The following is a 144179-nucleotide window of genomic DNA, read 5'->3' on the forward strand; positions in this document are numbered from 1 at the left end:
TAACTTGAGGGGAAAGTGTAAACATTGAAGGTTAATGAGTGAAAACTATCTGGGGAAATGGGGGAGAAACACGTGGTCGAAGAACGAACGAACGAATAAGAATGAATAAACGAATGAGAACAGAGAAGGAAATATTTTTTTATTTTTTTTATTTTTATTTTTTTGAGTTGAGATTTACACAAGGAAGTAGGCTATGGGTGAAAAGACTGGGACTACAGAGAACGAAAGTTATTGGATCACAAACGACGGACCACTGAGAGAAAAACAAAGCCTCAAGGTTGTACAGTGCACACTGTACAAGGCCTTGCTCGCGACACGGCAAACAGACGATCAATTTATGAAAGATAAACACCGAGAAACAACCAAAGTTGCACACAATAACTTCACACACCGAAAGATAAATACAGTTTCGACAAAATACAATTGTGAACAGACTTAACTTCGAAAAACGTGGAGACCGTGTGGAGCTTCGAAAATCCCTGCCGCCGTCTCCAAGATCTCGCGAGATCTCAATGTTTGAGATCTGTCTCGCGAGATCTGAGAATGTCTCGCGAGATCTCAAAGATCTCAATCTCATGTTTGAGGGGTTTCTTGCATGCACAGCTCGTTTCAAATCCCCCCACAACATTTCAATGAGATTTAGATCCGGGCTTTGACTTGGCCATTCCAGAACCCTCCATTTCTTTCTTTTCAGCCATTCCTTGGTGGATTTACTGGTATGTTTAGGGTCATTGTCATGTTGCAAGATCCACCTTCCGTTTTGCTTCAACTTTCCGACAGATGGCCTCACATTATCCTCAAGCACCCTCTGGTACAAAATAGAATTCATAGTGGATTCTATGATGGAGAGCTGCCCAGGCCCTGATGCAGCAAAGCTGCCCCAAACCATCATATTTCCACCACCATGCTTTACAGTTGGTATCAGGTTCTTCTGGTCAAATGCTGTCTTTGGTTTTCGTCAAAACATGTTTTCTGGTACTGTGACCAAATAGCTCTACCTTTGACTCATCTGTCCAGAGCACATTGTTCCAGGAGTGCTGGTCTTTGCCTAGGTGTTCATTGGCAAACTTTAGTCTTGCCCTGATGTTCTTTCTGGACAGCAAAGGTTTCCTCCTGGCACACCTCCCATGGAGATCAAGTTTGTGCAGCCTCTTTCTAATGGTAGACTCGTGCACTTTGACATCAACTGTGGCAAGAACTACCTGTAGGTCCCGTGATGACATTCTGGGGTTCATAGGGACTTTTCAGCATCTTGTGGTCTGCTCTCGGGCTGAACTTGCTGGGGCGGCCTGGCCTGAACAAGTTGGCAGTTGTTTGGAATCTTCTCCACTTGAAGATTATCTTCCAGACAGTCGAATGATTGATTTCAAATTGTTTGGAGATCTTTTTAAATCCCTTCCCAGACTCGTAGGCATCTATAACCTTCTTTATGAAGGCCTCAGAGAGCTCTTTTGATCTAGGCATGGTGACGCCGCACACTTCAACAACAAAGAGCAAACCAAACTAAATGTCTGAGGTTTAAATAAGACAGGTCCCTCCAAGATCCTCTCTAACGATGTTCTAATCATTTGCACCTGAGCTGGTGCACCTGATTCTAATTTTAGGTATTTGAAGTAGTGATAAATGTAGGGGTGTACTTACTTTTTCCACATGCTAAATTTGCATTTATGTTTATTTAAATTATACAATGGACTACAAAATGTAAATGTTTCATGATATTTGTTATATTATATCACCTTTATCTATCAATATTGTTGAAATGAAGATCAAATAGCTGTATGTTGAAATATGTTGAAAAAGTCAAAACTTTACATGGGGTGTACTTACTTTTTCACTTGACTGTACCTGCACTACATTACATATACCTGTATATACCTGCACCAAGTTTGATTTGGATCTCTTCAGCCGTTCTTAAGTTATCACGGTAACAAATAATTGTAACTTAACATGATCTCTGATCTTTGAACCTCTTGACCCCAAAATCAAATCCGCTTATCTTTGCATCATAATATATAATAATACCAAGTTTGGTGAAAATCTCATGACTGGTTCACAAGTTAGCTCTGTAACAGAATTTTTACCTGATGGGACATCTGACATTTGACGTCTTGGCCCCAAAATCTAATCAGTTCATCATTATACATACTTGCTTGCACCGTTTGACTAAGATCCCTTCAGCCGTTCTCAAGGTATCGCAGTAACGGTCTCAAGGTATCCAATCACAGACTGAAGGATAGACAACCCCAAAATACAATGTCTCTGGTGACTTCGACGCTGGTGGCATAAAAAAAACCATGTGCATGCAAGTGGAGACAGGATGGGGCAGAGGAAGCACAATTACCTTTGAGTTGCCCATCCTGGATTTTATTTTCCACCTGACAAGGAACTCATTCGTGCTTCCAAGACATCGTTGTTTTCCCTACTAGCATTAGTTGGCATTCGCATTTCCTCATCCCTTCTTTTTCGAAATTTTTTAATTTACCATTTATCCAGCACCCTCTTCCGTACATAATGAAAATATGGTCTCTTCAAACTTGATTAAATGCTACAACAGACAAGAATATCAAGATGAGACTTCGTAACAATTCAAATGAAATATACAGCTCCTTACCTCCTCCGTTTTTGTAGCAGAGATATGGGAAGCGCCATACATTTCCAAGACCGACTAAAGTTCCAATCATAGTAAAGATAAAGTCAAGCTTGTTGCTCCATTGTTCTCCTTTCGTTTCTTCTTTCACCACCTGGACCAAGTGATTCTCATTGCTCATGTTGAGATTTTTGTTTTCAAACCTGCCTGCCTTACCTTGTTTCCTTCATAAGACACCTTTTGACCGTTTATTACTCATGTGTAACTTTTTTTTTCAAGTGGTCTGTGCTTGCACATTTCTGGATGCAATAAGAGTTAGACTTTGGCACTTGCTGTGTAAATTGGGGTTCCTCCTTTTAACGACGACATTTTGCAATCATAAGTGCAATTAGTTTATGATATTGTCACGTTCATGGCGATTAAAATCTTTTCCAGGAAACAGATTAGCTGAGCAAGCTTTAACTCCGGGCGTTCATCAAATATGGCAGAGTTCATTCACGCGGGGAGAGAGAGGGGTAAGGAGGATGAGGATGAGGATGCTGAAAATCACTTACCTCACGGATCCTGCTGGCAGTCTTCAACCTGCAAAAATTAACTCAAACAGAGGCGGATTTAAAATGTACAAAAATAAACAGGTTTATTAAACGGAACCCGGGAACAAGGAAAACGTGACGATGTAACTAAAACCTAAATGGAGCGCTCCCGCACCAGACGTAAAACACACACGAGAGTAGTGTATATATGTTGCTTGTGGGACACTCTCATTTTCCCATTGACTTACATGTTAATTTTCCTCTTAACCTCATTGCCCATTAACACCTCTATTTCTCCCACCCTCATCTTTATGAACCTTTTGTCTATAGTACCTATCCTTAATGTTGTTTATTAGACCACTCAAACACTACAAATATTTGTTTTCTCTTATAGACCTATAATCCTTCTTCTACATATCATCTGGCAGATTATCTTTGACCCACTCAAACATTGACCCATTCACTTACATGTTAATTTTCTTCTCACCTCTTTACGAACCTTTTAGCCTTTTTGACACCTATCCTTAATGTTGTTCATTAGACCACTCAAACAATTATTCCCCCTTGGTCTTATGGTACTCTTACTATCAATGATCCCGAGTAGACCACTCAAACATCGATCCTACAAATATTTGTTTATGCGTAGGAAATAATTTAATTCTCCTACAACTCTCTTCACCATCTAATATATTAACAAAGTATATGTTTGAGTTTGGTTCTTTGTCAAGATATTTTAACTGAGCTAAAATAAAATGATAAACCTCCCTCAATGTTCTTGTTTGAGCGCCTCCAGTGCCACATACCATTTTAAAATTAAAGTATATATTTTCCTGACAACCATCAAAGTTTTCCGTCCACTCAAAAATATTTCCATCTTTTTTACCCAATTCACCGGTATTTAAATTAATTCTCTTATTTGTTTTGTACATTTTTTTACCAGTTGTCTTCTCAATTATACCTATTTGATATTTTTCACATTCGTTATGTTTACCATTTATATACCAAGGTTGATTACACCTCCACTCTTTAGTCTGGTTGGTACTTGGTTCTATCATTTATATAATAGTAAAAAGGCGGCGGTAGCCCGTTAAAATCCCTAACCCCCCTTTTTAACTTATCACTTATATATACTTATATAACCATAAGGGAGACTATCAATTCCATTTTCTAAAATAAACTTCATCATCAAAAGCCCCCAATGCTTTCTTATTCACCTCTTCTGAATATAATTTATGTTTATAACTTCTTATTCAATTAATCTTTCTAAACTCTTCTTTCTTTGTTGTTAAACAGTTATAATAATCCTTAAAGTTTATTGTTTCTTTTATAACATTTTTCTTTACACCTTTTAACTTCTTATCAGTCTTTTCAACATTATTCACAATGTATTTATAAGCATAAGCCTTAGACCTCAATCCCACAAATTCACTCATGACATTTCCTCCTAATTCATCCGTAAACTTTCCAATCACCTTTTTATTTTTAGAAGAGAACAACTCACTCTCTGCACTGTAATTACTAGTGTCATAGATATTAATGTCCTTTTTCATGTCTGAATAAACATCATCAGCATTAATTTGCAAAATAAAACTATGTATCCATATAAAGTAGATTAACATCATTTTGATATTTCTTCCTCAAGTTATTATAAAAGTAATCATACATTAATGACTTTGATAAATCAAGAATTGATGTTCCAATATAAATAGGTTTGTCCATTCCAATACTCTCTTTAATCAAATGGATCGCACAAAAGTTCTCAGTAAAGACCTCAGCTCTAGTAAAACTCGGTCTATTAATTAATTTTGATGCTCGTTTCCAAGATGTTGATAGTCTGATATTTTGTCTTTTCCTCACATTTTCCATGGTCTTACCAAAGACCGCATTATTCATCAATTTATAAAAGTCTTTCTCAAAATCTGTTTTTGACTCTGTTCTTCATTGTGTATTAAAATCAATGTACCCCTTTAACCAATGACTTTGATTGAACTTTAGAACCCTATGGATCTTCTCTACTCTTAGACCTTTTGATAAATATTGTCGCAAATTTCTTTGGTGTAGAACATAATTTTTCTTGTTATATAATGTAGTAAGTAATTTTTCTGTTGATTCACCTACATTAAATGATTGTTGATAATCACTTAACCACTCATTCTTTGGACTTTCCTTTTCACAAGCAAATGGGAGATCTTTGTGTAGGTTATGAAGTTCCTCTGGATATTTCAAATCGACCTCAAAATAATAACCAACCTTTGAATCATCCAATTCTTTTTGTGTAGAGATACATACATCTTGTAAAACCTTTTTGTAATCTTTTTCCTTTACCCATCTAAGTTTTCCATAAGGAAGAGCCTGAGACATTGCCCAGCCATACAGGTTGTTCGCATCATAATACATCAAGTAATACAATATCAATTGTATTATACATCATAATACATAATACAATCATAATACATCATCATAATACATCAAGCTCTCTACTGATGGATCATAATTTGGAATGTACTTGTTATTTGCTTTAGCATATCTCTTTGAACAGACTTGTGAAATTCCTCCTCTCTTTGCCTTTTCAATCATCAAAAGCATATCAACATCGGTTATCAAATCCAAACTTGTTTTGTCATTTTCAACATCGCACACCAAGCCAATCCAGGAGCAGTGTAGTAGTGAGCAGGATCCAATCCATATCCAGTGCGACAACCAGATCTAAAGGCTTCAAATACATCGGCCAATAAAAGCACATCAGTTTTGAGATACAAATCGTGATACTCGCCAAGATTCTTGATGTTATATTTTTCCCAAACATTTGGTGCGTGTACATAATCTTTATCAGATATATGACTGTTGTTTAATTTGTTATAGAAATTTTCTTTTGAAGGAAGTTGTGTTTCATTGAATCTCTCAAATGAGTCCATATAGTCATAGGGCTAAATTCCCTTTTGTGTTAGAAAATCTTATCTAAAAGATACTCTGAAAGACATGGAAACTCTTTTAGATTTTGAACCAAGTTAGCCAATGGACTTGCCATGAATTTAAATGTATCAAGAAATCTGATATGAGTAATAGGAGATGTGTGAATTGTTTTTGTGAATGAAATGTATTTCTGATCCGTGTTTGGAATTGCTGAGATACTTCCAGAAGTCTTTGAGAGTTCCTTGATAAATAGATGTGTATCATAATGAGCGTTGTTATGAAGAAAAACAGGAATGAAAGAGGGGAGTTGATAATTAATATTACAACTTTGATGAGCCGGATCTCTATATTTACCAGTGAGATGACAATGGTCTCTAACCTTTAGACCTTTACCAATTTTCTTCTCACAAATATGACAGGCAACCTTTGGCTGTCTAAATTTTCTTTTTTTCTTTACTTGTTAAGGACATTGGTTTATTGGTTTCTCTCATTATCTTGGTTAATCGGACACAGTCTTTTTCTAGTCGTTTCACAAACTCCTCTGGGGTATTTGAGCCTCTATACACCTCTAACTTGTTATATTCATCACAAACGGATGATTTGATATAATAACAAAAACCACAAGGAGTATGTTTTTGATATTTATTTGTGTATGATTCTTTTGGATCTGGAGAAGCAGTATCAATTTTTTCTAAAATACTTTCAAAATCAGCATATATAACAAATGGATGTTTTATTGTTTTCTTTTCATCTTTGAATGTGATATTTGAGCCTTTTTTAGGCATGTTGATTACCGTTGATTTATGTTCACCACAATAATTTGAATGTTAATCTAATCTTTCTTGTGTATGGAAGAAGTTAAGACAACGCATACAAATATATATTTTATTTTTCTTTTACATACTTGTGGTTTTATTAATTTTGTAATATCTTTGATGTATGTATAATGTGAATTTTTGTCTGAATTAAAATATAGAAGATTAATATGAGTTTGTTTACAATTGTCAGAAAGCTTTAAAACCTGAATGTTGTTTGTTAGTAAGGTCGATATATGGAAAATACCCCATCAACCCCCAAAAAATTGCTACAAAAGGTTTCTCAACTGATTCTGGTAGGGTTTAGTGTACTTTATAACATACTAAAAGTTTACCAAAGGAGGACCCCCGGAAAAGTGTTTTTTTCAAGATGGCGTCCAAGATGGCCGCCAAAACCTCTTAATGATCATAACTATGTAACTATCAACTCAAATTTGATGATCTTGGTGTCTATCCCTAGGTTTTTGGGGGCAAGGAACACATTAAGACCATTAAAAATGAAAGTGGGCCATTATCTAACAGGTTGAGGGGGCATTTTCCATATATTGACCTGAAGAATGTGTCAAATTGGATCTAACTGAATAACTACTTCTCATCTTTCTCTTTTTCAGACATGATTCAACAATGAGTGCAAGCACAGCCAGTCAAGCTTTTTGTCCAATCTGCAAGGAGGGGATCGAGGATTCCAGTGATAACTGGGTTGCAATTCAGTGGAAGGGGGCGAAGGGAATAAATGAAGCCGGTGTAAAGCGGAAGGACGATCTTGTAGTTGAAGCCAGTACTAAAGTGCATAAAAGCTGTCGTCAACAGTACATAAATGATAAAAACATTAAAAGCCATGTTGCAAAGAAAAGTAGTGGTTCTGTGCCACCAAAGAGAACCACAAGACAATCAAGTGGAGGTTTTGACAGTGAAAAGGATTGCGTATTCTGTGGATGTACAATTGATTTGGACAAGGGACACTTTAGCTGGGTACGGACTGACAAATTTGTGGAGACAATTGTGGAGGTCTGTGAATCCCGTTCAGATGATTGGGGACATACTGTAAAGGGTCGGATTGAATACTATTTACGAGATTTACATGCAGCAGACGGACTTTATCATCATTCGTGTAGTGGAAATTTCCGGTCCTTCAAGTCTGTGCCTTTAGAGTTCCAGAAAGCCCCCGAAGCCAAGCGCAGAAAGTGTGGTCGTCCTAAAGATGAAGATAAGTATGAAGCATTTGAGAAAATGTGTGCTTACCTAGAACTGAACAGTGAGGAACAACTAACTGTTACATCTTTGAGCCTCATAATGAAAGGGTATCTTTGTAATCCTGATTCGGAACCGTATGACAATTACAGTTTGAAAAAGCGTCTTAAAGAACGCTTTAAGGACTCAATTTTTTTTGGTGAAAGAGAAGGCTTGGACGATATTGTTACGATGAGAGAACAAACGTCGCAGATTCTGAGATCATACTACAAGCAAATGTGTCAGGAAGGCGATGAAGAGTCCCAAAAACGCGCTATTATTGAAACTGCTGCTAGGTTAATCAGAAGTGATATAAAATCTCAGGTTTCTACCGTGACGAATCAGTATCCAAGTAGTGATGATTTAAAACTTGATTCAGCCCTATCGTTCATTCCAACTAGTCTGCGGACAGCACTGGAAACATTGTTCGTTGGGAAAGACACAAGACGCAAGGTTGCGGCAGTTGGTCATGCCATAATTCAGGCAGTTCGCCCACGAGCTGTCATTGCCCACGAGCTGTCATAGTAGTGATCTTGTCATCGAACAAACGTTGATGAGGTCTCTGAAGAGCACTGGTGGTCTAACTCGCGGCAGTGGGATGACCGAGGACATGCGAAACCTTTGGACCTTATCTGCACCTGTAACATCCGAGTACAACATTGCGATGCAGGATTTCACAAACCTAACCTATACTACAAGTCCGCAACACAAAGACTCAACTGAGGCGCGCATCAAAAGAGATGCATCTGATCTCGAGAAAATTCGGATAAAGCTTGCAGCCTGCTCACCCTTCACATCTGATCCTACTCTGAGAAACATTGTCAACGGGATAGTGGCTGGGCCAGATGTGAATGTACATGACTTTGAATCGGTTGGAAACAAGATCATTGAAGATATAATCGGAAAGTCGGCATTTACTTACAAATTCAAGCGGAAAGACAGAGCCAAAACCCTTGGGAATATCTCTGCTGTGAAGATTGCTCCTGATCGTACCATTGATCCTGCCCTTCTGTTCCAGCGTTTCCTTCTGGTGTCAAGGTCAGGAGATCTTTCCCTTGAAGAGGTTTTGACGTATGAACTAAGCCCCTACCCTCCAGCCCTCTTTGAGACCAGGAACATTCTTCGAAAAGCAGACAAACCTCAGCTTGCTCAGGCAATTCGAGACCATGCTGCGGACTTATCAAGTGAGGCTGTGATGAACTCTATTCCCAAAACAGATTGTTACGTGCTTGATGGTGGCTCTTTGCTCCATCGTTTACCGTGGAACAAAGGCGACTCATATAATGCAATAGCTGAGTCTTATGCAGGCTTCACTGTGAGACATTACGGACAAGCGACAGTGGTGTTCGATGGCTATGGTGAAGGTCCCTCCATAAAAGACAACACACATCAGAGACGAGGAAAAAACCTGCACCCTATTGTTAGTTTCACTGCAGAAACAGAGTTTGCAGGCAAAAAGGACGACTTTTTGTCTCGTGACAAAAACAAGGCAGACATGATTGCTCTCATCAGCACAGCACTAACTAAAAGGGGATGCCATGTCATTCATTCACCAGGGGATGCAGACGTTGATATCGTAAAGGCAACTGTTGAACGATCCCGTCATTGCACCACAACGTTGGTCGGTGAGGATACAGATTTGCTGATCTTGCTCCTTCATTACTCCAGAACAGACAATGAGATCATCTACTTCCGTTCTGATGCAAACAAGCAGTCAAAAGAACACAGAGTGTATAACATTAACCTGTTGAAAGAAACTTTAGGAGACGATGTGTGCAATGAGTTGCTCTTTGTACATGCCTACTCAGGATGTGATTCTACTTCAAGGATTTTCGGCATCGGAAAAAAGTCAGCCTTCCGGAAATTAGTGAAATCTGATCCTGTCATGAAGTCCTGTGCTAGTGCATTCATCCTTCAAAACAAATCTCAAGAGGACATATCAGATCTTGGCAAAGACCTGATGGTTGATCTCTTTGGTGGCAAGTCTAATGATACGCTATCATCACTGCGCCATATCATTTTCACCAAAAAAGTGGCAACTGCTCAAGCATTTGTCACTTCTGAACGGCTCCCCCCAACATCAGCTGCAACAATATTCCATAGCCAACGTGTGTACTTTCAAATTATGGTATGGATGGGGATGGCAAATGAAATGAACCCAACTGAATGGGGATGGAAACAGGAAAATGATCAGTTAATTCCAATTATGACCCAAAACAATGCTGCGCCTGACGAACTCTTGAAAATTATCCATTGCAACTGTTTGGGGGGATGCAAATCCTCTCGATGCAGCTGCAGACGCTATGGACTCCGCTGCACTGCTGCATGTGGCCCTTGCCAAACTGAAAACTGTGACAATCCAAGCAACACTCAAGAGGTCGATACTGAGGAGGAGGATGACACTCAAAACTGAACGCTCTGAAACTTATTCTATGGACAAAGGTGTTTGTGCATTAGGTGACAGCTGAAGGTCATGAGTTCAATTTCATAATGATTCAACAGCTCAGTAATATCCAAAGTTGTCTTAATGTGTTCCTTGCCCCCAAAAACCTGGGGATAGACATCAAGATCATTAAATTTGAGTCAATAGTTATGGACTTGCGGTCATTTGGAGGTGTTGGCGGCCATTATTGACGCCATATTGGATTTTTGTGTTACATATAATGGCCCACTTTCATTTTTAATGGTCTTAATGTGTTCCTTGCCCCCAGAAACCTAGGGATAGACACCAAGATCATCAAATTTGAGTTGATAGTTACATAGTTATGATCATTAAGAGGTTTCGGCGGCCATCTTGGACGCCATCTTGAAAAAAACACTTTTCCGGGGGTCCTACTTTGGTAAACTTTGAGTATGTTATAACGTATGCTAAACCCTACCAGAATCAGTTGAGAAACCTTTTGTAGCAATTTTTTGGGGGTTAAACTGTATTTTGACCTGACTATGTTTCTGTAGACCATAAACATTAAGTGATAAATTATTCAACTTTTCAAATTTAGGAATATCATGTAAAGTCATCGGAAACTTTAGATCTTTCGTATTTAATGTATTCTCATATTTTTTATAATGAGATACTCTTTCATCATGAAAATGTGGAGGATGTAAGTGTGCTAGAATAGACCAGAGAAAACATTTATTGTCTTTATTTTTGATATTGATAACTGCTTTTCTATTTTTGATAACACTGGGTAAATCAATGTAAGAAGAAGCTTTTAGAGGATCTGATTTAAGAATATGAATGTCTATGTAAATAATTTTTCCTATATTGAATCCACTTCCTACAATTGAATTATCCACATCTTGCTCTTGTTTAATAAGTTCATCATAGACTCCTGATGTTTTAAAATCATGATATGAAGATATAAAGTGTGGCTCAGTTCTCATGTATGGTGTATCTATAACTCCTTCGTCCTTTGTCATTTCAAATTTTACTCCCATATAAAATTTAAGTGGTTTCATTTCTTTTAGTGTTTTTTCAATCAACGTTTGAACAGCAGGTTTAACTATTTCTACAGCATCAACTATAAACTCTGGTTCAGGAGGTTTGAAGTTAAAGACTCTTATTTTAATATGTCCTTTGAATGCGCCATCAGAGTTTTTAGTTGTGATAAAATTTGATAAATGTTGATTTGTTCTAAGATGTATTTCGAAGCCTTTCTTGAGGATATTTTTATTACAGGCAGAACAGCGTTTTGTTTCCTTCTGAATAGGAGATAGTAGGTGAAGTAGATTAAATGTGTGTTTGTTAGTTTTAAGGTGTCTTTTGTATTGTTTATATTCTTGTTCACAAACGTCGCAATACGTTGCTTTGATCATATTTATAGAGCAAAATTATACTTAAAGTAAAACACCTTTTTAGAGGCTTTTTTAAAGATGAAACTGTGCTTAAAGTAAAGCACTTATAGAAGAAAGTGCCTTTTTACAGGCTTTTTATATATGAAACTATACTTAAACTAAAACACTTTTTCACTCAGAATCATCTGAGTCATAACTATCACATGAATACTCAGAATCATACTCAGAGTCATCAATAAAGCTACTCTCATAACTATCATTTGAGCACAAACTATTAGCATCATAACTATCATCTGAGTTCAATGAAATACTATCATCACTATCGTCCGAGTTCAATAAAATAGTAAAATCTTCACTGCTGTAATGACTCATATTTAATTAGCAGGAAAAACATTCCCATCAATATCTATATACTTTCTTTCATTAACAGATTCAATCTCTACATTTTTAATATCAAAAGTTATCTTTAAATAATCTCTAACTATCATAGAACGAAATGACATTTCACCAGAAATATTATCATTCATTTTACTTAGATCTACACCCTTTGGATTATTAAAGAAAATACAAATGTCTCCTCCAGAATTATTAATGGTCTTATCATTCATTTTCAAAGTATCGCGATCGATCACTTTTTCAAGCTTTGAATAAATTGCCAGGAGTAGAGGAGAAACTTTTGTTAGATTTACTTTAATGGATGTCTTTCCAGGTATAGTTAGAGCTCTTCCTTTAAATGAAATAGAGGGGCTCATGTTATTTTCCATAACTGGTTTTACCCAAAAATTTTCATATTTATCTTTGTTCAATTTAACATCTTTGACATATTTTTCAATATCTTTCACCGAAGTAGAGATTGATTGAAATTTGTCTTTTGTGCTTTGAAACATTGTATTTATTAACGAATAAACTTGCGTTTAGTTTAAGTAAAAATTTACCATATAAATATGATAAGTTCTGAAGGATATTTAGAATTTCCAGACTCTCCATATGATAAATTAGAGAATTGTCCGGCTTGTGATAGAATAGGGCTTAATAACGAGGGTTCATATAAACAATGTATTTTCTGTGATTTAATTTTAATTAATGATAATTAAAAAAATAAAAAAATATATAACTCTTTTAAATTAGAACCAAAAATGAATTACTTTACAAGATTAATAAGAGAGATGAATGTTAAGTATTGTGATGATAATACACCATTTCTTTCAAGGGAAGAGACTATTTGTATTGAGGAAATGTATAAGGGTTCAATGATATTTATTATTCAAAATAATTTTAATGGAAATGTTAATACAAGATACTATATAAATAAAATAATGAATTATTTTGAAATTAAACCCAAAATCAGGATAAAATATAGAGTTTCTAAAATAGCTCAAAAAAGGTTAGATGACTTGTTTTCCAAATATATAAATGAATGATTTTTTACCCGTTTGGGAAAATAAGATAAAATTTAATAACCATAAAAACATTCCAAATTCATTGAGATGTCTAATAGTTGGTTCAAGCGGATGTGGAAAAACCTGTTTGCTTTTAAAGATGCTCCTTACCCCCAACTTTTTAGATTATGATAATTTAATAATTTTTACGAAGTCAAGTTTTCAACCCGAGTATCAACTACTATCACGAGGTTTTAATGCGGGTCTTAAAAAGGAAGACATTATCGGTTTATTTAAACTTCAAAACAAACTAAATGATTACAACATTGAGGATATAATACAACTATTTTGTGATACACAGAAATCAAAATCAAAACCCATAACTTGTATTCTCAGTGATAATACGGATGATATACCTTCACCTCAAGATTTAGATAAATCAAAAAAGAACCTCGTTATCTTTGATGATTGTGTAAATGAGAGAAACCAAACAGTAATGGATAGCTACTATACAAGAGGGAGACATTCTTCTTGTAATTGTATTTATCTTAGTCAGTCATATTTTCAACTCCCTCGGCGCTCAATAAAAAACAATGCCAATACTTTTATTTTATTTAAGTTAAATTCAATAGATGTAAATAATTTTTGGAGAGATAATTGCTCTACGTTATGTAGTAAAAAAGAATTTGAAAATTATATGAAACACACAATCGGAAAATATAAATATATTGTTGTGAAACAAGATGAGATACTAACTGATGTTTTACACACATAAATGACAACTATTATTATTAATCTTGTGGGTAAATCTGCTTCAGGAAAGAACTTTCATAAATCTAAACTCTTGAACAGTAAAAATGAAAATATTGTAAGTTTTTTTTTAAAACACCCTATGATTCGTTTTGTAAGTACTACAACCAGAGCAATGCGACCAGGAGAAGTAGAAGGGAAAGATTATTACTACATTTCAATGGAGAAACATATGCGATTGAGGAACGAAGGTCAAATATTTGAGGAGGTCTCTCTTGGTTCGACAAAATATTCACATTGTAAGAATGAGTTAAATAAAGTAAAATCTAATGGTCTTGGGATTTTAGAAACTAATCCTGAAGGAATGAGACAAATTATTAAACATTTGCGTGGTGATGGAGTTAAGATTTTATCATTCGGTTTTGATATCGATGAGGAGACTCAACACAAACGTATGAAAAGCAGAGATACAAGTATTAGTGAAGAAGAAATAACAACTCGTATTAATACCAATAAAGAATTTGATAAAATATTGAAAGAAAAGGATTTATTTCAACACATTTACTATAATGATGAAGAAAAGGAAAATTTTCCCATTAACCTTTACAATTCATTAAATGATATTTTTCAATAAATAAATACAGAAAATGAATACCGAAGAAAGAGCAAGAACGTTTAAAGAACATCAAGAGTTGGTTTCAAAAGTTGTAAAGCAACAGGAAGAGATAAAGAAGAAACGAAGACAGAAACTAACTGGTGAAGAAGCCTTTGAAAGAAAACAAGAGAAATTGTTTAAACCACTTTTAAAAACTCAACAAACGATTTAACCTACAGTTCCCACGGTAGAATTTACTCCGAAAAAAACTTCAAATGCTCAAAGATTTTAGGCAAATGACAGAGCAAGAACTTGGAGAATTAGAATATGATGATGAAGGATTATTTCGCAAACTGGAGGAGGTAAATCAACCCCCTAATTATGTTGTGTAAGCTCTACAAAACAATGAATATTCAGCGGATTCAAAAACCAGAGCTGGTCTCATTCCAACAGAAGAACCAGCACAGTTCTATCTTGTGAAAGAAAAGTTATTGATATTTAATGATAAATTGGTGTTCTTAAGTTATGCTCAACCAAATTTTGAATTAACTCCAAGATTAATGTTTCTTCTTACAAACTCCGGATTCAGCGGTTCAAAATATTTTGATGAACCACTTGATATGGAAAGAGAGGAAGATAGAGAGTATATTGAGTTGCTAAATGCACTTGATTATGGAGTTTCTGTTGCCGGTAAAAGGAAGAAGAATGAGAAGGAGAAACATATTATTGATGCTTTAAGTAAGCTTGGTTCGGGTGTTAGTTTTCTTCCAAATGACCCATCACAATTAGTTAATAGGCTATTATTGTTGTTAGGTAGTACGAAGGCTGGAAACAACAATTGTTTTAATGAATCCTCAGCCATTTTAGATCAGTATTACATATCAGCCTTTATCTTGATAATATTGTTGAATGTTTTCAAAATTATGATCTGTTGTGATCAATAAAATTTCTTTCAAAGATTATGAAGTGCGTTTCCAAGATTGTGCCACAACGTATTGCCCACCAAAGGTTGGTCGTGAAGGGTACTCCACCCCTCGGACGAGAGTGCCCGCTAGTTCGCATAATGTGAGACTAAGTTGCTGCTTTTAACCCATCGGCCTGGGTTTAACTCTTCCACTCGTCCACTCCTTAACCAGGGTGTTTATGACGGATATCTTCTTGTCCTTGGTGAAGGATACTCTCTGCTGTTTGTTGATCCCTTCCCACTCCCCCCCGCCCCCTTCCCACGCACGCCTCCTGCCCCCAAGCCCTCTCCCTCCCACACTTCTCCCTGCTCTCAAATGTTGTGGTTGTGTGCTTCCCCTTCTCTCCCCATCTTGTTTTCCGCTCCCTCTTTTTGTATATTTTGTTTGTCTGGTTGATTTGTTTGTGAAATAAATGTTAGCTCTTTCACGAGCCTCGATTCAGTATACAAAAAAAAAAAAAAAAAAAAAAAAAAAAAAAAGTTGATGAATATGAAAATAATTAATAAATGTCAATACAAAGATATTTTATTAGATATTAAATAAGATGAGAAGCACAATTCTTAGTTTTAATTTCACAATGAGCGATTACACAGCTTCATTCCCTTACCCACTACAACTTGACCCCACAAAAGAATATGAGGCTTCTTTGTTGTCAATGGAGACTTACAATACCCTTTTTAATATCACAGAGAAAAACAACAAGTTTAGTTATAATCCAGAAAGTGGATATAAAACTATAACCGTTTCACCCAGAGCTGACGAGATTTCTCAAATATCTTCAAAAGTCTCTCGCCTTATGAAAGAAAAAGGTGATGAACCAAAAAATATGGTAATAGATATTCAAAAACACACTTCAAAATCAACGATTAAACTTAAAAATAATTATAAAGTTGATTTCACGATTGAAAATTCGTTCAGAGAGCTATTGGGTTTCTCTTCAAAACAGATTGAAACTAACGTGACGTCTTACAGTGATAATGTCATTCAAATATCCTCCGGTATAAATTCAGTATTAATTCATTGTGATTTGATTGATGGTGCTTATAACGATGGAATAAGAACAAATACAATATTTTCATTCAGTGCATACTCAACCCCGATTGGTTATAAATTCAATATGGAACCAAAAAACTTGTCTATTTACCTGTGCCAGGAAAAACCATATACAGAGTAAATTTTAGGATAACCGATCAAGATAATCGTATGAGCTCCTTTAATGAAGAAATTATATCCATCAGAATTCACCTTCGTGAAGTTTTTTTTGATAAATAAATAATGGTTATTGTGAGAAAACACGAGTTGGGAAAATATAAAATAATTACAGGGGATGGGATGTTCCTTTCACCATACAATAAGGGTGAAGGTATGTTTCTTGGTAGAGAATACTATAAACCAAAGAGACAACGGGGTGTGGGACATCAATTCAGAAATAAAGGAGATGGGATAATTGATACTCGAATGGGTATTGGTTCAACCATCCTTAAACATAAAGACCTAATTGGTTCAACTGCTTCTGCCGTGGGCTCAGTTGCAGGAGCTATAAAGAGTATAAAAGATGCTCAAAAGGAGTCTCATAAATTACAAGCAATCAAAGAAATAAAAAAGGTAAAACTAAACTATCTTCACAAGAACGACAAAAAATCATGAAAATACTTGGGTCATGGTTTCAACGATTTTAATGCTATATAAATACAAGTATGGAAGCGATTGATAGTATCTATGATTTGGATGATACAATTATCATTTCAAACTGATCTGATCTCTGATCATCAATTTGGTTTCAGACCAGGTCACTCTACTCTGGACATGCTGCTTCTGCTGTCTCAACAATGGATGGAGGTCCTCAATGCCAAACAGGAAATCAGAGCTGTCTCCCTTGACATATCACGTGCCTTCGATACGGTCTGGCACCCAGCTCTGCTCACCAAACTCTCCTCCTATGGTATCCATGGACATCTCCATGCATGGCTTGCAGACTTCCTCTCTGGTCGTAGTCAACGTGTGGCCCTGAATGGATTTCTCTCATCTCCCCTTCCTGTTCAGGCTGGAGTTCCAAAAGGCAGTGTGCTGGGCCCTGTGCTTTTTCTGGTCTTTATCAATGATCTCTCCGACTCTCTGGAAAATCCTCTCTATCACTTTGCTGATGACTCCACTCTCTGCCGCTCCATTCCTCTTCCCTCAGATCGGCAGTCTGCAGCCTCCTCACTCTCTGAAGACGTGGACAAAAATCACAGACTGGTCAAACAAGTGGCACATGTCTTTCAATCCTGACAAATCTCACACTCTTACTATGTCTCTCCGAAAAGATCGACTGGACAACCCTCCCATCTACTTTCTCAACAATCCTCTCCAAGAAGTTCTGTCATTCAAGCTTTTGGGTCTCACTATCTGCCATGATCTTTCTTGGGAAAACCACATTTCCAAGCTGGCCTCCAAAGCCAGTCGCCGACTGGGCATCCTCCGTCGTGCGAAGTCCTTCATTGGCACACCTGAGCTCCTCACCACATACAAGGCTTTCATCCGCAGCTCAATGGAATACTGTTCTCCCCTATGGGCTGGTGCTCCTGCCTCACACCTGGCTCGGCTTCACGGTGTTGAATCCAAAGCTTTCAGAATCATTGGAATCTCCCGCGATGAAGCTATCTCTGAGGGCCTTTCACTCACTCACGGCAGGCAGGTAGGTGGTCTTTCTGTCTTCTACCGACTCCTCTCCGGCCTTGCTCCCCCAGCTCTCTCTGTGCTCTGTCCCCCAAATATTCCTACAGGTCGCACAAGATCTGCCAGCCACCCTCTGCTGGTTAAACTGCCGAAATCTCGGCTCGCTGCTCACCTTCACTCTTTCATTCCTCTTTTCTCCTGCCTCTGGAACTAACTCCCACGCTCACTTCAATCACACTCCTCCCTCCAGGTCTTTAAAACAGCTGTTCACCACCATCTCTTATCTTCCCCCATCCAAAACCTTGATCTTTTCTACCCCCACTAATTCACCCCAGATCCACCTTGTTTGAAATTCCAACTTCTTTCCTGGAAATCCTGGCAGTGTCCATATGTTTTATACCTCTCCCACCCCCACCCTTCCCATGCCTCCCCCCCAAAGCCCTCTCCCTCCCACAGTTCTCGCGATGTCTCCATGTCTCTCGGTCCCTGCTCTCAAATGTTGTGTTTGTGTCCTTCCCCCTCTCTCCCCATCTTGTCTACCGCTCCCGATGTTATTTGTTTTATGTGTCTGTTTGTCTTTCTGTGTGATTAATGTTCGCTCTTTCACGAGCCTCGATCTTGTATACAAAAAAAAAAAAATACACAAAAAAGGAAAACTATTTTAAGGTAAATGCTATAACAGGAACAGACTGGAATTCAAATGGAACAAAAAGTTTTGAAATAAATAATCAACAAACTTACTTGAATCTCGCTGATAGTTTCTTGCAGTGTAAATTTAAATTCACTAAGGCTGCGAATAACACTAATGCTACACTCGTAAATGATTTCTTCTGGAAAATGTTTGATAGTGTTCGCCTGTATATTGGAACACAAGAGGTTGAAGCGGTTGATTATGTCTCTGCTACATCTGAAATGATGAAATTTACACTATATTCGTTTAGTGATAGAAAGGGTAAGGGAGCTGTTGAAGGTTTTATTCCTGATATGTCAACGGGAACAAATGCTGACCCTGGTTATAGTCAAAGGAAGTCAATGTATAATGATGAAACAAAAGTAGAGAATAGTTTTACCGTAGCAGTACCTCTGAAAGGTATATTTGGATTTTGCGATTATGATAAAGTTTTGTATCGTCTTAAAATTAGATTTCAACTACAAAGGAATGATAATGTAAATAGGTTGCTTTTTGGGGCTGAAAATGCTTTTGGCGACAATAATAAATTTGTTATTAATGATTTGTGTTGGTATATCAGTGAATATACTCCTAATCTTAAAACGGAAGAGATGTTAAATAAAAGACTTAACTCAAAGACCGCGCTAAATGTATCATACCTTAAAAGAAGATGTCAACACGTTAAACTGGAACACACTACCTACACTTGGAATTTAGGTGTTCTTCAAGGAAAGCCACGATACCTCTGGCTCATTTTTTAAAAACCAGATGGAGAGGACGGTACTAATAAGAATAATGCGCTGTGTGATAATGCTAAGGTGAAACAACTTCGGGTTTCTCTTGATGGAACATTTTATCCGCGAGATAGTTTGGAAATTGATTGGGAAAAAAATGATTATGCGGAAGCCTACAAGTCTTACCAAAAGGTGTGTGAAAGTAATGGTAATAATAACCCTATTTTGGATATGGTTGCGTTTCAAAAACTTTATACAATCTTCACAATTGACCTGAGTTCTCAAAAAGAAACTATAAAGTCTAATAGAGTGGACACTTCTCTATACATTGAAAGAGGGGAGAGTGAAGAGGTTAATACATATTGTTTGCTTTTGGAAGAAACAGAATTACAGATTAATACAGATAATGGTGTTATGATTAATATCACATAGGTTTTTTTCTCATAAATAAATGGTAGGGGTATATGTTAATCAAATCAATCTTAATAAATTAACATCTTGTATTCAAAATCAAAAGCCTTGTATTATTAATGTTAATACATTTCAAAGAAAAGGAGCTGTAAGAATTGATGTTTTACTCACACACACACACAAGTAAAAACACTAAATGATACTGGTTCACTTAAAATTAAAATGACAAAACCTATGTTAAAGAAATATTCAATAGACGAGTCAAGAGGAGGATTTCTCCCGTTTCTAATTCCTTTATTTGCTGGTTTAAGTGCGGCGGGAGCATTGACTGGTGGTATTTCAGCAGCGGTAAAAACTGCTAACGAAAGGAAGGCACAACTAAAAGCTCAAAAATAATTGGAAAGACATAACAAGGAGTTGGAGAAACAAATTAGTGGAAGTGGTGTAATTGTAGATTTTGCTCAAAAACTTGAAAGTCTACCTGATAAAGCTAGATTGTTGGTTGGAGATATGCTTTCCTCTATCGCTCAAGCGGGTGTTAAACTAACTAAACGGGGTAATGGATTGTATCTTTCTCATAAATAAATGGATAAATGGTTTAAACAATTTGGAAAGAATACAACGTCAAATATAGAACTAGCTGAGTATTGTAAAACACTAAAAATTGATAATGTGGTTATTTGTATGAGAGATGAATTAATACATATAAATAAGAATACAAAGAATATTATTATGAATTTACACACACAGAATGGTTCTCATTGGGTTTGTATTAATAATAGTCAGGATAAATATTATTTTGATAGTTATGGTATGCCACCACCTGTTGAAGTAATACAATTCTTACAGAATGGTGTTTATCAAACATTTCAAGTTCAAGAAATTAATTCTAAATGTTGTGGTCAATTATGTTTATATGTATTATTTCAACTCAACAATAATGAAAATTTTTATGATATCATTTTTAATCTAATATAAATGACATGTTGGAAAAGATGGCTCTATCTTTGGAGAATCCTCTCAGGATATTGATTTATCAAATTATTATACAAAGGCACAGGCTGGATGACAAAAATATAGGATAAGTAAAAATATTAATATGAAGAATACTTATAAATTAATCAATTATCGAAACCCTACAGATGCGAATGACTTAATTAGATTCAGTGATTTATCACAATATATATTTTTCAAGAAAACAGCACGTTTTGTTAAACAAGTAAAATTTACAACCACAACACCTGGTTATACTGACCATACACCTTTCCTCATTGAATTTAACTACCTGCTTACAATTGAATTTTATAAAGAAGGACATATAGTTAATATGCGAATGAATAAATGGGGGTATGATATGCCTGATTTAGGGTATAATTGGTATTTTTCAATAAACTTAGAAGACCTACATGATTTGAATCAGTCTCGTAAAGAAGAATATTATCCGCTTGGCGAGGATAAGGATTTCTGTGGAAGTACAATTAGTAAACAACAAATACATGATTTTAAGAAAAGAAAAATATATGATAGTATAGCGATGGTTAGCATGACAAAGAAGGAAGGTAATGAGATAAGGATAGAAAGCCGAGGAATACAAACCGATTTGGTAGTGGGAAGATGGGGTGGTATTACCTGTCATAATATTAATCTCACATATATTTCTGATACATAAATGGCAGGAAGAAGACTACAAGAGAATTATAATTTTTGTATTCAAGGATACCTACAAGAAAAGGGTGCTCGTTATTACATACCTTATGATTTGGAGCATATACATGGGAATTTTGTCATAAAAAAACTGGCCTTATACTGATATTGCTAAACCCACAAATAGAGACTTGTTTAAAATATTAAATAAAAATGAACTTCTCAAAGTTGTGAAATATAAATCTCTTTTAGAAATCGTCAACAAATCTTATTGGTATCCTATTATGAGAAAAATAATTATAGATACAAGAATATCTCAAAATCCAGATGAGTATATGTATAATATTCTTTGGGGCTCAAGCTCAAGGGTAGCAAGGGATGAGGAAGGAGTCGAAGAAGAGAAGGAGGAAAGAGAGAAGGAGGAGAAGGAGGAAAGGGAGAAAAAGTAGAAGGAGGAGAAGGATGAAAAGGAGAAAAAGGAGGAGGAAAGGGAGAAAAAGGAGAAGGGGGAGAGGGAGAAAAAGGAGGAGGAGAGGGAGAAAAAGGAGAAGGAGGAGAGGGAGAAAAAGGAGAAGGAGGAGAGGGAGGAGAGGGAGGAGAGGGAGCAAAGAGAGGGAGGAAAAATATAAAAAGATGAAAATCAGTGAGATTTGTAAAAGATTGAGTGTATTACAGCAAACAAGTGAATCCTCTTGGATTGCGCTGAGGTTCGGGCATGGAATTTCGAGCCTCGATCATGGTTCGAGCCTCGATCTTGTATACAAAAATAATAATAATAAGAACCTTGGGCCGAATCTCACGCTTCACCAGTGCGCGTGCGCGAATTTACGTCACGTCGGCAGCGAGAAGGGGTTCCCCAACACGAACCAATCAGGAACTGCCACGTCACACTTATATGATCTCAGAATTCCTGTGACAGGAATTCGCGTTACACTGGCTGGAAGTCATTCGCTAGAGGCACTTCCTCAGCGCTAATAAATCAATCTCAATGCACCGAAGAGGAAAATGAAGAATTAACGACTCTTACTGAGATATTGATTTCAAAAATGGTTGAGATGAGTTCAGCGAGGAGATTTACATGAAGAAGACAAAGATTATGTGGTTGATGATGCTATTGACTTTAGTTAGTTTTTATTTGTAAATAAATGGAGGAGAGAGTGAAGGCATTCCTAAGGATTCTTTATGTTTTAAAAATTAAGATAGAAATGTATATGTTGAAAACCAAAAAGGTTTTGATACTCTGTCGGAATTTTTCTGATAAATAAATATGAGTTATTGTCTCAAATGTAAAAAGAAAACCAAATTTAAAAATATCTCTTATGTTAAAGCTAAAAATAATAGAGTTTATCAAAAAGGAATATGTCAAGTGTGTGGCTCTAAAAAGTGTCAATTCATCTCTCCTAAAAGTGGAGGAGACATACAAAAGTTTCTGTCAGGAAGTAAATTTACAACAACTGGAATTCCTGGGGAACTACATCTACCTGGATATTCGTTCTGTGGTCCTGGAACAAACCTGGATAAAAGATTAGATGAGGCTCACAATCCTAAACCTTGGTCTAAGCCTATAAATAGGGTTGATGAAGTGTGTATGAAGCATGATATTGCTTATGGGAATACCACTACATTGGATGAAAAACATGAAGCAGACAGAGAAATGTTGTATAATTTGTCTTTGATACAAAATCCTACGTTGAGAGAGAAAGTTGATAGGTTTATTGTTAAAAAAAATGATAAGTGCTAAATTGAAACTTGGTCTTGGTTATTCACCCTCAAAAAACTATTAAACTCCAATGATGTCATCAAGGCTGAGGAGCTTTTGGCTAATGAATTACACAAACCTATAATCACAAAGTTTAAAAGAAGGAAGGTTTATTCCAAAGACACTGACCACATATGGTCTGCTGATTTAATCGAACTAAATAATGATAAGGGATACAGGTATGCTTTAACTGTTATTGATTTGAGGAGTAGATTTGCTTGGGTTGTTCCTTTAAAAAATAAAAAGGGTGATACTTTAATGTTGGCCTTCCAACAAATATTTAATAAAAGTCATAGAAAACCAAAGAAGTTATGGACTGATGAGGGAACAGAGTTCTATAACAAAATATTTATGAAATTTCTAAAGGGGGAGGGTATTAAATTATGCAGCACCTTTAATGAAAGAAAAGCAGTTGTTATTGAGCGTTTTAATCGTACTTTAAAAGAGAAATTATATAAAAAATTCACACAACTTGGTTCTCAACAATGGGTGTATTTAATCCAGAATATTGTTGATAATTACAATAATACAGTTCATTCATCAACAAAATCAAAACCATCAGAAACATTTACAAAATTAGAATATGAAAAGCAGATTAATTTGAGAAAGCCCAAGTTTAAAGTTGGTGATATTGTAAGAATATACAAATGGAAAAGCCATTTTGAAAAAGGTTATACAAAGAGGTGGACTAATGAATTATTTTAAATTGTTGATATAATGGATACAGTCCCTTGGACTTACAAATTATATGATATGAATGGGGAAGAAATATTAGGGGCATTTTATTCACAAGAATTACAAAAAACAAAGCTAATAATTCATTAAACAACATTTCTATTCACCCCACCCAGATTAACTAATTTAATTAGTGGTAATAAAAAAAAAATTTAAATAAATAAAAATCATAAGCCACGCCCACACAGACCACGCCCACACAGACACCACCCACACAGACCCCGCCCACACAAACCACACCCATCATCCCCCACCCTCCGTGCACCCCCACCCTTGACCCTTCACCCCCCTCATCCCACCCCCACCTTCCCCACACACACAAGGGGAGGGGAGGGGTGGGATGAGGGGGGTGAAGGGTCTTTGGCAGGGGTGCACCTCCGTTCCCACCTCCTTTATTCTCTTTTTGTAATTAATAATTAAATAATTGTAAACAAAACAAATATATATAAATAATAGTGAAAACATTAAAATCTTTATATTACTAAAACATTTTCCTTGAGGTATTATACATTCAACTTCTTCCCAGCACAAGTCATCAATTTCTTCCCAGCACAAGTCAAAGGTTGGTTCAGCAGATGTCTTCAGGTTTTGAATCTCTTTCTATTAAATACAAGAGGGGGGGGGGGGGTGAAGTCAAGGAATATATAAATGATATATGTATGTCCGAATGCCCTTTCTGACGCCAACCCTGAATTGCCTCTTACGATGTGTAGGGATACGGTGTACCACACACACACACATACACATACACATACCTCTAAAAAGTTGAGTTTGGTGTCAATGCTGTCGAGATGAAAATTTAGGGTATCACAGGTTGGTAGGAAATCAAAATAGACCCACTCATAGCCGTGGTCATCAATCTCAACAGGTGTTGTATTCTGTTTGAAAAAAAAAAAAGTATTATATTGACAATGAATAAATAAATGTCAGCTCCCGTTTATTGATGCCATTCAGAGAGATGGATAATGAATTACCAGGGTCAGACTCGGCTGGTCGTTTTGTACAGAAATTTCGTCTGTGTCTTCATTCTGAGCCCTCCATCTCAGAGGTAGGTTATTCAAACCTATATTCAGTTCGTTGTACAACTCTTGAGGGACCTCATGAAAGTCATTCACATTGCTGTAATAAAAAAATATATCATGAGTCATATAAATTTAAATTAATCACATACAAAGCTCACATCACCAGTTTAATTCTGAATGAAACTTACCAATGTCCTGGCGAGTATTCTTCATCAGAGGAAAGACTGGAATAAGACAAGTTGATGCTCATATTCTTCGGTTCGTAATGATTAAAACAGCACGGCAATACGGCTTTTTATAATGTCCAAAATGTATTTTCGGGAACAGAACTCAGCTTTAACATTTCGAGGAAACAGGAAATAAGACAATGGAATTCGTTCCTGGAATTTATCCAAGTGTCATTTCTCAAAAGTGAGGAGATTTAAAGAAAAACCAGTTTTTTTGTATGGTAATATCTTGAAAAAGAATCAAACTTAAACATTTTCTTTCTTAAAGCTAATGTTAGTGTTAAAAAAGGAAAAAAATGTTAATGAAAAAATTAAATTATTTCCCACGCAAAAACAAATATTTGTAGGATCGATGTTTGAGTGGTCTACTCAGGATCATTGATAGTAAGAGTACCATAAGACCAAGGGGGAATCATTGTTTGAGTGGTCTAATGAACAACATTAAGGATAGGTGTCAAAAGGCTAAAAGGTTCGTAAAGAGGTGAGAAGAAAATTAACATGTAAGTGAATGGGTCAATGTTTGAGTGGGTCAAAGATAATAATCTGCCAGATGATATGAAGAAGAAGGATTATAGGTCTATAAGAGAAAACAAATATTTGTAGTGTTTGAGTGGTCTAATGAACAACATGAAGGATAGGTACTATAGACAAAAGGTTCATAAAGATGAGGGTGGGAGAAATAGAGGTGTTAATGGGCAATGAGGTTAAGAGGAAAATTAACATGCAAGTCAATGGGAAAATGAGTGTCCCAGAAGCAACATATATACACTACTCACGAGGGGAGAATATAACTGAAAATAACCGTGTGTGTGTGTGTGTGTGAGCTTAGCTCAACCACTCGGGGTCTCATCAGGGTTCGTCGACTCGTCCGGTGCGTTGGCGGGAACTGCCCGTTCCCACGCTACGAGGCCTCCGTACGCCGCAGCGGGAAGCTGCACGTCCACTCGGAGAACCGCAGTTCCTGTTGCCTCTCCCGGTTTACCAGTGGCATTCTCTGCACGGTCGGTCCCAGCATGAGAGCGTGAGGGAGAAGGACAAAGGAACAAGAGAGAGGAAGGTGAAAAGCGAAAGCAAGAGATGAGGGCCAGCGAGCAAGGGCGGAGGGCAAGAAGAAGAGAGCGTAAAATGTCGGTCCATCAGCCCTTTTAACATCAGCTCGTGACATCATCTGTCTCTCCACCAATTCCCGCATACCACCCACACTCGGCCCAGTTCTCCACCAATCGCCGCCTCGCTTCTCCCTCATGCCATCGGTCGGTGGCCAATCAGTCGCTTCCTTCTCATCCTTCCTTCCACCAATCAGCGGGGTGCTTCTTGCTCCGCCCCTGGCCAATCACAAGTCCTTCCTTACTCCGTTCTTCCCATTGGTCAACTCCCGCCCAATAGCGAGTCGCTTCTTGGTCCGCCCTGGCCAATCACGAGTCTCCGGGGCGTTTTCACCTGCTGCTATACAAGTTGGTGCTGTAGCTGGCCGCGGTTCCAGCGGCAGTGCTCCGAACTGGCTTCCGGTGAGTTTTATTGTGGGGGGGATTTAATTAGTACGTGTGGTGCTAATGGGCCTGCCTAATGTCTCAGTGCAGTGCCATAAGGGCTAAAGAATAGATCACAAGGTCTCACGAACAGAGGAATTAACGTAATCCCTACTCTAGTTAACATGCCCCATTCCTCGTAATCGGGACAAATATACACTTAATCCGACATTCGGGCGAAACAGGACCCTGACTAATGTACATCGAAATGGTTCTTTCTACCCCCGATCATCAGAGCATCTACCTATGCAGATCTACCTGAATCCTTATATCACTACCCCCAAATTCATAACAATATATTCTTTTTCTTCTTCTTTCATGCATGTCCTTCGGTGTTCATCCTCCCTATAAAAACCTGGTTTATATGGAACAGAGAACCGAATTTCCTTGTGAAAGTACACCGATGCTTACTGATGTAATAGTCTTACATGTGAGAGACTGCACGGCACTGCACTAAAATCAGTTTGCCGCGGTGTTCATTTTGTAAACACATTGGTCCTCCTATTGAGGCATTAAAAGAGAGGCTGAGTCGGGTAGAGGATGATGTAGTTGAGCTTGAAAGTGGTTGGATGTCAATGAAAGCTAGTCTGTTGGGAGCCGTTGGTGAGGTATGTGGATGGACAAAAGGACCACCGAGGCACTCGGAAACATGGTGGTGGGATGATGAAGTTGGAAAGAGGATTGACGAGAAGAGGAAGAAGTTCAAGGAGTGGCAGAAGGCGAAGGGTACGGGAGCAGAAACAGCAGAGCATGAAAGTTATAAGGCAGCCAAGAAGGCTGCAAAGAAAGAGGTAGCAAAGGCGTAGGAGGCATGTAGGAAAATGTTCGGAGAACGCTTTGATTCGGAAGAGGGTCAGAGAGCAGTATTCAGGATTGCAAAGCAGATAGCGAAAGAGAGGTGTGATGTGATGGGGGTGAGTTGCTTGAAGGATGAAGTGGGACAAATCGTTGTCAACCCAGATGGAATTAAAGGAAGATGGAAAAGATATATGGAAATGCTGTTGAATACAGAGAATGAATGGGATGGCAACATAGAGAGTAACCCAGTTTTAGGACCGGCAGAGAAGACAACTGAGTAGGAAGTTGAGGAAGCGATAAAAGCAATGAAGAGTAGAAAAGCAGGAGAGACGACGGGAGTTGTGGGAGATATGTTGAAGGCAGCAGGAAGTTAGGGTGTGAAGAGAATGACAGAGATCTGTAATCTGGTGGTGAAAGAAGGCCGCATTCCAGTGGATTGGGAACCGAGTACCCTCGTCCCTCTATACAAGGGGAAAGGTGACCCTCTGGTGTGGCTCATACCGAGCAATAAAGTTATTGGAGCATGGAATGAAGGTATTGGAAAGGGTGTTGGAGAGGAGGATAAGGAAGAAAGTGAAGATCGACGAAATGCAGTTTGGATTTATGCCAGGAAGAGGAACGACAGACGCGCTTTTCATTGTGAGGCAGTTGCAGGAGAAGTACATGGAGAAGAGGAAGAAGTTGTTTCTTGGGTTTGTTGATCTGGAGAAAGCATTCGATAGGGTTCGACGCAAAGTATTGACATGGGCATTGAGGAAGTTAGGAGTGAAGGAATGGTTGATCAGAGTAGTGATTGCAATGTACAAAAGAGCGCGCACAGCTGTAAGGACGAAGGACGGGAACAGTGGTGAGTTTGAGGTGAAGGTGGGAGTGCATCAGGGGTCGGTACTAAGTCCACTACTATTTGTAGCTGTGATGGAGGTGCTGGCTCAGAACGTAAAGGAGGGTTTACCATGGGAGTTGTTGTATGCAGATGATCTGGTGTTGATTGCGGAAAGTATGGATGGACGGAAGGAAAAGATGAACAAGTGGAAGGAATGTATGGAGACAAAAGGTCTGAAGGTGAATATTGGAAAGACGAAGGTGATGGCAAGTGGTAAAGCATGTGGTGAGGTGGAAAGAACTGGGAAGTGGCCCTGTGCTGTGTGTAGGAAGGGTGTCGGAGTGAACTCCATTCAATGTACAATGTGCGCTGAGTGGGTTCATCAAAAATGTAGTGGTCTGAGAGGGTCATTAACCAGTGTGGCAGCTACATTCAAATGTAAGGTGTGCACAGAGGGAGCTGCAGATGGAGGAAATTTTGAGTTGGATCTTGGAGACGGCGTGAAGCTGGAAGGTGTGAAAACATTTTGCTACCTCGGAGACATGCTGAATGGAGAAGGTGGATCAGACTCGGCAACGGTTGCTAGAGTGAGATGTGCATGGAAGAAGTTTCGGGAACTGAGTGGCATGCTGATGAGGAGGTGAGTGTCGTTGAAGCTGAAGGGAAAGGTGTACGCTGCATGTGTGAGAAGTGTTATGATTTATGGGAGCGAGACATGGGTAATGAACGTAGAGCAGCAACGAAGGTTGGAAAGGGTGGAAATGCGAATGGTTCGATGGATGTGCGGGGTATCGTTGAGAGAGAGGAAGACAAATGATGAATTGCGAAAGATGATGGGAATAGAGCCTGTGATTGATGCTGTGAAGAGGAACAGGTTGAGATGGTTTGGTCATTTGTTGAGGAAGGATGAAAGTGACTGGTTGAGATGAGTGATGGAAATGAATGTAGAAGGAAGTAGAAGACGGGGAAGACCGAGAAAGACTTGGCTAAAGATGGTGGAAGAAGAAATGCGGGCAAGGGGGTTAACAAGGAGCGATGCAGAAAATAGGGCAAAATGGAGAAGATTGTCATGGGGACCGCAAGGCTAACCCCTGCTCTAGGAGGAAAAATGGCCTTTAAAATGCATGTTGTTGTTGTTGTTGTATTGGTCCTCCTATTGTTTTCGTAATTTAGACGTTGGCCTCCTTGGAAATGTTTGTGTGGGCCGAAGAAGCCAGCCAATCGAAAAAGTCTTCTGCACAAAACAGTAATTGAGGAAAACAGATAGATTTGCCAGATATAGAACTTGGAAATGCCCTCGACTTGGGCTCAGCCATTTACATTGATACCTAAAATACTCAGTCCAGGATATTCACTGGAGTAGCTTCGATCATGTCCAGGAAACCAGAACTATCAATCGGCAAAGCTGCACTGACAGAAGTAAGTTGGACTGGAAGTGGCACACCATGTGCCACAAGTATACATCTATCTACTGAGGTAGTGATGAATTACTCATGCCAGGGAGTAATGCATTCGATCGTGTCCGTGTGTGTGTGTGTGTGTGTGTGTGTGTGTGTGTGTGTGTGTGTGTGTGTGTGTGTGTGTTCGTGAACAAGATATCTGGAAAAGTTCTGAACGGATTTGGATGAAAGTTGGTGGGATGATTGCCCTTGGGATATTGGAAGAATTGATTAGTTTTTGTTGAAGCTCAGGATATTATTCCGGATCCAGGAATTTTTTACCATTGGAAGATCGGGCTCCAACTTGACCCACGGTGGGAGTATGCGCTCTACTGAGCGGCGTTCCAGTTACATTATGGAATCACCATGGATCAAAAATCCAAGACCGCTTTGATTTCACAGCAGACTTATATCCACTAGGTTCAGGCACAGATATTGATATATGATAGTCATTACAGAGTATGATCTAGTTATTGTTACCCAATCTGGGAATAAAGACGAATTATATATACTAGGGCATGCCCGTACTATATATAAGCTAGGACGTGCCCGTACGTGGGTGCCCGTTCCTTGCCAAAAAAAAAAAAAAAAAAAAAAAATTTGTGTAGGGGTGTGTGTGTGTAAACATCCTAGGGCGTGCCCGTACGTGGGTGCAAAAAAACATGCGTGCAAACAACAACAACAAAAAAAAACTTTGAAACCACGTGGCAGTAACGACCACAGAACCCCCCCCCCCCTCTATTTACATGAATGGTTTGGTCCATTCGCAACGACCACAGAACCCCCCCCTCTATTTACATGCAATGGTTTGGTCCAAAGCGAACGGTTTGGTCCATTCGATGTGATTCGATGATTCGATGTGAATGGTTTGGTCCATTCGCAACGACCACAGAACCCCCCCCCCCCCCCTCTATTTACATGAATGGTTTGGTCCATTCGCAAAGCCAAAGCGAACGACCACAGAACCCCCCCTCTATTTACATGAATGGTTTGGTCCATTCGCAAAGCCAAAGCGAACGACCACAGAACCCCCCCCCCCCCCCCTCTATTTACATGAATGGTTTGGTCCATTCGCAACGCCAAAGCGAACGGCGAACGGCTAAATCGCCATAGCTCGGTAAGTACTTGTCCGATTAATTTCAAACCTTGAAAAGGCACATCCTCGGGTCCCCAGCAATATACCTGGCAAGTTAAAAGTATATCGGACCCGTGGTTGTCGAGAAACAGCGGTCACAGACAAACGTACAGACGTACAGACGTACAGAGATTACTGGAATTATAGATAGATATGACACACCACTCTGTTCCGGCTGACACCGAGCAACGAGACCTCATAGTTATTCTTGGGGATTTTCAATGCTGGTGAGAACTGACGTTAATGGATGTGCAGCAATGATAGTACCATATGACAAGGATTAACTGAATGATAATGGTGAAAGACTAGTGGATTTCTGCCTCGTCTTCAGATTCAGACCTCAGAAAAAAAACTAGAAAGAGCAGTTTGCAGACCCTCGCCATGACATGTTTTAGTGCTTTTTAAGGCTTTTGTGCTAAAACAAATATGTCGGCCGAACCACGTGACTGATGGTCTTTTTTTTCTCCACCAATTTATCCCTAGATGACGCTCAAATTTCATCTTAATCGGATGAAATTTTGTACTTGTCGATTTATGACGTCAAAATTGAGGCACCTATGACATCATTATATGTTACTCCCCATGCGGAGTTCTTTACAATGAGCAAGTCTCAATTTTTTCGATGCAGCACAGGAGATACAGGTACAAAGTTTTTCGTTTTTTCCAAGATGGCGCCCATACCACGTTACCTATGACGTCATAATTATCTTCTTTTTTTTTTATTCTACAGGAGGAGGTGCACCTGTGTGAAAATTTCCTGTCAATCGGACCAACAGTTGCAGAGAAAATCATTTATTCTGTGTGGACAGAGGATCCTGGGTTCGAATCATTTATCTCCTACGGATCTGAGACTTGTACATAAACGGAGCTACAATTGATGCTCGTATCGATAGTTTTGATTGGTGCCATTTGGTAATCCTGCAAAACCCATGGCTGCATCAAATAAGAAACAACTAGAACGGGCACTCGGTAGAGCGCATACCTTCGCCGCAGCTACTGTTCTATACTTGGTAAAAATACGATTTTGACCTTTTCGTGACCTTGACCTTGACCTTTGACCCGATTGCTCCCAAAATCTAATCAAATGTGTCCCGTATAATAACCAATCATCCCACCAAATTTCATGCAATTCGGTTGAATACTTTTTGAGTTATGCGAATAACATACACACACACACACAGACATACAAATAAATACACAGCGATCAAAACATAACCTTCCGCTTTTGCGAAGGTAAAAAGAGCAATCAGATTGCAGACCCTCACCAGGACTTGTTTTATGTGGCAAATAAATATATACATTGTTTTGTATACAAAGTCGAGGCTCGTGTAAGAGCTAACACATTAAAAACAAAATTAAAAAAAAATTAAAAACCGACACATAAACCATAATAAAGGGAGCGGGAGACAAGAGTGGGAGAGAAAGGAAAGCATACAAAGCACAACAACAGCAGAGAACAGGAACGTCGGGAGATCTGTGGAAGAGAGAGGGCCGGTGGGGGAGTGGAGGGAAATGTACATGGTATAAAGCAAATGAACACTGCTAGGAATTTCAGAGAGAGTTGGAGATTGAAAGAGGTGGATTTTGGGTGTTTGACGGGGGTAGAAAAGATCAAGGTTTTGGAAAGGGGAATGATAAGAGATGGTGGTGAACAGCTGTTTTAAAGACTTGGAGGGAGGAGTGGGATTGAAGAGAGTGAGGGAGTTTGTTCCAGAGGCAGGAAAAAAAGAGGAATGAAGGAGTGAAGGTGAGCAGAGAATGCAAGGATATACTAAATTAAATGTGGTAAATTGCAAATGAAAGGTCTCAAAGGTCTAGTTGTAAATGGGTAAAGGTAAAATTGTCTGAAGGTCTAAACTCTAAAGGTTGAAAAGTGGAAAGGTCTGAAAAGGTCTAAAGGGCCAAAATGGTCTTTAAATGTCAAAGGGGTCTAAAGGGTGTAATTTAAGGTATAAAGGGTCTACAGGTCAATGGGGGACTACAGTGTATTAAATGGTCTGAAAGGTGTGAAGGACTATAGGGCAGAAAGGAGTCCAAGGGTCTTCGGGGTTCTAAAGGATCTAAAGGGTTAACGGGGTCTTTATGGTTCTAACTAAAGGGTCTGAATGATCGTTTTAAGGCCATTTTCCCCGCTGGAGCGGGGGTTAGCCTTGCGAGCCCCATGACAATCATGGTTCCCTGTTTGAGGCAATGTTTTTATGGCCGGATGCCCTTCCTGACACCAACCCTTGGTCACGCTCTTACGATGCGCAGGGATACGGTGTAGACCTATTCTAAACCGGGGTACACACCGGGATCATTCATCCCAGCAAGCTGGTACTCAATTTGCCGACCTCGGAAGGATGACAGGCTGAGTCAACCCCCTGGCGTTAATTCAGCGATCGACCGGGATTCAAACCCAGGATCCTAGGATCCCAAGCCGGCATCCTGACCGCTTAGCCAACACCAGGCATAGGTGTAAGGATGAACCTACACATAAGGGACCCTACATAGGACCTCTCAATAGAGGACCTCTCAATCGGGAGGATGAATCGGGTTAGTCCGATTAGTCCGATCGGTTAGTGAGGTTCCGACCAATTGTTACGGATCCGGGGGATGGCACTCCCGTTAGCAAGGGGGGTTTAATCCCCGTCTTGTTAAGCTGGCCGTCCGACCGGTCCTGGGGGTATGACGTCATGCCCGGTCAGCGCTGAATAGGGTAGTAGGCCGATTCGTCCTATGACCTAAGTACCAGCGCCTTCCGGTACGCAAGGAAATACTCCCGCCCGAGCCGCAGCGTAATTGATGGATTGCGCCGAGCGAAGCGAGCCGCGACGCGGGCCGTTAACAAAAGACTAAACCCGATTATAAGCGGTTCGGCTGAAATCGCGCCACAGGTACTCAATGGGTAAATCACTAAAGCGATCGGATGAGAATGAAAACCAAAGAATAAGAAGGAACAGGGATTTATTAATTACTATACAAAACGAAAGAAACCAAAGGAGAAACGAAAGCAATATACAGAAGAAGAAGAAGACAGCGCAATTCTTAAACACTCTTACTTATACCCAAACAGAACAAACTCACGTACACTAATGGGGTTTTCAGGCAGGAATGGCGGGAAGGATGAGAAGGGCAGACAGTCCACAGAACTGGTGGCAGGGAGGTCTGGGAATCGCGGCACGCCGTTGGTGGCCCACGTGCACGCCCTCGCTCCGATGCAGTGGTGAAAATCCGGTCGTCAGTGCTGGTTGGTATCGCGTCTCTCTCCAGTGCTCCTTTCTCATGGGTCTCTCCAGCTCATCTCATGCTCCCTTCTCATGCGTCTCACCGTGGCTCTTGAAAATCCTCCCGCGCCTCTCTTATTGCCTTTGTAGATGCCGCCCTCATCTGCTCCAAATCCCCCTTGTGGGTGTCCAATTTAGTTTCTAACCCGATTTTTACCTCCTCTATCTGATCCCCCATTTGTTTACTTTCCTGGGCGGATTTGCTCCCCTATTTCCCTCAATTTGCCTTCCATATGGTTTTCTAACCCCTCTAACCCATTCTTCACCCTTTCCATTTGGTTCTCCTGGGTGGCCATCCTATTTTCCAACCCTGTTAACCCATCCTTCATTTCCCCGATTTGGTTACCCACGTCCTCCAGTTGGCCCCCCAATTTACCTTCTAGCCCTTCCAACCTGTTGTCTAACCCCTTAAACTTATTGTCTAACCCCTCAAATTTGCGGTCTAATTGCTCCAATTTGCTGTCTAGCTTCCCAATTTGGTCACTGGTACCTCTTGCCTCGTCCCTCATTGCTCCAATTTGGCCTCCCAATTTCTCCCCCAGCTTATTGCTCCGAGCATCCATTTTATTTTCCATTTGCTCACCCATCTTGACCATAAGGGCCTCCTTTTGCATCATGGAGGTTCAAATCCACCGGCACTGTGGGCGCGGCTGCCGCAGCCACGTGCGAGGCGCCATTTTGTGCGCCTCTAACCTCGTGCGAGGCCGCCATCTTGTGCGCCTGAAATCCCCTCTACCGCATTCTCATTGCTCTCCTCCCCCAATTCCTCCCTGGGGTCCTGGGTTACCTCCAACTCCTCTGCTTCTACCCCCACTGGCATCCGATCACCTTGATCATCCATGGTACGACTTTAATTTGGAATATTACTAAAGTTTTCGGCCGCTCGTAATTTCGAGTGCGTTAAGCGCACTTCGGGTCAAATCCCACTCCCAGACACCAATTGTTACGGAATGCGGAGTATGGCACTCCCCTTAGCAAGGGGGGGGGGGGTTAATCCCCTTGTCTTGTTAAGCTGGCCGTCTCCGTTCCTGGACCCACCCCGCTCCTTTGTGGGATGGGATTGGCCAAGGTGATTGGTCAAGGGATTCCTAGACACCTCCGCCAATCCCTCCACAAAGCAGGTGGATGGCCCCGCTCGAATCCCGGACAAGATGGAGTTTGCTGAGCGGTTTAGCAATCCGGAATCTGAGCCGTTAACAAAGGACTAACCCGATTCATATTGAGGGGACGAACTAATCGGTTAGTCCGATTTCCGAGTCAACTATTGGAAACACAGCCTTACCTGAAACACATACTAATGACATAACTATTGAGAGGTCCTATGGTTCGCCTATGGGAGGGACCTATGTACGGTTCGACCTATGTAAGGGACCCTACACATAGACATAGATGTAAGGGTCTAAGGGATCTTAAAAGGTCTTAACCCTCCATTAGTGCAGTAGGGCTTTGGACATGGTTCGTAACATTGCCAGGGGTTTGACTAACTGACGGCAAAGGGTCTAAATGGTATTAGGGATCTAAATGGTCTTGGGGAGTCTGCTAGGCATTAGGGGGTCTATTGGGCATTAGGGGTATTCAGGGTCTTAAAGGGTGTTAGGATCTAAAGTCTTTGGGGTCCAAAGGATCTTCGGGGTATTTAATGGCCTTAGGGTTCTAAAGGGTCCATGTAATTCATACACATACTCACATTCTGTGCTGACAAACAACCAAACAGACAGACAAATTATTCCCTCTCCTCTGGCGAGGGTAACTAGAACTGCACTTGGGAGGGAGCATACCTCTGCCAAGCTGAACAGTTTACTTTTTGTATCCCACCGATAGGCTGGATCTGCATCAGGACATGAACCAAAATCAAACGATTCTGATTTCTATTGAATTTCTTTCTATTGAACTCCCCTGCCTCTTTTCTCCAAACTGGATTATTCGACATTAAATATAAACGCTTTTTCTTGGGGGGAGCTAACAATCACAAAAAAAAAAAAAAACGGACACATAAAACATAATAAAGGGAGCGGGAGACAAGATTGGGAGAGAGGGGGAAGCACAAAAGTACAACAGTAGAGAACAGGGCCAATGGGAGATCTGTGGGAGGGAGAGGGCTTGGGGGGAGGCATGGGAAGGGGGGGGGGGGGGGGAGGTGGGAGAGGTTTAAAACGCATTTACACTGTTAGGACTTCCAGGAAAGAATTCGGTATTTCAGAAAAGTGGATCTGGGGTAAATTAACAAGGGTACAAAAGATCAAGGTTTTGGATGGGGGGAAGATAAGAGATGGTGGTGAACAGCTGTTTTAAAGACATGGAGGGAGGAGTGAGATTGAAGAGAGCGAGTATACTTCTTCTCCATCATGATGTAGGTCTCTTCTTCTTCAAAGGACCATTTTTCTAAGGTCTTTGTCTGTCACGTTCACCACAAGTTTGGACAATACTTCACACCCAAGAAGAGGACCTTGACAAATTTATATCCATTTGTGGATTCTCTCTTTATATTTTAGCCAATTTTAAAAGTACGTATGTTCCTGTATGCCTGCTTTTACTTTCCGTCTGACCACCATCTCTCTCCCATGCTTGGATTATCTCATGTGACAAAATAAGATGTATTTAACAATAAATAAATAAAAACCTTTATATTGACATACTTTTAATATCACATGTTTATTGTGTGTGCGGGCCATCTAACTGTTGTCCAGCCCGGCCAGAATGAAAAAGGGTTCATGCATGCCTCAAATCTAAATTCACAACAATCCACGTCCATCCAACCTCAATCCCATGCTTGCATGACTTCACACGGGAACATGATGTATTACAAATATAATAACCTTAAATGACAAATCGTTTTTTAACCACAGCCTTCTGAGTATTTTATTTACAGTTTGTACTTTTGTGACATGTTTTGTACACTCATTTTTCCCTTTAACTTGACGTTCTTAAACGTGGATCTTTCCACACATTTCGCTAGTATATATAGATACTTGATCTTAGGGTGAATGAATTGTGGTTGTCATGGTTCGTCTGTGGTGATGAAAGTGCTAAACGGAAGGGTTTTAGACGTGCAAACAAGGAGATTTGTGATCTCTTGTTCAAATATATAAATCGATTGAAATAAATGAACGCCTCACATGAAATGAAGTGGATCGGAAATTTACCTCAGTGATGGTCTTCAACGTGTTATAATCGTTATACGTGCCTGTTGTTTGTGTCCTTTATAACGTCCCTAAAACATTATGCTTCCTGTTTGGAATGATTTTCAATTTTGTTCGACTGCCAGACTCATTCAAGCAATGCCGCACTGTGCATTTGGGACGAGATTCCGTACAATTTGCCAAATTCAGAGCCAAAATACTGAAACTGCGGGTTTGTGTTCCGATTTGTGTTACACAGTGTTAAAAATGTAAAATTCCATCGAAATAAGTAGTACCTCGATCATAGACAGACAGACAAACTGACCCAAGTGCTTAACCCCACTCTGCGCTACGTGTGTGGTGTAATAAAAGGAACCTTGAGTGATGTACGAATTTCACATTTCATAGTTTGATAACGTTTTAAAATTTGAAACTCCAAAACTTTTACATTGCCATTCTGATTAGTTGCTCACAGACAATGGCTGATCACTTCATTTCCAGCATTTTAGCTATCAACCCTTATTTTAAAAAAAAACCCAGTAAAGACAGGGAAAAGCAAGCAATAGTAAATACCAAATACACAAAAGTAAAGCAAGCTCACATAACTTGACAACTTATCTCCAACTAAAAACAAAACAAAAATTACATTTAATAGAACTACAAAGCTGAAAATTGGTACAGATGCAGAAAGATAAAAACGTTTATCAAGTGTGATTATAAAGTTGCTGTTAGCCATGCACCACAATGTGGGGATATTAAATTATTCATTACTTTTTTTTTTTTTTGTAACCCAGTCATACATTTATGATTTTATACATTTCTGCTTTGTGTTGGGGAGAGCTAGATGTTCAAATCTTGTATGCAATTCCCCTGACCACTTGTGAGCACTGGGCATGTCCCCAAATTCCTAATATCCAATCATGCAAGAAAACATCTTACAAGATCGCCGTAACTGCAGAATAAATAAATTAATAAATTAATTAATTTAAAAAGCAAGAAATGGTTGGGGTCCCCCTTGTAATAGCATTCAATCCAGAAAGGTATTATCAAATAGTTTTTCTCTCCCATGGCCAAAGGAACTTTTGGAATGTTAGGCAAGTTGGTATGGAATGGCCCAATGGTACACAAGTCTCAAACCGACATTGCACCAGTCAAATAGTGAAAGCATTATTGTGTAGTCACAAAATCAACTCGCTCATTTGAAATAAAACCAACGAGACTATTCTTACGGGTCTTGAGACTTGCCGGTTTAAAAGTTAACAGCATAATTTCTTATATGGGTACAAAATACCCAAATGTAGCAATGATCAAAAAATAAATGAACTAGAACGGCACTCGGTAGCGAGAATACCTCCGCCAGGTGAACAGTTTACGTTTTGTATCCCAGAGTAGACCAGAAAATCACAATACAGAATCACATTTAATCAAAATCATCCGTCCACAACTTTTTGAGATATCCTGCTGTATATCGTTTTGGCCCCATCTCCCAATGAAGATTCACTTTAAAAATTATACTAGCCGTATCCGGATTTTCACCAAAATTGAATATATTCTTCCTCGTCACACACACACAACTTGTCCACCAGGTTTCGTCCAACTCCGTCCATAACTTTGTGCGATATCCTGCTATATGTTGGTTTTATACCAATCACTCAAAGGTGAAGTTAAAAAATTAAATAATTCTCATATCCAAATCCATATTCAGATATTCACCAAAATCGAATCTATTATTCCTCGTCACACCCACAACCTATCCACCAAGTTTCGTCCAAGTCCGTCCACAACTTTTTGATATATCCTGCTATGTATCGTTTTTGGCCTCATCTCCCAACGGTAAAGAATCACAAAAAATATTATACAAGCCGGTTCCGAATCTGGATCTTCACCAAAATCTAATCATTTCGTCCAAATTTAGTCTGAATCCGTCCACAACTTTGATATATCTTGTTCACAAACAGACAGACAGACAGGAGTGAAAACAAAACATAAGTGAAAACATTCTTTGTTGGCAGAGGTAAAAAGCTGAAGCAAATGCAGAAACTTTGTTTGCCCAAATTGGTGTGAACATTTATTGTTTTATACCAAATTTGTTGACATTAAAAATCTCCAGCAGAAGTCGTTTTAGCAATATAATTTGAAAATGCAAAGAAATTGCAATTATGGCTATAAACGATTACGGAACAATTTTCAAATTGACGAATTTACTTGGTGTGTGGGTGGCGGTGAAGGGGTAAAAGTATGCAATTCCATAACTTCCATCACAATATCTCCCAAATCAATCAAGTAAAAAAAAAAAAAAAGCAGTCAACTGGGTCAGTGCAAAAATGTACATACCCTCTCCAAAACAACAACACTTTAATCTACCACAGGTAACACTGCAAATAGGTGAATAAACGTTAAAATTTTGCAATAACAAGGATTCAATTTTATTTCCATATAATGCATAATTTCCCAGTGCTCTACACAACTTACTGTGGATATTTAACCAGGGGTACACTTTAAAATGCTTAACTTTTCTGCAAAAAAAAAAAAATAGTGTTGGTTGCTTTGAATGGGTGGTCCGGGTAATATCACAGTGTTTACCTTGACAGACGGCCAGTCATTCACTCAAGTGATAAGCACCCACAATGAGGAAACACCTTTAAATTGAAAATGCTAATCTACAGTACAACAGGTGCTGGTATAATCCCAACTTCAGAACAATGTGGGTTCAAAACTAACTACAGAAGCATACTACAGAACATTCAGCACTGTTTAAAGCTGGTTTTCTGGGTAAGCCAGGCTGCACCTTGCTAGTTGTTGACCATTGTGGACAGAGCAGGTAACACATTTGGTGTGTGCTTCTTGTACTTGACAATGCCCCCAGTAATATCCCATCACAACCAAGCATCCACCCCCTCCTGAAAGACCTCAGCTTTTGACTCAGATCTGGGGCTTCACAATGCAGTCTGCATAATCACTTTTTCTGGCAATGTGCCTTCTTGTTCCATTGCTTTGGTGGCGAGGTATGCACCGCGCTGTGGGCTCTTGATCCTCGGCTCGAGCAGCTGTTTTAGTCGCTGGATTACAAACACAGCAGAGTGAGAGGGGTGGAAGCAATAAAGTTACTTTGGTATCTTGATTAATGAAGATGCAATGCAATTCTTTTAAGATGCAATTATTATACCAAGCAAGGCAAGTCAGCAGCAACTTAAAGGTCCACTGAAATACAGATACTCTTGGACTTCTTTAAGAAGCGATGACTTTCTTCAACATGAAATCATGATTTTTTTTTAAATGAATAAATTCACCAAAATAATTAATAATAAAAAAAATCTGCACATTTTACATGTCTTACTACCCCACTGAGCCCCATCCCCTAAAAAAAACTTCGATCTTCACGTTTGTATGGTCACTTGACGTCCGGCGTCATACCCAGAATGAAGTCCGGCCGAGTGCGAATTCTATCAGCCCGATGCTAGCTGCAGTGCGACGTTTTCACGTATATTCATATTGCGATCAAGTACCACCGCACTGGTACTCATCAACTTCCAAAGTTCATTGTTTAATAAACAGACAATGCCCACAAGGTGCATTGTTGCAGGTTGCAACAACATGACAAAAGATGGAGTGAGTCTTCATTTGTTCCCTAAAGATGGAAATCTTCACAAAATATGGACAGCGAAAGTGAAACTGACGAGAGCAAACTGCCAGGGACCGAGCGACATGAGTGTAATATGCACTGCACATTTCAGAGAGGACTATGACAGTGGTCTGCATCCTGAATTTAACATCGGGAAACAGGCGATTGAAGCCTGATGCTGTGCCAGTAATCATAGGCAGCAAAACCCAACACAGAAGAAAATGAGTGGGAGAACAGAGAGGCAGAAGAAAATGAAGGTGAGTGGGTAGTTTATTACATGTATTAATGATTAATGTATACTGATGCAAATTGATGGCCAGTAGAATCTAGTACATGTGCTTAGAATACCCTACCAGGAAGGTGTAAGAGAGACCTCTCTTACACCTCTCCCTGACCCTACTGTGCCAGTGATCCACTGCAATGTGTTAGTGTTAGACACAGTGTTGACTAAGGTCTAATAGTTAGACTTCAAGTTTGATTTTGAGTTATAGGTCTAACGTTGGGTTTATTTTGTATGTTGTCCGATAATATTCTGATGCCGTTTCGGTTGTTGGACATTTAAATTAGGCTATGTATACCTGTCACATTAACAATCAACATGACCGTAAGATAAAGACACGTCAAACTGTTTTATCCCTAATCTTAACTTTAATCCTAAACCTAAACCTAATCCGGATTATAATCCTGATCTCGGCCACCGAGCGCGAGTATAAATTTTATAACAAAGTGCATAGCTGTAGCATCCAGCATACAGGGTGCGTGTTTCTATCAAGTCCAAAATGTAGCGTTTACGTCATGTAGCAGGCTATAAGCGTTTTACGTATACAAAGCCAGGGCGATCCGATACGAGTTCTGGATAGGACGTCATATGGATGGCGCATTTGGCTGGAGGTATCGGGCATAATTTTTAGGTGCATCCAACAGTTGGTTTTATCAAGTTTGTGTTAGAAAATGATCATCACGAAAAAAACATTGCCAGATCTGGATTCACGGTGAAAAAAAAACAAAAAAAACTATCAGGTGATACCTAGAACAATTTTCTGTGGCAGTGGACCTTTAAGAATAAGCATTCTGGGTATTGCTCTGCAATACCTGTCCCCTACCGGCAGTCTGTCATCCAGAAAACTGTTGGGGAAATTACCAAGAGTTATTTACCCACAGGTTCTGAATCGTTCCCAATTGCTAATTACCTCAGGACAGGCTCACCTGTGATTCGCACTCGGGACTTCGATTTATACACCTTGCAGACAGGTCAGCAGAAGCACGAGAAAATAAGTTGTTGATAAAGAACTTTTAAGTCGCTAAATATCAGTAATTTATTATATTTTCCGGTTCACGATCAATGATCGATGTGTATATATATATATATATATGTTGTTCGGCTTGGCTCCACCACTCCCGAAAGCGCACGCTGTGTCGCGCTTTTGACGTTCGCAGACGAGGCTGAGGGCGCGCGGTACGGCTTGAGGAGAACTCTAGAATAAACAAGAGATATCCATTTTAAAAAAATATTTTCGTATAATTAACGATATCTGCCAAACCACGTGCCCTATCGCATATTCCAAAAGGACATTTTAGTAGACCGACATGTTGAACAGAGCTGTGAAGTTTCCCCTTGATTGGATCAAAAATGAGGGAGGGGTTCAGTTTCAAAGGTTCATGCTTAAAATCGTCAACTCTGAAACCATGTGATGCATGACGTCATGCTCGCTGACTTTTTTGTTCGTCATGGGTATGCGATTTTGCCTGCAAAGTTTGGCCTCAATCTGTTCAGCCGTTGCAGAGAAAAAGGGGTTTTTGTGTTTTCACGAAAAACAATATGGCGGCCGAACCACGTGACCTGTGACGTCATAATTCCCGTTAAAATATTATACAGACCGAGTCCCTCCTATGGTGACAATTTGATCTCAATCGGTCCTATTATTACAGAGAAATTGGTTTTTAAAGGAAATTTAAACTTAAAATGGCACCGAGTTAAGGATCATCAGAATTACCAAAGTTCAAAGTGCCATAACTTTGTCAAAAATGATCGAAACGTCATGAAGTTCGAACTCGATCTGTATCTTATGAGGAAACCATGTGCCAAGTTTTAAATCATTAGCATTAAGAAAAAAATGTCCGGAAAACTGTTCTTTGCGTGATGGACTGACGGACTGACAGACGGAGGGACGGCGTGCAAACCTATAGTCCCCTCCGGTGTACACCGGTAGGGGACTAACAAGCAACACCCTTCAGGCCATGACAAGCAATCTCTTCTGTTATTGGTGCAATCTCTTCTGTTATTGGTGAGTACTGTACTGTACCCATTTATATTTCTTCTATTTTGATGTATTTATGGTGGGTATTCATTTGGTTCCACATTTTGTGATGGTCTTTATTAGTCCCCCACCGGTGTACACCGGAGGGTACTATAGGTTTGCACGCCATCCCTCCATCAGTCTGTCATGCAAAGAACAGTTTTCCGGACTTTTTTTCTAAACTCTTAATGCTAATAATTTCAAGCTTGGTACATGGTTTCCTCATGATAAGTTACAGATCAAGTTCGAACTTCACGACGTTTCGATCATTTTTGACAAAGTTGTGGCACTTTGTTTATTCTAGAGTTCTCCTCAAGCCGCACAGGGCGCACTCAGCCTCGTCTCGCGAACGTCAAAAGCGCGACACAGCGCGCGCTTTCGGGAGGGGCAGAGCCAAGCCGAGCAACATATATATACACCGATCATTGATCGTAAACCGGAAAATATAATAAATTACTGATATTTAGCGACTCGAAAGGTTCTTTATCAACAACTTATTTTCTCGTGCTTCTGCTGACCTGTCTGCAAGGTGTCCCGAGTGCGAATCACAGGTGAACCCGTCCTGAGGTAATTAGCGATTGGGAACGATTCAGAACCTGTGGTTAAATAACCCTTGGCCATTTCCCCAACAGTTTTCCAGACGACAGACTGCCGGTAGGGGACAGGCATTGCAGCGCAATACTCAGAATGCTTGTTGATTTAGAGTTATGGCTTTTGTATTTAGTTTGGTTCGGTTTGGTTGTGCAAAGTGTCTGAACATCGCTATCCCCCACTACCACAGAACGCATCTTCGATTTTTAACACTATGTCTATGGGAAAATATTTTTGTGATACACATTACTTTCATAAAACACATCTAGTTCGTATAGCGAAGAGTGCCAGTATAGCCATAAACTGTTAAAAAGCTCATTCTAAAAACTCATTTGTGATTCTCGAGTTACTTAGCTGCTCACAGAATGCAACCACCATCCATTTTATCAAATATAAAAAGCTCTTCACAATCTCTTCATGAAATGTATATAAAGCTTATATTTTTTATGTCTGCACATAGGATGCACCCGAGCAGTTGCTTGCAGCCTTGCAAGCATGCCCCACTGGTGTACGTACACACATCTGCTTGTTTGATCCGTATGTATTCCTAAATCGCTGGAAGGAAAGAGTTGGAAACTGGTTGTTGTAGTCAGGATGTGCACAGGAATGTTTTGAGAGGCAATACATTTTTTTCATAGCCCCTGTGGTTTGTGGCGCCAATTCTCTATGCCAATGTGTATTGTATACCACCGATCTTAGTGATGGCATCGCTCACATGGCCTAAAAACTTGCTCTTGCACATCCTCTCGATGCCCTTTTTACACTATAATTTGACCTCGGTAATAGTCCATCTGCTTGGAAATCAGCTAACATCACTGCATTACATAAAAAGGTGAAAAAACTGACCCACTTAATGACAGACGTATCAGCTTGCTTTCAATCATCAGCAACATAATATAAACAATCATCGCAGTCAATATGAAATGCTTCCTTTTATCCAACAACCTCCTCTCTGATCACCAATTTGGATTCAGAGCAGGTCACTCTACCCTGTACATGCTGCTACTACTCACACAACAATGGATGGAGGCCATCAATGTCAGACATCAGATCAGGGCCGTATCTTTGGACATATCTCGTGCTTTTTATACAGTCTGACATCCTGTCTTGCTCTCCAAACTCTCTGCCTATGGCATTCAAGGCCAACTCCACCCATGGCTGATTGACTTACCCTACCCTCATAGCCAACGTGTGGTTTCAACAGAATCCTTTCATCTCCTCTCTGTCAATGCTGAAGTGTTCCAAGGCAGTGTGCTGGGCAGTCCTATTCTGATCTTCATAAAAGATCTCTGAAAAATCCTCTATCTATTTGCTGACTACTCCACCTTGTGCCATGACATCACTCATCCTTCAAATAGGAGGCTGCAGCCTCTTCCCTCTCTTCAGACCTTGGGGGGGATGATCTTTCTTGGGCAAACAACATTTCAAAGTTGGCCTCTAAAGTCAGCCACCGACTGGCCATCCAACATGCAAAGTCCTCCTTGGCACACACAACCTGATGTAGTACTGCTCTCCCCTCTGGTCTTGCACCCTCTGCTCTTCCCATGCTCTTCCCTCCATACCTGCAGGTTTCTGCAGGGCACACGTGATCCAACATCAACCCCTTTCTAATCCTGGGTCACCACACACCTCCACTCATTTGTTCTTCTTTCCCACGTTATTTACTTCCACATCCTCTTCAATCATTCTTCTCTCCAGGTCATTCTTCCCTCGAGACCACTGTTTACCGCTATCTCAGATCATCCCCAATCCAAAACTATTATCTTTTCTACCACTGTTAACCCCAAACCCTCATTCCAAATTTCCAGGTTTTCCTCAGAGTTTATTTCTCCATGCATGCACGTTTTGCATCCTGTTTTTGTCTGTTACGACTTGACCTGTTCAGTGTGCTAGCTCTTCCACGTGCCTCAACTATGTACATAATTTTTTTTTATAATTCAAACGGGATTTGAAGGAGGTGGATTTTGGGTGGATTAACAGGGGTAGAAAAGATCAAGGTTTTGGAAGGGGAAGACAAGATGGTGGACAGCTGTTTTGAAGATCTGAAGGGAAGAGTGGGATTGAAGGGAGTGGGGGAGTTTGTTCCAGAGGCAGGGAAAAAGAGGAATGAAAGAGTGGTGAGCGGAGAGTCTTGATTCTGACAGTTTCACCAGAAGAGGGCTGCTGGCAGATCTTGAGCATCCTGCAGGAACATTTGAGGGACCGAGCACAGACAGAGCTGGAGGAGCTAGGCCTGAGAGGAGTCAGTAGAAGGCAGAAAGACCACCAACCTGCCTGCGATGAGAGCATGAAAGGCCCTCAGAATCAGCTTCATTGTGGAAGATACCAATGATTCTAAAGGCCTTGCTTTCTACAGCGTGAAGCCGAGCTTGGTGTGAGGCAGGAGCAGGTACATATGTTTAGAGCAGGAATTTTGTAACAATTCAGGTACCTGGTATAAAACCCATACGGCTATAATTTTAACATGTCTTTGTCCATGGAATACTGAAGCTATATTAGCTCATCACTGGGGGGGGGGGGAGAGGGGCGGGGGGAAACAAAAAAAACCAAAAAAAAAAAAACCAAGCAAACATTTCATAATTAAGAAGCGTGCATTATAATAATGCCCAACCGTAACGCAAAAGTTTGTTGAAGAAAGCATCATCCAAGTAACGGAATAAAATCCGAGTTCTTTACCATGTGGAAGGAACCTTCAGCCAGCAGCAGATGCAGCAAAGCATAGACGGGGACACAGAGCATGGACGACAGAGCCATGCACCATCCCAGGGTCTGCGCCCATGGTGGATATTCATACACTTTGTTGTAGACGAGAGGCTTGAACTTCACAAGCGAGTAGATGAAACAAGACTGTGGGTGAAGATTAATAATCCATACTCATGAAAGGAAAACAAAACCAGCAAAACAAAATACAGCAGACCCTTCTGAAATTCTCTGAAAGAGTATCTCATGTGGTTTAGATCTAACAAGTCGATATTTGTATAAAATTAAATGAAATTGCAAGGTGCAGCACATTCGGCAGCATCACCTTTAATGCATACACAGCATTTGTTTGACCTATAGATTAAGCGACAAAATCCTCCAACAAGCTTAATCACCAATGGAGACTAGAACAGCACTCTGTAGAGCGCTTACCTCCACCAGGCTGAACAGTTTACGTTTTGTATTCCACCGATAGGCTGGATCTGGATTTGGATCTGAACCAAAATTTAATCGGTTTGTTCTAATCACCTAACCGACTCATCAAACAAGTTTGGTCATAATCCACCCACAACTATATCGTTTTTGCCTCTACCACTCAATGGTGAAGAATCATTTAAAAGGTCTCAAATCCAGATATTCAACAAAATCAAATTCATCCATCCTTATCGAACACCCGGCCAAGTTTCATCCAAATCCGTCAATAACTTTTTGGGATATTGCAGTCACAGACAGACAAAGGTGAAAACATAAGCGCGTCCACCTTAGGTGGCTGAGGTAAAAACCGCAATGGCATAGTAGTCAAATATTTTATCATACATTCATTTCACCCAGCAATTAAAACCACAGTCAATAATTTCTGTTGAGAAAATACAATTTCAGGAAGAAGAAAGTAATGCAGAGAGTTGAGAGGGAAATCTGTTCTACAAACTGCAAACAACAGGGCGCTGCACACAAGAAGAGTTGTGGAGCATTGGGTCAAAGCCGGCCTTTGGGGAAATCTGAGCATTGTATCCAGTACAGAGGAGCTTAAATGCAGGTGCACTGTCTGCATCTGTGTGCTTAGCGGTTAGGGTGTTGGCTTGGGGTCCGAGGATCCTGATTTCGAATCCCGGTCGATCGTTCAATTAATGCCAAGGGGAGTCGACTCAGCCTGTCATCCTTCCAAGGTCGGCAAATCGAGTACCAGCTTGCTGGGATGAATGTGCCGGTGTCTGCCCCTGTTTAGAATAGGTACACCGTATCCTTGCGTGTCGTAAGAGGCGACTAAAGGGTTGGTGTCAAGAAGGGCATCCGGCCATAAAAACTGCCTCAAAAAGGGAACCATGATGATCGTCATGGGGCCTGCAAGGCTAACCCCCACTCTAGCAGGGAAAATGGCCTTAAAAAGGGATTTTATTTTGTTTATTAGTTTACATCTGTGTAAACCCTTTGTTGATGCGATTCATTCATAGACCGAAGTGCGTGCAAATCCAATTTGACAAGAAAAGCTTTTAGTTATTTTATCTCCTCGAAATTAGGATAAATTACAAATGAAACGTTGCATTATAAAATATAAAAGGTTCACGATATCGTTCCCTCTCCACCATCATGATAAACAAACTATTTAATCGATGTTATTATGGACGTTGCGTCTGTTATTGTTACAAACAAGCGAAGCTCCATTCATTTTGTCTTAACTTCCTTTGCCGATCATTTTACAAACAAATCTTCAGTGCCATTCAGCAACAAGTTTAAACTGCATAGACAAAAAAAAAACAAAAAAAACGCAGTCATTTGGAGTGCATGAAAAACACGGGAAAAAAAACAAACAAACAAAAAAAACATGCTTGCCAGCACGCGTGAAATTATTTTGAATGCACACAAAAATGTTCATATTGTTGGTCATCAACTTAGAAAAACCAATTCAACAGAAATACCAATTACCATTCAACAGAATTTCACAATGTTTTGTTTCATTGAATCGATTATTTCTTCCAGGAAATTATTTTTTCAGGAAACAAAAAAATTCCAGGAAATAAAAAATAAATTTTATTAGGGGTATTTCTTTCATTTCTTTTGCAGGCCAATATTTCTTCCACATGGGTAATTAACGTAGAGCAGCAACGAAGGTTGGAAAGGGTGGAAATGCGAATGGTTCGACGGATGTGCGGAGTATCGTTGAGAGAGAGGAAGACAAATGATGAATTGCGAAAGATGATGGGAATAGAGCCTGTGATTGATGCTGTGAAGAGGAACAGGTTGAGATGGTTTGGTCATGTGTTCAGGAAGGATGAAAGTGACTGGTTGAGAAGAGTGATGGAAATGAATGTAGAAGGAAGTAGAGGACGGGGAAGACCGAGAAAGACTTGGCTAAAGATGGTGGAAGAAGAAATGCGGGCAAGGGGGTTAACAAGGAGAGATGCAGAAAATAGGGCAAGATGGAGAAGATTGTCATAGGGACCGCAAGGCTAACCCCCGCTCTAGCAGGGAAAATGGCCTTAAAATGCATGTTGTTGTTGTTATTGAATCGATTATTTCTTCCAACGGTTGCCTGATCAATTTGCAGCCTCTATTTTTTTATTTGATCACACTTTGTAGCAATTGATTGATTACAAGTGACTTGCCTTCCACTTATCCTCTTTTCTGATAAATTTCCCATCACCTATCTGGAAAAAAGGAAACTATGAATAAAGTCCAACAATGCAAGCCCCTCTGCACCACTGTGTGCATGTATGCATGAACAGGGGGTGAAATCCAAAAAATCGTTACATATTTCATGTGCCTCCCAACGTTGACTGCATATACAAAGTTCTATTTTAAATTTTACCTTTTGACCCCGCCTCAAAAATGACTGCTCTTGCAACTTTTTGCCATGTGGTGATCGTAACTACAAGTTTGGTGCATTTCTGCACAACCATTTATGAGATGTGGTAGACAGACAGACCCAATAATATCCAATCTTTTTCCTTTTTTTTTTTCCTTTTTTTTCTTTCCAAAAAGTGTGGGAATAAAAGACGTACAAACCCAGAAAAGGGGAGGGGAGGGGAGAACCACAAACTAGCAAGATGCTTGGGTTAGGAAAGGTTAACAAAGGAACGAAATATCATGGGTCAGAATTAGGGATGACAAAAGATGGTTGCTTGAATCCCTGGAAAGAAGAGCGACACAAAACAGCCTACGTTTTGTTCCATTGACGGGAGAAGTGAGGACTAAAAGAGTTGAGGTGTGCAGACAGCCTGGATATTGAAAGCCTAAACAGGTGGTTTCTGGAGGAACACCTGCACCCTAGAGTAGATATGTTGAGTCAGAGGATTGAGAGAGCTGAAGGGAAAATATTGGAAAATAACCGGGATAAAGCAAACGTAGATCACTGAACTGACTGCGGTATGACAGTAAAACTCCTTGTGCTTCAGCTTAATCAATGGAGATTCCAATAATTTTAACCACTTTAGATTCCCCAGAATCCAAGAGGAAGAGATACGATTCAGGGGAGCGAGACCATAGCAGAAAGCAGGACTAAACTGAGCTATGGAGAAAGGTCTCAGACTCAATAGCTTTGATTTCCCAAGGAAAGACTGAGATCAGCAGAATATGCTCAGCTTGTGGCTGGTTTTGCAGGCCAAGTTTGCTGTGTAGACAGACCAGGAAAAGGTTATTACTGATGGTGAGGCCTATAATTTCAAGAGACTGAACTTCTTCCAGTGGTTGACCAAGGAGATATTTTGGAAAGTTAATTTGACAATCCTGGAGAGATATGGTGAGCCTGTCAGATTTTCCAGGATTGAATGATGTTCCCTTTATCAGACCAGTGTCTAATCATTTCCAGATGAGAAGAGAGAAGTGGATTCTGTGTACTGAGCAGAGGGATGGGGGTATTGTATGACGTTGTGAAATCTACAAAAATAAAAACGGTTTCCAGAGCATTGAAGGTCATTTATATTGACAAGGAACAAGACTCGGCCTAACACTTCCTTGGGGAAGGAATTCCAGCCTCCTTTGGGAGAGGAGAGGCTTCTGATGATGGCCACATGTCGACTGAGTGGAGGACATCAGAAATCCAGGAATGAAGGCAGCCTTCTGAGCTACAGGGAGAGAGTGTGTGGCAAGCAAAGCAGGATGCCGGACTGTGTTGAATGCCTGTGATATGTCCAGCAAGACAATCAACTCTTGTTGCTGATGAAGGGCCTATCATTGCAGAGAGAGAGAGAGCGAGAGAGCGAGAGAGCGAGAGAGAGAGAGAGAGAGAGAGAGCGAGAGAGAGAGAGAGAGAGAGAGAGAGAGAGCGAGCGAGAAGAGCAGAAGCATGTAAAGAGTTGTCTTGGAACAGAATCCAAACTGAGGCCGTTTGAAAACATGAAAACTGACATCAGAAGCATTGATGGATTGCCTGACTTTGCTTGTAATCAGAAGCAATCAAAACAGCCTATAAATTTATGGGGTCTGTTTTTGCACCCTTCTTGTGGATGGGAGTGATTTTTGCAGAGTTCCATGCAGAGGAAAGGAGGTAAAAGGAGGACAGGCTGAATAGGGCAGATAAAAAAAAAATGAGCAAAATTTGAGAACATCAGCACTGATGCCATCTGGGCTCATCACCAAAACAGGGTCGAAGCTGGATAGAACTTTCATTACTTTATCGGTTGAGAAGGACACAAAATCCAACATAGTGGTTAAGTCAGGGTAAGTTGGGGACAAAATGGGAGGTCAACTTTTTAAATTAACTCTCAAAATAGCATTTTGAAAAATTCCCCAACTGCATCCTTCCTGACATCAGTTGGTGCTATTGGACGAAAAGGGAGTGAATTCTCAAATCGGTTGGTTATCATTGAGGATGATAATGTAAAAGAGTGCCCTGTGAATGAATGAATGCAACAAGTTTTGGCAAGTTAAATCAGATGCAGCATGTTCAAGACGAGCATAGTTTGTTTTGCATTTCCAAAAGAAGATCCAGATCATACAAAAAGCAAAAGCACAGGAAAAATGGAAAGAATAAAAAGTTACCCGAGAGGCCAAAACAAAAGACAAAGTTCAATGCCCATTGTCATAAAGGATAATGGGGACAGAAATCAACCGTGTCAAGAGAATCTTAAAAAGCAGTGTTCATTGAAAAAATGATAAACGTACAAGACAGAGGGACGGAGTGATAACCATCCAGCACCACTTCATCCAAGGTCCTGGACGGAACCCCAGCATGTCCTCGAGAGCCAAATAAAATCGGTCAACTCCTGCACACACACAAACACAGCTATTAAACATGCATTGTGGAAACTGCACAGATCAAAACTGTTGGCAAAATGTATACTGCTAATCAAAAACAAGGCAAACGAGAACGGCATTTGGTAGAGTTCATACCTCCGCCGCCAGACTGAATAGTTTATGTTTTGTATCCCATTGATAGGATCTGGATTCGGAACTGAACCAAAATCGAATCGCTTGTTCTTGTCACCTAACCAACCCAAACACCTAGTTTTGTCACAAGTCGTCCACAACTTAATTTTTTTTTTTTTTTTAATCCTATACGGGGAAGAGTACCCATCTCACATGGCAGGAAAAGTTAGAAGAGGATCCCCTTTCTTTCTCTCTCTCTCTCTCTCTCTCTCTGCCAATCCCCTCTCCCTCCCCTGTTTCTCTTCCCCCTCTGCCGCACCCCACCACCACCCCCCGGTCTCCCTTCTCTTCCCCACTCATCTTCACACGCGTTCGAACGGAATACGTAACCATGCCAGTGTTTTTTTTTTTTCAACCAATTAAATCAATGATTACTTTTCCAATGGTAGATAATCAGGTGAAGGTACAGTGCAGGGGTTGGAGTTCAAAACCACAAACAGACGTTTTTTTTGGAGCGAAATACATTGCCAGTGAAAGAAGATGTCAATGTGTGGACATACGTAGAAACACTCCGCTGGGACCCCTATCAATAACAGTCGCGATCTAACACACTTATGGTGCTACTTTATTAATAAACAATTAATATTAAAGACATGCGTAATAAAGGAATACCGATTTGTCATAAAGAATCTTGAATCTTGTTTCAAGATTCTTTATGACAAATGACAAAACACAGAATCTTGTTTCTCACAGTCTGAGAGTCCTTGAGGTGCTTTTTTGCAAACTCCAAGTGGGCTTTCATGTGTCTTTCACTTAGGAGAGGCTTCCGTATGGCCACTCTGCCATAAAGCCCAGATCGGTGGAGTGTTGGTGATTGTTGTCCTTCTGGAAGTTTCTCCCATCTCCACACAGGATCTCTGGAGCTCAGCCAGTGACCATCGGGTTCTTGGTCACCTCTATTACCAAGGCCCTTCTCCCCCGATTGCTCAGTTTGGCTGGGCGGCCAGCTCTAGGAAGAGTCCTGGTTGTTCCAAACTTCTTCCATTTAAGAATTACTAGGGCATTCCCGTACTATATATATATCTAAAATTATATCCCCCCCCCCCCCTCTATTTACATGAAATGGTTTGGTCCATGAAATGTTTTGGTCCATTCGCAACGCCAAAGCGAACGGCGAACGCTTTACATGAAATGGTTTGGTCCATGAAATGTTTTGGTCCATTCGCAACGCCAAAGCGAACGGCGAACGGCTTGCGAGTACAGAACTGCTACCATCATCAAGTAGAAAGAGAAGAGAAAAAAATGAAAAGGAAAAACATTCCAAACCGCGAGGGAAAACAACACGGCACGTCGACACAACAACGTGTCCTGTGATTGGCCGTACGTGGCTGCCAGTAGCTGCCCCCCAAAAAAAGCTTTCACCGTCCGGCGACTGAATTTAAGGGGAAAAATAAAACGCTCTTCGCTTAAAACAACGCCCTTCGCTCTGACTGAATTGGGACAATGTTTTTATGTTTTTAATTGAATTACTATCCGTAATGGCGCACGCTCTCACGGGAGCTCCGGAAGGTCGTATATCGCAGTTACGATGAATCGCAAATTCGTTTTTATTCGTTTTAAAACATAGTTTAACGCCAACATAGCGCCAACATAGTTTGCAAACGTGAAATAAATGAATACGCTCTCAAATGTGCCATCCGAGGCAGAGTGTGTTCGCCACGTTCGGCACACGCGATAGCTCGCTGCTCTCTGATTGGTTGAATCGTTTTTTGGACATAGCTCGGTAAGTAATTGTCCGATTAATATGAAACCTTGAAAAGGCACATCCTCGGGTCCCCAGCAATATACCTGGCAAGTTTAAAGTATATCGGACCCGTGGTTGTCGAGAAACAGCGGTCACAGACAAACAAACAAACACACAGAGATTACTGGAATTATAGATAGATGGAGGCCACTGTGCTCTTGGGAACCTTCAATGCAGCAGAATTTTTTTGTAGGCTTCCCCAGATCTATGCCTCGACACAATCCTGTCTCTGAGCTCTGCAGGCAATTCCTTCGACCTCACGGCTTGGTTTTTGCTCTGATATGCATCGTCAGCTGTGAGACCTTATATAGACAGGTGTGTGCCTTTCCAAATCATGTCCAATCAATTGAATTTACCATAGGTTGACTCCAATCAAGGTGTAGAAACATCTCAAATATGATCAAGAGAAATGGGAGGCACCTGAGCTAAATTTAAAGTGTCATAGCAAAGGGTCTGAATACTTATGTCAATGTGATATTTCAGTTTTTTTTTAATAAACTTGCAAAACTTTCTAAAATCCTGTTTTCTCTTTGTCATTATGGGGTATTGAGTGTAGATTGATGAGGGAAAAAATGAATTTAAACGATTTCAGCATAAGGCTGCAACATAACAAAATGTGAAAAAAGTGAAGGGGTCTGAATACTTTCTGAATGCACTGTAGGTGCATTTATAATACATAGTGTTTATATAGCTTGGATTGATTCTAATTCTACTGGGTCATAAAGGAATTATCCTACAGACATACAGTCGTGGCCATTAATATTGGCACCCTTGCACTTTTTTCAAATAACTTAATTTTCTCTAAAAATAAGTTGAAATTGATGAAAGTATTATGTTTGTGGGGGTAGAAATGGAATACCTTAGTCCAGGTAGATTGTATAGGGTAGTGTGCTCCGTATGCCGTGTAGAAACCTTCCTTTAACTAAGTAGGGCCAGATGTCACAGAACTGTATATTTGCCTCCATGCGAGGGGTGGAGCTATGCTAATTAGTTAGGGTATTAAGGTAGACTCCCTGTGTGTAGTTGCCTGTGTGGTTTCCCCTTTGTTCCTCATGACATTCACAACACCAGCCATGCGATCAACGCTCAAATTAAATAAAGCGATCGCCGAACAGATCCAGACATTCTACCACCAAGACGCCACCCAGCCGAGTCATCTCAAGGGGCGTGAAGAAGGCTGAGGCCCCGCCTCGAAAGGAATGATCGATAGCCATAGACTGATGCAATGGCGCTCTGATTGGAGCGCGGGTGACGTCGGATAGAATATTCTAGCGCCAGAGACAAAAAGGACACGTCCTGCCATTTTCACTCTTGCATTGGGTTTGATTGTGGGCGGACGCACTGTTCTGTCTCTGTCTCTGTCTCTGTCTCTGTCTCTGTCTCTGTCTCTGTCTCTGTCTCTGTCTCTGTCTCTGTCTCTGTCTCGGTCGTAGGAAGACGCATTTTATTCTCTCTCCTGGTCCGGGCTTTGTCGCGAACAGACGTATTTCCCTCTGACTGTTCCTGGCTGGTGGAAGCAGACACATCCTTTCCTCTCCTTGGTGCCGGCTTTGTGACGGCTGTGCTTGGTACCGTGTGCGCCTGAAAGGAACGTCGGGGCTCAGTACAGCCGAGCTGGAAGGACAAGGGAGGAGCTCGGGCCTGTTCGCTTCGCGTCTGCGGCTGGCGTGAATGCGATTTCGCGCCAATGTGCATTTTCCCGCGCAGGGACGCGGGATCTTTGACGACCCTGGACGGTCAAGGACACCAGAGCTGAGTACCAGCTAACATTAAACACACATTATTACTTTCATTTATTTCTCCCCGTGTGTAATTGTGTCTGAATGGAGGATCCTCAATATAGGAATTTTAGTTTACTGTGCATTCATTTCTGTTATCCTGGCATTAATTTTATTGAACCATTGTTTGTTGCATTTTAATTGTTGTATAGTTTATTGTCCTGTCTTGCATGTTTAATTGTTGTGGGGATCGGATAACCCCCGTGCCTCGTCCGTCCATCCAGGTAAGCCTCGTTACCCTCCACCCCCACGCGTGTAAAAGGAACCGCCATAGTTTGGGTACGCCTCGGAGTTAAAGCTCAGTCGGCCATCCTTCACTGCAGGGGATGTCACGTGACAGTATTTTATCTCCACAATTCTTTATTTCACTGTTAATATTTCAGAACCTTTATTTTTTATTCAGAACTTAATATATCCTTATAAATCATAAAATAAAAAGAAATGGCATTGAAAAAATTATTGACACCCTAAACTTAATATTTGGTAGCACAGCCTTTGGACAAAATAACTGCAGTGAAGTGCTTCCTATACATCTCTACTGGCAGTTTGGCCCACTCTTCTTGTGCAAACTGCTCCAGTTCTCCCAGAGTTGAAGGGTGCCTTCTCCCAACTGCTGTTTTCAGATCTCCCCACAGGTGTTCAATGGGATTTAGATCTGGACACATTGCTGGCCACTGCAGAAAGCGTTTTGTCTTGAACCATAACTGGCTGCTTTCTGAAGTGTGTGTTTGGGGTCATTGTCCTGCTGCAAGTCACATGACCTTCAACTGCAAGACCCAGCTTTCTGACACTGGGTTGAACATTGCGCTCGAAAATGCCTTGGTAATCTCCTGATTTCATGCACACATTCAAGGCACCCAGTGCCAGATGCAGCACAGCAACCCCAAAACATCACTGAACCTCCATGTCTGACTGCAGGGAAGGTGTGTTCTTTTCTTTGAAGGCTTCATTTTGTTTTCTGTAAACATAGAGATGATGTGCTTTACAAAAAAAGCTGTAATTTGGTCTCACCTGTCCACAGGACATTCTCCCAGAAAGACTTTGGCTTGTTCAGGTGTGTTTTGGCAAGCTCCAGTTGGGCTTTCTTATGTCTCTCCCTCAGGAGTGTGGTCCTACCACAGAACCCCCTTTCATAGAGTTGGCGACGGATGGTGCGAATTGAAACTGTCGTACCTTGTGTCTGAAGGTCAGCTTGAATCTGTTTGGCAGTTTATTGAGGTGCTTTCTCCATCATTCGAACAATCCTTCGCTGCAATGTTTGATCAAGTTTTCTCTTGCGGCCACGTCCAGGGAGGTTGGCTACAGTGCCATTGGCCTTAAACTTCCTGATAACATTGCATACGGTGGACACAGGAACATCAAGGTCTCTGGAGATTGACTTGTAGCCTTGAGATTATCCATGCGTGGCTACAATCTTATGTCAGACCTCCTCAGACAATTCTCTGGTTTTCTCTCTTCTCCATGCGCATTGCGGTATACACAGCGATACAAAACAGCAGAATGACTGTTTCTCTATTCAAACTGGTTGAATGAGTGATTTTTATATTGCAGGCACCTGCAACTCACCACAGGTGAGTTCAATTCTAAAATAAAGGAGAATCACTTGTTTGGAACCTAATTATTTGACAACTTCTAAAAGGTGCCAATGATATTGTCCGGGCCATTTTAGCATATATGTGTGAAAGAAGCTAAGATTTAGTAATTTTTTCAACTTTTGTTTTGTTCCACTGCAATCCAAATAAATATGTGGATACCAAAATATTTTATTAATTTCGACAATTTTCTGGAAGAAATGATGCATTATTTGAAAAAAGTGCAAGGGTGCGGATATTTTTGGCCACGACTGTATACCTTGAAGCCTGAGGGCTACACAAACTGTGTGCCTCAGAACACCTGTGACGCCAATGCGCTGCAACCTTTCAACATTTGATGCTTTTAATAGTCTCTGTGGTCTTTTTCACTGCACACTGAAGAGAAATGTTATGGACAACTCATGGCGATTGCGAATATAACACATTATGTTTGGAGCAGTTTTACCTCATGTCCTTCGGAGTGTATTATTTAATTATATATCGGATTTTTAACAAAACAAAAAAAATTCTGAATTATTTTTTCGATTTAACTCGAGATTGACAATTATTTAAGCTATGAGTTTCGATCGTAAGAATATTGAATCAGATTTTGAATATCAGCTTTTAATAAGCCCATACTATAACCTTGCCAGGAGTCAATCACAGTGCACCTAGCCTCACACAGCCAATCAGCACAACAGCGAACGGACGAAGGGCCAGCCATCCTTGTCCATACATACATACATACAGTTTGGCCCTATTACTCGGCGGTGAAGAATCACTTAAGAAATTGTCATACCCGTATCCTCGCCAAAATCGAATCAATTTGTCCTCGACTCTCGCACAACCTGTACACCAAGTTTCGTCCAAATCTGTCCATAACTTTTTGAGACGTCATGCTCACAGACAAACAGACATACAGGTGAAAACAACTTACGCCCACCTTTGATGGAGGGAATGACTGCATATTTGATGCCTAAATACTTACACCCCTCTTCCACTTATACCTCTTTAATGCCCCCTCCCCATCCACCACAAAATATTTGCTTAAAAGATGTGTAGACAAACCCAAACCGTATGTATATGCACAACATACCATAGAGCCATGCCAAGGCGACACACTCGAAGAAAGCCACCCAGAGTAGAACCACCCCACTCGTGGCATAGTAGTCAAACATTTGAAAAACATATATTCCACCCTGCAAATAAAAAAAGAAAATCACAGTCAATCATCTCTGCAGAGGAAATACAATTTTAAAACTTTTTACAAGAGTTTGAACCACAAATATAGAAGTTTTTTTTTTTTTGAACCACAAGAGTGAAGACAAATTTTGAAACATAAAAGTAGCTTGAACCACAAATTTTAGCTCGGTCAATACAAGTGGAGGCCTAATACAGACAGATCAGTGCCTCCTTAAAAAAAACAAAAAAAACAAAACATGGACCCTCCGATTTAGATTCCATAGCATTACACCCTCCATAGCCTCTCCCCTTACTCCCCCCCCCCCCCCTCCCCACCAGAATCCAGTAACCTCTTCATGGTTAAACTCCACAAATTCAGTCTCACTGCACACCGATTTTTAATCTTCTTGTCTCCCATTTGTGGAACTGTATTCGAAAGTGGTTCTATCACATTCCTTCCTCAAGGGTATCCATCTTGTGGAGCACAATCTCATGACATCCCCCATCCATACCTGCAATCTTTACCCCTATTAATCTTATCTTAACCAACTCTGCAGGTTACTAGGTTTGCTCCAGTCTTTCCTTTCCCTTTCTTCGTCATTCATTCCATTGCCTGTGTCCATAAGAGGGCACCATTACCCACTGGAGGTTCAATGGCCCTTTACCGAGTCACCTCACTTTTCTATTCAGATTCATTCTTGTGGAAAATTGATTTTCGATATACATGTACAACACATGCTGCACTTACTATGCCACCAATAACACCACATGGCATATGCTGCTGCCATGTGTCAAATGATGCAGGAAACATTCCTTTCACGTGTGCAATTATCCGTCGTTCTGTTCACCTTCACACATTTGAGAATGATAAAATGAGAAGACCTTCATATTTTACTGCACTGATACGTATTGAGCAGCTGAAATCAGGAACAAACACGTTTACTAGCATAGCAACACATCCTGTGTCGCTCTTGCTGGCAAAGACTGAACAGCTATATTCTGTTTCAGAGCTACGTCTGCAATATTATTGTGTTGCATACACCACCTCTATCTCTGCTTTGTGCCCTCACTTTACCTGAACTGGTACAATTTGTGCACAATAATGGGATCCACCAATCTCCTCTGCCTAACAAGGCTGGAGTGGCCCAAGGCAGTATTCTGAGCCCATCCTATTCCGAATCTTCATGAATGATATCTCTGACTTAGGAAAATCCTCTTTTTTTTGCTGACGACTCAACCCTCTGCCGAACATACCTCATCCTTCAGACAAGCAGGCAGCAGCTTCTTCCCTCTCTGCAGATCTTATTAGAATCAGGAGCTGGTCCTACACTTGGAATGTCTTTCATCCCTGACAAATCCCATACACTCACCCTGTCTTTCTGAAAGGAATGTCTGGCAAATCCACACCTCTACTTCCTAACAAAAAAAAAAAAAAAAAAAAAAAAAAAAAAACATTTGAGGAGGTTAAGATGTTGTGTCACTTAAACATTTGGGCCTCACCATCAACAATCATCTTTCTCAGGCCGAACACATTTTCAAGATGGACAACAAAGCCAGCTGCCAACTGAGAATCCTCCATCGTGAAAGGTTTTTTTTCCCTTGGCCAATCAACTTTTGACAACATAAAATGCCTTCATTAGCAGCTTTATGGCATACTGCTTTCACTTTTGGTCTAGCACCCCTTCCTAACACATTGACCAAATTGATGCTGTAGAAAGCAAGGTCCTCAAAATCATTGGGATCTTCCGCGACGAGGCCCGAGCCCAGGCCTGTTACTTTCACATCGCAGAGAGGATGGCCTCTGTATTCTACCACCTCCTTTTTGATCTTGCATCCTCTGCCCTCTTGGCTCGTTGCATCCCAGGTTTCTGCAGGGCACACACGGTCAGCCAGTAACCCTCTTGTTAAACTCCCAAAATCCAGGCTCACTGCTCACCTCCACCAATTTCTTCCTCTTTTCTCTCCTCTGTGGAGGCAACTTCCACAGTCCTCAGTCACATTCTTCCCTCAATAGCTTCAAGCCAACTGTCCACCACCCATCCATATTCACTCATGATCCCTTCTATGTCAAATTACCCCATTCCCAAGCACTCCCCTTTTCCAGTTTATTGCGATTTACCCCCCTCTCATTCATAATTTTTCATTTATTAAGTGTAAGTTGGTGTTTTTTCTTTTTCTGTTCTATCGCTTTCGCTTTCGCCTTCCCCTTGCTCTTTCTCATGTTTCAGCTTGTTTGCAGTTTGTTCACACCTATTCCATTCGGCTCTAGCTCTTCCACGATCTTCGACCACGTATGTATAAAAAAGGATGACGTGATTTAAAGAGGTAAGAATAAATGATCATTCGATGGAGACAGGAGTATCAGCAATGATTAAGCACGTTAAAACCCCAATTACTCTAGTAGCTCATGGTGGTTGAGTATGCACTTTATTGTACAGACCTAAACTCTTCAGGAATCCACTAATTGAAGGTCCAGGAACAATATTTGGTTGGTAACACATTTGCCACTGACGGCGAAATAGCTGAAATGGCCATACCCCTTTTTGGGCCACGCCCCCTTTGTTGCCGTGACTGTATCTACAGAACCGTTGGACCTAGGAGGTTGCCCGACCACTCAAAATTTGCGCAATGGCCACATTATGGGGGGTCAGTAATACATTTTCATATCCAAAAGTCAATGGTTTTTAAGATAATTGCCAAAAACCGATTTCAACATGTTACGAACTACAATTGTATGATACCACCAAGGCCACAACATTATATGACACTTATACCTTTTGCATCATCCTATTTTGGAATTTACTTATTTGGATTTCTACACTTTTCGCCTTTACTACAGCCACAAAACGTGACACATTTAATGTTCCTGTCTCTGCAAGTGCACGTTTTGGTACTCATACATGCTCTTGGGCATTTGCATGGAGGAGGCAGGTCATTGGGCCTGCACGATACTGGCAGTATCACTGGTGTTATGCCAACGTCCGTTGCTTCATACCCATACTGGAGTGGATCTGGTTTGGTGACGGCAGGAGTTGGGGCTTGCAACCACATCTTACACTGAAGAAATGCTCGCTTTATGTGTTCTCGTAGCGTTGATGAACAGCACACAAGCTGGTTGAAGTCCAGTTCTTTCTTGGAGTTGTGGTACTGCTCCCATCGATATTCATCGAAAGTGGAACAGTCGGTCTTCTTTAATCCAGACACAAGGAACTTTTCAGCATTGCTTGTTATCTGTGGTGACAGTTCTTCTACACCAAACTCTTCCAGTAGGGAGAGATCGATGGATGCTTTCAGGCCAGACAGCTTTGGACCCACCTTGCTGGTACTGTCGCAACCGCTGAGAGCATGAATGGCTGGGAGACACGACACCAAACCGTTGTCCAGTTGATCAACCAACATATGGACTGGTACAGTTTTCTTTGTTTTCCGGTTACCAAGCTTCACGTACAGCTTTTGTAGTTGCCAGGTTGTGTTGAAGTGGAAGATGAGGTTGACAAAGACATCTGTGTCAGGCGAGTCGACCAAGACTAATTGAACCCCGTGTTTCACAACACCATCATTAATATGAAACATGATTCTGTCGTCGGCTTCTTCTTGGTTGCTTGAGAGCTCTGCGATCTGTGTTTCAGTGCCAGCTAACAGTTTCCTGCATTCACCCCCATATACTCCTCCAAAGAATATTTCCTTGTCCGACTCGACATTCTGCAGCATCCACTTGAAGACATACTCCTGCAACCGAACTTTGTTCAACATTGAGCTCCAGAACATATCAAGATCGACAGGGAGTTTCTGATTGTCAGACCCAATGGTGATTGTGATTTGTTCTGAGGAACTTCGCTGTGCCCGTTCCATTTGCTTGATTGATGATTTTTGATAAACATCAAAAATAATGTCTATTCTTGTGGACACGGAGCCTGTAGCAAGAATCCTGTTGGAAAGACTCTCAGCCAATTCCCCGAATGTGTGAAGGCCCATCTTTTTCATCGGTAGTTTACGCACAAGTGCCATGAAGTCCACTATTGTCATCTGAGCGTCACTCTTTACATTCCTCGTCTCCTGTGGAAGGCGACTGACAAGTTCCCTGGCTAAGGAGGCTTTATCGGGCTTCTTCAATTTGATGCCATCTTTACATTCAGTGGTGAGGAACTGGGATGTGCTGGTCAATTCATACTTCAGGAGTTCTAGCATGCTGTACCCTCTTTCTCTAGCATAGTCAATGTACCTAACCGTTTCCGCTGCATCCTTTTTCGCCATCGATTTCTTCGCTGTGAACGGAGTAGAAGTACGTTTCACGAAAACAGTCTTGCGGTTGGTAGGGATTGTATCATGTAGGTGCTTCTCCTTATCCTGAAATCTGGTCTCAACAAACTCTTCATAACTCTTCTCACCAATTTCCAGGCATTCAAGTAATCCGTCGACAACCTCCTGGGGAATGTCAGCTCCAGTAGAGATGTTCTGAAGTCTGATTCCAGCGTCGAACGGATTGTTGATGGATTTTATGTAATCCAGAAGGGCCTTTGCACGAACATGGCCAATCTTCGTAGAACTTGGATTGAACTCATGGTGTAGGCTCAGCTCACTGTCATCTTTGTTTGTTAACGTTTTCCTGTTACCTGTTAACGTTTTCCCTGATGCAGTGTTGCATATAACGCATACAGTCCCATCGTAAACTGCTTCGTCTGCTGGGCTTGATAACACTGAAGTTTCCTGTACAAAATATTTTTGATTAATTAATGATATGGAACAAATATTGTTTCAGATTGATTTAATGTGCATATAATAAATGCAACTATTATTTAAAAACTTACCATGTTTTAGTCACAGCAAGCAGGGATCGAAAGTAGAATTACTTGCCATCAGAGAACACTTTAACACTTCACCTAAACACCTTCACCTAAGAACAGAGGAGAAAGAGTTAAATTGCCTGTAATCTAGGCCTCTTCGGCCTCTACTTGCTTCTCGGTGCGACGCCATGTTGTTTTATGGGATACCGCTGCCTGCATGCAGGCTCAACGACAAAACACCCATGACCGGAATTTCTAGCCATGTCTAGACTCTAGTCTAGACTCTAGACTAAATTCTAGTCTAGACTCTAGTCTAGACTCTAGTCTTGACTCTAGTCTAGACTCTTCAGGAATCAAGTAATTTAACAATAGGAACAGGAACAGGAACAATTACGAATAATATTGTAGTTCGTAACATGTTGAAATCGGTTTTTGGCAATTATCTTAAAAACCATTGACTTTTGGATATGAAAATGTATTACTGACCCCCCATAATGTGGCCATTGCGCAAATTTTGAGTGGTCGGGCAACCTCCTAGGTCCAACGGTTCTGTAGATACAGTCACGGCAAAAAAGGGGGCGTGGCCCAAAAAGGGGTGTGGCCATTTCAGCTATTTCGCCGTCAGTGGCAAATGTGTTACCAACCAAATATTGTTCCTGGACCTTCAATTAGTGGATTCCTGAAGAGTTTAGGTCTGTACAATAAAGTGCATACTCAACCACCATGAGCTACTCTAGTAAATAGAATACAGGCCTGGAGGACCGACAGACATCTCTATATGAGTCTTCCTTTGAATGTTCCATCTTGCAGCCCATGAAAGCTACACCTCCAATAATCCAAGATTGTCTTTAACAGGTCCTTATGATACCAGAAACGTGATGACAATAATGACTCGTTTATTTGAGCTCTGCATTCAATATATTTTGGGTTAAATGGCTTGGTGATCATGAAGGCTAGTGTGGTTCAGTGTTAGCAGACAAGCAGAACAATGAATGAAATCAAGAGACGGTTAATCTGAGTGTGTTGGCTACCGTAGGAGACAGCTAGAAGCTGATGTTTCAAGCAAAAACCCTTCATCGGAACAAAAGAGTTGATGGCTGAGGAGCCAGCTTCTCCATGCTTCCACCAACGTTATGTTGATTTCATCCATCGTGTTATATGGAGTAGCTGACAATCCTCTCATTCTGCATTTTCACAACTATGGGCCTTGATGGGATTTATACCTGCTTACCAACCAGAACTGATTATGATGGAAACCTGAACATTTTTCCCCTTTTTTTGAATACATAGTCGAAGCTCATGGAAGAGCTAGTACACTGAACGGCACAGGACGCACGAAGAACAGTAGAGACGCACACAAAATGAACAGTAGAGAGAAGGTAGTAGGTTGTAGACAGCAACCACCCAGGGTAGTACTACCGTCCTGACTTAGGAGCATTAAAGTGGTGCCCGGGACCATCTTACACACTCTGTGGTCAGGATTGCTGGTCTTACTTTCTGTCTCGCTCAAACTAGAGGCTACCGGACTAGTTTCAACCTCCCTTTCTCACAAAAAAACATCATACACTTATCACGCACTTTTCTTCTCTTTTATTTAAGGCCTGGACATCATGAAGGCTATATAGTCTGTGCCTGGATCCTTCAACATAAAAAAGAAGGGGGAAAACACAAACAGCAGAGTAGAAGACCAAGATAGAGGGAGACTTGGACAAGTTCCTTCTTGGACAACACAGTTCCTTCTTGATATCAACGTTCGCCAGAAACTTCTGCCAATTTCCTGGGATTTTGGCAGTTCCAGATACACGTTGTCGGGTGCCTGTTCCTCGTTTTTCCCTTGTGCCTCCTTTGATTGTCAGTGCACGATACTGGTCCCAGACAATGTCTACTCTTGTCGATCTTTTCAAGTTGTGGCGAACTCTTGGGCAGAATACCTTGTCGAAATATGAATCAAAGGTGTTTCCTTGGACAGTTGTACCAGGAAGTGAGTGTATCAGTACTCCACCGTCAATAACAATGAAGTCGTAAACATCTGGTGCAACTAGCTCCTCGTCAACAGAAATTGCGCTACTCGTACTGGCTTCCACAATGTATACCAACAAATCTGACTTCGTACAAGAGTTGAGGGACCCTTCGGATGACAACGCAGGTGGGTATGGGGAAGATTCGTGACGAAACAAAATGAGTTTATACGAGTATATAAACTTGAAAAAATGTTTTGTGTCCGAACATATACGAGTAAAAAAACAACAAAAAAAACCACGAACGTTTTTTTTATTTTTTAATACGAGTGCTTGACACTCAAACCAAAATTGTTCTATAGGCCTGTACCTTCAAATTGGTACTGAAAACGAAACTTTTGCATCAATTTGAAATGACTGAGTGTCCGGGCACCCCACTACCATGCGATATATCGTTTTTGGCCCCATCTCTGCATGGTGAAGAATCACTTAAAAATTCTCGTACCGGATCCAGATTCTGATCTTCACCAAAATCTAAAGTATATCCTTGTGTCCTCTTCACACACCCAACCTGTCCACCATGTTTCATCTTAATCTGTCCATAACCGTTTGATATATCATGCTATATAATTGGTTTTAGGCCTATTACTCAATGCTGAAGAATCACTAAAATTTTTGATCCAGGTTCAAATCCTCACCAAAATGGATTCAATTCTTCCTGGTCAGACCTAACCTGTCCAACAAGTTTCGCTCAAATCCATCCACAAGTTTGAGATATCGTGATATTCATCGGTTTTCCCCAATCTCTCAATGGTGAAGAAACATAAAAAACAATTCCAGTATCCAGATCTTCACCAAAATCTAATCATTCTGTCCTTGTCACATACCCAACCTCTCCACCAAATTTCCTCCAAACCCATCGACAACTTGAGATATCCTGTTCACAGACAGGAGTGAACAAATAACCTCCATCCACCTTTGGTGGCAGAGGTAATAAAGCTGCATTGGACACCAAGTACTGACACTTAGTTGAATGCTTAAAGGACAGGGCCCTGTTTCAATTTTGTAAGGCGATTTTAAAATGCACCTAACCTCTTAAATGTGTCTGCTTTGTAGGTATGGATTATTATTCATAACACTCGTCAGAAATTATGTTCTGGGCTGGCTACAAGAAAAGCATTTTGATTTGTTACCATGTCTAATATGCACCCGAACTTCTTGATAAATTTTTCGTGAAAAAAAAGTGTATTACATTGGGAAACTTGCAGTAGGTACTCTGTCTATCCGGCCATTGTCCATATATCAGTCAATGGAGTATTGCTCTCTCCTATGGGCTGAGGCCCAAGAATCACACATGTCTCTCCTGTATTCTGTGAAATCCCAACTTCCTACTTTATTGCTATGTCTCACAATGAGACGGAAGCACAAGGTCCGCTGCTGTCAATCACACACAAGTCAGTGGCCTTCTCCACCCAACACCCTCTCTGGTTTAGCTCTCAGCTGTCCAATCCCCAACTCCAGAATGCATATATTCTTCCAGTAGTAACCTCCTGCTGGTGAAACTTCAAAAATCCAGGATGACTGCACACTTCACCTCTTTTGTTCCTCGCTTCTCCTGCATGTGGAACTGCCGTTTCGAGGCTGTGCCATCTCCAAACTTCCCTCTATGATTTTAGGTAGTGTACCACCACTATCTCTGACCATAAGTTGTATGCAACCCCCATCCTCACGATAATCTTTTTTTTAAACCACTATTAGTAATCATTTCTCACTGAAGCACTTTACTTGCAGGTTGCTGTGTTTCCTTCTCACCTCATCTTTTTTTGTTCGTTTATTCCCGTGCTTGCTGTGTCTTGCCCTATTGCCAAGTCAGAGATACCCGATGCCATATTGCTCTTCCATAAGCCTCGATATTGTAGAAAGAACTAGAACGACTGACATCACGACATCGACCGATATGCCTCCGCCCACATTACACTACACATAAATGTTGCAAAACATTTTACCCCCTCATATGTGGCGACTTCAACTGTCATCATGCCAGCTGGCTGGGTGTGGGTGGGTTCCTCTCTCACCAGCCATGGCACCTCAGCAAAGGACTTCTGTGACTCATTGGGACTGACACAATCTGTCAATTTCCCGACCCGGATCTCAGTCAATGGAGTATCTTCTCTTCTAGACTTGGTTATGACAAACTTCCCTGCAAATGGCTGCTGCTCTTCTTCTGCTCCAATCGGTTCTTCTGATCATGTGCTTGTCAAAGTGGACATCTCTCTGGCCATTATCAGAGAGCCTCCTCAGCGTCGACGAGTCTGGCATTTCACTCAGGCTGACTGGCACGGTCTTCAAGCAGCCATCAATCATCTGGACTCGTCTCCCATCTCTACTGCCTGCGACATACTGTAAATCCTTCCTGGGAATTCTTCCAAAGCAAACTGCTCTCTCATGCACATATTTATCCCATCTCGTCTTCAGTTGTCTTACCCTCCCTCCCGTCCATGGTACACTGAATCTTGTGGTAAGGCAGTTGCCCTGAAACAACTTGCGTTTGCATCTTGGAAGGCTAATCCAACTGAAGGCAATCTCAGTTCCTTCCACCAAACTCGGAACAAGTGTGTGTATACACCCTCAGGAGTGCCAGGAAGCACGATCTCTCCACACTCAAAAATGAACTCTCAAACCTGTCTCCTTCCTCTAAATCCTGGTGGCATCTGGTCAAATCCGTTTCTGGTGTTTGTTCCCCCTCCATCCCCACCCTTACCTCAAATGGCAGGCTCAATTGGCAAACACCCTTACCTCAAATAACTTACCTTACCTTACCTCAAAACACAGTTGACACTGCACGTGACAAAGCCGAATGCCTCAACTCTGTGTTTGCCTCAAAATCTTGTGTCCCAAACCCATCTCTCTCTGTTCCCACCTTACCCAGTCAAACCCAACTGCTTCTGGACTCTGTGTCCTTCTCTCCTGACAAGGTGGAGGAGTTTTTGTCAAACCTCAACTCTGATTCTGCAACTGGAATCAACTGGAATGACGGCATCAGCCCTCTGGTCCTAAAATCCTGCTCTGCCGCTCCATCTCACCCTCTCTCTGTTCTTTTCACCCTCTCTTTTGCTCAAGGTCATCTGCCAGCATCTTGGAAATCAGCAAACATTACCGCTTTACAGAAAAAAAAAGTGCAAAAACAGATCCTTGCAACTACAGACCAATCAGCCTGTTCCCAATTATCAGCGAAGTCATGGAATCCATCATTGCTTCGGATATCAAATCCTTCCTCTTCTCCAATGGCTTGATCTCCGATCATCAATTTAGATTCAGACCAGGTCATTCTACTCTGGACATGCTACTTCGGCTGTCTCAACAATGGATGGAGGTCCTTAATGCCAAACAGGAAATCAGAGCCGTCTCCCTTGACATATTACGTGCCTTCAATACGGTCTGGCACCCAGCTCTGCTCACCAAACTCTCCTCCTATGGTATCCATGGAAATCGCCACGCATGGCTTGCGGAATTCCTCTCTGGTCATAGTCAACGTGTGGCCCTGAATGGATTTCTCTCATCTCCCCTTCCTGTTCAGGCTGGAGTTCCCCAAGCCAGTGTTCTGGGCCCTGTGCTTTTTCTGGTCTTCATCAATGATCTCTAAGACTCTCTGGAAAATCATCTCTATCTCTTTGCTGATGACTCCACTCTCTGCCGCTCCATTCCTCATCCCTCAGATTGGCAGTCTGCAGCCTCCTCACTCTCTGAAGACCTGGACAAAATCAGACTGGTCAAACAAGTGGAACATGTCTTTCAATCCTGATAAATCTCACACTCTTACTATGTCTCTCCGAAAAATCCGACTGGACAACCCTCCCATCTACTTTCTCAACAATCCTCTCCAAGAAGTTCGGTCGCTCAAGTTTTTGGGTCTCACAATCTACCATGATATTTCCTGGGAAAACCACATTTCCAAGCTGGACTCCAAAGCCAGTCGCCGACTGGGCATCCTCCGTCGTGCGAGGTCCTTCCTTGGCACACCTGAGCTCCTCACTACAAACAAGGCTTTCATCCACAGCTCAATGGGATACTGTTCTCCCCTCTGGGCCGGTGCTCCTGCCTCACACCTCGCTCGGCTTCACGCTGTTGAAACCAAAGCTTTCAGAATCATTGGAATCTCCTGCGATGAAGCCAACGCCGAGGGCTTTTCACTCACTCACCGCAGGCAGGTTGGTGGTCTGTCTTCTTCCGACTCCTCTCCGGCCTTGCTCCCCCAGCTCTCTGTGCTCTGTCCCCCAAATATTCCTACAGGTCGCATAAGATCTGCCAGCAACCCTCTTATGGTTAAACTGCCAAAATCTAAGCTCTCTGCTCACCTTCACTCTTTCATTCCTCTTTTCTCCCGCCTCTGGAACAAACTCCCCCACTCCCTTCAATTCCACTCCTCCCTCCAGGTCTTTAAAACAGCTGTTCAACACCATCTCTTATCTTCCCCCATCCAAAACCTTGATCTTTTCTACCCCCGTTAAATCACCCCAGATCCACTTTTTTGAAATACTGACTTCTTTCCTGGAAGTCCTTGCAGTGTCCATATGTTTTATACCTCTCCCACCCCCGCCCCCTCCCATGCCATGCCATGCCTCCTCCGCCCAAGCCCTCTCCCTCCCACAGATCTCTTGATGTCCCTGCTCTCAAATGTTGTGTTTGTGTCCTTCCCCCTCTCTCCCCATCGTCTGCCGCTGAGTTTTTGTGCGATTAATGTTGGCTCTTTCACGAGCCTCGATCTTGTATACAAAAAAAAAGACAAAAAAGAAAAGTTTGATTTAAATCCATTCAGCTGTTCTCAAGTATCACATTTTTACTTTTACCTTACATGACCTCTGACCTCGCCAAAATCACAAAATCACCCCACTCACCTTTGATGAATGAAAACGAACGAATGGTCGTTTTGAGGTCATTTTTCCCCACTAAAGTGGGGGTTAGCCTTGCGGGCCCCATGACCTCATGGTTCCTTTTGAGGCAGTTTTTATGGCCGGATGGCCTTCCTGACGCCAACCCTTCGTCACCTCTTATGATGAGCAGGGATACGGTGTACCTATTCTAAACCAGAGTACACACCGGGATCATTCATCCCAGCAAGCTGGTACTCAATTTGCCGACCTCGGAAGGATGACAGGCTGAGTCAACTGGTGTTAATGACCTGGATGCACTGCAGTGCCTCCACCAGGATGACCTGGTGTGTTAATTCAGCGATCGACCGGGATTCAAACTCAGGATCCGAGGACCCCAAGCCGGCACCCTAACCGCTAAGCCAACACCAGGCTTACTCCTCACCTTTGATGCCAAAATATATTCCAAAACCACAGTTAAATTTAATTTACATTCAATTTAATTTAACCACATTTTCATTTATAATATATCACGGAAACCCCCCCCCAAAAGACCAAATGTAAAATGTTCAGAAAATATTCCGATTGAATTCGAGTGATCCATAAATTGGCAGCAAGTGGGGATTTAAGATATAATTTTTTACGTCTTCATAAAAAGTTATTTTTAAAAGTTTTTATTTTTAAAAGAAAGATATTTTAAAAAGTCAATTTGATGGCAAATGTGGTTATGAAAGGATGAACATAGAGGTATTTTTTGTGGTGCTTAAAATGTGTGGCTCATTGTGGGCATTGCATTAACCTGTGTGACCATGGTCAGGCCCAAGCAAAAGTTGATGCAGCAGACCAATGCGAGGAACAGTTGCCGTCTGTACCCCTTTCTCATTAGCTCCGGGTGGAGATCAATCCATGAAGTCACCTGACCTTCCACATGCATGAACTGTGAAAACACAGAATCATGACTGTGAATTTAATAGTGGATATTTATCAACCAACAACAGAAAAACAGTAATGGCTTTTGATAAGAAGCAAGATATGAAATTGCTTGGTGCATCTCCAGATAATCTAAATGCAGGTTGTACAAGAGATAACCATACAAAGGTACATCTATTCTCTTGGAACTTTGAAGAACTTTGATCAAACGCATTACATTCCATTCCCCATCACAACTTAATACTAATATACAAATGGAGGCCATCTCTTTATGTATGCACGGAGGATTGGTGAGTGCGGGCGGAATCTGGAACAGTGAGGGAGGGGTTGGGGATTTCAACTTGTGTGAAATAAATACCTGATTCGTGCTATAATTGTTGGTTCCAGTATTTACAATGGAGGCTTTATAACACACTTTTGCTGCAAATTTCGCCAATCAAGTGCTAGTCCCATTCAAGTTCATGTTTCGGTAAGAACTCAAACTATTTATTGCAACAGTAGCACCTCTGGAATGAATACAAATTGCATCTTGTATATTTAAAAGATACTGAAGCTGCCTGTGTGACCGAAGCCTTTCGGTCAGAACCCATTGGCTGGACAGCTGGCATGACTCCACCCACAATTGTAACCAGGACAAATCACGTATTCACCATTTTGGTTCTGTAGGCCACAGTACGTATGGGCCACAGACCTCTGGTGTCAGCTTATAAATAAGTGCAACTGGAATATACCCCAGCTATAACAACCACACTGAATGATATTTGCACATTATGTACACAACCCCAGTTTATTTTATTTTTTGGGAGCGGTCTGTAGTCTATACACCACCCAAAGAAAGGGACAGCTGGTCGACTATAGTATTTTTGTAGTTGCATGTTCATTATATAATTAGCTATCAGTTTGCCATGTTGGTGAACAGGTACCCCTCAATTTATAGACAGCTAGCAAATGTCACTCAAATTTGCAGGCTGACTGGTTGTCATTGACATTTAAAATGGGGATGATCTGGTAGTGTGGTATTAAAATCAGGGTTTTTTGGGTATTTCAAAACCCATCTTACTTGCATGCATAATAAATAGATGACCTGAGACAAAACAGGCTTTTCTGATCCTAACTCTAGCTCTCAAACAAAGAAGACATCATGCGGAGCACGATACTTGCAAAATCCACCCCCCCCCTCCCCGCCCCCAAAGTTTTCCATTGATACAGCAAATTGTCCATTTCATGAAGATTAAAATTTGCGATATTGATCAAAGTTCAGGGCAACGGGATGAAAAGTGACGATTTTTCAGATGAAAAATGATGATTTTAGAAGTTTGAACTTGAGTTGACCTTTTGACCTCAAAATAGTTGGTTTCCCAATTCAGTGAGGTAACACACAAATGCTGTTCTATTTTCAAATCAATCGGATGAAAATTGATGATTTTGGAAGTTTGACCTAGAGTTGACCTTTGACCTTAAAAAGCTGGTTTTCCTATTTTGTGACAATGTGCAAATGCTGTTCAATTTCCAAGTCAATGAGATGAAAATTGGTTTTTCAAATGAAAATTGATTTTGGAAGTTTGACCTTCAGTTGACCTTTGACGTTTTGACCTCAAACATAGTTGGTTTCCTAATTGAGTTAGGCAATATACAAATGCTATTCAATTTTCAAGTCAATCGAATGAAAATTGATGGTTTTTCAGAAGAAAAGTGATTTTGGAAGTTTGATCTTGAGTTGACCTTTGACCTTTTGACCTCAAAAATAGTTCATTTCCCAATTTAGTGACAATATTATTATTTAGTGACAATTTAGATAACAATATTTAGTGATAACCTCAAAGCGCTATACAAAATAAATGAATTATTATTATTAATATACAAATGCTATTCAATCGGCTTTAAAATGGCGATTTTAGAAATTTGTCCTCCAGATGACCTTTGACCTCAAAATCAATAGGCTTCTCAATTGGGACGACCTATACAACTTGGTGAAGTTTCGTGACGATCGGTTTAGAATTGTGACCTGTAGGCCGGTGACAAACAGACAGGCAGAACCACAAATGTAACCGACCAATATACTTGAAAAATCTTTGATTTTGCAAGTAACAAACGGGGGTGGGGAGGGGGGGGGGGGGAATGTACTTACCTGCTGTATCCAAAGCAGACATTGTATATTAATTAATAGGCTCTAAACATGAAGTAACGAAGGAAAGAGGAAGAACATATGTGGTTTGGGTGGATATGGTTTGGATAAGGTGAATAATCTGGAGAAAGCAAATTCTCAAATCTGTTTTAATCTTTAGTACCATGTAATGATGGCAAAGTGTGAGAGTTTATGAGAAACAGGTGGGTGAGGTAAATCAGAGCCTTAGCACAGGAAAAAGACAACAAGGGTAAGAATGCAAATTCAAGTTGAATATTTGCCTCCTTTGAAAACAACAGTTGTGTAAAATCACAGCAAAGAAAAGAAGGGAGTGCGAGTAACTGCAGATAGTACCAAACAAATTCATCACGACCGAATTCAGGATGTAAAAATTGTCGGTTTAAAACCAATTTAAAACTCGAGTGCATACCCCTGCCACAGTGAATAGTTTGTTTTGTATCCCACTGATTGGCCGGATCTGGATTCGGACCTGAACCAAAATCTAATCTGCTTGTTGTCACGTAACCAACTCGTCCACCAAGTTTAGTCATAACTCGTCCATAACTTTTTTAATTATGTTATATATATATATATATATATATATATACATATCACTTTTCACCAAATCTCTCTATGGTAATGAATCACACAAAAAATTAAATATTGGTTGGATCCGAATCCAGATTTAGATCTTCACCAAAATCGAATCGATTCGGTCTTGTCACACACCCAACCTGTCCACCAAGTTTCATCTAAATCAGTCCACAACTTTTTGAGCTATAGTGCTTTGTATCAGTTTTAGCCCCATCACACGATGGTGAAGAATCACTTAAAAATTCTCTGATCCGGGTCCGGATTCGAATCAATTCTTCCTTAACACACATGCAAACTCTCCACGAAGTTTCGTCCGATTCCGTACATAACTTTTTGAGATATCCTGCTATATGTCGTTTTTGGCCCTATCACCCAATGGTGAAGAATGGTTTGAATAATTCTACTTGCCGGATCAGGATCTGGATCTTCACCAAAATCGAATCGATTCGGTCTCGTCACACACCCAACCTGTCCACCAAGTTTCATCTAAATCAGTCCACAACTTTTTGAGCTATAGTGCTTTGTATCAGTTTTAGCCCCATCACACGATGGTGAAGAATCACTTAAAAATTCTCTGATCCGGGTCCGGATTCGAATCAATTCTTCCTTAACACACATGCAAAGTCTCCACCAAGTTTCGTCCGATTCTGTCCATAACTTTTTGAGATATCATGCTGTATGTCGTTTTTGGCCCTATCACCCAATGGTGAAGAATGGTTTGAATAATTCTACTTGCCGGATCAGGATCTTCACCAAAATCGAATCATTTTGTCCTCGTCACATACCCTCTCCCCCAAATTTCGTCCGAATCCGTCCACAACTCTATTGAGATAGCTTGTTCACAAACAGACAGACAGGGGTGAAAACATAACCTCCATCCACCTTCCGTGGCGGACATAAAAAGGACAAATTCTGGGTTTTAAAACTCAACTGCTTTATACAACCAGAAGGTAAATGGAGCTGAAGCTATTATGCTCATTGTGTGCCATGATCTAACTAATTGTAACATAATGGCAACATTTGAGGTCTTGGCCACCAATTTGCAAACCTGAGCATAAAATAATGCTATCTGAAAATTAAATGTCAGTCAAAACGACACATGATGAAATGCTTTTTTCAGTTTTGAGTTCCATATCAATACGTAAACATGCCGAACAAATATTGTTTTACCATGCAGTTAAAGCAACGTTGGCTCGTGGCAAGCCCTACTGGAATCTGGGCACATCATATATGATGTAAAAAAAAAAAAAAATCTTTGGTAAATTCAAATTACTTGGGCCAGCCAGCACATCTACATTGTTTAATCCCAAATATAAAACATCTCAACTCAACGACCCATCATAATCCCTTAAATTATTCCCCAGTTAATCTCGACCCTTACCCAAAAACCAAACCTCTCCTTCCCCTATTCTCTCAGCCTGCGGTCAAACCACAAGTGGCGCCATGAATCATTACCCCGGTGATAAAAATTACTCGAAATTGATCAATGAGAAATTACAACTAATGACAATACACAGTCGACTCTAAGATCCAAATCAATACATTCTTGAGACTATTAGAATTGACAATAAATTCATATTCCTTTTTTAAAATATGTCTATCACTTTTATGGTATAGGACATGCCAATTAAAACCATTATGGAGGTACAACTACCCAGTACATTCAAATTGGCTAGAGTAGACGCAGCTTCCAAAAACACACGATGACTATCGACATACGAACATGAAGTCAAACAAACTGTTTTCATTTCATTCTGTTAAATTTCGTGTTCATAAACGTATTGTCATCTGGAGTGATTCAAGGCATCGAGTCTTCAAGCCAATTCAAATGTACAGTCGAGCAGCACTTCAATACGCAGAAAACTGATGGCTCAAACTCAAAAATAAACATGGGCTTACAAATGGATGGTACGGTATTAAAATTGGTTTGTGGTCTACGTCACCCCCAATGAATAGTTGTCAAATTTGAATTGGCATGCTGGGCTGTACTTCAAAATAAACAAAATATGCACCGATTTAAGACCCACAAGATTCAGTTAGGAATGCGCATTTGGCCCAAAAGGAAAACGATTCACCAATATACGCAAATCCAAAAACATTCATCATCTTGCGATATAATTGATATTCAATGCATCAATTTTTACAACCATCAATGAGATCTCGACTGTGCTCCCGACCTACCCAAAACTCAAGTGATGGCACAAACAGTGGGCATGCTTACCTTGTGGCCAAAGGGTTATTCTGAAAGAACCCCTGCCTCCCTTGGCCGTTGTTAAAGGTGATACACCTTCAACACCATCAGGTGCACGTTGAAATGCATTACTTTTGTGACCTCTCCCTCCCCTCTATTAACTACTCAATTTGTGCTGGAAATTATTTAAATAACTTGTTTAACTCGTCAATCACCAAAACTGCACATTTATTGTATTTTTAAAACTACCAAGGGAAATGAGATTTACCTCTTTGCACTTTGTCCAATAACTGCACATTTCGCATGCACCAACAAGATGCGTCGTAACCCTTGGCCAATCAGATGCTTTATATAATACATGCATAATACATAAACATGTACTGGTGATCATGAGAGTGTACACATCTTCTGACACCAGCCTTTGTACTGACGATTCAGAAGGAAATTCTTCAGGTTTTTGCTGTAAACATATTGTTACCACCTGCAGTAAAGACTCCTTTCGGTGAGAAAAGTTAGGAAATTTAGAGTGTGCCGACCTCTGGAAAGACATAAGGATATAGGTGCTGAAATTGAAAGCAAGATCGCTGTCAATGCAGTCAACTTCATGTTCGACAAAGAGAAGAATGCAGTTAGTCAGCTGGGTGAACATACATCTGCTGACGGACTTGGAAGGTAAATCAGTTTTAGGTAAACCAATCAGGTAAACTTCTAGGTAGATTGACGAAACTGGGACTGTGTACTATAGTCGATAATGTACATAACTTTATCGACATATTTGGTGTTCAATTCATGGATTTTGGGGGAAATGGTTTGTCATGTTTAAATTTGTAAGCATGATACGATAAGTGGTGGAATCGGTTGAATTTCTATAGATTCACAGCCACACTGGCACTGTTTTTTGTGGATGGTACAAAGACAAATTTGAATCAAGATGTGACTGTTGGTAACTTTACGTCATGCAAAGCACGACGGTTTATCAGGACAAGTACCCCTGCCATGCCTGTTGAAGATTTATATCAAATTTACTCTGCCCCGTTTTATTCCTGCTTTCCTTTATCGTGTTGATAGTGATCGCACGCAAGCTCCACATATTTTAGGCCCATGATACCAAGGTAAACAACCTAACATAGGCATATTCATGGATGTTGGAATGCATAGGTCATATTACTGTCAGTACTTGGCCACCTCCAGAACTTGATCATTTGACGCCAATGTAACAATGTTAAAATCTGTTACAGCAGGAATACATCAGGGTCATTTTCAATGAGAACTCGAGCAGGCAAATTGACAATGGACAAGTTATGTTGTTGTACCAAAATCAACCAGTGAGTGAGTATATGTTGTGATGTTAGCAACAGAGCCAAACTATATTTTATGAGTGAATACTGACACTGGATAAGCTACTAGGACTTGCATGTACAGACCATCATGCTTTTAATGTACATGAGGTTGCTTGGATCTGTTTAATCATACTAGGTTGTTTACCCTTAATCAGAACAAGTGAATTTAGCCATATTTACCCTGCGCTCGCAAAGCAAAAAGCAGGGTTAAACGATCAGTTGTGCGAGTATGTGCGCGTCTTTTTAAAATTCATTTTCTCGACAACTGTTGAAATTTTGTGTTGACAATTTGTTGAAAATCATCTGATTGACATGAAATTTTCACCATAGGATCATCTGTCTGTAGAATTTTTTTTTATAATTATGACATCATAGGTCACTTGATACGGACGCCATCTTGGAAAAACGTTGCACCTCTAAATCTCCAAAACTCCAAAACTGCTCAATGGAAAAAATTTAAACATAGCTCATTGTTAAGTAGACCCCATGGAGAATAAGATACGTTAATGACGTCATCAGTGCCTTCATTATGACATCATAATTTGACAAGTACAATGCTTGATCCGATCAGTATGAAAAAAAAAACAATTCTCTGCAACCGTTAGTCTGATGGACACGAAATTGTCCCAAGAGGAGCGCCTCCTCCTGGAGAATTATTAAGTTTAATTATGATGTCATAGGCCACGTGGAACAGGTGCCATCTTGGAAAAACCGAAAAACATTGCACTTCTATATCTCCGAAACCACTCCATGCAGAAAAATTGAAATGTAGCTCATTGTAAAGAACTCCACATGCGGAATAAGTGTTGCTAACGATGACGTCATTGATGCCTTAATTATGACATAATTCCACAAGTACAACGCTTAGTCCAATCAGTTTGAAATTTAGTGTGATTTACGCAACAATTATATTGGAGAATGTAAATTTCTGATGTCATCTGTCACGTGGTCTGGTAGCCATATTGGATCAAAGAAAAAAAACAAAAACCTTAAAAACAGAAGTTGGCTCGCACCAAGTTGATTGCACAGGGTAAGTATCCCATGAATACCATCTAGTTTGTATCTGTTTTCAGTTAAAACTAGCGTTACGCCTAGGTCCCCCGTCGGTGAAGTGATGCAAGTTGACAAAGTGGAAGATGCAAGGTGGCCATCTTGGATTTTGACATGGCGACCCAATTTTCAATAGCGTTCTTCCTTATGCGTAGATACACCCACACACCAGATCAGACGTTAGTAGTTCGTTTATTTTTCAAGATATTTTGCTCACAAGGTGCAGACATATATATATATATATGGTGGCGGCAATCTTGGATTTTAACGTGGCGACCCAATTTTCAATAGCGTTCGTCCTTAGAGCCGGCGTTGTGAATGAACGCGTACGTATTATGTTGAAAAGCCAGATTTTGCTGGATCCCTTGAGAATTTCTAAGCTTTGACACACCAAATCGCTCAATGGAGGCCACCATCTTGCAGATGCGGATGTATGCATAAAAAAAATGAGTAAAAGTTCAATATGAGTTTGTTTCACACGTATTTTTTTGATTCACAATCTTATGCACCTCTAATTTGTAATTAAAATACTTTAAGACCAACCTCGGCCCGCACGGCCTGGTTATCTTCAACGAAAATCGTCACCAAACACTGGAACCAATGAGATTCGAGCATTTGGAAAAACTATTTCAAAAAAGCTTCTTACCGCGTTTCGGAGGCTGAAAACGGCGTCAAATATTCTAAAATTGACGAAGAATTATTTTTTAGAAATCTCGCGGCCGTAGGGGATAGTTTTTCACGGCCGGAAATATCCGAAGTTGAGACGGAATTCACCTAATTAATCAAGAAGGAAATTTTATAAATTTTAATCTCATCCAGAATGCAAATGGTGTCATTTTGAACTAGGTACGGTACCTACTACAACTACCTAACCTACTGATGCCATAGTGATGGGTAAAATAGTGGCAAGAGGCTTTGGCGGCTCATTACAGCTTTGCAGTAGGGTACTAGTACCTAGATACACCCACACACCAGATTAGAAGTTAGTACTTCGCTTATTTTTCAAGATATTCAGCTCACAAGGTTCAGACATACATGGCGGCGGCCATCTTGGATTTTGACGTGGCGACCCAATTTTCAATAGGGTTCTTCCTTATGCCTAGATACACCCACACACCAGATTAGAAGTTGGTACTTCGCTTATTTTTCAAGATATTCCACTCAAGGTTCAGACATACAGGGCATCAGACATACATGGCGGTGGCCATCTTGGATTTTGACGGGGTTGCACCCACACACCAAATTTGAATGCGGTCCTTCGCTTACGCACGCACGTACGTACGCACGTACGTACGCCCGCACGGACGGACGGGAAAACCATAGTCCCCCTTTCGCTCCGCGGTGCGACGGGGGACAATTAAATGTATAATATGCTGTTAGAGGTCTCAGTGTCATGTGTGTTTGCAGTGATCAATGAGGACAAGAACAAATGCTTATTTTCATGACTGGAACATTGGTTCTTCTTTTTTTTCTTCTTTTTTTCCTTTACCTTTTTTTTTTGTATTCTGAAGTTTTATCTTTAATCTTTTGAGAGGGGGAAATTACCCTTTCTCCATTGTCCCCAGTCAAACATGAACGGTAGTTCCAATAATACCTAACATAACCACCAAGAGCCACTTCTCCATCGCATAACACACAGATGCCTTAAATAGGGTGAGGGCATCCTGTATAATAATTAATTATTCCTTATTAAAAATAAAATAAAAAAGACTCAATGTGCAACTTTCACCACTGACGAGTTACGTAATGTTCAGCATATTTTTCTCTCCCGATAAATAGAATTTCAGGTAGTTACTGGAGGGGGGTCACAAAACGTTAAAACTAGAGCCATTTAACTGCTCGCCCCATGGCCTACCCCAACCCCTTTCACCCCACGCCATTTCACTCCCATCACCCCATCCCCAATTTGAGGAGCAATTTTTTTAAGTTTCCTTTGAGACTATGGTCTGCAGAACATATACAAGCCACAAGCACCATGAAATTCACCCTTACACATGTGTAACTCTGGTACTATGCAATCATAATCCCCGATTAGTCAACAGAAGGCCAACCCTCTGCAGTAGCTATCTGTCGGTTAAAGTTTAATCTTGGCCTTAAAATGCCTCTCCAACCCAAGGGCAATAAAACAGCAATTGAAGATCACGTGTACACAAAGCCTTCACAAGGGACAAGAGTACTATTCCATCCAGGTTCATGTACTTCAAGACCATAGATCAAGCCCAAAATTCTGGATAGTTTTCACCTTAAAAAAATAATAAAAAAAGAACTCAATTGCCAGCACCCCCTAACCAGTCCAGTCACAGCAAGATTATGCTACAAGTATCCAGAACACCCACCTAAAAATGTACTCTTATGACAGAAGCTGCTGCTACAACCTTTCCACGACACCGACTTTAATCATAGAAAGGCAACCAAAGGAAATAACCAATCACATCCCAATCCCCAACACCCACTCCCAACCCCCAGCTCACTCTAACCTGACTATCCAGCCCCAGTAGCAGCAGCATGATGAAGAAGAGCACGGCCCAGAGGGAGGGTAGCGGCATCATGGTGACCGCCTTGGGGTAAACGATGAAGGCCAGACCGGGGCCTGCAATGCACATCGCAGACACATGCCCATGCAGCTGCCCTTGATCCCTTCACACAACTGGACCCTCGTACAGCCACGACGTCACAAAGTGACGATCAGACACCTCAAAAAGGCCCAGCACCAAGGGTTTGTACTGATAACCCTCCGGGCACAAAACTCACTGTCCTTGTAGTTGAAGCCGGTTGGGTTGTGGCACTCTGCAGTCGTCTCCATCACCATTTCACCTACCTGCTTTGCTCTCTCTCTCACACACACACACACACACAAACACACACCACACACACACCTTCTCATACTCCATCACCTGTTCATTTGCCTCCTTCCATCTGCAGCCACCGGAGTTCCAGGTCTTGCCTATGCTGCAGAGTAGTGGTGAACCAGCCGGCCACAAACCAAACATAATGGTCCCAAAGAAATCCATTCACACCCCCTTTCTCCAGAATAAAATCATAAATAACAATAATAACTTTAGCCGCAACCAACATCCACCCTCCATTGCCTCACTACCTTGCACATGCCTCCCGCATACACTTACACCTCTGCGCAAACAAACATCAGCCATTCTAATTGTCCATTAACCATAGTGTAAAAAAAGGAATGGGAATGAGGCTATTGTTAACCAAAGGATGTTGAAGATAACTTCACAAAAGCTTCCTGGACGTGGGTTGGAATCGAAGCCCGAACTAACCACTGCCCTGATAGTACACGGCTAAACCATCCCAAGCTTGTATCTAAACAATCCCAAACAGTTTTGTCTTGCCAATGTGGTGAAAGAATTCTGCCAGTTCAATAAATGTACAGCTTAACTCGAGGAACCAAGTTTCGAAGCAAATGCATGGAATGCAGCCCCTCATGAAAAGCAGTCAGATAAGGATAATGATCTTAAAATTCCAGTCAACTTCCGCACCAAGGGAAAGCAATAGTGTTCTAGTACACCATGGCAAGTTACCCCCAACAGGGTGCATCCTTGCACAGCAAAGACAAAAAGGTTCACCAACAGCTCCAATGCAATGCTTCACTTCATGCAGCAATTTTCATGTCCAAGACTTACGATACAGAAATAACTTTCAGATGTCTATGATTGCAGTGTGTAAGCATCTGTTTCCAGCCAACTTATCAACCAGTTTCAGGAATTCTCCTCCAGAAGAAAATGCTGGATTTGGCAAAGAATGTTCCACGGACCTCTTCCATGGTAGAATGGACTTCTTCCTCCACGGCAGAAAATATTCATAAATGCCGATGCAAGATGCTTCATACAAAATTCAGATATAGATCTGTGGTTGACACTCTTTGTACAAAGATTTTAAAATGAAGGACATTCTTCCAGCAGGTCCAGACCAGAAGTCCCTAAAAACTTTGGGACCTGAATGCATCAAGACCTTTTGTTCTGGATATTTGGAATAAACATGTCATATGCAGAGAGAAAATTGAAATGGTCTTACGATCTTTTTCAAAAATCGCTTTTTAATGGGAAGGTAAAAGACTATTTCCTTTTTCCAAGAATAAAATTCGAGTACTTAGTCTCCAAATATTTGGGTTTTAGTGGCTACCAAAAGGACCTGATTGGCAAGTGGTAATTTATATTTATAAGATGACCATTATCACATGGCAATAACAGTGAAAAAATTTACTAACCCTTTGAAAGAAAACAAAAAAACAACAACAACAATGCATGTTATAGGTTCAACCACACTCACGCTTCGACAAAGCACTAAAGGACCAACTCATTCCCATAATGAATGAGATAAGATCATCAAGTTGTTAATCAAGAATATTGACAGTCTGTACGGTTGTTACATTCTGATGTGCTCGACAACTGAGGTATTTTTCCGACATGGTTTAAAGATGACAAGCGTTTACGACTGATTATAAATGTATACGATGTCTTCTGAGATTTTGAAACTCGGTTATCAAAAACTATGCCGGCTGTATTTAATAGATTACACTGCGCCCACAAAGCGGAAAGTGGGGTTAAGCAACTGTCTCACTTCTATCTGCTTGTCTATCAGTCTACAAACATCAGTTTATGATCGACAACTTGTTTCAGTTGAATGTTTTAATTTGAACACTAATCAGAAAACGAACCTGCAGTTTAGCAGTACTTTTTCTCTGAATTTGTCCAGATCGTACATGCAGAGATTTTTTTTTTTTTTTTTTTTTTTTTTTAAACTCTGTCCGTCTGGCAGCCAAAGAATTGAAAATCATTCCAAACAGGAAACTTGATTTCTGAGGACGTCATAAAAGACAAAACAGGCACAAATAACTAATGTAATGTGTTAAATAAGGTGGTGTAAAAGACGCTGCATCAACGGTGGTAAAGTTCCAAAAAAATTTGATACGGCCTTTACAATCTATTTTATTTCAATTTAATTATATACTTTAACACTTCAGAATACAAATCGCCTATTGCCACTTTCAAAACTTATCCATTTAGCAAGGCTCAGGCATGTTAAGCAAGGTGGTGTATAAGACAATGCATCAACGGCACTAAACTTCCGGAATTTACGACTTTTGAAATCATTATTTTATTTCAATTGAATTATATACCTGAACACTACGTGGGGTAAGGTGTTCGACTAACTCTTTAGTTTCGCAATGTTACACGATTGTTAATTAGTTTGTCTATTTAGTCAGGTATCGAGGATCATGGGAAGAGCATGATAACAAGAGGCAGTGGATCAACAGACAGAATATGGCAAAAGGAAAATGATGAGACAATAACTAACAGATTCACTGCAGCACAAGGAGAGGCATTGTAGAAGTGTGGGAACAGGGTCTCAGTGGGTGCAGTAAAGCTGACTAGTGGAAATGGGGGAGACCATGAGGTGACAGAGGGCAGCAGACTTGAGATCCAGTAGGGAAGAGCTTGAGACAACTTACTCAAGAATGGAGGTGACCATCGAGTTTAGATCTGGGGAGGGTAACAAGAAGCATTTCTGGCAGAATACATGTAACCTGAAGGGACAAGGATGGAGAGGTGAGGGCAGGATGAGCAAGACTAGAATAGGGCCAGTAAAAGAAAGAGCAAGACCACCAATCTACCTATGCGAAGCAAGGAGTAGACCCAGAGACACGACTTCATGACGTAATGTTCCATTTACTTGAAGACCTGAAGATTATTGGGCATCAACTCAGCAAGACGAGGAACAGCACCAATCCATAGTTAGAGCAAATTTCCATGACACCTCTGATGTAGACTTTGTATGCCTTTATATGTTTGATGGCATTGACAAAATATGGCATTGCAGAGAATCAAGTTGGTGATCAGACTGGAGACATGATCTTTCCAGGACATGTTATAGCCAATAGTGAGACCTTGGAGCTCCAAAGATTTTACCTCTCCCAGAGGTAGACCACAGAAATAAGCTGGGGGATTAGTCTACCAGGCATTATGCACAGTGATAATATAATAACAGCTCAGTCTTTCTGCACCAAAATATGTGCCTCAGGTAGATGGCCAGTTGCTTATTTCTCCCAGCTTGGCAGAGAGGGATGCAGCCGTAGCCTGTTAGGCAGAGGGTTGTGTAACTATCCTGAATGGAGTGGTATCGTCTGTAAAGTGATAAAATGGATTTCCATTAATGAAGAGGTCATTCACATGCACCAAGAACAAGATTAGTCCCAGGGGATACAAATATGTCAAAAGGAACACAGTTTCAAATGCACAGGACACCTGATAGCCATTCTCGGAAAGGACCATGGATACTGTTAGCTAACACTTTGGAAATCAGAGCTGGGTGCCAGAAAACCAGATGTATGAGAGATGTCCAGAGGGCATCCATATAATGGCTGACATAGGAGAAGCAAAATGGCCAAAGTGGATTGACCTAAACCATAAATGGAGGCCAAACTCATGGCCAGAGATCAGGGAGTTAATAAAAAAGACAAATCTTTAAAAAAGTCTGCTGCAATTATCGTTTCCATCACTGCTTATGGTGGGCGGAAAAGCTTCACTGGCCTATAATGAAAAGGACCACTGTTGGGCGTTGGCACCTTTCTTATGATTTGGGGTAGTAATGGAAATTTTCCACAATGTCAACAGGTAGGCCCTGGAAAAAAAAAAAAAAAAGCATAGAAACGGTGTGTGTGTATTAGAGCATGAACACCGTCTGGTGGAGGAGTCAAGAGGTTGGGAAGCGTTGAATGAATCGATACAGGAAAAGAGGATTATGGAGGGTAACATGGTCCTTTGTTCCAAATCAAAGTCAGATTTAAGGCAGTCAGATTTTGTATGAGCAGGGATGGAGGGAATGGTGCACTGTATTTTACCAAACTCTCTAGGATGAATGCTATTTTATTATCTTCTAATGGTGGAAAAATAAATAGTGCAAATCATTTTAAACAAAATTTAGCCAATTTATTTCAAGTGTAAACAAAAGATGGTCACAAATCCACAACTATTCAGAAATCCGCATTTGTTTTGTGATGATCAAAGTGGCAGTGAGCACACAAAGGGAACATCCCAACTCACCTTACTTACCATGCAACCCAAAATGTAATTGTTGGACAGACCTTTTGTTGTTGTTGTATTTGTTTTAAATCAAAGAGCTTCAAACCAAATTGATGTAATGGCAAAACCACAACCTGCTTAGCAGCTCCAGTGATGCAGGTGATAACTTGCGTTTAACAAACCACCAGACTTTTCCTTATCAAAGCAGCAACAGCAGGGTTAGCTTGGGCACATCTGGTTGAGACAATCAAAATGTTTAACCAACTGTAAAACGACTATAAAATGCCCGTCAATCTATCAAGTGGCACGTATTGGTTATTTAGCGACGGATGTATCTGAACAGCAATTTTTCATGGGTGTTGGAGAAAGAACACGTGCAAACTCTCACATGCACAAACACGTGCAAACACTTACCCATCACTTTATCGCTGTTAAAGTTGAAAAAGAATCAAATCAAGGTTTTCTTAATCGTTCCAAACAGCACATGAACACCCTCAAAAGCTTTTAAGAATAAAGTGCAAGCAGAGAAAGAGAGAGAGGGAGACATTCATTTTGACAAACGCTCAAGGGATCCGAGTTCAATGGAAACTGGACCGAGTGGTATGTATGAGAAAGATTTGCACATACCGGATTCTGCGACATCAGCAATGCTCACTCCTTGCTCTTGAGCCATGAAGCCGAGGATGGCGAAAATGGCAAAACCAGCAAAAAAACTTGTCCCACTGTTCATGCACGATAGCAGCACACAGGACCTGGTTAAAAAGAAAACAGGTTGGGGAAGGGTGGAGGAGTTACTTTGACCCCCCCCCCCCCCCTCCTAGATCTTAAGCATTGGTTACCCTGCTTAAACCTTCACCGTGTCAATCAAAAAGTTAATTTTTTTTTTTTTTCATGCATTCAAATGACGAGGCCATCGGAATCGATGCTTCACGAAATGCAAGTAAAACAAAAATCGATGTCCTTTTAAACCTGTATTTGTTAAAGGTGTATTTATGAAAGTCAATACTTAAGAATAGCAGAGAGCACAATGCAAGCGATAAAAAACAAGAATGCTTCCGGTGACCATCGGCGGAGGCATTACAAAAATAATAATAATAAAAACCAGAGACCTTAAACTTGAATAATTATTGGAGCAAACATAGCAGAATTAACAGGTTAATCTTCCATTTGGACCAAAGGCTGAATAAAGTCTTCGAGATTTGGTTGCTGACGATTACAACGTCTGCAAGTGCTGATAAGATTAATAGTTCTGAAATTCATAACTCACCAGCAGCATAAAGTACAGAGGCCATATTTAGAGCATCCATGCCAAAAAAAATAACTAAACCAAATCAATATCCTTAAATCTGGCATTATCTCTTCATGACATCTTTATGAAGAGCTATTGTACTCATGTTAATGTTAAACTTGGACCTAAAACACATTCAGATGTCAAACACTGCAAAATGTTTGGCAGCCACACTGATGGTTTCCACATGTATTTATGTCCATGGGTGAGACCAGGGTGGAGACAGACCGATCCCGAGTGCGTGCCTAAGCCACCTTTGGGGAACCAAGATGCCGGCACAGCAAAAACCCTCAAAATACTAAACTTGCAACTGGAAAAGAAAGAAAATTCTTCTACAAATTTATGGTACACAATTGCAAATGAGGAAATCTCTAAGCAGGACCACATAGTCTGATCCATGCAGGAAAAAGCAACAAAACATGATCATCAAGAGCAAAATTGGCTACAAGATTGCTCAAGACGAGCAACAAAACTTTAAAACCTACTTCAGCAACATACAACTAACAGCAATTATTTGGCATATATTTTGCATCAATATTCTATTGCAGAAGGAAAAAAAAATCATGTCATCTTCGATGGTCAGTGTTGCCCCCGACATTCTCACCCACAACCCCCTTCCACACCCAACCCCTTCCCCCGACCAATCAATTGCTGCTTGTTGCTGGCGAGCCATCATTGCGAACGACCTCACACCTGTAACAGTTGTAGTCGTACTTGTTGTAGCTGCCCAACGATGTCATAACACCAATGCAAACAGTATAAGAATAGAAGATCTGTGTCCCTGCATCGATCCACACCTGGCAGCAGAAGCAAACACTAATCCCTTGCTGAAAGAAACCCATTTCCCCTGCAATTTGCAGCAGCTATCGAATAAAAGTGATGAGCGGTGCACATTAATACTTGAGGATAAGCAAGGTATTCGAGCTTCGGGTACAAGTAGTACTTGATGCCCTCAGATGCTCCAGGCAGGGTCACACCACGAATGAAGAGCACGACAAGCATAAGGAGGGGAAAGGTTGCCGTGAAGTAGACGATCTGAAAGTCAAGAAGGGGGTTTGGGTTCAAGTGAGCGCTAGGCACTTTCATTGATCAAAACAAAGTTCATAAACCGATTTTACCTTGAAATACTGTCGGACCCTGCTATTCGCGGGGAATACGTTCCTGGAAAGTGCTGCGAATTGCGAAACCGCGAACGGCAGGGCATCGTTTCAATGGAAAAAGGAGTGATCGGTTCCTGAATCACGAAAATCCGCAAATGGCAAGGCAAAATCCACGAATGTCGAGGCAAAACCCACGAATAGAGGCAAATCCCACAAATAGAGGCAAATCCCACAAATAGAGGCAAATCCCACGAATAGAGGCAAATCCCACGAATAGAGGCAAATCCCACGAATAGAGGCAAATCCCACGAATAGAGGCAAATCCCACGAATGCAAGCCATGTTTCAATAGGGAAAAGGGAGACAGCTCTGTTGGAATATCCCGCAAAGAATCCCACAAAGCAATGTTTACCGTCTGTTTGGATATCCCGCAAAGCATCCCACAAAGCAATGTTTACCATCTGTTTGGATATCCTGCAAAGCATCCCACAAACCAAAACTTTAAAACCTACTTCAGCAACATCAAGGGAAGCGAGAACGAGAACTTATCTTATCTTTGGGATATCCCACAAAGCATTCCACAAAGCAATGTTTACCATGTGAATGGTGGGATATCAAATGAAGCTATTCACAGGGTGAATGACGGTACATCATCCCTCAAAGCAGCATTTACTGTGTGAATGTAAACTCTTTGCTATCTCTTTGCTGATGACCACTCTCTGCCGCTCCATTCCTCATTCCTCAGATCGGCAGTCTGCAACCTCCTCACTCTGCAGACCTGGACAAAATCAGACTGGGCAAACAAGTGGAACACGTCTTTCAATCCTGACAAATCTCTCACTCTTACGATGTCTCTCCGAAAAGACCGACTGGACAACCCTCCCATCTACTTTCTGAATAATCCTCTCCAAGAAGTTCTGTCACTCAAGCTTTTGGGTCTCACTATCTGCCATGATCTTTCCTGGGAAAACCACATTTCCAAGCTGGCCTCCAAAGCCAGTCGCTGACTGGGCATCCTCCGTCGTGCGAAGTCCTTCCTTGGCACACCTGAGCTCCTCACCACATACAAGGCTTTCAACCGCAGCTCAATGGAATACTGCTATCCCCTCTGGGCTGGTGCTCCTGCCTCACACCTAGCTCGTCTTCACGCTGTTGAAACCAAAGCGTTCAGAATCAATGGAATCTCCCGTGATGACGCTATCTCCGAGGGCCTTTCACTTACTCACCGCAGGCAGGTTGGTGGTCTTTCCGTCTTCTACAGACTCCTATCCGGCCTTGCTCCCCCAGCTCTCTCTGGGCTCTGTCCCCTAAATATTCCTGCAGGTCGCACAAGATCTGCCTGCAACCCTCTTATGGTTAAACTGCCAAAATCAAGACTCTCTGCTCACCTTCCTCCTTCATTCCTCTTTTCTCCTGCCTCTGGAACAAACTCCCTCACTCTCTTCAATCCCACTCCTCCCTCCAGGTCTTTAAAACGGCTGTTCACCACCATCTCTTATCTTCCCCAATCCAAAACCTTGATCTTTTCTACCCCCGCTAATTTCACCCCAAATCCACTTTTTTGAGGTGACTTTTGTCTTCTTTCCAGGAAGTCCTTGGTGTCCTTGCGTTTTATACCTATCATGCCTCCCCCCAGGCCCTCTCCCTCCCACACATCTCCTGATGTTCCTGCTCTCAAATGTTGTTTGTGTGCTTCCTCCCCTTCTCTCCCCATCTTGTCGACCGCTCCCCTTTTTATATACTTTGTTTGCTTGTTTGTTTGATTTGTTTGTTTGATAAATGTTAGCTCTTTCACAAGCCTCGACTCTGTATACAAAAAAAAAAAAAAAATGGTGGGATATCCCGCGAAGCAATAGCAGGATATCACGCAAAGCAACATTCACTGTGTGAACGGTGGGATATCACGTGAAGCTATTCACAGTATGAATGACGCGATATCCCGCGAAGCTTGCTTGGCCGCCAAAGCCATGAAAATGCGAAGCACGGCATTGCAAATTAAGAAGCAGGTCATAATCTTAGATCGTAAAATATGTTGTTTTTTTGCGCATGTCCAGCTGCTTTGTGTGTGGCTGGTGAAAGATACGCGGAACCCGTGAATAGCGGGGTCCGACTGTATATAACCTTTTCAATTCATAAAAAAGTATTCAAAGCAATAAACTGGAATTAGATGATTATTACGGTATAAAATGGATTAACGAAGTAGAAAAAAAAAATTCCATCATAATAAATGTTCCAACATGTATCGAAATTGTCTAATTTTGTGAAGAAACAGTAACCATAAGAACAAAAATGTTTGTCAAGCTCAAGAACAGGCAAATGCAAAATTAGACAGTTGGGGTTATCCATATTCAAGTAATAGTCCGGCAGCTAAGCTAAATATAGCATAACAATTGTGCATTTTGTGAGGAAAGCACCAAATTTGGCACACTAGTAGACTATCATATGATGAAAAGATCTGGATATTAGGCCATCTCAGATTCAGAGATTTGATTTTTCCAAGATTTGCAGATTTTGCAGATTTGCAAGCTGAGATTGCAACGCCAGGGACGGCCGACTCCTTCCTGCGAGCTGCCCATGTCACCCGCACAGGAAGAGCTCATCAAATCACTGCAGCGGCACTGCACATCCTGCAACACCGTGCGTATGAACGCCACTGTATGACATATGCTGATGATGCAGAAGACCTGCCCGAGTTCGAAGACTGGTGTCACCAGAGAGGAGAAGACATTCCCAACTTTCAGTACTGGGCAGCTGTGCTAGAACTAGAGATGTTGGTACTGGTCTATGTGCGTTCTCTGCAGCAGGCTTCATTCACGATATACCTTGATGCCCTGACGGAACTGGTCCCATGGTTCCATGCCTTAGACCACACACACTATGCCAGGTGGTCCCTGTTCACCTGAGGGACATGGTTGCACTCCCAATGAAGCACCCAGATGTAGCCAGAGAAATCAGGGCTGGCAACCTCACTGTACAGAAGACGAAGAAGGTGTTCTCTTCGATCCCAATCGAATCGAAATCTTGTAAAAAATCAAATCTCTGAATCCGAGATGGCCCAATATCCAGATCTTTTCATAATATGATTGTCTACTAGTGTGCCAAATTTGGTGCTTTCCTCACAAAATGCACAATTGTTATGCTAAGTTGCCCCACTATAATAAAATTACAGATAACCAAAATGATTGTACCACGATTTAATAAACAGGAAAGAGGTAGTTATAGCCTCGGGTGACATTTCATGCACGCCTCGAAGACATCCGAAGGTCGATATTCCAACCCTTGGCACATTCTCTCTTACAAATAACCCCTTCACAGCTACTCCTAGATATTCTTGCCAGGAGAAAAATTAGAAGCATTAAATTTGAAAATGCCCATCATTATGGTTCCCTGTTCAATGCAGGTTTGCAAGTGCCACGATCTGGTACAATACGTTGGTACACGAGCAGTGTGGACACTTTGTCAATTGTGTGCATCTGTGTCTGGCCATGCTTCAAATCCATGATCATTGTATGGGTGAAGTGTTGGCAAATGCGAGGTACTCCCCAAGCCATTTAAAACATATCGACAAGATATGCCATCATTCCACACCAACACAGTTGATCCTTCAAAAATAGTATTCTGTTGTCATTATGCTACAATAATGTTATCCTTTTCTCCTTTTTTTTTTTTAACAGGATCTAAGGCTCATTGGGGAACTTGACACACACACACACGGGAAAGTGCCGTCAATTCCCAGGGTACTCTGGTTACCAGCAATGCCACAACAATGGCACTGCCTTTCTCACAACACTCAGAGTGGCATACCTTAAGGAGGAATCTCCTCCAACCTATGGGCCATGCTCTTATGCTTTTTTTTTTTCTTCTTTTTTTTTCAATGCTGAACGTCAAGCAAGGAGATAGCACGTACCATTAAAACAAAGTCTTTTGCAAGACTCAGCCAGTTTGATCCACCGACCTAACAGACTCAGGAGAGACGCTCAAACCATTACACCACCAATCAAGACCCTCTATTCACTTTTACTCTTTCATTCCCCTTTTCTCCCGCCGCTGGAACAAACTCCCTCACTCCCTTCAATCCCACTCATCCCTCCAGATCTTTAAAACAGGTGTTCACCACCATCTCTTATCTTCCCTCATCCAAAACCTTGATCTTTTCTACCCCCGTCAATTCACCCCAGATCGACTTTTTTGAAACACTGACTTCTTTCCTGGAAGTCCTAGCAGTGTCCATGTTTTTTTGTTTTTTTTAACCTCTCCCACCCCCACACCCCTTTCCATGCCTCCCCGCCCCCCAAAGCCCTCTCCCTCCCACAGATCTCCCGATGTCCCTGCTCTCAAATGTTGGTCCCTGTACTTTTGTTGGTCCCGATGTCCCTGAACTTGCGTTGGTCCTGATGTCCCTGTACTTGTGTGCTTCCCCCTCTCACCCCATTAGTCAGGTTCACTATGTCAATAAATTATATTTCGTTCAAAATCATGGTAGATTAGCAAACCTATACATTTTTGGAAAGGTTATAGCATAAGGAAACTAAAAATCAATGTTTACATTTGGAGAGATACCTGTATGGCGGCCATTTTGGATTTTCTAAATGGCCACTGTAAAATACATATTTTGTTATATTTCTGTCTCTAATTACCCTAAAAACTTTTAAAAATATACCAAACCTATATTTTCAGGGACAAGGAATCCAATGAAAGTATCAAATTAGTGCTATGGGGTATGGTAAGACACGAATCAAAGGTTTTGAATTGCAAAATACTGTCTTTATATTCGCGATAAGTTGCATAATCAAATACATGTTATCATTTTGTACAGGCAGTTAATAACATCAAAATGTGTCACAATAATTCATATCACCAAACATACACAGGCAGTCAGCAAAATCATACATACACATGCAGTCAGTATAACTTCACATCTACACAGGCAGTCAATGACAAACTATACACAGGCAGTCAATGGCATCAAACATACACGATTACAGAATATGCCATTTAGAGTTCGTCATCACTGTACTGTGTGTCGTATCCGACAATATAGTCCGCATCGTTTTCACAGTCCGTTCCACACAAGCAAAGGTCGGTCAAATTGATTGGCAAATCGAATTGGTCGAATGGTCGATCGAATCGAATTCGATGAATCGAATCGAATCGATCGAATTGGTCGAATGGTCGATCGAAGCGATTGGTCGAATGGAATTGGTCGATTGGTCGAATTGGTCGAATCGAATTGGTCGGAATTGGCAAATGTAAACATTGATTTTCAGATTTTCCATGTAATAACGTTTCCAAAAATGTATAGGTTTGCTAATCTACCATGATTTTGAACGAAAAAACAGTGAACCTGACGACATCTCGTCTCCCGCTCCCTTTATTATGTCTTCTGTGTACTTTTTTTTTTTTTTTGTAATTAATGTTAGCTCTTACACGAGCCTCGATCTTGTATACAAAAAAAAAAGGCTGGCTTAATTTTGGTTTGTATACAATGTTAAGGCTGGTGGAGAAGCGATAATGGATCATGACAACAGTACAAAAGGAACAATATCAAGAGATGAGAGAAAACACCCACTTAAAATATTGATATTCACCTCCTCCAAAGGTGGACAGAGGCTATGTTTTCACAACTGTGTCTAACCAGGATATATCAAAAAGTTAATGACAGATTCGGACGAAATTAGGTGGACAGGTTGGATGTGTGACAAGGCCGAATTGTTTTGGTTTTGGTGAAGATCCGGATATGAGAATTTTTTAAAATCTTCAACAGATTTTCACCATTGAGAAATGCAGCCAAAAAGGATGATGCACAACACAACATTTCAAAAAGTTGTGGACGAGTAATGACAAAACTAGGTGGACGATTTGGTTCGGTGACGAGGATAAGCCAATTATATTTTGGTTCAGGTCTGGATCCAGGGTTAGGCCTATCAGTGGGAAACAAAAACTGTTCAGCCTGGTGGAGGTATGCGCTCCACCGAGTATCGTTCCAGTTACCTCCACCACCAAAGGTGGCTGGAGGTTATGTTTTCACCCCTGTCTGTACACGTTTGTCCGTTTGTGAACAAAATATCTCAAGTTGTGGACGGATTCGGACAAAATTTGGCAGAGATGTGGCGTATGTAACAAGAACGAAATGATTAGATTTTGGTGAAGGTCCGGATTCAGATACCAGAATTTAAGTGATTCTTCACCTTTGGGAGATAGGGCGAAAAACTATACACAGCAAGACATCTCAAAAAGTTGGATGGATTTGGACGAAACTTGGTGGAACGGTTGGGTGTCTGACAAGGACGATTCGATTTTGGTGAAGATCGAATATGGATTCGGATATGAGAATTATTTAATTTTTTCAAGTGATTCTTCACCATTGGGAGATAGGGTCAAAAACGATACATAGCAGGATATCTCAAAAAGTTATGGATGGATTTGGACGAAACTTGTTGGACAGGTTGTGTGTGTGACAATGAAGAATCGATTCAATTTCGATGAAGATCCGGATCCGGATCCAGCTAGAATAATTTTTTTAAAGTGATCTTTACCATTGAGTGATATGGCCAACCAGGTGGAGGTATGCTCTCTACTGAGTGCCGTTCTAGTTTTTCTATGCATATATGCTCGACTGTGTATGTACATTGTACACGTACGCATACACAACTGATATAGGAATGAAAAAAAAAAAAAGAAGGAATCAAGGAAAGGCTCCGAAGTCCTTTTGAATAAATCAAATAGAAGACAAGGCTTGTGGAAGATTAAATACGTAATGATGCTAAGAATGGAGCACTATACCAAAGCTGGAAGTTGGCTCCACAAAAGGGGGAAAATGGGTCAAAGGATTACAACCAAACTGTCAGGCTGGATTTAGATTATCAAACAAGAGAGAAGATTAAATGATAAGCACAAGATGGAACATGTTCTCCCTTCTTAGAAGAAATGTTAATACAATATGTGCATTGGCCCTCAGAGATCACCCAATGAGCATTTCATCTAAATGTCCTGCTGGAAAGTAAACGTAGTACAGAAATATCTGCATTCACAGCAAACTTATTGACCACTGTTCTTGCCAAAATGCAAAGTTCAAGAACCACAGCGTCTGTAGCATCGTCTCACTGCTTGCCAAATTTTAGGGGATGGCACAAAGCCAGTCTCCATGCATGTCTTTACATTTGCCTGTGCAGATATCCTTGTTACCTCCACCACCAAAGGTGGATGAAGTTATGTTTTCACCCCTGTCTGTCTGTGTTTGTTACTTGCAAAATCGAAGATTTTTCAAATATATTGGTCGGTTGCGTTTGTGGTTCCGTCTGTTTGTTTGTCACCGGTCTACAGGTCACAATTCTAAACCGATCGTCACGAAACTTCACCAAGGTGTATAGATCGCCCCAATTGAGAAGCCTATTGTTTTTGGGGTCAAAAGGGCAACATAGGCCAAAGGTCACCAACTTTGCCAAATTTCTAAAATCCTCAATTTTCATCCGATTGACTTGAAATTTGAAGAGGACTTGCATATCTGGTCACTGAATTCATCCACCAAGTATTTTTGAGGTCAACATAGGCCAAATTTCTAAAATCACCAATTTTCATTTGATTGACTTGAAATTCTAAGAGGATTTACATATATGGTCACTGAATTCAACCACATTTTTGAGGTCAACATCAGCCAAGTTAACATCCTCAATTTTCATCTGATTGACTTGAAAATTGACCAGCATTTGCACATCGTCACTAAATAGGGAAACTATTTGAGGTCAAAAGGTCAACTCAAGGTCAACCTTCCAAAATCATTTTTCATCTGAAAAATCGTCACTTTTCTTCCTTTTGACCTGAGCTTTGATCAAGATTGTCAATTTTAATCTTGATGAAATGGACAATTTGCTGTATCAATGGAATTTTTTTTCTTGGGGGTGGGGGCGGATTTTGCAAGTATCATACTCCGCATGACGTCTTCTCGTTTGTTTATCTGTTTGTGAACAAAATATCTCAAAAAGTTGTGGACGGATTCGGACGAAATTTGGCAGAGATGTAGCGTATGTGACAAGGATGAAATGATTAGATTTTGTTGAAGATCTGGATCTGGCTAGTATAATTTTTTAAGGGATTCTTCACCATTGGGAGATGGGGTCAAAAACGATACATAGCAGGATATCTCAAAAAGTTGTGGATGGATTTGGACAAAACTTGGACAGGTTGCGCATGTGACAAGGAAGAATCGATTCAATTTTGGTGAAGATCAGGATCCGGATCCAGCTAGTATAATTTTTTAAGTGATTCTTCACCATCGAGTGATATGGCCAACCAGGCGATGGTATGCTCTCTACTGAGTGCCGTTGTAGTTCTTCATGTGTTGTACAAGCTCCAACCAGAGCTTTATTCATTAGGGTATGTTCTGTGCGCAGAGAACACGCTTCGCAATATTTAACCACAATGATGGTATATCCTGTTGGTTATCACGAGTACAGCCTTCATTAGAACAAGGGAACAATCATTTAAACAATTTTAGGAACGCAAACTTTGACTAGAACAGCACTTGGTTGGGCGCATAGCTTCGCCACGCTAAATTGTTTACGTTTTGTATCCCATTGATTGGCTGGATCTGGATCCAGACCCAAACCAAAACCAAAAGGCTTATTATTGCCACCTATCCAACTCATCCACTAAGTTTTGTCATAACTCATCCACAACCTTTTGAAATATGACACTATACATCGTTTTTGGCTCTATCTCTCAATGGTGAAGAATCACTTTTTAAAAAATTAAAAATTTCTCATCCATATCCGGATCTTCACCAAAATCAGGGTATATTCGTCCTTGTCACACTCCCAACCTGTCCACCAAGTTTCATCTAAATCCATCCATAACCTTTTGAAATATCGTTTTACAAGTAGATATAGCTTTTAACCCCATCACTCAATGGTGAAGAATCACTAAAGAGATATCCTGCTCACAGACAAGCAGACAGGTTGAAAACATGACCTCCACCCACCTATGGTGGCGGAGGTAATTAAACCATGCTTGCAGGGCCAATAGTCCATCTGGAATTTCTGCAGCAACTCATTAGCTACTCCAGCAAGGAAAATGCCAAGAAACACTTCAAATCAAAGACCCAACAAACATTTCAAAACATAGAAATAAGATTGCTGTCCTACTTTACTTTACCTTGCCTGTGACCTTCACTCCTCTCCAGATGGAGAAAAATACAATGACCCACATTGCAAGCATACAGAGCACAAGGTCCCACTGAAGATCTCCGACCTCCTCCATTCCTTTGCTGAGGTCCAAAACTTTCCGTCTGTCAAAGAGGTTTGTGAGACTTATACAAAACAATGGCATATACGTACACTTATACAGTTTAATAGACAAGAACAATGACAATAACTCAGTGTTTTTAGTGAAATGGATGTCTACATTTATTCGTCACACATGCACCAAATATGGCAAGGGGTGTGTCGTTTACCTTTACTTATTCACAGCCCCAACCGTACCATAACAAAATTATTAAACCACCCTCAAGCTTATCGTATTTTCAAGCTCATTCTAAATGTACATGCACAACGATGGATGAAACAGATCAGAAACGGACTATATGCATTAAAAAATGTAACATGCTTACTCCCAGAACTCAGTAACGGGCGAGACATAGTTGTCGAGCGAAGAGTTGTAGATAGCAGACATGTTGCCAGCCGTAAGGTTTCTCCTCATTGTGTCCTCCAAACAATTGGGTGTGTTCCACGTGTTGTTACAGCTAGCCCAGGGCAAGTTGCTGTTGAAGGAATGAGCCAAGTAGAACAACGTCCAAGCCAGAATGACGATGTAGTTGATACTCATCATGGATACGATGATAACAGAGCTGTACCCGATGCCTGTAGATGGAGGGATGGTCATCAACGCCACACCAGAGCCACGATGTGGCAACTGGGGCAAAGCCTGCGCTCACCTCACTTGGTAATAAGGCAAGTGCAGGATATCTTTTTTAAGAAATCACAAAACAAACAAAAACAAATAAAATTGATGGATCTCTATTTATTTACTCGATTTATTACACGAATTGCACTTATAAATAAAAACCCATTTCCTTATTACCAACGATGGATGCGTCCCTGCAGACACTGTCAAGGTCACAACAAAGCAGCACACACGTAACCTCTACCATCCAATAAACCAAGAAATTCCACTACTAATCCTCACAAATGCATTATTAAACTCGTACTTGCAACCTTCCATTCCCGATGACCTTCCCTTCTCACTTGCTCGAGTGGAATAAGTCATTTGTTCCACTGGTTATTCCGAAGGAAAATCCCAGCGAGTGACACTTCTTGACATTTTATCTTGCCAGACCAATTTTTTTATATATATATATAAAATTCCCCAAACCACAGGGATTTCTTAAAACATTTTATGCACGTTTCACATTTATGATACATCTTTTTTTTAACCTCATCACAAACTAGAGTCATTCCGTTAATATAACTCATGAATTACCTGCGAATAACCCCGGATGTGGATGCGGCGGTTAAACAAGAGCCAGATTAAAAATAAATAAATAAACCACACGCGCGGACAAACAAGGGTGACTGACCAGTAAGCAAGGGACATACAGTGCGCCAGCACGAAATGCCACCTTGCGCGGTGAATTGTCCGAGTGCCACCTCCATGAAGAAGAGTGGAATGCCACCCCCCAGCAAGAATACGCCGTACGGGATGAGAAAGGCTCCTGGACAAGACCAAGGCAAAGCAAAGCGAGTAAACATGTTACCATGGTGAATGGATAGAGACTTTGCAGGAAAGGTGACATATTTTCATTTGTCCCCTATGCACAAGGTCACAATGGAGATGGCACGGATTAAACAGCCTATGTACAGTTGTATCAATGACAACCATATCAACATTGCATTTGTGCTTGTGGGAGTGGGGGTGAGGGTGAGGGTGAGGGAAGTTTCAGTGTGGGGGAAGGCTAGGTGGGTATGTTGAGGAGTGGTATGTGGGTGTAGAGTTGGGGTAATATGTGGGTGTAGGGTTGGGGTAATATGTGGGTGTAGGGTTGGGGTAATATGTGGGTGTAGGGTTGGGGTAATATGTGGGTGTAGGGTTGGGGTAATATGTGGGTGTAGGGTTGGGGTAATATGTGGGTGTAGGGTTGGGGTAATATGTGGGTGTAGGGTTTGGGTAATATGTGGGTGTAGGGTTTGGGTAATATGTGGGTGTAGGGTTGAGGTGACAATGTGGGTTTAGAGTTGGGGTGACAATGTGGGTTTAGAGTTGGGGTGACAATGTGGGTTTAGAGTTGGGGTGACAATGTGGGTTTAGAGTTGGGGTGACAATGTGGGTTTAGAGTTGGGGTGACAATGTGGGTTTAGAGTTGGGGTGACAATGTGGGTGTAGGGTTGGGGTGACAATGTGGGTTTAGGGTTGGGGTGACAATGTGGGTGTAAGGTTGGGGTGACAATGTGGGTGTGGGGTTGGGGTGATTTGTGGGTTTAGGGTTGGGGTGACAATGTGGGTTTAGGATTGGGGTGACAATGTGGGTTTAGGGTTGGGGTGACAATGTGGGTTTAGGGTTGGGGTGACAATGTGGGTTTAGGGTTGGGGTGACAATGTGGGTTTAGGGTTGGGGTGACAATGTGGGTTTAGGGTTGGGGTGACAATGTGGGTTTAGGGTTGGGGTGACAATGTGGGTTTAGGGTTGGGGTGACAATGTGGGTTTAGGGTTGGGGTGACAATGTGGGTTTAGGGTTGGGGTGACAATGTGGGTTTAGGGTTGGGGTGACAATGTGGGTTTAGGGTTGGGGTGACAATGTGGGTTTAGGGTTGGGGTGACTGAGTTTGGGGTTGGGGTGACAATGTAGGTTCATGGTTGGGGTGACGATGTGGGTTTAGGGTTGGGGTGACAATGTGGGTTTAGGGTTGGGGTGACAATGTGGGTTTAGGGTTGGGGTGACAATGTGGGTTTAGAGTTTGGGTGACAATGTGGGTTTAGAGTTGGGGTGACAATGTGGGTTTGGAGTTGGGGTGACAATGTGGGTTTAGAGTTGGGGTGACAATGTGGGTTTAGAGTTGGGGTGACAATGTGGGTTTAGAGTTGGGGTGACAATGTGGGTTTAGAGTTGGGGTGACAATGTGGGTTTAGAGTTGGGGTGACAATGTGGGTTTAGAGTTGGGGTGACAATGTGGGTTTAGAGTTGGGGTGACAATGTGGGTTTAGAGTTGGGGTGACAATGTGGGTGTAAGGTTGGGGTGACAATGTGGGCTTAGGGTTGGGCTGACAATGTGGGTTTAGGGTCGGGGTGACTGGGTTTAGGGTCGGGGTGACAATGTGGGTTTAGGGTCGGGGTGACAATGTGGGTTTAGGGTCGGGGTGACAATGTGGGTTTAGGGTCGGGGTGACAATGTGGGTTTAGGGTCGGGGTGACAATGTGGGTTTAGGGTCGGGGTGACAATGTGGGTTTAGGGTCGGGGTGACAATGTGGGTTTAGGGTCGGGGTGACAATGTGGGTTTAGGGTCGGGGTGACAATGTGGGTTTAGGGTCGGGGTGACAATGTGGGTTTAGGGTCGGGGTGACAGTGTGGGTTTAGGGTCGGGGTGACAATGTGGGTTTAGGGTCGGGGTGACAATGTGGGTTTAGGGTCGGGGTGACAATGTGGGTTTAGGGTCGGGGTGACAATGTGGTTTTAGGGTCGGGGTGACAATGTGGGTTTAGGGTCGGGGTGACAATGTGGGTTTAGGGTCGGGGTGACAATGTGGGTTTAGGGTTGGGGTGACAATGTGGGTTTAGGGTTGGGGTGACAATGTGGGTTTAGGGTTGGGGTGACAATGTGGGTTTAGGGTTGGGGTGACAATGTGGGTTTAGGGTTGGGGTGACAATGTGGGTTTAGGGTTGGGGTGACAATGTGGGTTTAGGGTTGGGGTGACAATGTGGGTTTAGGGTTGGGGTGACAATGTGGGTTTAGGGTTGGGGTGACAATGTGGGTTTAGGGTTGGGGTGACAATGTGGGTTTAGGGTTGGGGTGACAATGTGGGTTTAGGGTTGGGGTGACAATGTGGGTTTAGGGTTGGGGTGACAATGTGGGTTTAGGGTTGGGGTGACAATGTGGGTTTAGGGTTGGGGTGACAATGTGGGTTTAGGGTTGGGGTAACAATGTGGGTTTAGGGTTGGGGTAACAATGTGGGTTTAGGGTTGGGGTGACAATGTAGGTTTAGGGTTTGGGTGACAATGTGAGTTTAGGGTTGGGGTGACAATGTGAGTTTAGGGTTGGGGTGACAATGTGGATGTAGGTTTGGGAGAAAGGGGGAGGTATGTGGGTGTAGGGTTGGGCGTTGGGTGTAGGGTAGGGTTGGGCGTGGGAGAGGGTATGTAAGTGTTCGGGTAGCAGGTGGGATAAGGTGGAAGTGCGGGATATACAAGTGTTGGGGGTGGGGGGAGGGGGGGTTTGGCTGTGCACGCTCCGCGCGAGCCCCAAACAAAGGACTCTTTTGTCTCCCACGCGGCCGGTTCGGGACCCAAAACCACGCGCTGTCACAATGAAGCGCAAATAATCTAAAACAAACAAATCAAATCACTCAATAAATAAAAATCACGAAGCAAGCATGGCTCGGGGAGTCGAACGCCCGGGTGGGGAGAAATCATGGAAGCGGACAAAGAGGAGAGCAAAGAGCGTAAAGCATTCCGTATGGCGTATACGAACCCCCGCCATGCTTGTAGCACAGGTACGGGAACCTCCAGACGTTGCCCAGTCCGATGAAGCCTCCAGCCACGGACAGGACGAAATCCAAACGACTGCTCCATTGCTCGCGTTGGGTCACCGTGCGCACCACGATCTCCCCGGGAGCTTCCACGACGGGCGGCAGAGACTCGAACTCGTAGTCGCGTCCACACGTCTCGGCGTCCTTGCGCTGCTCCTGGTCGTGTAGCTGAGCCATGATTCCGCCGTCCTGCCTTGTCAGCGACCCCAGATCTACGAGCGAAGGAACACGAGCGTCGAGCGTCGATACCCCAGAGAAAGCCCCCACCACCTGCCGCGTACACACAGCGACCCTACACCTACTCGAGATCCTCCACCCACGACGATGGTGTGCCGGGAAAAAAATTATATCGATTATATTACAACAATAAAGGAATAAAACTACATACAACGATCCGTTGATTTGACGTCGTTTTCTTTCCGAACACCGCACGAACGATTTATCAATGGACGACCGTTTCAAATAAGAGGCAAAATGGTGCCGCAGCCGTTACCTCGTGCCAGTGTGCACGTGTTAATAGATTGTGCGTGTTATCTATTAAATATATAAACATATATTTTTTTAAATATATATATATAACACACACACACGCACGCTTGTTAAATACGCCTCACACCAAACTGCCTTGGTACTGCAGGGAGACAACCGCTCAGTATTTTTCCATCCCTAACACGCGGGAACGACGACACGAATTTATAAGAACAGCCGGTAGCGCCGCCTCTCCTTTTGTCTGAAGCTCAAAGCTTCGATCCCGGCTCCCGGGCAAATAAACACGGAGCACCAGGTTCGAAGCACAGAATGTGAGAGTGTGCAGTCGTGAGTGATGAGGCTGGACGGCCTGGCGGACCTCGTGGTGCTCGGCACGCGATGGACGTCGAGGTCGCGCTCCTTCTTGGGGTAACGAGGGTGTTCGCTTTGTCAGTTTTTCCGCTCTGACGACTCAAAAAAAAAACAGCCACCAGAATTACCGTGCGGACGAGAACCTTACACCGCCTGAATGCACATACGTCATTAATCGTGATTTCAAATGAAAAAGATACACTTGAATTTGAAAACTAGCTGTGAGGACGTTACAGAGCTACCGATGATTAAATATATATGGACTGTCGGTTACATCAATCATTTCGAGCTTTGCAGTACACCGGGTCTTGTGGGAAGAATGTGTTTATAGAGCGGGAGGAAACCCACACCCACCTCCTCCCCCTGTTTCCTCTCTCTGTCCCTCACTCCTACGTCTTCCTCTACCTCCTCACCCTTCATTCTCTTCTTTCACCTCATCGCCCTTCATTCTCTTTCTCCACCTCCTCACCCTTCATTCTCTTCTTTCACCTCCTCGCCCTTCATTCTCTTTCTCCACCTCCTCACCCTTCATTCTCTTTCTCCACCTCCTCACCCTTCATTCTCTTTCTCCACCTCCTCACCCTTCATTCACTTCTTTCACCGCCTCGCCCTTCATTCTCTTCTTTCACCTCCTCGCCCTTCATTCTCTTTCTCCACCTCCTCACCCTTCATTCTCTTCTTTCACCTCCTCGCCCTTCATTCTCTTTCTCCACCTCCTCGCCCTTCATTCTCTTTCTCCACCTCCTCACCCTTCATTCTCTTTCTCCACCTCCTCACCCTTCATTCTCTTTCTCCACCTCCTCACCCTTCATTCTCTTCTTTCACCTCCTCGCCCTTCATTCTCTTTCTCCACCTCCTCATCCTTCATTCTCTTTCTCCACCTCCTCACCCTTCATTCTCTTTCTCCACCTCCTCACCCTTCATTCTCTTCTTTCACGGCCTCGCCCTTCATTCTCTTTCTCCACCTCCTCGCCCTTCATTCTCTTTCTCCACCTCCTCACCCTTCAATCTCTTCTTTCACCCCCTCGCCCTTCATTCTCTTTCTCCACCTCCTCACCCTTCATTCTCTTCTTTCACCTCCTCGCCCTTCATTCTCTTTCTCCACCTCCTCACCCTTCATTCTCTTCTTTCACCTCTTCGCCCTTCATTCTCTTTCGCCACCTCCTCGCCCTTCATTCTCTTTCTCCACCTCCTCACCCTTCATTCTCTTCTTTCACCGCCTCGCCCTTCATTCTCTTTCTCCACCTCCTTGCCCTTCATTCTCTTTCTCCACCTCCTCGCCCTTCATTCTCTTCTTTCACCTCCTCGCCCTTCATTCTTTTTCTCCACCTCCTCACCCTTCATTCTCTTCTTTCACCGCCTCGCCCTTCATTCTCTTCTTTCACCTCCTCGCCCTTCATTCTCTTTCTCCACCTCCTCACCCTTCATTCTCTTCTTTCACCTCCTCGCCCTTCATTCTCTTTCTCCACCTCCTCACCCTTCATTCTCTTTCTCCACCTCCTCACCCTTCCATCTCTTTCTCCACCTCCTCACCCTTCATTCTCTTCTTTCACCTCCTCACCCTTCATTCTCTTCTTTCACCGCCTCACCCTTCATTCTCTTTCTCCACCTCCTCACCCTTCATTCTCTTTCTCCACCTCCTCACCCTTCATTCTCTTTCTCCACCTCCTCACCCTTCATTCTCTTCTTTCACCGCCTCGCCCTTCATTCTCTTCTTTCACCTCCTCGCCCTTCATTCTCTTTCTCCACCTCCTCACCCTTCATTCTCTTCTTTCACCTCCTCGCCCTTCATTCTCTTTCTCCACCTCCTCACCCTTCATTCTCTTTCTCCACCTCCTCACCCTTCATTCTCTTTCTCCACCTCCTCACCCTTCATTCTCATTCTCCACCTCCTCACCCTTCATTCTCTTCTTTCACCGCCTCACCCTTCATTCTCTTTCTCCACCTCCTCGCCCTTCATTCTCTTTCTCCACCTCCTCACCCTTCATTCTCTTCTTTCACCGCCTCACCCTTCATTCTCTTTCTCCACCTCCTCACCCTTCATTCTCTTATTTCACCTCCTCGCCCTTCATTCTCTTTCTCCACCTCCTCACCCTTCATTCTCTTCTTTCACCTCCTCGCCCTTCATTCTCTTTCTCCACCTCCTCGCCCTTCATTCTCTTTCTCCACCTTCTCACCCTTCAATCTCTTCTTTCACCGCCTCGCCCTTCATTCTCTTTCTCCACCTCCTTGCCCTTCATTCTCTTTCTCCACCTCCTCGCCCTTCATTCTCTTCTTTCACCTCCTCGCCCTTCATTCTCTTTCTCCACCTCCTCACCATTCATTCTCTTCTTTCACCTCCTCGCCCTTCATTCTCTTTCTCCACCTCCTCGCCCTTCATTCTCTTTCTCCACCTCCTCGCCCTTCATTCTCTTTCTCCACCTCCTCGCCCTTCATTCTCTTCTTTCACCTCCTCGCCCTTCATTCTCTTTCTCCACCTCCTCACCATTCATTCTCTTCTTTCACCTCCTCGCCCTTCATTCTCTTTCTCCACCTCCTCGCCCTTCATTCTCTTTCTCCACCTCCTCGCCCTTCATTCTCTTTCTCCACCTCCTCACCCTTCATTCTCTTCTTTCACCTCCTCGCCCTTCATTCTCTTTCTCCACCTCCTCGCCCTTCATTCTCTTTCTCCACCTCCTCGCCCTTCATTCTCTTTCTCCACCGCCTCACCCTTCATTCTCTTTCTCCACCTCCTCGCCCTTCATTCTCTTTCTCCACCTCCTCGCCCTTCATTCTCTTTCTCCACCTCCTCGCCCTTCATTCTCTTTCTCCACCTCCTCGCCCTTCATTCTCTTTCTCCACCGCCTCACCCTTCATTCTCTTTCTCCACCTCCTCGCCCTTCATTCTCTTTCTCCACCTCCTCACCCTTCATTCTCTTCCTCCACTTCATCCTCTTCATTCTCTTTCTCCACCGCCTCACCCTTCATTCTCTTTCTCCACCTCCTCGCCCTTCATTCTCTTTCTCCACCTCCTCACCCTTCATTCTGTTTCTTCTCCTCCCCGTAATTCTCTTTCTCCACCTCCTCCCCTCCACCCTCCTTTCCACCTCCTCTACATCCTCTTCCTCCACCCCTTCATTCTCTTCCTCCACTTCATCCTCTTCATTCTCTTCCTTGACCTCCTCACCAATCAGCCTCTTCCTCCACCACGCCCCCCCCCCTTCATTCTCTTCCTCCTCCTCCCCCATCTTCTATCTCTTCTCCTTCATCCTCTACCTCCTCCCCTTCATTCTCTTTCTCCACCTCCTCACCCTTCATTCTCTTCCTCCACCTCCTCCCCCTTCATTCTCTTCTTTCACCTCCTCACCCTTCATTCTCTTTCTTCACCTCCTCTCTCTCTATCTCTCACCCCTCCTTCAACTCCTCCCGCCTCCCTTCATTCACTTCCTCCACCCCCTCACCCTTCAGCCTCGTCCTTCATCCTCCTCCCCTTTCATTCACTTCCTCCACCTCCTCACCCTTCAGCCTCGTCCTTCATCCTCCTCCCCTTTCATTATCTCCTTCCACCTCCTTTCCTTTACCCTATTCTTGCACCTCCTCCTCTTCCTTCACCTTCCTTCCTCCCTGTCATCAAATTCGTCTTCCACCTCCACCTCCTGCTTAACCTTTCCCTCCACTTTCACCTTCTCCTCCACCTCCTCCTCACCTTTCATTTGAAACGTCATAACTCATAACTGATGTTTAACTATAAAACAGAAATGAGACTTTGTGGTTAAACATTACTCATACAAATTGTTTTCTTGTTATATCAACCCATGTATGTTATCTGCAGAGTGAGTCATAAGTCCCAGGACATGGTTTCAGTTGCTCACAACATTTGTTTATACCATCTACCAGGGTTTATACCAATTTGTTTATACCATCTACCAGGGTTTATACCAATTTGTTTATACCATCTACCAGGGTTTATACCAATTTGTTTATACCATCTACCAGAGTTTATACCAATTTGTTTATACCATCTACCAGGGTTTATACCAATTTGTTTCTGCCATCTCCCAGGGTTTATACCAATTTGTTTCTGCCATCTACCAGGGTTTATACCAATTTGTTTCTGCCATCTACCAGAGTTTATACCAATTTGTTTATACCATCTACCAGGGTTTATACCAATTTGTTTATACCATCTACCAGAGTTTATACCAATTTGTTTATACCATCTACCAGGGTTTATACCAATTTGTTTCTGCCATCTCCCAGGGTTTATACCAATTTGTTTCTGCCATCTACCAGGGTTTATACCAATTTGTTTCTGCCATCTACCAGGGTTTATACCAATTTGTTTCTGCCAACTACCAGGGTGTATACCAATTTGTTTATACCATCTACCAGGGTTTATACCAATTTGTTTATACCATCTACCAGGGTTTATACCAATTTGTTTATACCATCTACCAGGGTTTATACCAATTTGTTTCTGCCATCTACCAGGGTTTATACCAATTTGTTTCTGCCATCTACCAGGGTTTATACCAATTTGTTTCTGCCATCTACCAGGGTTTATACCAATTTGTTTATACCATCTACCAGGGTTTATACCAATTTGTTTCTGCCATCTACCAGGGTTTATACCAATTTGTTTATACCATCTACCAGGGTTTATACCAATTTGTTTCTGCCATCTCCCAGGGTTTATACCAATTTGTTTCTGCCATCTACCAGGGTTTATACCAATTTGTTTCTGCCATCTACCAGGGTTTATACCAATTTGTTTCTGCCAACTACCAGGGTGTATACCAATTTGTTTATACCATCTACCAGGGTTTATACCAATTTGTTTATACCATCTACCAGGGTTTATACCAATTTGTTTATACCATCTACCAGGGTTTATACCAATTTGTTTATACCATCTACCAGGGTTTATACCAATTTGTTTCTGCCATCTACCAGGGTTTATACCAATTTGTTTCTGCCAACTACCAGGGTTTATACCAATTTGTTTATACCATCTACCAGGGTTTATACCAATTTGTTTCTGCCATCTACCAGGGTTTATACCAATTTGTTTCTGCCAACTACCAGGGTGTATACCAATTTGTTTCTGCCAACTACCAGGGTGTATACCAATTTGTTTATACCATCTACCAGGGTTTATACCAATTTGTTTCTGCCATCTACCAGGGTGTATACCAATTTGTTTATACCATCTACCAGGGTTTATACCAATCTGTTTCTGCCATCTACCAGGGTTTATACCAATTTGTTTATACCATCTACCAGGGTTTATACCAATTTGTTTCTGCCAACTACCAGGGTGTATACCAATTTGTTTATACCATCTACCAGGGTTTATACCAATTTGTTTATACCATCTACCAGGGTTTATACCAATTTGTTTCTGCCATCTACCAGGGTTTATACCAATTTGTTTATACCATCTACCAGGGTTTATACCAATTTGTTTCTGCCAACTACCAGGGTGTATACCAATTTGTTTATACCATCTACCAGGGTTTATACCAATTTGTTTATACCATCTACCAGGGTTTATACCAATTTGTTTATACCATCTACCAGGGTTTATACCAATTTGTTTCTGCCATCTACCAGGGTTTATACCAATTTGTTTATACCATCTACCAGGGTTTATACCAATTTGTTTCTGCCATCTACCAGGGTTTATACCAATTTGTTTATACCATCTACCAGGGTTTATACCAATTTGTTTCTGCCATCTACCAGGGTTTATACCAATTTGTTTATACCATCTACCAGGGTTTATACCAATTTGTTTATACCATCCACCAGGGTTTATACCAATTTGTTTATACCATCTACCAGGGTTTATACCTATTTGTTTATACCATCTACCAGGGTTTATACCAATTTGTTTATACCATCTACCAGGGTTTATACCTATTTGTTTATACCATCTACCAGGGTTTATACCAATTTGTTTATACCATCTACCAGGGTTTATACCAATTTGTTTCTGCCATCCAAATCCATCCACGTCTTTTTAAAATATCATTCCACATATCGTTTTTGGCCCCATCAGTCAATGGTGAACAATCATTTTAAATTTTAAAAATTCTCATATCCGGATCCGGATTCAGATCTTCACCAAAACCGAATCGATTCGTGCATGTCAGACACCAAAGCTTTCCCCAAAATTTCTTCTGAATTCGTCCACAACTTTTTGAAATATTTTCTTCATAGACAGACATTCCTCTTTGTTCATAAACAAACAAACTGGAGTGAAAACATAACCTCCATCGACCTTCGGTGGTGGAGGTAATAACGTTTAATGTATTCTTTGTATTATCTGAAATAAGAGAAAACAGTGTATGGTATAGACAAATCTTGTATAAGCAGATATAACCGTGATATAACCGTGCAGACGTATGCCTCTCCCTGTACATAGTGAATCCAATTCTCCAGGACTTGGAGTCAAGAGGCCCCTTCCAACTTGTTTTCATAAAGATAATTAAGTCGTGGTTGTTTGGGAGTTTATGAAAAACCATCGGCCTTCCACAGGGTGTTCCAAAAACATTGGGCCCCGGTAAAAGTTTAACAACCTTCACAGTTTTCATTCAATCTCTTGCATTTTCCAGGAGTTCTGAACTGAGTTAAGGGAGAGTGAATCCGCCAAGTTTCTTGAATCTGTGACATTTACTCACTATGTTGTAGACACCTGAAGTGAAGTCATCTGAACTGAGTTAAGGGAGAATCTGCCCAGTTTCCTGAATCTGTGACATTTACTCATCATGTTGTGGACACCTGAAGTGAAGTCATCTGAACTGAGTTAAGGGAGAATCTGCCAAGTTTCCTGAATCTATGACATTTACTCACCATGTCATGGACACCTGAAGTGAAGTCATCTGAACTGAGTTAAGGGAGAATCTGCCAAGTTTCCTGAATCTGTGACATTTACTCATCATGTTGTGGACACCTGAAGTGAAGTCATCTGAACTGAGTTAAGGGAGAATCTGCCCAGTTTCCTGAATCTGTGACATTTACTCATCATGTTGTCGACACCTGAAGTGAAGTCATCTGAACTGAGTTAAGGGAGAATCTGCCAAGTTTCCTGAATCTGTGACATTTACTCATCATGTTGTAGACACCTGAAGTGAAGTCATCTGAACTGAGTTAAGGGAGAATCTGCCCAGTTTCCTGAATCTGTGACATTTACTCACCATGTTGTAGACACCTGAAGTGAAGTCATCTGAACTGAGTTAAGGGAGAATCTGCCCAGTTTCTTGAATCTGTGAGATTTACTCATCATGTTGTCGACACCTGAAGTGAAGTCATCTGAACTGAGTTAAGGGAGAATCTGCCAAGTTTCTTGAATCTGTGACATTTACTCATCATGTTGTCGACACCTGAAGTGAAGTCATCTGAACTGAGTTAAGGGAGAATCTGCCAAGTTTCCTGAATCTGTGACATTTACTCATCATGTTGTGGACACCTGAAGTGAAGTCATCTGAACTGAGTTAAGGGAGAATCTGCCCAGTTTCCTGAATCTGTGACATTTACTCACCATGTTGTAGACACCTGAAGTGAAGTCATCTGAACTGAGTTAAGGGAGAATCTGCTCAGTTTCTTGAATCTGTGACATTTACTCGTCATGTTGTCGACACCTGAAGTGAAGTCATCTGAACTGAGTTAAGGGAGAATCTGCTCAGTTTCTTGAATCTGTGACATTTACTCATCATGTTGTGGACACCTGAAGTGAAGTCATCTGAACTGAGTTAAGGGAGTATCTGCCAAGTTTCCTGAATCTGTGACATTTACTCATCATGTTGTCGACACCTGAAGTGAAGTCATCTGAACTGAGTTAAGGGAGAATCTGCCAAGTTTCCTGAATCTGTGACATTTACTCATCATGTTGTGGACACCTGAAGTGAAGTCATCTGAACTGAGTTAAGGGAGAATCTGCCCAGTTTCTTGAATCTGTGACATTTACTCATCATGTTGTGGACACCTGAAGTGAAGTCATCTGAACTGAGTTAAGGGAGAATCTGCTCAGTTTCTTGAATCTGTGAGATTTACTCATCATGTTGTCGACACCTGAAGTGAAGTCATCTGAACTGAGTTAAGGGAGAATCTGCCAAGTTTCTTGAATCTGTGACATTTACTCGTCATGTTGTCGACACCTGAAGTGAAGTCATCTGAACTGAGTTAAGGGAGAATCTGCCAAGTTTCTTGAATCTGTGACATTTACTCATCATGTTGTCGACACCTGAAGTGAAGTCATCTGAACTGAGTTAAGGGAGAATCTGCTCAGTTTCTTGAATCTGTGACATTTACTCGTCATGTCATGGACACCTGAAGTGAAGTCATCTGAACTGAGTTAAGGGAGAATCTGCCAAGTTTCCTGAATCTGTGACATTTACTCACCATGTTGTGGACACCTGAAGTGAAGTCATCTGAACTGAGTTAAGGGAGAATCTGCCAAGTTTCCTGAATCTGTGACATTTACTCATCATGTTGTAGACACCTGAAGTGAAGTCATCTGAACTGAGTTAAGGGAGAATCTGCCAAGTTTCCTGAATCTGTGACATTTACTCACCATGTCATGGACACCTAAAGTGAAGTCATCTGAACTGAGTTAAGGGAGAATCTGCCAAGTTTCCTGAATCTGTGACATTTACTCACCATGTTGTGGACACCTGAAGTGAAGTCATCTGAACTGAGTTAAGGGAGAATCTGCCAAGTTTCCTGAATCTGTGACATTTACTCATCATGTTGTAGACACCTGAAGTGAAGTCATCTGAACTGAGTTAAGGGAGAATCTGCCAAGTTTCCTGAATCTGTGACATTTACTCACCATGTCATGGACACCTGAAGTGAAGTCATCTGAACTGAGTTAAGGGTGAATCTGCCAAGTTTCCTGAATCACATTTACTCACCATGTTGTAGACACCTGAAGTGAAGTCATCTGAACTGAGTTAAGGGAGAATCTGCCAAGTTTCCTGAATCTGTGACATTTACTCATCATGTTGTCGACACCTGAAGTGAAGTCATCTGAACTGAGTTAAGGGAGAATCTGCCAAGTTTCTTGAATCTGTGACATTTACTCATCATGTTGTAGACACCTGAAGTGAAGTCATCTGAACTGAGTTAAGGGAGAATCTGCCCAGTTTCTTGAATCTGTGACATTTACTCATCATGTTGTAGACACCTGAAGAGAAGTCATCTGAACTGAGTTAAGGGAGAATCTGCCCAGTTTCTTGAATCTGTGACATTTACTCACCATGTCATGGACACCTGAAGAGGTCATTTTCTGTCGAAAACTTTCTTCGGACAAATTCGTTCTTGCAGACAAGGCGCTGTTCTGCGCACATTTTGCAATAAGGAAAGCAGTCAGCAAGTCTCAAATTTGAAATTTTGTGAATAAACGTAGACAGACAGCATGGCACAATCCTGAATATGAATTCACCAAACAGAGGAGGCCACGCTGGCTGACAAATATCAGGAAGGTCACCCGAGAATATAGTTGAATCAGTCGCCCGCAGTCCCAAGAAATCTCTTCGCGCCGCTGTCAAGAACTCAACATCAGCAAAGAAAGTTTGATGGAAATTCTGATAGCAGTGCGTACAAGTGGTCAATAAGTATGGTCGATGTGTACCCCAATGCATTGAGTGAACTGGTGCCCATTTGGAACTTATCATCGAGCATCAGTAATTTCAGTAATTTCATTGTAAAACTGTCAAATTTCTTTGTAGACAACTGGAATTTTCAGTGGCATCTTCACGATGAGTTATTAATATGATCTGCAAACTTTGTTAAGTTTGATTGGATAATATTAAAAGTTGTTAAACGTATCCCGGAACCCACATTTTGGGGGTCAGCCTGTACTATATGTGGGAATACACCCTAATCTCTGACTGTGCTTGGAAGTGGAACTAATTGCAAAGCAAATTCTGTTTATGTTGGAAGTCTTAACAACCCTCTGTTGAACAACATGTCAAAAATGGAGATAAATGTATGTGATGAAATATTAGGAATTTTCATTTTCAAATTGTAGTTTTTCATATGAAGCGAATCCACTCTCCACCACAAAAAAAAAAAAACAAAAAAAAAAAACACGTGATTGTTGTTGATTCGATTTATTTGTGACATCATGGGACACAGATGAGGTGCAAACGTCTGACAGATGAATGCTGAATAATTGCACGTCCATTTAATTGTCACCGAAATCACGTAATTCTGCGTTGTGGTGAATGTGGAGATTCAGCATGGAAGTAACAATCTCAATACCGGATATGTACACCTCCAGCAGCAATCACTGCATTTCACTGTGGTCCCATTGACCATATGAGCACTCGAATCTGAGCCTGGGGAAGGTCACTCACAAATCAGCTCCTGGTTCAGCTCGTCGAGGATCTGCGCCTGGCTTAGCAAGGTTCAAGCGTGTTCAATTGGATTTAAATCTGGCAAGGTGGCAGGCCAAGTTGTCATGACATTAACATTGACAAGAACGGTCCTCGTTTGAAGGGCCCTGTGGGCAGGAGCATTGTTGTGGATAAAGGGATTCCTGGACAATGCTGTTGAAGGGTAGGCAACAAATGTTGTTGTAAGATCTCATTGACGTACCAATCTGCCACCAGGTTGCCATGGATACGGATCAAGCTGGTGTGAAAGGTTTCAGCAATACCATGCAGGTTCCCCACCCGTCCCACCCACAAACATCAGCAGCTGTTCACTAATACAGTGCCCGTGTGTGTTTCCAAGTTCAGCGGTCGATGGAAAAACTTTGTAGCTTGAAGACTGAAGATGGCTTCAAGTTCATGATTGCTTTGGATCACAACACACGGATTTTATACCCACTTAGTTGGCTCTGTACTGCAAAATAAATTTGTTTGTGATTCATGGGTTTAAATAATAACCTTGTTTGAATGGTTGAGATCATCAATTTGTAAAACACATATACCTGAAAACGACAGACACGTTGAGGTAAATTTGAACATTCTCACATGATAATAGACAAATCTTGCTAAAGCACCTTCTGTTTTTCGTATGCAGCACATGACAGCGGGTAGCATCATTGGCTCAGCTTGGGGTGGCGGTGGGAGGGCTGTGGCGTTGATACACATACAGTGACCCCTGTATAATTTGTGATTTGATCAGGGTGCAGGCAATAACTCGCCTCGCAAAGGACACTGTGGGATATTTAACCTCTATAACAACTCGGGAGTTCATAAAACACCTTCCCCTGTGCAGTCTTAAGAAAAACTGACATGGGCGGGGTCTGCGAGCAGCTGATTTGATTGGTCGAGATTATGTAAAATGTCACAATATTTTCTCCAATTACTTCTAAATAAAAGGTTTTTGAAAGTGACAAAAGGGCGATTTGTGTTCTACAGTGTTCAAGTGTATAAATCAATTGAAATAAAATAAAGATTTTAAAGATTGTAGAAAAAAAAAATTCGGAAGTTCACCGCCGTTGATGCAGCGGCTTCTGCACCACCTTATTTAACACGTTGTAGTGGCTACCGCTGGGTATACACAATCGCCTTGCACCTACCGAGGACGCGGAGCGATCACCATGCCAGGCTCGCCCAGGACGCCCGGGCACGCCCAGCCTCGCCTTTCCAGGGCTCGTCCAGGACGCCCAGGCATGCCCGCTCTCGACTTGCCAGGCCTCATCCAGGACGCCCGGGCATGTCCAGACTCGCCTTTCCAGGGTTCGCCCAGAACGCCCGGGCATGCTCAGCCTCACCTTTCCAGGGCTCGTCCAGGACGCCCGGGCATGCCCGCTCTCGACTTGCCAGGCCTCGTCCAGGACGCCCGGGCATGTCCAGACTCGCCTTTCCAGGGTTCGCCCAGGACGCCCGGGCACGCCCGGTCTCGCCTTTCCCAGGCAAACGCTCCGGGATAGCGTGTATATATATTGCTGCCCGATAAACGGGCTTTTCAGAGTACCCGAGTTGATTTGACAACAAAGAAACTCGGAAGAATTCCAGCTTTTTGTCGCGTCCATTCTTCCGATTTACGTTGGAGCACAGCTCCTACATTGGTGACCCGACATGGACACGGCAGTTGCCCTCAAACTGCCTACCTTCTGGGAGGCTCACGCGGTGGTTTGGTTCGCCCAGGCGGACTCCCTTTTCGCCCTGCGAGGCATCACAGCCGACGGCATCCGCTTCCACCATGTGGTAGCAGCACTCGGCTCGGCCACCACGGCCCGCGCCCTGAGCCTCCTCGAGAGCCCGCCAGCCGCTGACAAATACAACGCGATTAAAAAGCTCCTTCTCGACGCTTTCGCCCTTTCATCGGCGGAATGCGCACGGCGCCTGCTCGACCTGCCCGAGCTCGGCGACACACGCCCGTCCGAGCGAATGGACTACATGCTTTCACTGCTCGGCGAGCACTCTCCGGCTTTCCTGTTCCGGGAGCTTTTCCTCCGTCAGCTGCCTAGCCAGGTACGCCTCGCCCTGGCAAGCACGATGATCACGGATCCCCACGCCCTCGCCAGGGAAGCCGACAAGATCTCCGCGGCACGCCAACGCATTGGAGCAGCGACCTGGAGCCCACCGCCGTCCGAAGCAATGCCCATGGCGTCCGAGCAACCGGCACGGTCGACGACCAAACTGCCGACGCAATTGGCGGCCACTACGCCACGCCGACCACCTCCAGCACGACGACCGGGGCCTCCACCTGACGAGGCATGGTGTTATTATCATGCCAGGTTCGGACAGAAGGCCCGGACATGCCAACCCCCGTGCACCTTCGGCAAGCCGGGAAACGGCCGGGCCGGCGTTCATTACCAGCCATGAGCGCCGGCCACACGGGCAACTTACTTTTCATCAGGGACAAAGCATCCGGACGGCGCTTCCTGTGTGACACCGGCACCCAACTGAGCATCATACCCACCTCCGATCAGGACAGGCAGTCCGCGGTTTGCGGCCCCTCCTTGGTTGCGGTCAACGGATCGGCCATCCGCACCTTCGGCCCACGCAACATCACCCTCTGCTTCGGCGGCCAACGCTTTAATTGGACTTTTGTAACTGCAAGCGTGCCCATGGCTCTGCTAGGCACCGACTTCCTCTGCGCACACGGACTGCTGGTTGATGTCAAACAGCGTCGCCTCGTCAATGCTGAGACCTTCAGCTCCCTGGCATGCACATTGAGCAGCTCCGCTCCGACTGAGCTGGCATGCACCCTCCCGGCGGCGAACGAGTTTGCTCGCCTGCTCACGGAGTTCCCGGCCCTCACGCGGCCGACGTTTTCGGCCGTCGCAGTACGACATGGGATCGAGCACCACATACCAACCACGGGCCCGCCGGTCTACGCCAGAGCCCGCCGCCTCGACCCAGCCAAGCTCGCCGTGGCCAAAGCCGAGTTCGACGCTTTGGAACACCTCAGCATTGTGCGGCGCTCTGATAGCGCATGGGCTTCGCCACTACACATCGTCTCAAAACCAGGGGGCGGCTGGCGCCCATGTGGCGACTACCGCCGCCTTAACGACGCTACCACCCCCGACAGGTATCCGATTTCGCACACCCAAGACTTCTCCGCCCGTTTGGCAGGACGGGTCATTTTTTCGAAGATCGATTTAATACGGGGATACCACCAGGTACCTGTCAGGGTGGCCGACATCCCAAAAACGGCCATCATCATGCCGTTCGGCTTATTCGAATTCCTGCGAATGCCGTTTGGCCTCAAGAACGCGGCTCAGGCGTTCCAGCGCTTGATGGACGGCGTGCTGCGCGATCTGCCGTTCCTCTTCGTTTACCTGGATGACATCCTCGTCGCCAGCACGTCCCGGGCCGAGCACCTCCTCCACCTCCGAACACTGTTCGGGAGCCTCAGCGAGCACGGCCTCATCGTCAACCCGGCCAAATGCCACTTCGGCACGACGGCCATTGATTTTTCCAGCTTTTTGTCGCGTCCATTCTTCCGATTTACGTTGGAGCACAGCTCCTACAACGTCACATTAGTTATTCATGCCTGTTTGTGTCTTTTATGACGTCGCTAAAAACAGTAAGTTTCCTTTTTGGAATGATTTTCAATTTTGTTTGACTTCCAAGCAGGGGAAGACAGAGAGAGAGAAAGAGAGAGTGACAGAGAGAGACAGAGAGAGAGAGAGAGAGAGAGAGAGAGAGAGAAAGAGAGAGAAACAGAAAGGACAGAGGGAGAGATAAAGAGAAAGACAGAGAGAGAGAGAGAGACATACACATAGACAGAGAGACAGAGAGACAGAGAGACAGAGAGACAGAGAGAAAGAAAGAAAGAAACAGAGAGAAAGAAACAGAGAAACAATTACAGTGTATTAAGAAAGTATTCAGACCCCTTCACTTTTTTCACATTTTGTTATGTTGCAGCCTTATGCTGAAATCGTTTAAATTCATTTTTTCCCTCATCAATGTACACTCAATACGACATAATGACAAAGAGAAAACAGGATTTTAGAAAGTTTTGCAAATTTATTAAAAAGAAAAAACGGAAATATCACATTGACATAAGTATTCAGACCCTTTGCTATGACACTTGAAATTTAGCTCAGGTGCCTCCCATTTCTCTTGATCATCTTTGAGATGTTTCCACACCTTGATTGGAGTCCACCTGTGGTAAATTCAATTGATTGGACATGATTTGGAAAGGCACACACCTGTCTAGATAAGGTCTCACAGCTGACAATGCATATCAGAGCAAAAACCAAGCCATGAGGTCGAAGGAACTGCCTGCAGAGCTCAGAGACAGGATTGTGTCGAGACACAGATCTGGGGAAGCCTACAAAAAAATCTCTGCTGCATTGAAGGTTCCCAAGAGCACAGTGGCCTCCATAATTCTTAAATAGAAGAAGTTTGGAACAACCAGGACTCTTCCTAGAGCTGGCCGCCCAGCCAAACTGAGCAATCGGGGGAGAAGGGCCTTGGTAATAGAGGTGACCAAGAACCCGATGGTCACTCTGGCTGAGCTCCAGAGATCCTGTGTGGAGATGGGAGAAACTTCCATAAGGACAACCATCACTGCAACACCCCACTGATCTGGGCTTTATGGCAGAGTGGCCAGATGGAAGCCAAACAGTTCAATCTTGGTTTCATCAGACCACAGAATCTTGTTTCTCACAGTCTGAGAGTCCTTTAGGTGTTTTTTTGCAAACTCCAAGCGGGCTTTCATGTGTCATTCACTGAGGAGAGGCTTCCGTCTGGCCAATCTGCCATAAAGCCCAGATCAGTGGGGTGTTGCAGTGATGGTTGTCCTTATGGAAGTTTCTCCCATCTCCACACAGGATCTCTGGAGTTCAGCCAGATTGACCATCGGGTTCTTGATCACCTCTATTACCAAGGCCCTTCTCCCCCGATTGCTCAGTTTGGCCAGACGGCCAGCTCTAGGAAGAGTCCTGGTTGTTCCAAACTTCTTCCATTTAAGAATTATGGAGGCCACTGTGCTCTTGGGAAACTTCAATGCAGCAGAAATTTTTTTGTGGCCTTTCCCAGATCTGTGCCTCGACACAATCCTGTCTCTGAGCTCTGCAGGCAGTTCCTTCGACCTCATGGCTTGGTTTTTGCTCTGAAATGCATTGTCAGCTGTGACACCTTATATAGACATGTGTGTGCCTTTCCAAATCATGTCCAATCAATTGAATTTACCACAGGTGGACTCCAATCAAGGTGTAGAAACATCTCAAAGATGATCAAGAGAAATGGGAGGCACCTGAGCTAAATTTCAAGTGTCATAGCAAAGGGTATGAATACTTATGTCAATGTGATATTTCCGTTTTTTCTTTTTAATAAATTTGCAAAACTTTCTAAAATCCTGTTTTCTCTTTGTCATTATAGTAAGGGAAACATATGAAAATCTGTTAACTAAATTGTTACCATAAAATTTCTTCACCAATATGTTTGTAAAGGTGTGTAATAACATGTGTTAAAATGTTGAAGGTCAACCCGTGGGAAACCCAGAAAAAAAGCTGTTGAATTCGGGTACCGAAAAATTATTTTCGAGAATTTTTATTTTTTTAAATCGGCCCTTAAGTAACTTATGAGGGGTCAAATAAAGGTTTTTCATGATTCTGAGTTGATTGTTAACATTTATATTTCACCACAGACACTCCTTTGTGGAAAAATAATTTCTAAATATATCTCATTTTCTACTTTGCAGGACATGGAGTCTAGCAATATGGATGAAGACATTACTCCACCTGTGCTCAATTGCTTCATCTGTGCACGCTCGGATTCACCAGCTGAAAGGCTCATACAGGCAACTCCAAAGGAATACTCAACTTTATTGAAACAAGCAGAAACTGTCGAAAATGTTACTGTTGTGGAACGTATGAAGGAGGCTCAAAAGGAAGGAAAACTGAGGTACCACCAGAAGTGTAAAAATGATCTGTACAACAACTTTGTTGCAACCACCAAGAAGTCAGCTCAAGCATCAAAGGCAGAGAAAGAGTCATCAAAGTTGAAGAGAAGACGCACTACTTGTGAGTTCAGTTCATCAACTGGCTGCAGTTCTAGAAGATCACAGTCAGTTGACCTCCTGTATAAGGATGTATGCATTCTTTGCAACCAACCAGCCCAGCTCTACAAAAATAATCCAGCACAAGCTAGAAAGAAATACAGAGTGCCAGATAATTTGACTGCAGATACACTGAAGGCAAGCTTGCTGAAGACAGCACGGAGTCGCGGGGATGACTGGGGCACTGAAGTCACTGGACGCCTGGAAGGGATCAACGACTTGGTAGCAGAAGAAACACTGTACCATTTGCGATGCAAACTTATGTTTGCGAGAGGTGACAGTTTGTCCAAGACTGATGAGGAAGGAAAAAGGAAGAGAGGACAGAGGAGTATTGATGAGGAGCGAGAGGCAGTTTTTATTGAATTCTGCGAATGGTTAGACTCAGAATTAGAGCATGGGGTAATGAACATGGACCAAGTCCATGAAAAGCTGCAGGAGTTTGATCAGTCACCAGAGAAGAGCCTTTCTTATTCAAAGCATTGGCTAAAGATAAAACTTCTACAGAAATACGAAGACACCTTGTATTTCACAACACAGGAAAGAAGGGCAGATGTACTCTGTCTCAAAGATGGCACCGACAATATTCTGCGAGGGCATCATGCTAATCTTGACCATGGAGATGAGAACACTCAGATCATAAAGACGGCACTCAAGTTCATATCCAATGATATTGCCTTGATTGATTTAGGTCCAAAGTCATACCCCACCACACACAGTATGACTGACATCGATAGTCAGCTGACACTTGTTCCTGCAAGCCTTCAGATGTTCTTGAGACCGATTGTCAAGACAGACGAAAGAGTTGCCGTTTGGGGGCAGAATTTTATTAAGGCCTGTCGACCTCGGTCTGGAGTATTGCCACACCAAATGGGGCTTGCCATACAACTTGATCATAGATTTGGGTCAAAATGGATGCTCAACAAGTTCCACCGGCTGGGATACACTGAGTCTTACACGGAGACACAAAACTACAAATACTGCTTCCTTAATAGTAGGAGTGGAGATGATGTTCCAGATACTTCTGGCACTCTTGACACCATTGTGGAGGAAACCGATGAACAGATCAATGATGAGGTTGCGGTTGATGCTGCGCTTGAGGATCAATCAGTGATGACAGCCAAAGTGCCAGCCAGTGAAAGTGAATTGTCAAGTAATGATCAGGTGGTCTTTATGGAGGTTGGGGAAACAAACAATGCAGTCACTCAGTTTGTTGGAGACAATATAGATTTAAACATTGTCTCTATTCACGGAAACACTCCCTTTCACTCAATGGGTTGGATCGAAGTCACCTCTCCGGCACCACCTTTGCCAGATCCACAGACAACAGCAGCTTTCCCCCGGGTGAAGTTGAAGGCACTCGACAAAGCTAAGTACATCGACATCTTCCTTGACACAGAAGCCACCAAGGAAACAGTGATTCAGGCTGGTACTGCGATTTTCAAGTACATTTACCATGGACGAGATACTACATTGGGTGAAATTCGGTACAACATGTTCTCAAGGAAGGCAGCGGCAGGAGTGATCAAACCAGAGACTCTACCTCCAACAGAGGGTGCAGCTGCACAACATTCACTCCGTGCCTACCTGCAGACCCGGGACTGGATCCTTCTACAGAGCATGTCTCTGAACCCCAGTGACTATGGATGGACAATAGGTGTGCATGGGTATGAGCCAGTTCCAACACTGGACCCCACGGCTCCAGAGGAGCTATTGCAGTTCACGAGCTGTAATTATCATGGAGATTGCAGCAACCGGCGATGCAGCTGCAAGAAGAATGGGGTCACGTGCATCTCGGCCTGTGGAGTCTGTAATGGCATTATATGCAGAAACTGCAGTCATGATGTTGTTGAGTCTGAAGAAGACATAGACAATGACTGTTGAAACTTCTGACATTGTTAATGAGAAATAACTCTTGAGTATTATATATGTATGTGAAATAAAAGCTACTTTGTGTGTAAATGTAAAAGTGAAAATATAAATGTTAACAATCAACTCAGAATCATGAAAAACCCTTATTTGACCCCTCATAAGTTACTTAAGGGCCGATTAAAAAAAATAAAAATTCTCGAAAATAATTTTTCGGTACCCGAATTCAACAGCTTTTTTTCTGGGTTTCCCACGGGAGTTGAACTTCAACATTTTAACACATGTTATTACACACCTTTACAAACATATTGGTGAAGAAATTTTTTGGTAACAATTTAGTTAACAGATTTGTGAAATATCTCATAAAATGCCCTTACTATTATGGGGTATTGAGTGTAGATTGATGAGGGAAAATGAATTTAAACGATTTCAGCATAAGGCTGCAACATAACAAAATGTGAAAAAAGTGAAGGGGTCTGAATACTTTCTGAATGCATTGTATCTCACTCCTACCTGCGCATGCACGATCGGGACAAATTCAGTCAAAGTACTGCTAAACGACAGGTTCGTTTTCCGATTCATGTTCAAAATGTAACATTCAATTTAAATTAAGTTATTCCTCAATAATGAACTGACGTTTGTCGACAGGCGGACATACAGACAGACAGTGAAACAAACAGATGTGACCCAATGGCTTAACCCCGTTTTTTCGCTTTGCATGTGCCTGTGTTGGCTTAGCGGTTATGGTGCCGGCTTGGGATCCTAAGATCCTGAGCTCGAATCCCGGTCGATAGCTGAATTAACGCCAGGGGGGTTGACTCAGCCTGTCATCCTTCCGAGGTCGGCAAATTTAGCACCAGCTTGCTGGGATGAATGATCACGGTGTGTACCCCGATTTAGAATAGGTACACCGTGTCCCTGCGCATCGTAAGAGGCGACTAAGGGTTGGCGTCGGGAAGGGCATCCGGCCATAAAAACATTGCCTCAAACAGGGAACCATGATTGTCATGGGGCCCGCAAGGCTAACCCCCGCTCTAGCGGGGAAAAATGGCCTTAAAACGAGCATTCATTCATTCATGTGCAAGGTTAAAATAAAAGAAAGAAAAGAACTATTACAAAACGATGAAAGAAAACAGCGATATAAATGTTTTTAGGCCAGAAACCATATATACACTGCGCTTTACAGTCCTTGCGTATCATTGTCATAACGAATGGCCGAATCCATCACGAGTGGAAGGAGCGGAGTTTGAGATCAAAGCAAGACGAGCAATATCTTGGTCGTGTGATAATTCATTTTGTCTGGTGAAACAGTTTTTCATCCACCATTCAAGACAGATGGCATGAAGATGGTTTATATGCGCCAACACATGCCAAGTGTCAGGTCCTTCCACAACCTATTAATGAGCTTCAGGTGATGTGTAGCAACTCCTCTCAAAGAGTGTAATGGTGCCATTGGAGCACGCTCACCCTGCAAGCGAGAGGGCCTGCAGTGTTTGATTCCTGCATTGGGTGAAAAGGCAAGTTTCCTTGTGCCAAAGGCCTGTTTACTTAGCAGTAAGTAGAGACTCGGTTGTTTGTCAATTGGCAGATCGCTTTCTAAGGGGACGGTTCTGCCAGTACGGACACAGCATGTGGTCTTTTCTTCTCGGATGTTCCTTGATGCCACAACATTACTTGCTTGCTATTTCAAGTTTGGTTGCTGCGTGGGAGCAGCTGCTTCGACACTGTAAACAATTTTGTTCACCTCGATGTTTGCTTGTCAGATGTGAACAGCCATCTTCAGTTATGAATGGCAACCACTATCATTATTTTTATAATATTATTTGTATTATAATAAGGCTGGTTAAATTATTTTTCCTGTTTATCATCGCCGCCCGCCCCATAAAAGTCGGCCGCCCATAAAAAATCTTCTTTTTTTTCCTTTCTTTTTTTCCTCGCGAAGTCAGAAAAATCCGTTCCCTGTGTTGAGGAGCTGAGGTACCACAGATGAGTCATATCCTATATGCAGTACCTGCAGTAAGAGTCGTACTGCCGAGAACAGGCCCACTCGGAAGTTCAAGAAGTAGTTGGTATTCTGAAGGAGAAGCCAAATATCATCGGCAAACGGGAGAGCCTCACGTGATAATTATTGCTGTGGATTTCTAGTCAAAAATTAAACGAGCGCTACACTACATGTAGTAGTAGGTGATGATAGATACATGAATAAACGGCAACCAACATTCTCTTGGTGTTGAACTCGACTCAACATCTATGAGTGCTATAATAGCAGTAGCTGCTCATATAATGAGTGCAATAATAGCAGTAGCTGCTGATAGATAGATACATCTATGAGTGCAATAATATCAGTAGCTGCTGATATATAGATACATCTATGAGTGCTATAATAGCAGTAGCTGCTGATAGATAGATACATCTATGAGTGCTATAATAGCAGTAGCTGCTGATATATAGATACATCTATGAGTGCTATAATAGCAGTAGCTGCTGATAGATAGATACATCTATGAGTGCTATAATAGCAGTAGCTGCTGATATATAGATACATCTATGAGTGCTATAATAGCAGTAGCTGCTGATATATAGATACATCTATGAGTGCTATAATAGCAGTAGCTGCTGATATATAGATACATCTATGAGTGCTATAATAGCAGTAGCTGCTGATATATAGATACATCTATGAGTGCTATAATAGCAGTAGCTGCTGATATATAGATACATCTATGAGTGCTATAATAGCAGTAGCTGCTGATAGATAGATACATCTATAAGTGCTATAATAGCAGTAGCTGCTGATATATAGATACATCTATGAGTGCTATAATAGCAGTAGCTGCTGATAGATAGATACATCTATGAGTGCTATAATAGCAGTAGCTGCTGATATATAGATACATCTATGAGTGCTATAATAGCAGTAGCTGCTGATATATAGATACATCTATGAGTGCTATAATAGCAGTAGCTGCTGATATATAGATACATCTATGAGTGCTATAATAGCAGTAGCTGCTGATATATAGATACATCTATGAGTGCTATAATAGCAGTAGCTGCTGATATATAGATACATCTATGAGTGCTATAATAGCAGTAGCTGCTGATATATAGATACATCTATGAGTGCTATAATAGCAGTAGCTGCTGATATATAGATACATCTATGAGTGCTATAATAGCAGTAGCTGCTGATATATAGATACATCTATGAGTGCTATAATAGCAGTAGCTGCTGATATATAGATACATCTATGAGTGCTATAATAGCAGTAGCTGCTGATATATAGATACATCTATGAGTGCTATAATAGCAGTAGCTGCTGATATATAGATACATCTATGAGTGCTATAATAGCAGTAGCTGCTGATATATAGATACATCTATGAGTGCTATAATAGCAGTAGCTGCTGATATATAGATACATCTATGAGTGCTACAATAGCAGTAGCTGCTGATATATAGATACATCTATGAGTGCTATAATAGCAGTAGCTGCTGATATATAGATACATCTATGAGTGCTATAATAGCAGTAGCTGCTGATATATAGATACATCTATGAGTGCTACAATAGCAGTAGCTGCTGATATATAGATACATCTATGAGTGCTATAATAGCAGTAGCTGCTGATATATAGATACATCTATGAGTGCTATAATAGCAGTAGCTGCTGATATATAGATACATCTATGAGTGCTATAATAGCAGTAGCTGCTGATATATAGATACATCTATGAGTGCTACAATAGCAGTAGCTGCTGATATATAGATACATCTATGAGTGCTATAATAGCAGTAGCTGCTGATATACAGATACATCTATGAGTGCTATAATAGCAGTAGCTGCTGATATATAGATACATCTATAAGTGCTATAATAGCAGCAGCTGCTGATATATAGATACATCTATGAGTGCTATAATAGCAGTAGCTGCTGATATATAGATACATCTATAAGTGCTATAATAGCAGTAGCTGCTGATATATAGATACATCTATGAGTGCTATAATAGCAGTAGCTGCTGATAGATAGATACATCTATGACTGCTATAATAGCAGTAGCTGCTGATATACAGATACATCTATGAGTGCTATAATAGCAGTAGCTGCTGATAGATAGATACATCTATGAGTGCTATAATAGCAGTAGCTGCTGATATATAGATACATCTATGAGTGCTATAATAGCAGTAGCTGCTGATAGATAGATACATCTATGAGTGCTATAATAGCAGTAGCTGCTGATATATAGATACATCTATGAGTGCTATAATAGCAGTAGCTGCTGATAGATAGATACATCTATAAGTGCTATAATAGCAGTAGCTGCTGATATATAGATACATCTATGAGTGCTATAATAGCAGTAGCTGCTGATAGATAGATACATCTATGAGTGCTATAATAGCAGTAGCTGCTGATATATAGATACATCTATGAGTGCTATAATAGCAGTAGCTGCTGATTGATAGATACATCTATGAGTGCTATAATAGCAGTAGCTGCTGATAGATAGATACATCTATAAGTGCTATAATAGCAGTAGCTGCTGATATATAGATACATCTATGAGTGCTATAATAGCAGTAGCTGCTGATAGATAGATACATCTATGAGTGCTATAATAGCAGTAGCTGCTGATAGATAGATATATCTATGAGTGCTATAATAGCAGTAGCTGCTGGTATATAGGTACATCTATGAGTGCTCTAATAGCAGTAGCTGCTGATAGATAGATACATCTATGAGTGCTATAATAGCAGTAGCTGCTGATAGATAGATACATCTATAAGTGCTATAATAGCAGCAGCTGCTGATATATAGATACATCTATGAGTGCTATAATAGCAGTAGCTGCTGATATATAGATACATCTATGAGTGCTATAATATCAGTAGCTGCTGATAGATAGATACATCTATGAGTGCTATAATAGCAGTAGCTGCTGATAGATAGATACATCTATGAGTGCTATAATAGCAGTAGCTGCTGATATATAGATACATCGATGAGTGCTATAATAGCAGTAGCTGCTGATAGATAGATACATCTATGAGTGCTATAATAGCAGTAGCTGCTGATAGATAGATACATCTATGAGTGCTATAATAGCAGTAGCTGCTGATAGATAGATACATCTATGAGTGCTATAATAGCAGTAGCTGCTGATAGATAGATACATCTATGAGTGCTATAATAGCAGTAGCTGCTGATAGATAGATACATCTATGAGTGCTATAATAGCAGTAGCTGCTGATAGATAGATACATCTATAAGTGCTATAATAGCAGTAGCTGCTGATAGATAGATACATCTATGAGTGCTATAATAGCAGTAGCTGCTGATATATAGATACATCTATGAGTGCTATAATAGCAGTAGCTGCTGATAGATAGATACATCTATGAGTGCTATAATATCAGTAGCTGCTGATAGATAGATGTATAAACGCGAACCAGACATCTTTTTGATGTGGTTTATGTCCTCTTCCATGTCTACCAAACTGCTCAATATGCATGTACCGGTGTTGGAACCCATCTGTGGATCGGTCCCATCGGCCGATGGGTCTGCGCCAACTGCGGATGTGTTGTTCACCTTGAAGGAATGTGTATGCATCATAATTCATCTCTGTTAAATTCTGTTTAACGTATTGTATTGTTTGTGATAAAAAATCATCTCTGTTAAATTCCTACCACATGTAATTCCAATGACTGTGTACCTGATTGAAGAGCACCATTCTGTCAACACATTCCTTCAAGGTGAACAACACATCCGCAGATGGCGCAGACCCATCGGCCGATGGGTCTGCATTGTCATTTCTCGTGCATCCACAGATGGGTCAGACCCATCGGCCGATGGGACCGATCCACAGATGGGTTCCAACACCGGTACCATGAAGTGATATTTCGTGGCGAGGAATTCTAGTCAAATATGTATGAATGCGATGGCAATAGCTGCTGATAGATAGATGTATGGCAACCGGACATTATTCTTAAAAGCCGAAGTTTTGGTCTACCATTGTTATATGTATCAGCAAATATTAAAAGTAAACAGAACTCAATGTGACATAGGTTTCTTTATTTTCTTTATTTGAATCGTATCAGTGCGTACATACGAAGGTTTACTAGTGTAGACATCATAACATGATTCATCATGTATGTCCGATCAAGTATATTTAAGAAAAAAACATATTGTGCGTTGAATAATCCATTTAAATTTCACTCTGGAAAAACAAACAAAAAAAAAAACCCCTCCCTCCCTACCCACTTTTTTGAAAAAATGTGATGATAAACAGGAAAAAAAAATTAACCAGCCTAATGCAAGCCCCTTCCTCTTTCATGAACCTTTAAAAAGATACAAAACATTGAAAACAGATAACTTTCCCAACATGGAGCCCTTCATCAGAGCAGAAGAGAGAGACTTCTCTCTTTCCATGAGAAGGGTTAGCGAGAAACCGCAGTCACACATATCTGGACTTCCCATGGCGGTAATGATACACGAATCTGTTTCCAGTTGATAAAACCCATGGGCTTATGACGACTGATAGTATTTATTTGTCTTTGATACTTATCATCATTATTTAGGTTATCTATCATTGACAGTCTTTGCTTCAAAGTGGAGAGCTTCTTATAGCTATCAGGTTGATCAAAAGTAGGCCTATAACCGAGAAAGTATCTGAAAATGCAAAACCGGTCCGCACCCATTTCTATTCAGACGTCTTCTTCTTCTTCCATCTTCTCAAAATAACGAAAACAGTTAATAACAAGAAATACAAAATGAAAATTGATGATTTTATGCAGCCTTGACCTCTCAGCTTTGGGTCGAAGAAATAATCAGCTTCTAGCTTTTGATTGGTGAACCACTTGTGACCCAGTATGCAAATTCTTAAAATTTCAGGTCAATCAGGTGAAAATTGGTGATTTTATGCAACCTTGACCTTTGACCTTTTGATCTATCATGTTCCCATCGCAGACAGATCCGTCTTCTCTCTGTCTTCCGTATATATATATGTATACACATTAGCTCACCTGTAACTTAGTTCCGGGGAGATTGTGGGATGGTGCGTCGTCCATCCATCAGTCTGTAAACACTTGCAACTTCTCCAAAACTGCTGATGGGATTGTGCCCAAACTTAGATAAAATGATATTTGGTATGTTGCAACTCAAGTTTCTTCATGGCATTTTTAAAAAGTCGTGGTCTAAGCGGGTGCACCAGGGGTCTAATTGGGTCCAGGTTTGACCCCCAAAAATATGAATTTTCTTTCTTCGCTGAAACTATACACATGATTTCGATGAAACTTGACCACAACCTTGATCACCCGTGATGTACCAAAGTTTGTTCACGGCATTAGAAAAATTAGGGTCTGTGGGGGTATATAGAGTGGGGCATGGGGGGTGTGAGGGGAAATTGCCCCCTAAAAAGAGGTTGTGTTTTTTTTGTTTATTTTAAGTCTTATGATTACATTAGTATGATTCTAGATGCTGCCCTGTCTACTAGCAACCATTGAAATTGGTTTAAAAATACTGTGATACTGTTTAAAATACCTTCAGTTTGTGTAGTATACTGCTTTATTCCACGAAGTGCTTTATTCCTTCACGCAGCTCGAAGTTAAGTAATTGTTCACAATTGTATTTTTGTCGAAACTGTATTTATCTTACGTGTGTGTACCTATAGTGTGTCCCTCGGAAGATTCTCGGTGTTAATCTTTCATACCTGTACAAAATAGTCGAGTATTTCGTGCCGCGTTATTTGCGGTCTAGTTCTTTAAGCTTCCTACCTGGAGGCTTTGTTTTCTCTCAGCGGTCGATTGTGGTCCATCTACTCTCGTTCTGTCAGTTTTTTCCCAGTCTTTTCACCCCATACTTCCTTGTTTAAAATCTTAACTAATAAAAACAAAAAAACATTTCCTTCTTTGTTCTTTTCGTTCGTTCGTTCTTTGACCACGTGTTTCACCCCCATTTCACCCCCATTTTCACCCCATTCCCCAGATCGTTTTCACTGTTCAATTTAAAAGTGCTTAAACTTTCCTTCCACCTTTTGCCCTGTTCAGATGACTCATGGTTGTCCCTCTAGGCCCTCTCCTCGTTGGTATTTTTGTGAATATAAGATTGTTCTGCACGGGTCTGTTTTAATATGTTTAAACTTTCCCCTGCAGTGTTTTATTCAGTGGTATATTACAACATGCTGTTTTTCTTCCTATTTAAAAGGCTCGTTTCAATTTCCTCTTCCACCCATTCCACTCCCCAAAAATATTCAATCTCTTATAATTCTTCCTCACTACATATTCTAAATTCACATTCATTCCACTCCTCCTCCATCGTTCTTAAACGGATCGCTAACTTGAAAATCACAATCAACCCAATTTGTTATAAATGTTTGTCTTTCATTAATCTTCCACTTTCTAAACTCCCCCCTTGCCCCTCCCATCCAAATATCCCCCCTTGCCCTTCCCCTCCTAAACTCCCCCCTTGCCCCTCCCCTCCTAAACTCCCCCCTCGCCCCTCCCCTTCAAAACTCCCCCCCAACCCCTCCCCTCCAAATCTCCTCCCCCTACCATCCCTCTCCAATTCTCCCCCCTCCCCCCTACTCCTCAAAGCTGCCTCCTCCTCAATTCGTCTCCCTTCTATCTCATACTCTCACCTCCCCCAACCTTCTACTTTCCTCTGCCCCACCTCAAACAACCCCTCACTGTGCCTCATCCCATCACCATCACAGCTTTCGTCCTCCTCATCCTTCCCTTTCTTGTAACTCTTCTGTAATCTCTGACACACTATCAACTGCTTTCCCTACATCCCCCTCTCATCCTTCATCTGACCCTACCCCTCCCCTCCCCTGTCCTGCACCCGATGCTCCCCCTCTCACCTCATAAACGGTATGGACCTCAACATCCGGGGCCTTCGCTCAAACCTGATTGATCTCTCCATACAGGTTGCTTCTGACAAACCAGATGTAATCTGCTCAACAGAAACTCTCCTCCTTCAAGATGTCTCCGATTCCTTAATATCTCTTCCTGGTTACTCCCTCCTCTGGTAAGATAGACCTGAGCCTCATCCTGGTGGTGGGGTTGCTATCTTTATCAAAAACTCTCTTCCTCACTCTCCTTGCACTGCCCTCTCTCCACCCCACCCCCAGGAGTACCTCTGGCTACGGCTTCCTCTCCGCTCCCACCTTTTGTTCATATGTGTTCTGTACCGTCCTCCAAACAGTGATGACTCAATTTACATTTCGCTGTCTGACAACATGGACCAACTTCTATCAACACTTCCAAACTCTCTCTTCCTCATATGTGGCGACTTCAACTGTCATCATGCCTGCTGGCTGGGTGTGGGTTCCTCTCTCACAAGCCATGGCACCTCAGCAAAGGACTTCTGCGACTCATTGGGACTGACACAATCTGTCAATTTCCCGACCTGGATCTCAGTCAATGGAGTTTGTTTTTGTTTGTTTTTGTATACATAATCGAGGCTCGTGAAAGAGCTAATATCTATCACACAAACAAATCAAACAGACAAACAAACAAAGTGTATAAAAACGGGAGCGGTAGACAAGATGGGGAGAGAAGGGGAAGCACGTAAACACAACATTTGTGAGGGACATCTGGAATGTGTGAGAGGGAGAGGGCTTGGGGGGAGGCGGCGTGGGAAGGGGGGGGGGGTGGGAGAAGTATAAACTCAAGGACACCAAGGACTTCCAAGAAAGAAGTTGGTATTTCAAAAAAGAGGATTTGGGGTGAAATTAGCGGGGGTAGAACAGATCAAGGTTTTGGATGGGGAAAGATAAGAGATGGTGGTGAACAGCTGTTTTAAAGACCTGGAGGGAGGAGTGGGATTGAAGGGAGTGGGGGAGTTTGTTCCAGAGGTGGGAGAAAAGAGGAATGAAAGAGTGAAGGTGAGCAGAGAGTCTTGATTTTGGCAGTTTAACCATAAGAGGGTTGCAGGCAGATCTTGTGCGACCTTTAGGAATATTTGGGGGACAGAGCCCAGAGAGAGCTGGAGGAGCGAGGCCGGAGAGGAGTCGGTAGACGACAGAAAGACCACCAACCTGCCTGCGGTGAGTAAGTGAAAGGCCTTCGGGGGTAGCTTCATCACGGGAGATTCCAATGATTCTGAACGCTTTGGTTTCAACAGCGTGAAGACAAGCTAGGTGTGAGGCAGGAGCACCAGCCCAGAGGGGAGAGCAGTATTCCATTGAGCTGCAGATGAAAGCCTTGTATGTGGTGAGGAGCTCAGGTGTGCGAAGGAAGGGCGTCGCACGACGGAGGATGCCCAGTCGGCGACTGGCTTTGGAGGCCAGATTTGAAATGTGGTTTTCCCAGGAAAGATCATGGCAGATAGTGAGACCCAAAAGCTTGAGTGACAGAACTTCTTGGAGAGGATTATTCAGAAAGTGGATGGGAGGGTTGTCCAGTCGGTCTTTTCGGAGAGACATCGTAAGAGAGTGAGATTTGTCAGGATTGAAAGACATGTTCCACTTGTTTGCCCAGTCAGTGATTTTGTCCAGGTCTGCAGAGAGTGAGGAGGCTGCAGACTGCCGATCTGAGGGATGAGGAATGGAGCAGCAGAGAGTGGAGTCATCAGCAAAGAGATAGAGAGGATTCTCAAGAGAGTCGGAAAGATCATTGATGAAGACCAGAAAAAGCATAGGACCCAGAACACTGCCTTGGGGAACTCCAGCCTGAACAGGAAGAGGAGATGAGAGAAACCCATTCAGGGCCACACGTTGACTACGACTAGAGAGGACGTCCGCCAGCCATGCGTGGAGATTTCCATGGATACCAAAGGAGGAGAGTTTGGTGAGCAGACCGGGGTGCCAGACCGTATCGAAGGCATGGGATATATCGAGGGAGACAGCTCTAATTTCCTGTTTGGCATTGAGGACCTCCATCCATTGTTGAGACAGCAGAAGCAGCATGTCCAGAGTAGAGTGACCTGGTCTGAAACCAAATTGATGATCAGAGATCAAGCCATTGGAGAAGAGGAAAGATTTCATATCTGAAGCAATGATGGATTAAAAATGATTAATGAATGGATTAATGGATTATTCTCTTCTCGACTTGGTTATGACAAACTTCCCTGCAAATGTCTGCTGCTCTTCTTCTGCTCCAATGGTTCTTCTGATCATGTGCTTGTTAAAGTGGACATCTCTCTGACCATTCTCAGAGAGCCTCCTCAGCGCCGACGAGGCTGGCATTTCACTCATGCTGACTGGCACAGTCTGCAAGCAGCTATCAATCATCTGGACCGGTCTCCCATCTCTACTGCCTCTGAAATCAATTCTTCCTGGGAATTCTTCCAAAGCAAACTGCTCTCTCTCATGCACAGATTTATCCCATCTCGTCTTCAGTTGTCTTACCCTTCCTCCCGCCCACTGAATCTTGTGGTGAGGCAGTTGCCGTGAAACAACTTGCCTTTGCCTCTTGGAAGGCAAATCCAACTGAAGGCAATCTCAGTTCCTTCCACCAAGCTCGGAACAAGTGTGTGTCTACCCTCAGGAGTGCCAGGAAGCACTATCTCTCCACACTCAAGATTGAACTCTCAAACCTCTCTCCTTCCTCCAAATCCTGGTGGCGTCTGGTCAAATCCGTTTCTGGCATTTGTTCCCCCTACATCCCCTCCCTTACCTCAAATGGCTACACAGTTGACACAGCACGTGACAAAGCCGAATGCCTCAACTCTGTGTTTGCCTCAAAATCTTGTGTCCCAAACCAATCTCTCTCTGTTCCCACCTTACTCAGTCGAACACAACTGCTCCTGGTCTCTGTGTTCTTCTCTCCTGACAAGATGGAGAAGTTTTTGTCAAACCTCGATTCTGATTCTGCAACTGGACCAGACGGCAGCAGCCCTCGGGTCCTAAAATCCTGCTCTGCCGCTCTATCTCACCCTCTCTCTGTTCTTTTCACCCTCTCTTTTGCTCAAGGTCATCTGCCAGCATCTTGGAAATCAGCAAACATTACCGCTTTACACAAAAAGGTGCAAAAACAGATCCTTGCAACTACAGACCAATCAGCCTGCTCCCATTTATCAGCAAAGTCATGGAATTCCATCATTGCTTCGGATATCAAATCCTTCCTCTTCTCCAATGGCTTGATCTCCGATCATCAATTTGGATTCAGACCAGGTCATTCTACTCTGGACATGTTGCTTCTGCTGTCTTAACAATGGATGGAGGTCCTCAATGCCAAACAGGAAATCAGAGCTGGCTCCCTTGACATATCACGTGTCATCGATACGGTCTGGCAGACTGGCACCCAGCTCTGCTCACCAAACTCTCCTCCTATGGTATCCATGGAAATCTCCACGCATGGCTTGCGGACTTCCTCTCTGGTTGTAGTCAACGTGTGGCCCTGAATGGATTTCTCTCATCTCCCCTGCCTGTTCTGGCTGGAATTCCCCAAGGTAGTGTTCTGGGCCCTGTGCTATTTCTGGTCTTCATCAATGATCTCCCCAACTCTCTGGAAAATCCTCTCTATCTCTTTGCTGATGACTCCACTCTCTGCCGCTCCATTCCTCATCCCTCAGATCGGCAGTCTGCAGTCTCCTCACTCTGCAGACCTGGACAAAATCACAGACTGGTCAAACAAGTGGAACATGTCTTTCAATCCTGACAAATCTCACACTCTTACTATGTTTCTCTGAAAAGACCGACTGGAAAACCCTCCCATCTACTTTCTCAACAATCCTCTCTCCAAGAAGTTCTGTCGCTCAAGCTTTTGGTTCTCACTATCTGCCATGATCTTTCTTGTGAAAACCACATTTCCAAGCTGGCCTCCAAAGCCAGTCGCCGACTGGGCATCCTCCGTCGTGCGAATTCCTTCCTTGGCACACCTGAGCTCCTCACCACATACAAGGCTTACATCCGCAGCTCAATGGAATACTGTTCCCTCCTCTGGGCCGGTGCTCCTGCCTCACACCTATATCGGCTTCACGCTGTTGAAACCAAAGCTTTCAGAATCATTGGAATCTCCTGCGATGAAGCTAACTCCGAGGGCCTTTCACTCACTCACCACAGGCAGGTTGGTGGTCTTTCTGTCTTCTACCGACTCCTCTCTGGCCTTGCTCCCCCAGCTCTCTCTGTGCTCTGTCCCCCAAATATTCCTACAGGTCGCATAAGATCTGCCAGCAACCCTCTTATGGTTAAACTGCCAAAATCTAGGCTCTCTGCTCACCTTCACTCTTTCATTCCCCTTTTCTCCCACCTCTGGAACAAACTCCCCCACTCCCTTCAATCCCACTCCTCCCTCCAGGTCTTTAAAACAGCTGTTCACCACCATCTCTTATCTTCCCCCATCCAAAACCTTGAACCCTTCTATCCCCGCTAATTCACCCCAGATACACGTTTCTGAAATTCCAACTTCGTTGCTGGAAGTCCTTGCAGTGTCCATATGTTTTATGGCAGGTTGTCAGACCTCCCACCTCCCTCCCCCCTCCCCCCCCCCCCCAAGCCCTCTCCCTCCCACAGTCCCTTCTCTCAAATGTTGTGTTTGTGTCCTTTCCCTTCTCTCCCCATCTTGTCTACCGCTCCCCTTATTTTGTGTTTTATCTGTCGGTTTGACTTTTGTGTGATTAATTTTAGCTCTTTCATGAGCCTCGATCTTGTATACAAAAAAAAATTAAAAAAAATGAGCGCCCAAGCCCCCTTTTCCCATCCCTCTTCACCAACCTTTATTTTCCAATCCCTTTTTTTTACTCCAAATTATCTTGGCATCTCTCCTCTCCTATTCCTAAATTTGCACACATAACATGTTGACCCCAAATCGAATACAATTCTGTGATGAAGTGCCTTTCAGTAAAGATTGTATTAATTGGAGTGCGTCAGAAAAAAATGCAGGATAATATTATCTCAGGATGTAATGCAGGGGAAAAAAATGCAGGATAATATCGTAGCCAGGGGTACGTCATGGTCCCAGAGGTCCAATTTACTTTCCCAGAGAACGATACAACAGGGCCTCAGTGGTCTCAAATGTTCCACTTATCGCAATACTGATTGCAAGAAGGTCTGAGCAAATTTACCCTTGTAATCCCTTCCCTAAATTTACTCCAAACGATGATCAACCTTGTACCAAGGACGGGCACAGGACAAATAATGGCGCCAGTCCACTGATTATACAGTACAGTACACTGCTTTAGTAAACTATGCACACATGCTACAATCCCCATGATAAATGGTGCCAATATTAATAGTTAATCAAATAGCGGTTATTAAGCTTGGCTTACTCACTCATCAATTGCCTCATTATCGCTCAATTTGTTTGTTAACCCAGCACTGTCCTTAAATGCCTATTAACCCATAAAACGGAGAAATACCAGATAATGTAACACACCTGGACTGTCATCCATCCACTGTAGAAAATGTTCACAAAACTCCATTATCTTGTCACGATCATCAGGAAACAACTGCTGAACATCAGGAGGTCTCTATGGTTTTTTTTGTATACTGAATCGAGGCTCGTGAAAGAGCTGACATTTACTTCACAAACAAATCAACCAGACAAACAAAATATATAAAAAGAGGGAGCGGAAGACAAGAGAATGGGAAGCACACAAACACTTGAGAGCACACAACATTTAAGAGCAGGGAGATGTGTGGGAGGGAGAGGGCTTGGGGGGAGGAGGCGGGGGAAGTGGGGGGGTGGGAGAGTATAAAACACAAGGACACCAAGGACTTCCAGGACAGAAGTTGGTATTTCAAAAAGTGGAATTGGGGTGAAATTATCGGGGATAGAAAAGATCAAGGTTTTGGATGGGGGAAGATAAGAGATGGTGGTGAACAGCTGTTTTAAAGACCTGGAGGGTGGAGTGGGATTGAAGAGAGTGAGGGAGTTTGTTCCAGAGGCGAGAGAAAAGAGGAATTAAGGAGTGAAGGTGAGCAGAGAGTCTTGATTTTGGCAGTTTAACCATAAGAGGGTTGCAGGCAGATCTTGTGCGACCTGTAGGAATATTTGCGGGACAGAGCCCAGAGAGAGCTGGGGGGGCAAGGCCAGAGAGGAGTCGGTAGAAGACGGAAAGACCACCAACCTGCCTGCGGTGAGTGAGTGAGTGAGAGGCCCTTGGAGTTAGCTTCATCGCGGGAGATTCCAATGATTCTGAATGCTTTGCTTTCAACAGCGTGAAGACGAGCTAGGTGTGAAGCAGGTGCACCAGCCCAGAGGGGAGAGCAGTATTCCATTGAGCTGCGGATGAAAGCCTTGTACGTGGTGAGGAGCTCAGGTGTGCCAAGGAAGGACTTCGCACGATGGAGGATGCCCAGACGGCGACTGGCTTTGGAGGCCAGATTTGAAATGTGGTTTTCCCAGGAAAGATCATGGCAGATAGTGAGACCCAAAAGTTTGAGTGACAGAACTTCTTGGAGAGGATTATTCAGAAAGTAGATGGGAGGGTTGTCCAGTCGGTCTTTTCGGAGAGACATCGTAAGAGTGTGAGATTTGTCAGGATTGAAAGACATGTTCCACTTGTTTGCCCAGTCTGTGATTTTGTCCAGGTCTGCAGAGAGTGAGGAGGCTGCAGACTGCCGATCTAAGGGATGAAGAATGGAGCGACAGAGAGTAGAGTTATCAGCAAAGAGATAGAGAGGATTTTCAAGAGAGTCGGAGAGATCATTGATGAAGACCAGAAAAAGCACAGGGCCCAGAACACTGCCTTGGGGAACTCCAGCCTGAACAGGAAGAGGAGATGAGAGAAACCCATTCAGGGCCACACGTTGACTATGACTAGAGAGGAAGTCCGCCAGCCATGCGTGGAGATTTCCATGGATACCAACAGAGGAGAGTTTGGTGAGCAGAGCGGGGTGCCAGACCGTATCGAAGGCACGTGATATGTCAAGGGAGACAGCTCTAATTTCCTGTTTGGCATTGAGGACCTCCATCCATTGTTGAGACAGCAGTAGCAGCATGTCCAGAGTAGAGTGACCAGGTCTGAAACCAAATTGATGGTCAGAGATCAAGCCATTGGAGAAGAGGAAAGATTTCATATCTGAAGCAATGATGGATTCCATGACTTTACTGATAATTGAGAGAAGGCTGATTGGTCTGTAGTTGCTGGGATCTGTGTTTGCACCTTTTTTCTGCAAAGCGGTGATGTTGGCAGCAAAGCGGGGTTTCCATCCGAAGTCTAGTTCATCATTCTAGCTCTTCCACGAGCCTCGACTATGTACACAAATAAAATTAAGGTCCTTCAAAAGTGCCTGAATTGCATGATAACTTATTCCACTCTACCTTCCTTACCGCTTCTCCGATCGACTTATTTGGGCTTCTTGTGAGCATATCTCCTACCCGGTTCAAGTTTTCTGGTGATCTTGCTGTGGTATGTATGTCTTCCTGGTCTTCTTACATCCGTGAAGTTAGCAGCTTTTACCATTTACCCGATTAAAATCGTTAACCTTAGGTCGTATAAAACCTTAATACGACTACTTTCGTTGAATCGGGTAGGAATCGAGGGACCATGAATAAGAGGTGAAGAGACAAACGGGATGAATCGGTAATGGCCTGAGAAACATAACGTAAGAGGTGAATATGGATAGGGTTGGGTCGTTAGGGTTAGTCTCGAGTAGTTATAGGTTTAGTGTTCGGGTAGTTAGGGTTAGGGTTGCTCCCCAATTCAACCTATTCGCCCCCCTTTTTTGTAATGGTGCAATCCATAATGTGAACAGGGTAAAAAGAGTGCTTACCTGACATGATGTTCTTGCGTCCTTGAATGAACCAATTGTTGTATACTTTTGGTGACTTAGGGTTAGGGTTGCTACCCAATTCAACCTGTTACCCTATTCGCCCCCCTTTTTGGTAATGGTGCAATCCACAACTCCCCCTTTTTGTAATGGTACAATCCACAACTTCACAGTTTTTAATCATTTTTAGATCCAATGTGACATGTCTTCCCATTTATTGCCACTACCTTGCATGATGAGAACTGCTATTACAGACTGCCGAACCTCATACCAATCATCAATTTGTGGTCTCTGAGTAATAGATAATCTCTCAGCCAAAATGGACCAATCTGAAAGCAAAGAAAAAAAATTATATTAATATGCAATAAACAAGCTTTCAAACAATTTTTTAAATAATGAACAACAGAGTATTGTATTTCTATATTTAAAATACGGATTTAATTACACATCATCCTGCAGTCCGGGGTTGTTTTTAAGTCTTGATGTAGGTAAGAACCATGAGTGGGAGTGTAGTGTTCGACTTCTTCTTGAGTAATGATCCAAATATATTGAAGATTTAGGAGGAAGGGAGCATTTAGAAACAAGTGACCTTAAATAATGTGTGCAAGGATTCTGCTAAGAGTTAGAGTTTGGAATAGTCAAAGAAGTCAATTCGGTTTCAGGAAGTCAAACCTTGGAGGTACGAGGAAAGCGTTAGGTGTTTTAGATTGCGACGAGCTAACAAGAGGGTCATCTGAATTCAAGAATGAGCAACGTTCATGGAGCAACTTGTCTTCCTCTTCCAGGGTTGACCCCCCAAAATAGGATTTTGCTTTCTTCTCTTGAAACTATACACAGAGAAAGTGTACAGAGAAAGTTTATTCCAGTTAGGTGTAAATATAGAGGCAAAATGAAACCCAGGGTTATTGTGTAGGAAGGTAAGGAGTGCTATTAGGTAAAGAAAACAAGATTAGATTCTGGTCGCTCGGATAAGTACAGGAGAAAACAGAGGCTAGTTAGGAATAAAACTTGGCGAGCCAAAAGAGAACGAGAAGGATATGGCCAAGATTATTAAACATAATACGAAGGCATTCTTTGAATACATGAGGGGCAAAAGAGTGGGCCTATTAAGAAATAGCACAGGCAGATTGGTTAGTGATGAAAGTGCAGATGGCAGGCTTATTAAATAGATATTTTACTTCAACATTTATTTAATACCAGTCAAGTGAATTACCGGTAGCTGAGAGAATTTATCTTTGAGGTGAGGAAAAGCTTTCGTAGGAGTTCCAGGTAGGAGTGGACAAAGTAAAGAAACAGCTCGGAAAGCAAAGAAGATAAAATTCCAGAGCCATATAATATTTATCGGAAAGTTTTGAGGGAGGTGCAGAGCAGATCAGCATGATGTTCACTGATATTTACAATAACTCATTGAAGTCAGCACAGGTGGCCTACCAGAGCATCAGAAAATAACATATTAACCACTGTTTTTAAAAGAAAGGATCGAGAGAGGAACTGTTGAACTGTAGACTTGGGATTTTAACTTAAATTATGGTGAAGATGTTGGAGGCATTCAATAGGGATCATATGGGAATCATTTCAATAAATCTAACATACTGCAATTGGAGGCATTTACCATGGATTTAAGAAACGGATATCATGTGTATACATGTGCTACTTATGAAGTCTGCAGCTGTAGTGGAACACAGGTAGGGGTTAAAACAGCAAAGGGCTTACCTTGTGTAGCTTTTCTTGGGTGCTTTGTTCAGCTTTCTTTGACTAGAAGGGCAGATGAGTTAATAATTACACTACATGACCAAAAGTATGTGGACACCCCTTATAATTAGTGGATTCGGCTGTTTCAGCCACACCTATTGCTGACAGGTACATAAAATCAAGCACACAGCCATGCAATCTCCATAGACAAACATTGGCAGTAGAATTGGCCATACTGAAGAGCTCAGTGACTTTCAACGTGGCACCCTCATAGGATGCCACCTTTCCAACAAGTCAGTTTGTCAAATTTCTGCCCTGCTAGAGCTGCCCCGGTCAACTGTAAGTGCTGTTATTGTGAAGTGGAAATGTCTAGGAGCAACAACAGCTCAGCCACGAAGTGGTAGGCCACACAAGCTCACAGAACGGGACCACCGAGTGCTGAAGTGCGTAGCGCATACAAATCGTCTGTCCTCGGTTAAAACACTCACTACTGAGTTCAAAACTGCCTCTGGAAGCAACGTCAGCACAACAACTGTTCGTCGGGAGCTTCATGAAATGGGTTTCCATGGCCGAGCAGCCGCACACAAGCTTAAGATCACCATGTGCAATGCCAAGCGTCAGCTAGAGTGGTGTTAAGCTCACCGCCATTGGACTCTGGAGCAGTGGAAACACGTTCTCTGGAGTGATGAATCACGCTTCACCATCTGGCGGTGCGACGGACGAATCTGGGTTTGGCGGATGCCAGGAGAACGCTACCTGCCCAAATTCCATTTGGGTGTTCAGGGTCTTTTGGATCATCTGGTCATTTGAGGGTATTTTGGGTCTTTGGGGTGTTTTGGATCTTCGGTGTCTTTTGGGTCTTCAGTGTCTTTTGGGTCTTCGGTGTCCTTTGGGTGTTTTGTGTCTTTGGGGTGTTTTGGGTCTTCTGGGTGTTTTGGGTCTTTGGGGTGTTTTGGTCTTCGGGGTGTTTTGGGTCTTCGGGGTGTTTTGGGTCTTCGGGGTGTTTTGGGTATTTTGGGTCTTTTGGGGCCATTTGGGTCTTCAGGGTATTTTGGGTATTTGGGGTGTTTTGGGTCTTCAGGGTCTTAAAGGTCTTTGGGGTCTTCAGGGTCTTTTGGGTCTTCAGGGGCTTTTGGGTGTTTTTGGTCTTTAAGTGTATTTTGGGTCTTCGTGGGTCTTGGTGGTCTTAAGGGTCTTGGGGGACTTAAAGGGTCGTCAAAGGTCTGAGGGGTCTCAGCAGTCTAAACATAATTAAGAGTTCACGGACTGTGTTTTTGGTGTTAATTATATGAAGAAGAAGAAGAAGACGATTTGGTCGCATATAAACATACATATCCATATACATTTGCTCTATTATAATAAGAAGATATCCTTAGCCACTGCTGGGCATTACAGATTAGGTCAGAGGTGATTGGTGAATGGGGAAATGGTGATTGGTTCCCTCCAATTATGGGTGAGAGACATGTTTGGGCCTTGTGAAACATGAAAAACAACCAAAATCAAAAGCCAAATTGGTGCGAAAATTGCAGATTTAATGGAACAACCTCCTGATGGAATTTCTACAGAAATTGCAAGAAAGCATTCCAAGACGTATATCTGCTGTTTTGCATGAAAATGTGGTAATTATTTGTGTTGCGCGTTAATGTTGGCTGATTTACAAGTAGATGGCAGATGACCTTGAGCGAATGAGAGGGTGTGATAGAGCAGCAGAGCAGGATTTTAAGACACGTGGGCTGATGCTGTCTGGTCCAGTTGCAGAATCAAAGTCGATGTTTTTACAGAAACTTCTCCACCTTGTCGGGATAGAAGGACATGGGTACGTCCAGGAGCAGCTGGGTACGACTGGGTAAGGTGGGTACAGAGAGAGATGGGTTTGGGACACAAGATGTTGAGGCAAACACAGAGTGGAGGCATTCAGCTTTTTCACGTGCGGAGTCAGATGTGCAGCCATTTGAGGTAAGGGAGGGGATGGAAGGGGAACAAACACCAGAAACAGATTTGACCAGAAGCCACCAGGATTTGGAAGAGGGAGACAGGTTTGAGAGTTCAGTCTTGAGAGTAGAGAGATATTATGTCCTTACTCTCCTGAGGGTAGACACACACTGGTTCCGAGCTTTGCGAAAGGAACGGAGATTTCCTTCAGTTGGATTAGCCTTTCATGAGGCAAAGGCAAGTTGTGTCAGGGCAACTGCCTCACCACAAGATTCAGTGTACCATGGACGGGAGGAAGGGTATAACAACTGAAGACGAGATAGGATAAATCTGTGCATGAGACAGCCAATTTCTTTGAAAAATTTCCGAGGATCAGTGGGACTGATCAGTGGGATTGTGAATAAACTATTGGAGACAAATTAGTGAAGGAAATGCTTTTGGGGGAATTGTGGAGCCGTATCGTTTTGTGCCTTGTACAAGCAATTCAAATTAAGATGGTGCTTGTGATGATGAGGGCAGTTGAAGTTGTTCGTTCGGAGGGCAGTTGAAAACTCCAGTCGCAGGTTCACTAGATTGGTAGGTTTTGTTTTTCCGTTTAATTGACGGTTCATCAGGGATTTTGTATTAATTGATAAATCAATTACAGTCAACCCTCGTTAATCCGACCCCGTTTAATCCGGAAATCTCGCTATCCGACCAAAACATCCAGGAACAGATTTCCACCATTCATTTTATCTCTCTAATCCGCAAAATCGGTTATCTGACAATCTCGCTAATCCAACATTGGATGCTGGGAACAAAGTAGTCCGGATTAACGATGGTTGACTGTATATTACTCCAGAATAAATATAAGACGACACAGCACGGACACGAAACAGCACGGATACGACACAACATGGATACGACACAACACGGGTACGACACAACACGGGTACGACACAGCATGGACATGACACAGCACGGGCATGACACAGCACCGACGTGACACAGCACGGGCATGACAGCACAGACACGACAGCACAGGCACGGCAGCACAGACACGACAGCACAGACATGACAGCACGGACACGACAGAACGGACACGACAGAACAGACATGACACAGCACATACACGACACAGCAAGGACATGACACAACACGGACACGACACAGCACGGACACAACACAGCACGGACATGACCCAGCACGGACACGAAGCAGCACGGACACGGCCCAGCACGGACACGGCCCAGCACGGACACGACCAGCACGGAAATGACAGCACAGACACAACACAGATACGACAAAACACAGACATGACACAGCTTGGACACCACCCAGGCACACTCGGACACCACCCAGGCATACTCAGATGTTTGATTCACTGCTCAAATTGCCCGTGTACATGTGCTGGTAGCTCTGTAGAGATGGGGTTACAGTTTCCAGGGACGGCTGTTTCTTCTGCTTAATCCAGGGGATGGCATCCACTCTCAGTTGTGGTGGATAACCCCAATATATATAGCCATTTCTGGTGTTTCATAGCAGTTCTCTGTAAAATGTTCTGAGCGCAAAAGCGAACATTTTGTAGGCCTGATCCACACTCGGGTATTTCGGACAAACATCGTCCAATTTCTGGCAACCCTCGGATCTTTCGGCCATTGGTGTAGCATAAAGCCATCTCGGTTTGTATTACTACATCCACCAAAGACGCATCGACCTGGCATATTTGTCGAGATTCAAAAAGTATTCGCCGTTTGAGCTCAATCGTACTGCGATGAAACCCGTAGACAGTACAGAAATTGTGGTCGACTTCTGAGTGTGACGTCACAGCTAAATGTGAAGAAGAAGATTTCAATTTTTAATCACAAAATTACTTACTTTATCAACTTTCGTGTGCTCTTCTTTTCTCCCGTTTGTTAAGCGATCTTTCTGAGGCTGTTTACTCTCACTCTTCCATCCAGGGCTTCAAGAAGGTGGTGGACTACTACCCTATGTCCCCTCCCGTCTCTACTGCCCATTTCTCCTCCCATGAACCATAACTAACCTATCCATCTTACTTGAAGGTTGGTAGTTTGGCACAATGTATGCAATCTCGTCCTGATTGTGCATGCACAGAGAGGTAATTGTTTTTGTCTGTCTGCTTGTCTGACAGTCACAAACAAAATTGAAAATCATTCCAAACAGGAAACTTACTGTTTTAAGGAGCACAACGCGTAAATAAGGTCGTGTAAAAGACGGTCTTCAATGGAAGTAAACCTCTGTAAAATATTTATTTATAGAGCCTTTAAAACCTTAATTTTATTGCATTGAATCATCTACGTGAACACTGTAAAATACAAATCGTCTTCTTGGCACTCTCATAAACCTTCCGTTTCACAGTACTGTACTCCGCAAAATATTTTTACCTCTGTCTTATGCCCTGAGGGCAGAGTAACTGTGAGATTCTGCATTCAGACAAATATGGCGGCGCCTAGCACCATTTGTTTAGTGCAAAACGCAAAGCAACAGTAGAAAAGACTCTTCCCATGTACTTTTTCCCAAGGCAGTGCAGGGGTAGGTGTTCTATGAATGCTCTAGTAGTCTAGTGCCTCTGTCACCCTGCTCTTACATTGAGCTTACATGTTGTCATGAACAAAAAACAAATGTCCAACTAGATGTGCAGTATTGTTTTTTGAGATCTTGTGTTTTTATGCCTCCACCCCTGAAGGTGGCCGAATGCACTACGTTTTCAGGTTGTCCGTCCGTCCGTCTGTCCGTACGGTCTAAACCTAATTTTTTTCAGCACCCACATGAATGATTGAGACTAAACTTTCAGTGTAGGAGTGACACCCATGCAGAATGTTTTATGATCCTTTTGACGTCATAGGGCACGTGGTATGGCAGCCATCTTGGATTTAACGCAAAAAAAAAAATTCTCGGAAACCACTGAATGAAAAAATTTGAAACTTGCCACATTGTCACGTACTCCCAATGTGGAACAAAAGCATGATAATGATGACATCATAGGTGAAGTAGTATATCTGCCATAAATGTTTTAATCAAATGCCTTATCCTAAAAATCTGAAATTTCATGCATATGATCGATGACCCATTTGTATTGAAATATTAAATTTATGACATCATAGGTCACATGGTTTGGCAGCCATATTGGATTTAACCTAAAACCTTTAAAAAAACATCTTCTCCCAAACCACCAAATCGATTGACTCGAAACTTTACATGTGTCATTGACCAGGCATGGTGATTAAAAGTTGTTCAAGAAAATATCATTGGTCACATGGTGTGGCAGAACGTATTGGATTTGAGGAAATTATTAAATAATTATATCTCTTAAACCGCTTACCCTATCGATGCTGGGCTAAATTTTACAAATATC

The 144179-nt window shown here is 42.1% G+C and overlaps 2 protein-coding genes across 7 annotated transcripts in view; both read right to left on the reverse strand.

The window, feature by feature from the left end:
* LOC137425544 (sodium- and chloride-dependent taurine transporter-like) overlaps positions 1-2894 on the reverse strand; it is a 197687-nt gene extending 194793 nt beyond the window's left edge. For both annotated transcript variants that reach the window (XM_068114085.2, XM_068114086.2), the window contains exon 1: positions 2612-2894. In XM_068114085.2, coding sequence (XP_067970186.1) covers positions 2612-2768 — 157 coding nt within the window. In that variant the 5' untranslated portion in view covers positions 2769-2894. The remainder of the gene's footprint in view (positions 1-2611) is intronic.
* Positions 2895-39572: 36678 nt separating this feature from the next.
* Positions 39573-102519, reverse strand: LOC137425546 (sodium- and chloride-dependent taurine transporter). 5 transcript variants are annotated; one of them, XM_068114087.2, is made up of 14 exons: positions 102227-102519; positions 101322-101591; positions 98218-98352; positions 97252-97501; positions 96798-96930; positions 87449-87583; positions 87242-87345; positions 85888-86012; positions 80698-80810; positions 70790-70927; positions 58295-58397; positions 51842-51942; positions 46718-46888; positions 39573-40590 (listed from the first exon to the last, which is right to left on the reverse strand). In XM_068114087.2, the coding sequence occupies exons 2-14, from the start codon at positions 101554-101556 to the stop codon at positions 40468-40470; spliced, it is 1866 nt and encodes a 621-aa protein (XP_067970188.2). In that variant the 5' UTR covers positions 101557-101591; positions 102227-102519; the 3' UTR covers positions 39573-40467. The 5 variants fall into 5 exon arrangements, with proteins under 5 accessions (XP_067970188.2, XP_067970190.2, XP_078632912.1 ...); XM_068114089.2 differs by having other exon boundaries at positions 101996-102278; XM_078776786.1 differs by lacking the exon at positions 102227-102519 and adding an exon at positions 101974-102052.
* Between the last annotated feature and the right edge of the window lie 41660 nt (positions 102520-144179).

Source organism: Myxine glutinosa, chromosome 4 (genome assembly GCF_964187855.1).
Source record: "Myxine glutinosa chromosome 4, kmMyxGlut1.1, whole genome shotgun sequence".
Lineage (NCBI taxonomy): Eukaryota > Metazoa > Chordata > Myxini > Myxiniformes > Myxinidae > Myxine > Myxine glutinosa.

Bases quoted from the DNA above. Each gene is read 5' to 3' on its own strand.
- LOC137425546 (XM_068114087.2), bottom strand. From the start codon at position 101,556: ATGGCTCAGCTACACGACCAGGAGCAGCGCAAGGACGCCGAGACGTGT. The intron at 97,502-98,217 runs GTCAGTCACCCT...CTCCATCTACAG, and splicing joins TGTATGTCCCTTGCTTACTG to GCATCGGGTACAGCTCTGTT. The intron at 87,346-87,448 runs GTATTAATGTGC...TTCTGCTGCCAG, and splicing joins AATACCTTGCTTATCCTCAA to GTGTGGATCGATGCAGGGAC.